A 117,010-nucleotide genomic window follows, 5' to 3' on the forward strand; every position below is an offset into this window, starting at 1 on the left:
TTCAAAAGTAAGAAGTAACGTGATCATATTGCAAGAGATGCAGCGGAATATCAGAGCTATTAAATATTTACCTTCCATCAACTCTCGGTATAATTCATTCTTTAAGTCAATCAAATTTGGGTGAATTAGGGTTTACCTTCAATCAAGAGGAAATAAAGAAAGGAAACATAACCCAAATATTAGGCATAGATAGCCTTTATTTTATTGATAGATAATGATATTGCATCGTTCATAGAAGCAGTTAGTGGGTCAGTTCCTGAGTAAAGGTTTAAACTCTATGAGCTCCCATGTCTTCTCCCATGGCTTAACATATACAATAGCCTCATAAGTCCCAGGGAAACCAAGTTCGTTACATGCTTCAATAATAAGCCGATAATTCTTTCCAGCTACAACTTGGGTCCACCCCTTTATCACACAAATGAACTTAAGATGTCCCCTTGTGTTCTTATTGTTCTCCATCACAGCAAACCTTCCCAACTCCTGCACGTATGGGTCCATGATATTCACAATTGGTTCCCATTGACCACATTCAATACCCTTTTGGTCTTGGAACACGGCTTCATTTTGTCCCGGAGCAGCCTCCACGTATGAACTCATCGTCACGTTAGATTGATACTCGTAAAAGATTTCGTAATACTCGTCTGCTCTCAATCGAGTAACAATTCAATATTTATAGTTGTAGTTGCGCGTCGAAGTTGATGTCATGGAATCATTAAATATCTTGTGGACCTTATCAATATAGAGGGCACATGGGATTTCCAGATAGCTTCAATTTGAATCAATTATTTAGGACCATTGCTTTCTCATGGTCTTCATTGACCAATATCTTTTAGGCAGAATTATCTTGATTGGTACAAAAGATTTGAAAATGTACCCTTCTAATTTGTACTAAAAGGAAAAAGTGAAGCAGTTTGATATATTTTTTTTTTTTTAAAAAAAAAACTTATAAGAAAGGATGGTTTAGGAATAGTTAAGCCTAAGGGTCCGTGCATGTAACGGCTCAAACCCACCGTTAGCAGATATTGTCCTATTTAGGGTTTAGGGTTTAGTCCCTTTCGAGCTTCCCCTCAAGGTTTTAAAAACTTACCCCTTATAAAAGGTGTTTCGTTCTTCTCTCTAACCAAGGTGAGAATCTCACAATCCACCATGAGGCCTACCATCCTCACTGGCACTTATTCCTTTTTCCAATCGATGTGGAACCCCCCCTCCCCCCAAAATCCACCCCATTTGGGGACCAGCGTCCAAACTGGCACATCACCTCGCGTCTACACCCTTAGGGGAAGAGCCTCCTTGCTGGCACATTGTTCAGTGTAATACCATTTGTAACGACCCAAATGAGCTTTCCCTTTCAAGTTTCCTCTTAAGGCTTTAAACCGCATCTGATAGAAAAAGGTTTTCACACCATTACAAATGACATTTCGTTCTCCTCTTGAACCAACGTGCGACTCTTGCCATGCAAGGGAGAGAGAGAGTAGGGTGAATTTTTATTTCATTATACATTCAAAAAATAAAAAATATATATATTAAAAAAATTATAGTTAAATGAATAGATGAAATATGAGCACCTGTCATTCTTGTATATTCCTATAAGAAAGTTGTGATAATTCAAAAGAATCTGATTGACTTTGTTTGTTGTGTAATTCCTACTTTTGAATGTGAATATACAATGAAAAGAATCCTCTTTGAATATAATACCACATCAAAATTTTAAGGGTGAGAATGTTTTGAGTGTATCCCCAATGTCTTATGCCTACGTTAATTATATATTCAAAGCTTATTAATATTATACTATTTCTAATTTTGTCTCAAAAACATAATAACGTGTCACTTCTTCGTATTTTAAGAAGACTCAAATTTTTAAACTACACAGGGATAAACGCCCTAGGTTGATCCTTTCTATGATTGCAAAGCTCCCATAGCTCCCCCATCTGGACTGACTGTCAACGAACAATTGAACAAAGACATGTAGAACGGGTTCCGTACAAAAATACTCAATAATCAGCCTATTTGTAGATTCTCATCACATCCTAAACCAAGTAAGTTACCACATGTTTTCTCTAGGTTCTAGAAAATTTGAGCCTCATTTTATAGGTTATCTAAGCTTTTGGGAAACTTCAAAGTGCCAAGCTGTTTTCTTATTTGTCACAGAGCCTATCGAGGCCTGAAAGTTCATTGGTTCTAGCACCATGGATCTACTAGACAATGTATCTCATCTTTAAGTGAACCAACTCTTCTATTCTCATACTTAGTAAGGTTGCATAGTCATAATAGTGAATGATCGATATTGTGTGTTGAAGCGCAATCTCATCATATTCATTGAGAACGTATGACATCATCTCTTATAAACATCATTTGTGTAAGGTTTGTTGGCGACCCTTGACAAAGGGCCATAATATCATATTGAATCTGGGGGAGTGACTACAAGTACCTGCCAACTAATAAGTTTAGCGGTATAGTTTCTATTCCCTTCTATGCAGATTTACGATAGTGCAACTATGTTCATGAGACCCAAGGTCATTGCAACACTCACTAAGGGAACTCACCTTGAGCTAATGTGAGATCTAACGTCGGCTGAAGAGGAGAACAAAACATTTTTTATAAGGATGTAAATCTAGCAGAGAGGACAATTATTGCCTGCTGTGGGACAATTGTCTAGTAGAGAGGATAATTGTCCCCGCAAGGAAATAGGAATTGATCTTGGCTCTATATAGGGAGGGACACTGCATGGTTGGCTAGTGGAAGGGACATGATTCATGACGTCAATCGTGGGGAGAAAATCAAATGAAAATGTAACGTCGGGTAAGACTCGAAGGTTGGCAAACAGCAACCAAAACCCGATGACCCAAAAAATCGAGCTCGACCAGGTCCAGTAGCCCCCATCCAACTCGATTCCTAATGGCCCATGTATCAGCCTAAGAAATTTTAAGGGTTCCTAGCACACGCCCCAAGATTCGAACTTCTCTTCGTCGACCTCGAAATTGGCAATTGGTGCGCGCCATGTTGCATGCTGAAAAAATGAGAGTTTCGTCTCCGTTTCAATATTGACCTTAATTTTACTTGAGTCAGGACCTACTAGTGAGTTTTCGAAAAATTTGGGACTTCCAACTAGTGTAAAAGCAAATTTTGAAGGGCATGCTTCATCCCTATAAGTAACCACATGGACAATAGACAAGTAATACTTGAAGGAATTGTTAGGACGTGTTAGTATGCGAACATAGTTTACCTTAGGTGGTTAGAATATACATTATTAGGACTTAGAATCAGCAATTTGGATGAAAAGGATACATATGCTACTAAGAAATTGCCCCTAAAATGAGAAATTGAGAAGCATGTCTATCTTAATGTCTTCCGTTATGTTAAAATGGAGGATGAGACTTTGTATTATGTTCTTCAAGTGATTGATGGATGTTATCTCCTCGTTTAGGTTGTTTGATTGCATGCATGATTTATGTTTTATAATTTCCATGCACTAGGCAGTTGATAGGAATACCTACCTAATAAACATGTACAGATGAGTAGAACACATTTTTCATGCTATAACAACAGCCAATACGTACAAAAAAAAAAAAGAAAAAATGGATGATGATGCATCTTGTGTGCTTTAACTTCATAAGAGAACTCAACTAAGAGATTAAGGTGCTATAGCTAGTGAAGAATACATGTTGAATCAGGTTTGCACGCTAGGATTGTGAGCAATCAGAGGTTTAGACCTATGCGCATGCAGAAACTAGTTTAGCTCGAGGAGCTAATCCTAAACGTTATGAAAATGAGAAATGGGGTGTAAACTACCTGAATGCCCCTAAGAACCTTGTAGACCTTCACGACATCTAATTATGATTAAAGTAGCTTATAATAGCCCTTAGACTAGTTGAGTTGTTATTGAGTGTAGAATGGAGACATGGTTGAAGTCATGATTGCTTTAAACTAGGTCTAAATAAGGATTAGGGACTACAGAGGTAGTTAGTTTAAGACAGAGACCCCTATTGAGTGTAGAAATAGGTGAATCCGTAAACCAATCTTTGTTGGACTTGGAACTACATGGGTAAGCATTAAGATGAGAACCTTTATTGAGTGTATGAAGGGGTTAAGGCCGACTCGCAACATTGTAAACCAATCTTGGAAGAGAATAAAGACTACACGGGTAGGTGATTTAGGGTAAACACTTGTATTGAGTTTAGGAAAGTGTCAAGGCTGATGTCGTGACGCCGTAAACCCGTCTTGAAAGGGGACTAAGGACTGCACAAGTAAACGACTCATGATGAATCATTTGGACCTTTAAGACCTACACAAAAGCTTAGAGCACTTGAAAGGAGGTTGTCAAAACTTCCTAGAAACCAAAGGAAAGCGACAGAGGAGATGGAAACAATTAGTGCCTATAAATAGGTTTCTTATCTAGGCATCAATCGAGGTGGAGAGGTCAATAGGAGCTGCTCTATCACAAAGGGGTGTCGAGCATCAATTAATTCTCTATCACAAAGGAGTGTCGGGCATCAATTAATTCTTTTCTTTTTGTTGTGTATGATTGAAATTCACATAAAATAATCCCTATGTTACTCAAAATTATAGCTAATTTATCATTTCCTTCCATGAATCCTATGTGAATCATAAGTAAAAGTGAAAGGAAAGAGAAAAGCACACCGAATCTAGAAACAATAGTATACATAGATACCACTTTCATTTTATTATCTCATTCATGCATCATAAAAGGAAACATAACCCAAATATTAGGCATAGATAGCCTTTATTTTAGTTCCCCATTTGTTCATAGATATGATTCATAGAACCAATTAGTGGATCAGTTCATGAGTAAAGGTACAAACTCTATGAGCTTCCATGTCTTCTCCCATGGCTTATCATATACCATAGCCTCATAATTCCAAGCCAAACCAACGTGGTTTCTGGCTTCAATAATAAGCCGATAATTTGTTCCAGCTACAATTTGGCTCCATCCCCTTATCACACAAATGAATTTCAAATGTTCCCCACTTTGCTGGTTGTGCTCCATTACTGCAAACCTTCCTATCTCTTCCACATATGGGGTGATTTTCTCAATCGGTTTCCATTGACCAACTTCGAGATTTTTCGAACCTTGAATCAAGGCTTCATTTTGCCCCGGAGCAGCTTCGACGTATGAACTCATCTTAACGATTTGATTGATAGTTTTAAAAGACTATGTAGTGATGGTTTGCTCTTGATCGAGTAAGAGTTCAATATTTATAGCTTTATTACACTTAGAAGTTGATATCATGGAATCTAATTCGTAGACTTTATAGATAATAATGTATAGAATTTGATATCATAGAATATTCCGTGGATATCTGAATATAGAAAAAGTATAATTTTCTTCGTTGAGTAGATATCCTCAATTTGATTCATTTATTTTGGTTGAGTAGATATCCTCAATTTGATTCATTTATTTTGGACCATTCCTCTTGCATGATCTTAGTCCTTACCATTTACACCCCTTGGTGAATTATTATGTTGAGTTTTTAGGCAAACCCATAGAAGAGAGAAATCTCACGAACAAGAAAGTAAGGAGTTCCCAAGTAGTATACAAAAAGTTTATAACTTTAGCTTCAAAATATTTAAGTTAGAAATGGTGAGATTACACGTAGATTAGAGATAGAAAAAAAACATTATTTATAAAACTGTAAACGCATTTTAAATTCATGAGGCTGACAGCAATAGGTAATAGTCAAAACGAACGATATCTATTAGTGATAGGCTTGTATTGTTACAAATGGTAAGCCGTTAAGTTGACGATAGTACGTAATGACCCAAAGCGGAAAATATCGGCTAGCTAGGGACCCAAAGAGAACAATATCAACTAGTAGTATATTCCAATTAAGTTGATAAATTCAAAAGAATCTGATTCACTTTCTCTATGGTGTAATTCCTACTTTTGGATGGGAATATTCAATAAAACTAATCCTCTTTGAATTTAATATCACATCCAATTGTAAAGGTGAGAATTTTTTTTTGGTGTATCCCAATTACGTATGCCTACGTTATTTCTTCGATTGAGAAATTAGATGTTTAAATCTTCTATCTTCTCGGGTTGAATTTTAAAAAGACTGAAATGAAATTTTTAATAATTTCGTTATCATTCCAACATTTTCCATTTTGTACTCTAGGATGAGTTTTTATAAATTGTATTATGAACCATATAGTCGATATGGAAATACTCTCTGTGTTTTTATGAATGTGTTGTTACCCCGTTTATGTAGTATTATGGCAAAATGTTGGTTGATTTTTCACATATTCTTTCCTACGTTCTTGAAGTTATCTCGAGCACTTTTATCTTCTACACCTAATTTAAGTTCAGCCTTTAAGGCTTTTGATAAAATCTCAGAAATTCGTAAGTTGGGCTCGGGTGTTACATATACCATCTTCCTTATCAGCTACGGTTTGTCTAACCGAGACTCAAACTTGTAAGGTTTGGAATGAAGCATAGTATGTGATACTATCAAAACTTGTTTAAGGGCTCATCTTGTTATGTGTTTTTGTCTTTGACTATCCTTCTTTGATCCATATAAACACTATAACAAAAAATTTGAGTGGCAGGCATCAGTGAGTCAATATACATCATGCTGACTCATACAATCATGTTAAAACTTGAAGAAAGTCTTTAAATCATCTTCTTGACTAGTATTCTGAAAGGAACTTTAGCTTCTAGGAAAATAAATGTCCATCTCGCTACCTTGATCAATTCCTTATATTCAATGTATCGTCATATGGGTCAATTACTTCCTCTAAACGGCCAAGCTAATGCACTCACTATGGACGTGTGAGGTTCTACCTTAGCAACTCAGATGTCCGTGGCTTGGTCTATCTTAGCCCTATTATATAATTCTATCCATATCTTAAGAACTGACTCATGCTCTTTATTTAAATCACCTCTCGTGTTAAAAAAAATTGTAAATACTTAATTAAATATTAATTAAAACTTTTATACTCCCTTCCAAATGAATGGTTTTCTTCATTTAACTACATTATTGATTTAATCAATTTCACGTATTACTTTTTTCTCGAGCTAAACCTTCTAATCCTTGCTAAAATTTCCAACCATCGACCTCTTGGGCTGATCTCAAAGCTTTATTTGAATTTTTTTTTTCTATAATCATAGTGAATAACCATCCTCAATAAGAGTGAGTTCATCCCACTTTCTTTGTAAGGCTATGGAATGGGACTTGACTGTTGTAAATTGTCATAAGTTTTGATTTGATTTGATTATTTGGATTAAATTTGATTTGGTTATTTGAATTAGATTTAGTTATACCAAATTTAGTTATATATCGAGATTTGGGAGAGTTTTGAGTGTCACATTGTATTTGTTGAGTGACATATTGGTGAGTCTTTGTTGTGTGATAGTGAGGTATTCACTTGTAACACTTTGTTTATTAGTGATTGGTTGCTACCCGTGAATGTAGGGAACTTCTTCTCTCTGAACCACGTAAATATCTTGGAGTCTCTTTGTGTAATTTTGTTCATTGGTGTTGTGAGTACATTTGTTCTACTTTCGGCGCACAACAAGTGGTATCAGATCTAATTAAGATCCGCCAGAAACGCTGCCATTGAAGATCTCAATGGTATCGCTGTGGGCCACACCATGCCAACGAAAGGAGCAGTCTTCGTCCATAACGTCACGGTCATAAATGAAAAAGAAACCCTCTAGTGGCAGATGAAAATGCAATCTCTGCGATAGCTTTTGCAGCTCTTTCTTCAATCTCCCCATGTTATCCGTTGGGTTCACTTCCATGGGTATCTTTGAGTTCCTAAATTTCGGTGCACCATTACTTTCAACTTGTTCTTCGACGACCCACTCGTTGCCACCGTCACAACCGCCGTTGTCGTTGTCATCGACGGCTGCAGCGGCGGCGACGTTGTCATCCCAGGTGCAGCAGTTGAAATCGTAGGCGACTTCCGCAAACAAACCTCAACCTCGGAATTCTCCGACTTCCGCAATCAATTTGATCATTATGTGTATTATCGGTGTCTTGATGATGGATCGTTTATCTATTTGCTCTTATATGTTGATGATATGTTAATTGCTTCAAAGAGACAAGTGGAGATTGATAAGCTAAAAGATCAGCTTTCTAAAACATTTGAAATGAAAGACTTAGGCAACGAAAAGAAAATACTTGGAATGGAGATAGAGCAAGATCAAAAAAAAGGTACAGTCTGGTTGACTCAGTCTCAATATCTACGCAAGGTATTTGACAAGATTTAGTTTAAATAATTTAACCAAACCCGTTGGTACTTCACTTGCTCCTCATTTCAAGCTTAGTGCTTCTATGTGTCCAAGTTCTGACGATGACAAAAGGTATATGGAGAATATTCCTTATACAAATGCTATTGGTGCTTTGATGTATGTTATGGTATGTACTCGACCTGATCTTTCACACGCAGTAAGCATGGTGAGTCGTTATATGCATAATATCCTGGTAAAGAGCATTGGCAGGCTGTCAAATGGATTCTTAGGTACATTCTTGGTACTATTGATATTGGCATTAAGTTTCAAAAACAAGAAATGTTTAATCTTGACAACCTTGTAGTTGGTATTATGCTGGTGATTTGGATAAGCGATAATCTACTACGGGTTATTTATTTACTATGGTTGGTGGACCTGTTTGTTGGCGTTCAAAATTGCAGTCTACTGTTGCATTGTCTACCACCGAAGCAGATTATATGGTAGTAACGGAAGCTTTTAGAGAAGCTATTTGGATGCATGGTTTGATCAATGACTTGGGTATTTTGCAGAAACATATAGATGTGTTTTGTGATAGCAATGAGTGCTATTTGTTTGTCAAAAAAATCAAGTCCATCGTGCTCGTACTAAACATATTGATATCCGTTTTCATTTTATTCGAGAAATTATTAGTGAAGGGGACTTTCGTTTATTAAAAATTGGAACTGCTATTAACCCTGCTAATATGTTGACAAAGATGATCGCTCGTGAAGAGTTCTAGCATTGTTTGGATTTCATCAACGTGGGAAGAAAGGAGTAGTGCGTTGTTGTGGTAGCAACCAACTCAATTATCAACTTGGAGATCTTATGACAAGGTAGAGATTGGTGTAAATTGTCATAAGTTTTGATTTGATTTGGTTATTTGGATTAGATTAGATTTGGTTATTTGAATTAGATTTAATTTGGTTATTTTAATTAGATTTAGTCAGTTATATATCGAGATTTGGGAGAGTTTTAGGTGTCACATTGTATTTGTTGAGTGATATATTGGTGAAAGTCTTTGTAGTGTGATAGTGAGGTATTCACTTGTAACACTTTGTTTATTAGTGATTGGTTGCTACCAGTAGATGGAGAGGAATTTCTTCTCTCCGAACCAAGTAAATATCTTGATGTCTCTTTGTGTAATTTCATTTATTGGTGTTGTGAGTACATTTGTTCCGCTTTTGACGCACATCATTGACAAAACTCCTTCAAACTACTACTTCATAAACATGATAATTAGGTTGGCATATGAAAGGCAACAAACTACTTTGAGAAGTTTTTAGTAAACAAAATGAAACCTTAACGAAGGTAAAATCCTTATAACATTATGATATAGTCAACAAAGTCCATTAAAAACTTACTCGGGGTCAGTCATACTAACGAAGAGTAGCTTCAATATATGTTGTCTAAGCCAACTTCTTGCGTGCTTAAATCCATATCGTGTCATTAGAACACAAATATATGTTAGCCAAGCACTCTTAAGCCAACTTCTTCCATTCTAATTCGTCATATGTGATGTACCATTGATCAATAGGAGCTACAATGCACTCATCTTCTGACCGAAATATAACATGCTTCTCAGATTCACTACATGAAATTGCTTCATCACCTTCAATTGTCTTAAATCGAAGACTTCACTTTTCCAGCAAATTCACATAAATATTTTATCTTCACCAAGCATGTCCTTCCCACTCGGACTTTATAACTGAAACAATCCAGCACCTCATGGTCTCGACATTCCATTGATTCCATTGCAACCTGGTCACTTGTGAGTATAAGTAATGACTTTAAATTCTTTTTAAGTCTTTCTTAGTCATTTTATTCTCAATATCCCTCTCATTTAGACGTGGTCTCGATTGAAAGGCCAAATATACACAAATTAAATTTTAATAAATTTTGAACTAAACTTGTAATTAATTATTTGAATCCATTCATATAGCGATAAAGTTGGCTTATTATGAACGAAAGAGAGAAGAGCAAGATTAGGTTAAACATAGATAGGTTTTATTTAATAGTGCCATTATTGATAATAGGTAAGGATAGTAAAGCACCATACATATCATTGTTTAATACATAATTAAGAATTAATCTTCCCTCATTTATGTTTAAGGAGAGGCTTAAAGGATATGAGGGTCCATGATTGCTTCCATGGTACATCCCACACGATAGCCTCGTAGAAATAAATCCCATTATCGCCCTCTTTTGTTGCCCTTATCACAAGGCGGTAGTTAATTCCAGATACAACTTGAGTCCAACCATCATCCACACGTGAGAAAATCAAGTGTTCCCCACTTTGGTTGTTGTGCTCCATCACTGCAAACCTTCCCCTCTCTTGCACTTGTGGGTCATTCATATCCTTAATGTGAGTCCACCCACCACATATCATATTTTCTCCGTTTGCGATCAGGCCATCGTTCTGGGACGCAGCTGCAACAGAACTCATCGTAACTTTTGATAGATGGTTTTGAAAAGATTTCTAATCGTGGTATGCTCCCGATCTTGTCAAACCTCGAAATTTATACTTGTGATATGAATTTGATAGCGTCGAATCTAATTCTTTGATTTAAAGATATCAACACAGAATCTTAATAGAATATCTTGTAGATAGGATAGCTATGAATCTAATTCCTGTAATTAAGACACATCATAGAATCTCTTGTGGACAAACCATACTATTTTCCTGAATGGGGTAGACACGAGGCGATGTGCCAGTAAGGACACTGGCTCCATGATGGTAGGTTGCTCTTGTTGTGCATAACCTTGCGTAGCTAGCTTAGTCTATATTAGTGATAGTAGGTGTCCAAAGTTGAGATGTTACCTCAAAGAAGTTTGTATTAGGTGGGAACAACATGGTGAGTGCTAGCTTACTCGTCATCCATGGGAGGTTAACTGGTGAACTCATTCCACAAGCCATGTAGTTGTCAAAGATTGGGGACCAACTCCTCAATAGGTACCGAACTCCACTGGCTACTCGCATGATCAACGCCCACCCACAAGATGGATCCTCTGTAATACTGGGTAACAACTAGCTACTCGCATAATCAACATCCAACTACGAATTCGCCATGTAGGATAATCTAACAAACCATCGAGTCACATGTCTCTAACCAACCTCACACCTAACTCAACAATACCGTACTAGAGTGGAAAGGGAAGTGGAAGCTCTAAAGACCCTGTACTAGTTGCTATCAACCTAGAACCCAAGCTTTGTCTTTCTAGGGTTGTTGTGGTGGTTTTCTAGGTCTCTAGAGGGCTTAGCGGTCTTGATATGGATTCACGTCTTTAGGTTTCTCAGTTCTGACTCCTCAAGTCTAGATCAGTGAAGAGCACTAGAGGCATTCCATCATCGAATAGCCCAAGCTCACCGCTAGCATATGTTGTTCTTTTTGGGCTTTTCCTTTCAGATTTCCCCTCAAAATTTTTAAAATGCATCTGCTAAAGAGAAGTTTTCACATCCTTAAAGGAAAAGTTTTCACATCCTTATAAAAAATGTTTTGTTCTCTTCCTTAACCGATGTGGAATCTCATAGTGTTTGTTTCCATGTAAAAGACTAGGGAAGTGAGATTCGTCTTTCATGGTCGTATGAGTTTTAATCATAAGATATAAAGGAATATTGGTCCCCAACTTATTGAATATTGGTCCCCAATTTATTGAATTAGATTCATAGCCATCCTATCTACTAGCCACGAAATACCACTCCTTTTGTTCATTGAGGAGGTCCACAAGATATTCTATTAAGATTCAGTGTTGATATCTTTAAATCAAAGAATTAGATTCGACGCTATCAAATTCATATCACAAGTATAAATTCCGAGCTTTGACAAGATCGAGAGCATACCACGATTAGAAATCTTTTCGAAACCATCTATCAAAAGTTACGATGAGTTCTGTTGCAGCTGCGTCCCAAAGCGATGGCCTGATCGCAAACGGAGAAAATATGATATGTGGTGGGTGGACTCACATTAAGGATATGAATGACCCACAAGTGCAAGAGAGGGGAAGGTTTGCAGTGATGGAGCACAACAACCAAAGTGGGGAACACTTGATTTTCTCACGTGTGGATGATGGTTGGACTCAAGTTGTATCTGGAATTAACTACCGCCTTGTGATAAGGGCAACAAAAGAGGGCGATAATGGGATTTATTTCTACGAGGCTATCGTGTGGGATGTACCATGGGAGCAATCCTGGACCCTCATATCCTTTAAGCCTCTCCTTAAACATAAATGAGGGAAGATTAATTCTTAATTATGTATTAAACAATGATATGTATGGTGCTTTACTATCCTTACCTATTATCAATAATGGCACTATTAAATAAAACCTATCTATGTTTAACCTAATCTCTCTTCTCTCTCACTTTTCTTTAGAACAAGCAATTTAATGAACTTTAAATTTTATATCTAATAAAATCTTTAGGGAATGATCATGAGTTTATAAGTACGGAATACATTTTATTGGTACGAAGTCTTTTGGGGAAGCCCATAACAAAGCCACGAGAGCTTATACTCAAAGTGGACAATATCATACGCCTCGATTGTTGGGAGTGAGGAGATAATTGTAAATTCAAATTGTTACTTCATTTTAAGATGAAAGAGCATGTAACAAAAATTATGTTATAAGCTTTCCTCGCGAGTTCAAAGCTTTACTAGGAGGAAGAAGAAATCGAAGTTTTAGGAGAGAACCACCTCTTATGGTCTAAATTCTAGAGTCTCAATACTCTCCCTATACAACTTATGGTAGAAGAACTTAACCTTTGTAGCGGTATTCGGTGTCTAATGATGAAGCACTACCTCATATAACTCTGTACCAAGGTGGAAAACATCATAGTGAGCGTTAGCCTACTTGTCATCCATGGAAAATTTAGCTGGCGGACCCGTCCTACAGGCTATGCAGTCACCTAAGGATTAGGGGTGCTACCCCCAAGTACAAGCTCGCTCGAACACGTCAGCCATGTGGTCAACATCCTCTCATAGGACGGATCCACCATATAGGTAACCTTCAGCCTACCTGGGTGATCAACGTCATACTATAGCACAGATCTACCATGCGGAGTAGTCGGTCTACCACTGAGTAATACGATCCTAACCAGCGTCATGCCTAGCTCGACATACCGTACTGAAGTAGAAAGGGAAGTGGAAGGTTTTCGAACACTATACAAACTCCTGTCAACTAAGAAACCTTTTTCCGTTGTCCTAAGATTATTCCACTAGGTGATAAGGCCTTTGGTTTCTATAATCACTCATTCATGGCTTCCACGGTGGAGTAGTCTAGGGTTAAAAGGGTCTCACCATCTAGTTTTTCCTCACGGTACCACTGAACACAACATTTGGAAGGTCCCCTATCTCAACCTAACCCAGTTACTACAAAAGTACACCCTAGACTTAAGTCAAACGCTACTGCTTATTGTTCACAAAATAAGTTCACACAATCAATCCATATGAGTTTATGTACATTTAACTACGTATGTAGTCATAAATTCAACAAGGTGATAACATCCATCAATCACTCGGAGCTCAGATATATAATACTCCATCGGTCAACATAGCATGATTAAATATAAGTAATAGTAGAGCATTCTAGTTAAGCATACAGAAATCCAAACATGAAATTCCATCAAGCAAGTTCATCACACATACGATTAACTTCTTAAGTACAAGGTATTTCGGATCTAGCCATCTAGGAATAATATTCCCTAGAATGAACTCAACAAGCGCACCCTCGAGGTATTACTTCCTAATTCCATGTGGTTACTTACAGGTTTGTCGAGTGTCTCCTCGAGCTCTATCTATAAACGTGGAGATGTCTAGAAATTACGAATTACCTCTGCAGATACTTAATTCACTGTAAAATAGAATTAGCATTGAAACTGAGACGAAACACTGATAATCGGGCATCAAACGATGAGAATGAGTATTTTTTACATGCACTCCACACGTAGGTTACACACGCGGGCAGCGTGGCAGCACATGAGCAGGGCGCTTTTTGATCTCTGACAAACGTAAACTTGCCCTTTGAATTTTGTGGATGCGACACGTCGGGTCTCTTCACGGGCACGTGGGTCGCAGTCACGAGTCGGTTTCGATTTGGATCGTCGATCACAATAGCTTGTGAGCGCGGCGTATCAATGTTCAGCGTCAGACACATTTCCAGACGCGTCTCCCCTCTCTCCGGTGGCCGCGTGTGTTTGTCTGATTGCCTGTATTCAATTATTTTCTACATTTTCGATGAGATTCATGTTTCCGACCCATTTACTACTTTGGATTTTTCTATCTTCAAGTTTGTAACTCTAATCGACTCGCTTTCTTAACGAAAGTTCAAAGACATCAAGTCCACCTTTGGTCCTTAATAAATGAGTTCAAAATTGATAAAAAAAAAAATTAGGTTGATGCTTCTCGGTTTTGATTTCCGACGCAATTTTTGTTTTCAACACGAAACTTACAGTAATCCTTCCCTAGATTAGCTTAATCGAGTATAAATAACTCAATAAACCAAAAATTCTCAAATCTAAGGTGAAATCTCGAAAGGAAATGACCGTCGACTTACGTCGCATTCGTGCCCATTTCTTGACGGAATCGAACCATCCAAAACCTCAGCTCCTCTTCTCTCCCCATTTTTCTTTTTCTTTTCTTGTCCTTGCAGGTCAATCCATACCCTCAAAGTTGGTGTGCGGGGTGCAAAATTACCTTTTTGCCCTAGTTGAATTTGACTTGAACGTTCCATTTAATTGAACATTTTTTTAATTTTTTCAAAACTCCTTAAAGTGTCCCAAGCATTTATTATTTTAAGGTGTCAAAAATCACGCTCTAAGACCTCTAATAAAATCTACGAATCCTTAAAAGTTAGAAGAAAATTTATTATTTTAAACCGCCCGTTTATACCTGTTGGGCTGACACTAGTACATATACTTGGATTTTAAAATATTTTTATTTTACCATCTCGTTTTGAGCTTAGTTTCCACTTGATCCTTACGTTTTAATATTTTACTCTCGAATGTTTTTAGTCCTATGTATTAATTTTCTATTAGTGAACTTGATGGTTTGTTTACCGTGAAAGAGCAAGAACCAAACACTAACCTTCCTCTTTTTCTTACTTCATGTTCCTTGACCTTTCTCTTTTTTTTAATTCTTTAGATTACTCTCGATAAACAATGATTTGATTACGAGAATATTCTTTATTTCATTGCTGAGCTCTGGAACCGTACTCAATTAGTTCAATAATTGTCCTCGTTCAAAACAAGAGTTTAAATTTTGAACTCTTATTCGAATAATAGACGACAATTAAAAAGCTTTATCGAGAGCATTCCGTCAAATCTTTTATACCTCTCACACGCTTTTCTCAACTCTCAAACGAGAGAATATTGAAGGAAAAAAAACGTAAGTAAACTAGAGTTAACATGTTCAAACTTCGAGTGTTTCTTACTTAAATATTTCGAAATCGAAGGTATAGACTCCTTTTTATTATTTGGAATTCATTATTTTTCTATTCCTTTCAAATATTGAAATCTAGCACATTGATTCATGAATATCTAATTGTTAGTACTAAATTATTTTTTAGGTAATTTATACTCACGACTAAGACAACACGTTTAAAAAAATATTAGAGACTAAAATTGTGTTTTCTCTCAAGGTTTTTAAAATGCGTTTGTTAGGGAGAGATTTCCACACCCTTGTAAAGAATATGTTCCCCTCTTCAATTGATGTAAGAGATATCACAATCCTACCCCCCTCGAGACCCAGTGTCCCCGTTGATACATTGTCCGGTGTCCACACCCTTTCAATGCTCAGCGTCCTTAAGGGTTCAGCATCCTCATTGGCACAATGTCTGGTGTCCATGCCCTTTCGAACCTCAACATCTTCACTGACACACCGATCGTGTGTCTAACTCTATTACTATTTGTAATAGCCCAAGTCAACCACTAGCAGATATTGTCCTTTTCGGACTTTTCCTTTTTTACTTTCCCTCAATGTTTTTAAAACACGTCGGCTAGGAAAAGGTTTTCACACTTTTATCAAAAATGTTTTGTTCCTCTCAACTGAGATGAGATCTCAAAAAAACGACATCATCCTTTCTACGGAGGTAAATCTTTGTCGGCTAGACAACACCAGAGAATTTTATCCCAAAGACATTGGTCAATTTAGACAAAGTAGATGTAATGGTCCCAAATAATTGAATCAAATTAGAAGCTGTCAATTCAAAGAATTCCATAATTGATATCTATAAAGTCTATAAATTAGATTCCATGATATCAACTTCCAGGTGAAACTCCAGCTATATATATCAAACTCTTAACTCGATCGAGAGCAAACCATCATTACAAAGTCTTTTCAAATTATCAATCAAACGTTACGATGAGTTCACACGTGGAGGCTGCTCCTGGACAAAATGAAGCCATGTTCCAAGACAAGAAGGGTATTGAAGTTGGTCAATGGAAACCAATTGAGGATATCAAGGACCCATATGTGCAGGAGATGGGAAGGTTTGCAGTGATGGAGCACGATGATATGCGAACAGGGGAAAATCTGAAGTTCATTTGTGTGCAAAGTGGCGAGAAACAAGTGGTGGAAGGAATGAATTATCGCCTTCTTATTAAAGCAAGTAACCACTTGGGTATCTCTTCGCTTTATATGGCTGTTGTATATGATAAGCCATGGGAGAAGACATGGAAGCTCATAGAGTTTGTACCTTTACTCATGAACTGATCCACTAATTGGTTCTATGAATCATATCTATGAACAAATGGGGAACTAAAATAAAGGCTATCTATGCCTAATATTTGGGTTATGTTTCCTTTTATGATATATAAATGAGATAATAAAATAAAAGTGGTATCTATGTATACTATTGTCTCTAGATTTGGTGTGCTTTTTTCTTTCCTTTCACTTTGACTTATGATTCACCACACAATTTTGATTTACTCAAACTACTCCATTGAGATTCAATTATACAAAGGAAGGAAATGATATATTAGCTATAATTTTGACAAATATAGGGACTATTTTACATGAGATTCAACATTGGTTGGGGTGGAGAACGAATCATCCTTGATAAGTGTGTAAACCTCTCCCTAGCACAAGCATTTTAAATTTTTGAGGAGAAACTTGGAAGGGAAAGCCTAGAGAGGATAATATCTGCTAATGATGGGCTTACGCTATTAAAAAAATAGTATTAGAGCCAAACATTGGACGATGTGCTAGCGAGGAGACTGAGTCCACATCGATTGGAGAAGGGAACGAATGCGAGCGAGAACGATGGGTCACGAAGGGTGTGGATTGTGAGATCTCATATCAATTGAGAAAGAGAACGAAACATTCCTGGATGTGGACACCTTATAAGGATGTGGAAACCTTATTAGAGTGTGGAAACCTCTCCCTCATGGTTGACCGCAATACATAATGGACCGAAAGAAATACTATGTGAGCTTATAAACTTGACTTAGTAGAATAAGTCACTAACTTATTGAGTAACTACAGGAGAATTATTAGTAGACTTAGTGGAATTGTGGACTAAGTTTTATGTTTTAAGTAGGAAGATAGGTAGTAATTTTTAGCTTGATGAGAAAGTTTAGGAAATAAAATAGTGCTTTCTCCACTCTAGTGTTCCTTTGTTCCAAACCGTTCTCTCCTCTCACATTTTTCCGTCTCTTGTACTTGTTTCGACATAATTTCGATCGTGGGTCAAATCCAACATTTGGTATCAGAGCTTTCATGATGTCGAAACAAATGTCGTCACCATCCAAAGTCATTAAAGGAGAAGTGACAATGATGAAGAGCGGAAAGGAGGGAAGTGTAACGCTCCAGTACCCGTTACCCACGAAGAGTAACTACGCAGTATGGTCGATCAAGATGTGTGTCAACTGACAGGCACAAGGCATGTGGGACGCCATCGAGCATGGTGATGTTAAGGAGCGTAAGGACAGGATGGCTCTTGCCGCCATCTACCAAACATTCTCAGAGGACGTTCTTCACAAGTTGGCAGAGAAGGACTTAGAAAAGGTAGCATGGTAGACGCAGAAAACAATACATGTGGGTGTGGAACGTGGCAAGGAAGCAAAGTGTTGAGATATGATTCAAATATTCAAACTACCAAGTTTTTGGAGATTTTAGGAGATTGGTAGTAGATTTGAATTTTTCTAGATTTCGATGATTTACTATTTCTGGTCCAGTATATAAGCTATAAATACGGGAATTGTGTAACCCTCTGAGCATTAAGTTAGTAGACAATAATAAAGCACTTCAACATTCATCTATTCTATATATTCTTATCTCTTTCACTATCCTTTTTTCTAACAATTTTGGTATTAGAGCCAAGTTCGTTCGACACGAGGGCGAGTGATTATTTTCTTTCACAAAACAAAAATGGCAGTAGCTGACTTTTCTTCCTCTGCACCGTTGTTACCGATCTTTAATGGTGAGAAATATGAGTGGTGGAGCATCAAGATGAAGACCTTGCTCAGATCGCAGGAGCTATAGGACTTGGTGGAGGACAGGTTTGTTGATGTATTAGAACCGACAATAGAAGAAAAGGAGAGACTAAGAGACACCAAGAAAAACGATGTCAAGGCTTTATTCATTATTCAGCAAGCAGTTCATGAGACTATCTTCTCACGAATTGCAGCATCAACCACATCAAAGCAGGCATGGTCAATTCTACAGAAGGAGTTTCTAGGAGATTCAAAGGTCATGACAGTGAAATTGCAATCTCTAAGACGTGATTTTGAAACTCTACTCATGACGAATGACAAATCAATTGCTGATTTTTTGTCAAGAGCAATGACAATAGTCAGTCAGATGCGTACCTATGGAGAGAAAATATCAAACGAAACAATTGTTGCAAAGGTGTTGAGAAGCTTGACTCCAAAGTTTGACCATGTGGTGGCTGCCATAGAAGAAGCTAAGGATCTATCCATACTCTTTGTTGATGAATTGATGGGCTCGCTTCAAGCCCATGAGGCAAGAATCAATAGAGCATCAGAAAGGAACAAAGAAAAGGCACTACAGGCGAAGGAGACAACCAACAACGAAAGAAAAAATATTCATTTACCAGGTAGAAGTCATGGAAGAGGAGGATTTCGCAGCTTCCATGGTGGTCGTGATAACAGGGGTAGATGGAGAAGTGATGGACAGAGACAATTCAATGAACAAAGGAATGTCATACAATGTTACCATTGCAGAAGGTATGGGCACACAAAATCTGATTGTTGGTATAAAAATCAACGAATGAATTTTGCAACAGAGAATGAAGAAGAAGAAAAGTTGCTTATGGCGTGTATGGATAGTAATCCAAAAAAGGGTGACTTATGGTTTGTTGATAGCGGATGCTCGAACCATATGACAGGCACCAAATTTTTATTCAAAGAACTTGATGAGACGCAAAAAATTAAGGTGCAACTTGGAAACACAAAAGAGATGCAAGTTGAGGGAAAAGGTACAGAAAGTCGAAACCAGTCATGGTAAGATAAAACAATTAGATAATGTTCAATTTGTACCTGATTTAGGGTATAATTTATTGAGTGTTGACAATTGATGACCATAGAACATTCAGTTCTATTTGATGACAACACATGTGTCATTACACATAAGAAATCATGCCATAAAGTTCGAATTGTCATGACTTCAAATAAGATGTTTCCCCTTGATATTTCTAACATGAAGGATTTTGCTCTTGCTACTAGCACGAAAGATGACTCAACATTATGGCGGAATAAAGGTATGGTATTCGAATTACCAAGAATTGACTCAACTAATTTATGTGAATGATGCATTTATGGCAAGCAGACTATGAAGTCCTTTCCTATTGGAAAAGCTAGAAGAGCTTCACATTGTCTAGAATTAATTCATGCTGATTTATGTGAGCCAATGCAAACGAAGTCCTTGGGTGGGAGTATATATTTTTTACTATTCATTGATGATTATAGTCGCATGAGCTGGGTTTACTTCCTACAACATAAGTCAGAAACTTTTCAGAAGTTCCAGATTTTTAAAGCTATGGTAGAGAACCAAAGTGGCTGTCATATTAAAGTTCTTCGAACAGACAGAGGTGGCGAGTTCAATCTATTTTGTGAAGAAGAGGGTATCCAAAAGGAATTAACAGCTTCCTACACTCTAGAACAAAATGGAATCGCTGAACGAAAAAATCGAACTATTGTGGAGATGGAAAGAAGTATGTTACAAGCAAGGAGACTTCCAAACCAATTTTGGGCAGAAGTCATAGCAACATCTGTTTATCTATTAAACATCTCACCAACAAAGGCGGTTATGAATCGAACTCCTTATGAAGCATGGCATGGAAGGAAACCATCTGTAAGTCATTTACAAATCTTTGGTTGTGTTGCTTATGCTTTGAAACATCCTCAAATTCGTCAAAAGCTTGATGAAAAAACTGAAAAATGCATTTTCATTGGCTATTGTACTCAATCAAAGACATATAAATTATACAGCCCCATCAGTGAAAAGATTTTAGTTAGAAGGGATGTAATATTTAATGAAAACGTCAGTTGGGATTGGAGTAAAGAACAAGAGCAGCAAAAGATTATTTTCCAAATGAAGAGACAAGGGTCAACTCCAATGCATCTCCTAGTGCCTCACTGCAACGCAAAGTGTGTCAAATTCATCATCTTCAGCATCACTGAACAACAATTCTTCTCTTGAAGAACTTTCAGATGAGACACCTCCAAGGAGTATAAATCTTTAGCTGACATATATGCATCATGTCAATTTGCTCTTACTGCTTCAGACCTTATGAATTATGAAGAAGCAACTGAAAAAGAAGACGGGAAGAAAGTCATGGCAGTAGAGATGCAGTCTGTTAAGAAAGATGGAACATGGGATATGGTTGACTTACCAAACAAAAAGTTTTATGAAGATTTACAAGAAGAGGTTTATATAACGCCGCCAGAGGGATTCATAAAGGAAGACAAAAAAACAAAGATATACAAGCTGAGACAGACATTGTACGGGTTAAAGCAGACATATTTACGAAGGCATTGTCAAAAGAAAAGCTCTGTACTTAACATCTGCAACTTTGAATCAAGGGGGAGTGTTGAGATATGATTCAAAGTATTCAAAAAGATATGATTTAGAGTAGTTGAGATATGATTCAAATATTCAAACTACCAAGATTTTAGGAGATTGTTAGTAGATTTGAATTTTTCTAGATTTCGATGATTTACTATTTCTGGTCCAATAAGCTATAAATACGGGAATTGTGTAACCCTCTAAGCATTAAGTCAATAAACAATAATAAAACACTGCCGCATTCATCTATTCTATCTATTTTTATCTCTTTCACTATCCTTTTTTCCAACACAAATGTGCATACCTTGAAGAGTGATTTTGTGGCTATCTGCATGAAGGATAGTGAGTCAATAGATGACTTTGCCATGAAGTTGACGACGAACGTCAGCGACATCTGTTCATTAGGCGACATGGTGGAGGAGATCTCCGTCATCAGAAAGATCCTTCGAGCAGTTCCCCCAAGATTCATGCAAATTGTTACCTCCATCGAGCAGTTCGGCGACCTCAAGAACATGTCAGTTGAGGAGGTCATTGGTCGTCTTAAGATCCATGAGGAGAGACTTCATGGCTATGAAAACAAAGAGAAGGAAAAACACCTCTTACTCACACATGAGGAGTGGCTCGCACGGATGAAAAAGAATGATGCGGCTGACTCTTTCTTTTCAAGTACGAGGGGACATGACAGCCATAACAAGGAAAATAGAGGTCGTGGACGTGGTCGCGGACATGGTCGTGCACGTGGTGGCAAAGGAAGTCGTGGCAATACCTCACAAACCCATGACAATGTCAGCCCCTAGAAGAACAAGGGTATGATCAAGTGTTACTCTTGTGGAAAATATGGGCACTATGTGGTAGAGTACCGCAATAAGAAGCGAGATGAGGAGGCAAACCTCATACTCACACAAGATCAAGAACCCGCACTAATGTTGCCTGAGAAGATGCCCAACCTGTTGATGCTCAATGAAGAAAAAGTTATGGCAAACCTTCTAACAAAAGGAGAAGACCGAGTGGAGACCAACATGTGGTACCTTGACAATGGAGCAAGCAACCACATGACTAGAGATCGAACAAAGTTCAAGAAGCTTGATGAGAAGCTCATTGAAAATGTGAAGTTTGGCGAAGGATCAATTATCGATCCAAGGAAAAGGATCCATCTTGTTCCAGTGCAAGAATGACGACCAACGTTTACTAACCAAGGTATACTATATCTCCAACTTGAAGTGTAACATTATTAGTCTTGGTTAGATGACGGAAGAAGGAAGTAGAGTGGAGTTAGCTGGCTCGTTTCTCAAGATGTTCGACATAAATAGAACCTTGTTGATGAAGGTAAAACGGTCGCATAATTGCCTGTACAAGATACTATTGGAGACCAGCCAGCCCTCCTCCCTATAGACGGCACGTGCAGACCCCGCTTGGTGATAACTCTCCAAAAGTAGAGTTATATCAAGTCTTTTTACAATTAGTTTTGCACTCATACTCACCATTTTCTCATTAATTGCTCCATTTATTCTAATTAGTATACATGAAATAATCAATTGTGGTTTAATATGAATTGAAAATCAATTTGTATAAATCGAGCTTAATTGTACACTTAATTGAGCTATTTGGTAAAATTCCAAAACATTTATGCTAAACCATGATGTTGTAGCAAATCTGGAAACAACACTGCTTGCAAATCTGGAAATAAATTGTTAACCCTGATGCTGAAGCAATCTGGAAAGCAAACTTTTCGGAGATGACCTGAAAATTGTAATCCACATCAGCAGTCCACGTAGGATTTTATCATTTCTCATCCATAAGTGAGAAGAAACAAACATTGTAAAAGAAAAAGATACCTAAAAAACGAGGAGAGTCACATTTTGAGGGAGAAAAATCAGATTAGACAGCAGAGCCTCTACTGCTGTGAACAGCTGTGAAACCAGAGAAAGGACAATCAATGAGGTCCACCGAAGATTCGATGATATCATGTCTACAAATTTATAAAAATAGTAGAATTGATTCTCTTCATGAATGAGGTCCACAAGATATTAGATGATATCAAGATTCAAAGCTATCAACAACTATCTTGGTTCAAATCACAAGTATAAATATTGAGCTCCTACATGATCCAAATCATTTTAAACCCATCTATCAAAAGGTACAATGAGTTCTATAGAAGCAGCTTCCATACAAAACAATGCAAGGCTCCAAGACTCGGATGATATCCATTATGGTGGTTGGGTGCCGATTAAGGATATCAATGACCCATACGTGCAAGAGCTTGGTAGGTTTGCGGTGATGGAGCATGACATGCAAAGCAAGGAAGATGTGACTTTCACGAAGGTGGTAAGCGGGGCGACTCAAGTTGTGGCTGGAAAAGCTTATCGGCTGGTGATAATGGGAGTAAGTAATGGCGAGAAAATGTTTTCGTATTACGAGGCTGTGGTGTTGGATATACCATGGGAGCACTCATGGAAACTCCTGTCTTTTAAGCCTCACCCTATGGTTTAATGAGGGGAAGATGAAGATGACCTCTTAATGATCTATTTTACTATGATATGTATGGTGCTTTTCTATCTCTACCTATATAAATAAAGCTTACCTATCAGTATATATGAGTATATATTTAAATGACGCGTTTTAAAAACTTGGAGGGAAAATCTAGAAGGAAACATTAAAAGAAAACAATATTTGTTAGGGGTGGGCTTAGGCTGTAACAAATGATATTAGAGCTAAACACCAAGCAATGTGCTAGCAAGGACGCTGGGCCTTGAAGGAGGGTGGATTATAAGATCTTGCATCGGTTGGGGAGAGAACTAGACTTTTCTTAAGTTTCACCCTAATTAAGTCAAGAACCAAAAGTTAAGAATCTAAACCAGATAATTTCCTTCGGAATTAAGGGACTTTAAAATAACCCACTAAATGGGCTCCGTTACTCATGAAATTTTAATATAAAGCCATGAAATTTTAATATAAAGTTTAATATTACATGATAAAACTATGCATAAATTTTTTTGGTTATTGGATTATGTTAAGGGACTAAACGAAGAATAGGTGTAAAATGACCAAAATGCCCCTATAATTATGCACCATTGGTTTGTAACCCAAGTGACCTCTAAACAACATGAAATTTTATAAGGAATCTCATTTCATGGTTTAAAGGAACTATGTAAAGTTACAAGGCCATTGGAATAAGTTAAGGACTTAAACGAAGATTTTGAGTGGTAAATGACTAAAATACCCTTATAAGAATTTTGCGATGTATGAAGATTCAAAAGAACTCCAAGTGATAAGAAACTTTATATAAGACTCATTTATGACCTTAAAGGTAATTTTGTTAGATCCCACTAATGGATCATAACATGTTTGAGGTATCAACCTAGAGAAAAATGACGAAACTACCCCTAAGAATCCTTTATAAAAAATTAAGGATTATTATGAATATCGAGTCACAAAACGCTTATTTGAAACTGATTATTAGCTACATGTAAGAATATGCATATGCAATATCACTCCTAAAGGAAAGTTTTGTCAAGTCCCTTCTTCGTGTTACAAAGAAATTGGAAGAAATAACTCTCCTATTGGAAATGGTTATGCACTAACGGTAGGAGGGAAATATTTGAACGAAGCTTGGAGGTTGTATGGGAAAAATGGTCCATGGTTGAACATTTGAGCAAGATGTGGAGCATTTGTCTTGAAGGACAAAGTAGGACAAGCTAATAGACACATGAGCTATCGAGCAAGGACTTCACATGTCTCAACATTTTTCAAAGAGTGAATTAGCTCTAATTGTTAAGAGGAAAAGGTTGGCACACACAACGATATTTTGAACATGAGGAACTGATCAAGATAGTAATGGAAAAATACGAATTCTTGTAGAAACAAAGGTTCTCTCAATATCTAAACCAAGAAGGGTAAGGATTAAAGGTTTTCTCTAAGTCTGACAACGATGTGTGAATTAGAGCGATGTTGTGGACTCAGTAATGCCCTAAAGTTTATGCAATTGCCATGAATTGAATATTCAAAGAGGGTTCTAGACATGTTTGATGGTCGTGCACCTTATGAGTTAAGTCTTGGTTAGACAAAGTTATTTTCTTAAGCAGCGAATATAGAAGATGGTATACTAAACCAATTTAAAGGAGGAATGGTCTGTAGTTGGTCTATGTTAGATGAAAGTGTCCCACCTTAGTTAATTTAGGGAATGGTCATGGGTTTATAATCTAAGAATACACTCTCCATTGGTACGAGGCCTTTTGGGAAAGCCCAAATCAAAGTCATGAGAGCTTATGCTCAAAATGGACAATATCATACTATTGTAGAGAGTCGTGTTCGTCTAACAGTTTAGACTTGTTCAGAGACATACAGTTGTAAGCTCCCTCACTTGGATGATGTATAAGGTTTTATTCGAATGTTTTGAGTTTGACCCGTAGAGTGAAAAAAGCTTTCTAGAGTTAAAGAATTGGTTGGTCTTAGCCTTAGTATAAGGATGTACTTGATGACATATGAAGGTTAGTATAATGATTTCATGGAGAGATAACTAGCTGGAGTACTAAGGTAATATTAAAGAGTTAGCATCCTACCTCGTACTTACTAAAGAAATGTAACGACCCTAAATTTTCTTATTTAATTTAAGGTCGCTACTATTTGACATTTAATGCAGAAATAATTTAATAAACTCTGATCATAAATGCAACATTAATTCATACCTTATTTATTATCTTGAGAATAAACAAATACAAAGAAACGAAGGAAAAACATTCCTAAATTAAATATTCTATACTAACCTTTGACCTATTAATATAAATACGACTAATTTTATACTAATTTGTACTATTAAATTCAAAATATGAATTTATTCTAAGCATGTGTCACGATCTCGAGATTGTGATGCCTTCGTCAATCTTACAGACGTGCCTTTGCCTTTATCTGAAAATTATTCCAGTCTCATACTATGATTTAAATTATTTAATTAATTTAATTTAATAAAAATAAACTAATTAATAATAATTAATTATTTAAAATTAACTCATGTAATAAAAGTATGAATGGTAATTGTTTATTTATTTATATAAAATTCGTGAAAGCAAGATTCAAAAAGTAGAATTAGGCTAGCATTAATGGACTTTAGTAACATCGGTTTAGGTAGTAAATGGCTCTACTATGGCTTGGTTGGATACGATGATGTGTGTTAGATGAACACGACTCTCCACAATGGTATGATATTGTCTACTTTGACCATAAATTCTCATGGTTTTGCTTTGGGCTTCCCAAAATGCTTCATACCAATGGAGTTAGTATTCCTCACTTATAAACTCATGATCATTCCCTAAATTAGCCGGACTTTCATCATCCAACAATGTGTACCAGGTAGATCTAGCACATGTCATATGTATGAATGATATGTTATGTCATGATATGCTATAATGCATAAACATTCATAAATCATGTCATGAAAGCTATGCTATGTATTAAAAAGTGTACTGAAATTATGTATGCAGAATTCATAGACTTGTTATGTTATGAGGGGAGATTTGTCTTGCATCATAAATTATGTCATGATCATAAGCTACGAGGACCTCATGCATAATTGTGGGTCATGTGCATCGAAATACTTTCTCATTCTGATGAATATGAACGCGTATACTACGACTTACGTTGTACGACATTTATGTTTGTCATGATATTATGCGGGTTCTTTCCCTTCCTAGTGTTTGGTACAACTCGTTAGTGAGTGCTAGCCTAACGAGCCAAGTCTAGGGGCTGTGCAAGCCCGCCTATAGGGTCCATGCTCGTATGTAAGCCATGTATAGAGAAATACTACACATCCAACTTTGTCTCAATTGAAAAGCTGAGACATGCTATGATGTTTTAAAAGAATAGATCAAACTATGTTGCATGTGTTTGCATTTTTTGACATTAATAGTGGAGTTACTTATTTAAAATACTCAAGTCGTGTACTACTCTTACATTTGAGGTAAAGGTAAGACACCCATGTAAGGATGACAACAGCATCATGATGAAGGACGTAGAATGACTGTTAGGGTAATTGCATTTTGTCTATTTTGTAGTCCTTAGGATATTTAAATTTTAAGCGGTTTATTTTTCATTTTTTTGTCTTAAAAGATTTATTACGAACATTTAAGTCCATGACATCATTCATAAAATATTTTAAATGAACAATTCTGCACATAACAATCTTATCATGCATGTAGTGACAACCTTATTTTTAATAGAAAAATCGAGACATTACAGAGTACGTCAAGGTGGCCATCAATTTTTCAACTTTTGTCTTCAGTTAAATGAATTTGAATTTGTGCTCGATTTGAAACTTTCAACACTACCGTGGTCTTTCGTAGTCGTTTGTTGTAGGTGACCATGGGGTAGTATCGCCACTCCCCACAACTTTTAGTTGATTATTGTCCACGGAAAGCATGTCATCACAAGCTAGGTTTTTTTTGGGAGTAGAACATTGCCCAAGGAAGAAGTGAGTCGATCTTGTTCAAGTTAGGTTAAGTTATCTTTTTGATCTGATTCAAACGATTCGAGTGGTTTTTCACTAGTTTTCCATTCGGTATGAGATTTGGCCTAAGTCAACCAAGTAATGACTTCACTGCTATCTTAGTTAGATGAATTGTTTGAAGTATGAACGGTGTGTGCCTTGTGGCACTTGTACGTATCGTATCTTGTGATTGATATGTTTGCTTATTATGTTATGATACATTGTTATTATGAGATATGCCATATTACGGAACATCATATTGACACGTTCTGTCATTGATGAATGTGATATGTTATGGAAGTATGGTACCGCATTGTACACTACCTTATGTAGTGACATGAAAAGATCATACTATGAACGAAGGTACATATTGCACCATAGATACATGCTATGATTTTAAATGATGGAGACCTCAAACATATTGTATGTTCACATGCATTAAAATACTTTTTTACTATGATTAGTACGAAACGTACACTACGACGATACAATACAATATTATGTACACTATGATACTATGTGTTATCCCTTCCCTCTGCAGTATACTGACAATATGGTGTACATTAAGGTCAAGTCTAGGGAGTACTTATACGAGCTTGCCTGAGGTCCACATGCGTGTGTAGAGAATACTACACATCCAATTCTACCTGGACTAGAAGCTGAAACCAAGTACATGAAATGACGCAATTGCAATTTCTGGGTGTTTCTTAAAATACTCAAATCACGTGCTATTTTTACATTTCAAGTAAAGACGAGACACCTCTACACGAATGATGACGTTGTAGTGATGGCAATAGGACTAAAGCTAGAGTTGTAGTATTCATGTTATTTATAGTCCTTCCGATAGATCACGATATTCTTTTAATTTTCTTTATATTATCTGAGATTCATGTGATTTTTTTCCATTGCAAATGTTTTAATGATTTTGTTGTGAACGTATAAGTTCATGGCACTGTTTTGAAATGTTTTAAAAGTCGTACCGCATTTTTCATAGAATGCATGTGAGTGAAGAGAAAACTGCTAAAAGTAAATAATATGACCTGTTGCCGAAAATGTCGAGAAAAAATTAGCTTATCAAATTTTAGTTAAAAGACTGATTTTAAAATTAATCATATTCAAAAGTACAAAAATTAAATGTTATATTTTTCCAAACATAATAAAACCAAATTATTACAATAAATAATAAATATGATATTAAATTAAACAAGTTGTCACTGAAAAGAGAATTAAATTAATTTATTTATACTATATTTTACATTTTTTCAAGAAGATATTTTAAATTATTTATACAGTATATGATTTTGGCATGTGTTTTTATTTCTTAAATATAATAATATAATTGAATTCAACTGTAAATTTATGTGTGTGTATATATATATACAAGCAATAATACTAACAATCTCGCAGCCTTATATTCATCTCCGGCGACTGAGCTCGAACAACGACGAACATGGCCACCACCGGAGACACACGGCGGAATGAGTTCTCCATCTCCACGCTGCTGCTTCTCTCACTCTCCATCGTCGTCGTCTTCCTCCTCCCTGTTTCCTCCGCCGGCGAAACTTCCTCCTTCTTTAACCACCGCAAGATGTCCGCCGTTGGAACTCCTTCCATCTCCACCTACGCCGTCATCTTCGACGCTGGAAGCTCCGGCAGCCGCGTCCATGTCTTCCACTTCGATCGGAACCTGGATCTCCTCTTCATTGGTTCAGACATTGAGGTTTTCTCACAGGTACTTGAACTTCAGAGCCCTCTCAAATTTAATCTATAACTACTTAGTTTAATCGATTTCCATCTCTTCAGATAAAGCCAGGGCTGAGTTCGTACGCTGATGATCCTCAGAAAGCCGCGGATTCTTTAATTCCTTTACTGGAGAAAGCAGAAATTGCTGTTCCTGAGAAACTGCAATCCGTGACGCCGATTCGCCTCGGAGTTCGTAAATCATCTGTTCTTCAGTTCCTCTCCTAAAAAATTCTCGAAAATGTTCCGCTAATAGCTGTTCTTGATTTTCGATCTTTGATTTTAGGCGACGGCAGGGCTTCGGTTCTTGGAAGGCGACAGATCTGAGAGGATTTTGGAAGCGGTAATCGACGATTTGATTGCTAACGAAAAACGATCCGAGATCATTTCTGTGAGTTGATTTTGATGTTGCTACACAGGTTAGGAATCTTCTGAAAACGAAGAGCGGATTCATGTACGGAGCGGATTCGGTTTCGATTTTGGACGGAAATCAAGAAGGTGCTTATCAATGGGTATGTGTTCGTCCTTGTTTTGCAGTCATTATCAATTGATTTTGTTGTGCGCTGTTGATTAATTAATGGCCTTCCGTTGTCGCCTCACGCATTTTTCATTTAGAAGAAAATTTAAAAAGCATGAAAACTTTAAATTTTTGTAATATTATTTTAAATTGGTAACAAATTAGTTCATCCAAAAATATATTATTCAAAATAAATAAAAAATTATTTGTTCTTTTTTTGAATCTCACACTTCATCCAATGGGATCCGATGTAATGTTTAGTTCTCCTCTTTAACCGAAGTAGGATCTACAATCCGCCTCTAAGAGAGAATGTTTTGTTCTCCTCTACTGCTGATATGAGATTTCACAATTCACCCTTTTAGGGGCTTAGCGTTCTCGCTGGCATACCATTCGGTGTCGGACTCTAATACTATTTGTAATCGTCCAAGCTCACGGTAACAAATATTGTCTGTTTTGACCTATTATATATCGTTGTCAGCATCACAATTTTGAAAGATGTTTGTTAGAGAAAGATTTCTACGCCCTACATTACTCTACAAATAATATTAAATAATAACTCAAGCTCATCGCTAGCCGATATTGCTCGCTTTAATCCGTTACGTATCGTAGTAAGTCTCACGGTTGTAAAATGCATCTACTAATGAGAGGTTTTGCTTCGTTTCCCTCTCCAACCAATTTGGGATCTCACAGTCCACCTCCTTTGGGGGTCTAGCGTCATTGCTGGCACACTGCTAGTTGATTGACTCTGATACCATTTGTAAGAGCTCAAACCTACCATTAGCGCCATTTTGGCTCGTTATGTACTCTAATACCATTTCTAATAGCCCAAACCGCTTCATGGTTTTGAAACGAGTCTATTAGAGAGAGGTTTTCATACCATTATCAAAAATGTTTCGTTTTTTCTCTTCAATCGAAAAGGCTTTTTTTTTTTTTTTTTTTTTTTTTTCTTTCAGTTGACAATAAACTATTTGCTGGAGAATTTGGGGAAGAGATACTCTAATACAATGGGAGTAATTGACCTTGGAGGTGGCTCTGTTCAAATGGCATATGCAATCTCTGATGAAGATGCAGCCAAGGCGCCCATTTCTTCTGATGGCTACTCCAAATTTGTTCAGAAATTTTACCTCAAGGGCGCTAATTATAACCTCTACGTGCACAGGTTCGTGATCTAGTTGGCTTGGTTAAAAAAATTGATTGGATTTCGATACGAGCTAATTAAGGAGAATATAGTAGGTATATAAGTAAGAGATACTATCCCTTTAGAACTCAGGTTGAAATGGACCTAAGCCCACTACAAGTAGATACTGTCGGCTTTAGCTCATTATGTATCATCGTCAGGCTCACGATTTTAAAACGCGTCTATTAGGGAGAGGTTTGCACACCCTTAGGCTTCGTTACTCTCTCCAACCAATGTAGGATCTCATAATCTACCATCGTTTAGGGGCCCAACATCTTCAGTGACACATCTTCTAGTGTTTGTCTCTAACACCATTTGTCACAAACCAAGCATACCACTAGAAGATATTGTTTCTTTTGGTTCATTACAGTCGTTAGTCTCATAGTTTTAAAATGTTTCTCTTAGGGATAAGTTTTCACACCCTTAAGTTTTGTTCCCTCCTCCTATCGATGAAGAACCTCACAATTATACCATTGTAGGGTCTGATATATATAACAAAATTAAAAAATTTATGAATTTATTAGAAATCTTTTAATTTTAAATAATTTAGGGAAAGTTATTGATAATTGGTTAAATAGTTTTTATTAAAATTGGAGTGAAATTTTTGTTTTTGCGTTGTGAACCAGTTATTTGCGTTACGGTTTACAAGCTGCCCGAGTTGAGATCTTGAAGGTGACCGAAGAGCTTGGCAACCCCTGCATTTTAGCTGGCTATCAAGGTATTCATAATAATATATATATATATATATATATATATATATATATATATATATATTTTAAGTTTAAGGTTTAGGGTTAATTTAACATAAAAAATTCAATTCAAGAAAAATCCTATTTATAAAATTTAATTTATATAAGTAAATGACAAATATTTTTTAGAATATTAATTTAAGATTTATGAAAATACAATAACTAAAATGGGATATTCGGAAGTATTATGACTAAATAGATCCATACCTAACTAAATAAAGACGTTAGAGTTAATGTACTGTTTTGACTATGATTAAGAGTCGAATATTTTTTAGATTTAACTCGGTTGTTTAGGTTGTAAATTTTTTCATCACAAACAACTTGTATTAAATAATAAACTCAATTCAACTCCTATTTGATTTCGATAGTTCGAATGGTTTATTTAAATTTTTAAAATAAAATGTTAATTTGTAAAATATTTCTTTTAATATTTTATTAAAGTTTACCACTTAATTTAAATATATATTTTGAAATTTTATATTCCAAATAGTTTCCTTTTATTTTCAATTGTGGTTGGAGATAAATAATAAAAAAATAACTATAAAAGTAAATAAAATATATTATATATAATTGTATAGCAAGTCATTAACCTCGTTAATTTCAACCTAATCTAATTTTAGGAACGGTTAGGTTACATTTATAGCTTAGTCAACTGTTATACATAGTAAATTTATATATAAATGATAGTGAATTGTAAGATAGGATAGTAAAAAGCTATATCACATATGGTAAATAGTTATATCTGGTAAAACTATATATATACCGTTTAGCTTAGTCAACTGTTATACATAGTAAACCTATGTATAAATGACAGTAAATTGTAAGCTATGATAGTAAAAAGCTATATCACATGTGGTAAATAGTTATATCGGTTAAAGCTATATATACCCAACAAGTAAGTTGAATCGTGAATACAGATCCTTTAGCTAATATTCTTTTTGCATTTTCTATTTCCTGTGTTGTTTGTGTTCATCTAGATCAGTGTATGTATTGTTATAGGATCCTTATACGAATATGTTTTAACATCCTTCATTATAGCAGTATTGTGTGGGTTGAGTACTAAACTAAAAGTTAAATTCAAACCTGAAAATAAATTTAGAGAATTTAGAGACTGATTAAAAACTAAATTCAAATTCCAGGTACATACGCATACGGGGGAAAGGAGTACAAAGCATCAGCCCCTCGATCAGGGTCGGGCTTCGCTCGTTGCCGGAGTGTAATTCTGGAGGCACTGAATATCAACAAATCATGTGGGTATAACGATTGCAGCTTTGATGGTATATGGAGTGGCGGCGGAGGAGCCGGCGTGAAGAACCTCTATGTTGCTTCCTTTTTCTTTGACAAGGCAGCTCAGGTAATAGCAATGAACAAAGATGTGATTAAATGAGCCTTCAAATAATGACATATCCAATTTGGACAGGCGGGTTTCATAGATTCAGACAAGCCAGACGCCATTGTGAAGCCCATTGATTTCAAGAGAGCTGCGAGGATTGCTTGTCAAACCAAGTTTGTTGATGCAAAGGTCAAATACCCTAATGTTTACTCAAGTGACTTGCAATTTGTGTGCATGGATCTCGTGTACGAGTACACGCTTCTTGTTGATGGATTCGGTACGTTCCTTCTCAAATATATCTTTAACTTAGGTTTCGAGTGATAATAATGCATCAACATTGAACTCAAAACTTTAAACGGAAATTTTTTGGTTCAAGCGGTGGTTCATCTGGTATCATAAAAAAACATTATGGTCCTCTCTAGGGTTTCCCTTCGGGTAGTTTTTAAAACGTGTCTGCTAGGGAGAGGTTTCCACACCCTCATAAAGAATATTTCGTTCTACTTTCCAACTAATGTGGAATCTCACAATCCACCTTCCTTCGCACTCGTTCCCTTCTCTAATCGATATGGAACCCCCAATCCACCCCCTTGGGGGCCTAGCATCCTTGCTGGTACACTGCCTCGTGTCCATCCCCTTCAGGGCTCGATGCTGACACTTGTTCCCTTCTCCAATCAATATGGGACCACCCAATCCACCCTCCTTTGAGACTCAGCGTCCTTGCTGACACACTGTCTCATGTCCACTCCCCTACAGGGCTCAGCCTCCTCGCTAGCACATCGCCTGATGTCTGACTCTAATACCATTTGTAACAGTCCAAGCCCACCGCTAGCAAATATTGTCCTCCTTGAGCTTTTCCTTCCGAGGTTCCCCTTAGAGTTTAAAAGCGCGTCTGCTAGTGAGAGGTTTCATACCCTTGTAAAGAATGTTTTGTTCTCCTTCTCAACCGATGTAGGATCTCACCCTTATTGAGGGAGTCCCACATCGATTGGAAAATGAAATGACTGCCAACAAGGGCGCTGGGCCTTAAATGAGGTGGATTGTGAGATCTCAAATCGATTAGAGAGAAGAACGAAACATTCTTTATAAGGGTATGAAAATCTCTCCTTAATAGACAGATTTTAAAAACAAGGGTATGAAAATCTCTCTTTAATAGACACATTTTAAAAACCTTGAGGGAAAATAAAAAAAAAAAGACAATATTTACTAGTAGTAGACTCAAGCTGTTATATTGAGTTCGATTAAGCTTATAAGTTGGATAGTGATTCAATCTACCATAGTTTTTATTTTTAAAATGTAAGCTTATAAGGACGAAAATAATAATCATTTGGTGTTATCTCTGTGATAGGAATTGATTCTCGGAAGAGTATCACATTGGTGAAGCAGGTAGCATATCATGGTTCTCTTGCAGAGGCGGCATGGCCATTGGGCAATGCTGTAGCCATCGCCTCATCCTCAAAGTACTCAACTGCAACTTATTGATCAAGCTAAATGGGAACTTTGTGTTCTATTATGTTTCCTAAAAGTGGTCGTTGTAGGGTTGAGTTCGAATAAAGTTACGACTTAATGGAGCTAGAAAGTTGTCAAACTTTGAGGATGGTTTAAATCGTTAGTACTTTTTTAACAATACAAGAAATAACCCTCACTCGAAAACAAAATTTTACCCCGCTCTACCTCGTTGACATGTAAAAACTATAAATAAAATTTAAAAAATGTCACTAAAAAATATGATGATGCAAAAATTTGTTGCTCAAAACGTTGCAGGTCACTGAAACTCTACATGCAAAAATGAGAGTGCAAATCGATTCGGCACCTGTGTGCCTCGACATTTTCTTGCATACTGACGTTTGTTAGATGAAAGTGTCCCACATTGGTTAATTTAGGGAATGGTCATGGGTTTATAATCTAAAAATACACTCTCCATTGGTATGAGACCTTTTGGGAAGTACTCAAAGTGGACAATATTATACCATTGTGGAGAGTCGTGTTTGTCTATCAACGTTATCCCTACATATCATCTCAAGTCTTTCATTATTCATAAAACACTTATAATTCTAAGGTATCTATGATCGTGCCACAAAAAACAAAGCGAAAATAATAATAATAATAAATAAATTAATAAATAAATATATATAACCCCGAAAATTCCATTTCCCCCGCCCCAAGTTCACCTCTCTGCTTCCATTTTTCTTCTCATATATGAACCTATCACTATTCATCAGCTGGTTCTCATTTTCTTCTCCGATTTTGACCCGTAAGCTTACTCTTCAATCGCTTCTCTTTTCAAATTTTATTTTCTCTGATACCCTTTCCTCAAATCATTGTGCTACCCCGATTTTAGGCTGCGAATTTGTACTACTGGATCTAGTTGAGACGCAAGAAATTTTCCAATCTCCTTTTGATTGAGCGGATAGACGATTTTTGCTCTGGCTTGGAGTCTCACGGGTTTGAATTCTATTTTGATTTTCAAAATTTTGAGCTGATTATTGAATCGTCTGTTGCTTAAAGGGCTTTATTGATGTTCGGATTTGTTGTTGTCAATTTGGTCGCCAAAATTTTATGTCCTTGGGATTGAAAGAGGATTTCGTGGTTTTAATATTTGCTGGATTTCATTAGGGTTTATCTAGAATGTGTTTCCATGGTGTTTGTGGAAAAAGAAAAATATAGTTTGTTGTTTGTTCGAATGCGAGATTTCTCCCAGCTTATAAATTTGAAAGTCAACTGTGTCGAGGATCGACTTAACTATTAAATGAGTATAAAAAGAAAACAACCACTGGAAATCTGCAGTGCATTGGTCAATCTTCCAATCCTCGTCTGTCTTCGTTCTGTTTACGTTTAACTTAATTGAAGGAATGGGATTATGATGAATTGTATGTATATTCAGGAAGTTCACGTGAGAAGAGGACTCCGCTGAGGTATTAGAAGAATGGGCAGTAATGCAGCAGCCTGCGCGGAGAGGGCAACCAGTGATATGCTGATTGGTCCAGACTGGGCCATAAACATCGAGCTATGTGATATTATTAACATGGATCCTGGGTAATTTTTTTGTTCATCATTTTCCCTTTTCAGGTTAATCGTATTAAATTTAGACTGTGAGGAAGCATAACTTTGTTGCTTCTAATATATGGAAGAACAAGTTTGGAGAGATATCATCTAATATCATTTTGTAACAAATGTGGAGGAAGTGTAGCTTTGTTAACTCGCTACTAGAATTTTCCTGTTCTTAATGGTACAGTCTACATTGCATGAGAGTCATTTGATTTTTAGTTACATAAATTCTTAGTTTTACATTTAATATTTTGAACAGCTATCATTGTTGTCTCTGAGATAAACCTCTAGAATATCGAGGTAGTTATCTCATGAGAATAGTCAAGATGTGCACAAGTCGGTCTTGAAAAACAAATAAAAAAAGAGAAACCTCGCGATGTTGGAGGTCCATGTTGCTTAAGGTTCAACGCCTTCGTTTAGGTCTCTATTACCAAGGATTGGTCATTCTTTTGTTGTGTAGTTTATTATCTTTTTTCCTTTTTGGCTTCTATTCTGGGTTTTCCTTTTTTTGTATCACCCTTGTGTATTCTTGTATTTTGTCTCAATGAAAGTTGTTTTCTTCATCAAAAAATAAATCAGTCACAACAAGTTGCTTGGTACTTCTTTAATCTACGCTGAGAAAGAAATTTAATCATTGGCTAACGTCATTACAATTATCCTTTGCTTAATGCTACGGTCTGCACTAGAGATTATTTCTGGTTTTAGGTATACTGATTTTTTTAATGTTTTATTGTTAATGGTTTGAACCTCGTATCACTCTTCAAAATTTCTCTTTCACGTCTCTTTCGTATTAAAATCAATATACCCTTCCTATCAATTGCAATGGTCTTGAACTTTGATCATCATTTCAAATTGGCAATGTCAGGCAAGCAAAGGTGGCATTGAAGATACTCAAGAATCGGCTAGCAAACAAAAACTCCAAGATCCAGATTTTGGCTCTTTTTGTAAATTTCTCTTTCCCTTGTCAAATCAAAACTTATCCATGAGTATCTTACTGTTGAATGGTTTAACTTGACCAGACCATGGCACCGATCAATTCATTAAGTCTGAAGTTATTGTTTATTACACTTGCATTTTTAATAATACTTCTTTGTGAATGTGTGGATATCTGAATTTTCTTGACAACTCTGCTATGTTTTGGCCAGCCCACGTTTAATTTGTCACTTGGTGTATCACTTGAGGTTTTCTTACCATATCCAATATGAAAAGCTCACTATGTCTTCTTTCAAATATAAATCATCTAGGCATTGGAGACTATTAGCAAAAATTGTGGTGAGAACGTGTTTCAGCAGATTATTGAGCATGACATCCTGCTCGACATGGTTAAAATAGTGAAGAAGAAGGTGACTTTCTTGTTAACCTATGATATATGGCTATTAAATGAAGGACTTGATTCTGTAGTTTCATTTTTGCTAGTTCATTGCTTGCTCTGCTTTTTTCTTGTTTGCAACCTTAGACAAGCATGATAATGCTTTCTTTCAATATGTCTCAATTTGGCAGCCAGCCTTGACTGTGAGGGAGAAAATACTAAATCTGATAGATACTTGGCAAGAAGCATTTGGGGGACCGAGGGGAAGGTATCCCCAATGCTATGCTGCTTACAATGAATTGAAGGTGATTAGTTTTTTCCCTTTATTCATTCTTTCTCAAGCCTGACAATATGTATAGTGACCACCTTTTCCTTTGAAAGTTCTTTTAGAGCTCCCATTTTCTCAAACAGGAGATATTATGATGTTTTGTTTTTTCTTATTCTTTGTCTTCGCCTATTTAAAATTTCACTGAGCACTTGTCTGAATCAAATCATGTTGTTTTCATTGGTTTAGATTTTGAATTATTTTCAATTCATTTGTTTTTATGAAGCTACGCATTGAAACTATTAGATTGTATGCTCTTCCAGATTGTTTTAAATATCGGTTTGTTGCATGAATAAGGTATTATGGTGCTGCAGGGCTTCTATCTTGAAATTCCTTCATTTTGAGAGAAACTAAGCAAAGTAAACAGAGGGATTCCCATTTTTCCTTTCATTTATGTCTGTTCTGAAAGAAAGCCCCTTTCCTATCTCTCCACCCCCTCCTCCCACGTGGAAGAGAAAGTGGTAAAAGATTATCCCTCACGTTCCTTTAATTTTTCCATATATTTTAAAAGTTGGTCTTTTTCCTTTGTATTGTGTGTATTGATGAGACCTTGATTTGATTTCTTTTTCCATTTATGCCATGTACCCATCATTGCTTTGGTATTCGAGTCCTTTCGTTCTTAGTAGTATTTGGTCTTTCACAGAATGCTGGAGTTGAATTTCCTCCACGGGAAGAGAATAGCGTTCCTTTTTTTACTCCACCTCAGACCCAGCCCATCCTTAATCAGCCTGCTGCAACTTATGAGGATGCTGCGATTCATGCTTCCCTTGAATCTGATGTTTCTGGCCTGAGGTACTTTTTTCTTGTAGTCTTCTGTGTTTGTGACATTCAATTGCCAATCCACCCCTAAGTCCCATAGCCCCGTGTACTTTTCTCTCAGAAACTAGTTTACTCTCAATGTTATTAACTTTTCCCAATTGATTATATGTCATGAGGGCCTATTTGATGGGCAATGGCTTACTTCCAAATAACAAATTCTATTCATAACAGCTTGCCAGAGATACAAAATGCACATGGACTTGCAGATGTTCTACTGGAAATGCTTGGTGCCTTGGACCCTAAAAAACCAGAGGTAGCTTTTTTCTACATCTTCCATCGATTGAATTTTGTAACATGAAAGTTGTTTGAATTAAGCGGATTGACATAGTACGAAATTTATTCGAAGATGCAGGAAGTTGTGTACTTCTAGAAACTTATCTACTTCACTCTTGTGGAGTTAAACTGCTTGAAATAGAATAGACACTGAACTTGGAACAGCCTAAGCCCACCACTAGTAGATATTGTCCTTTTTGGGCTTTCCATTTCAGGCTTCCCCTCAAAGTTTTTAAAAACGCTTCTTCTCAGGAGAGGTTTCCACACCCTTATTAGGAATGTTTCGTTTTTCTCTTCAACCAATGTGGGATCTCACAATCCACTCCCTTGGGGACTCAGCATCCTCACTAGGACACTTTCCGGTGTCTGGCTCTGATACCATTGGGAACAGCCCAAGCCTACTGTTAATAGATATTGTCCTCTTTGGACTTTCCCTTTCGGGCTTCCCCTCATGTTTTTAAAATGCGTCTGCTTGGGAGAGGTTTCCCACCATTATAAGGAATGTTTCGTTCTCCTCTCCAGTCGAGGTGGGATCTCACATAACTTGTTGGAAAAATAGTTAAATAGGTATTAAGTTTGTATAGGCTTTTGTCCCTAATATCACAAGTTGTCATGTGCACGTGTTGCGTTAAAACTTGAGAGAAATCAAAAACGTCAATTCCACTGGGTTCTAATGACTGAATATGATGATAGGGCGTGAAACAAGAAGTGATCGTTGACTTAGTTGACCAGTGCCAATCTTATCAAAAGCGTGTCATGCTGCTTGTAAATAGTACAGGGTAAGTGTTTTCTTGACCCCAGCCTTTTTGTTTTATATTTTTATAAGAAACAGAGATATATATATTCAAAAAGAGGCCCATAGACTAGCCTAGCTGTTATAAGAAAAAGAAAAAATCAGATGTTTTGTTTGCATCGCTGATTATCCTTTTCACTTCACCAGAGATGAGGAGCTTTTATGTCAAGGATTGGCTTTGAATGATATTCTGCAGCGAGTTCTTAAACAGCATGATGATATAGCTAATGGATCTGCTACTAAGGAACCAACAAGAGCTGAATCATCAGCTCTTCCAATTATAAACGTTAGCCACGAGGACGACAAATTCGGAGACGATTTTGCTCAGTTAGCTCGGAGGTACTTAACAAACTCTCTCTACAAAATGATTTCCATAATAGTCTGCCGAGTCTTCATCGTGTTGTCTGTTAGTTTGATTGGGATTATTAAATGGTTACTTCGTGTTAGGAGCTAGGACATGGTCATTGTATATAACTGAAAGTTCAAGGGATATGCATTGTAATTGTTGCAGATCAGGACTGAATAGAAAACCAGCCAGTGTTAATACTGAAGCGACTCGTGTCGGTCCTCTTCTACCTCCTCCACCGTCATCAAAGAAGCCTGTTGTTGCAGGTAGCAGCATGGTCGATTACCTCAGTGGCGATGCCTACAAATCTGAAGAAGCTTCAGAAACCTCACGTCCACCTTTTACCGTTCCAACTTCGACCCCACCATCTTCTTCACCCCTACCCCATGTCGAACGCTCTATCCCATCCACTGGACAACCTGTGTATGACGAACCAACTCCCACAAGTAGGTCTGCCGATCCACTGCCTCCAGCACCATGGGGCTCACAGTCCCAAAGCTCCACCGTTCTTCCAGCCCCGCCATCGACATATGATCAAAGACACCAATTTTTCGACAAACAAGAAGCTCACGGGTCAGGGTCCTCCTACGATAGCTTAGTTGGACATACTCAGAGCCTCTCTCTCAGTCCACCAACACCAGTCAAACAGGAAAAGCAAGAGGATGTGCTATTTAAAGATCTGGTCGACTTTGCCAAAGCTCGGTCCTCTGCGTCGTCAAAGCCAAACCGATCTTTATGAACGTTCGAGTAAATATGAAGGTATATGGTGTTGGTATAGATTATAAAGTTGTTTTAGCCCATCAGGTTTTGCACCAGATTGGAGAACTATCAATTACCAAATTATCTCTTGGAATTAGGAAGCCGGAGTTTGGGTTGTGTATGTATGTTATTTCTTGGTTGTTAATGAATCTGAGAAGTTTATTGCACACACACATATATATATATATAGCAAATAGCCGCCGATGGCACCCCGACGTCGGTTGAACGAAAACTGGCCAGGAGCGAAATAATTTTTTGGTGCTGGTTGCTGAACTAGGTGTCGAAATTGTCGAGTTTCAATGTTCCTTGCAAAATTGTCGAAACATTATTGAATGTGACTTTTTTGAACGGCCCAATCGGGACTTCAAAATTATGGTTTCGGTTCTAATCTCGTACATTCAATGCTATAGGCTCTCCTTCTCTGACGTTGGAGTCTGAGCACGGCTCTCAAGGGGAATTATTGGAAAGAGAAGCTTTTTGGAACTGTCTTTAAACGCAAGCAAATATACGCCGATGGCACCTTGACGACGCTCGAAAAAAAAGTGGCTGGAATCAAAACCATTTTTGGGTGCTGGCAGTCGATCGTAGGCGTCGAAATTGTCGAGTTTTAGTGCTCCTCGCAAAATTGTTGAAAATTTATCGACTATGACTTAGTTTTCTTTCAAATGGCTAAATCGAGGTTTCCCAATTAAGGTTTCGGTTTTAGTCCCGTACGTACATTGTTATAGGCTATCTTTGTTCGACGTTTGTGTTTGAGCACTACTCCCCAAGAATATTAAGATATCTGAAAAAGAAGGTAGCTCTTCGGAATTACTCTAGAATGTGAACAAATAGCCACGGATGACACCCCGAAGTCTGTCGAACGAAAGCTGGCTAGGAGTGAAATAATTTTGTGGTGCTAGCTGCCAATCGTAGGCATCAAAATCGTCGAGTTTCAACGTTTCTTGCAAAATTGTCAAAAATTATTGACTGTGACTCAATTTTTTTGAATGGTCCAACTGGATCGGGGCTTCAAACTTACGGTATATATATATATATATATATAGAATTAATCGAAGTACTCATAAAACATACAAATAATAATAATAATATCAGCAAGCCCAATATGAAGATATACAACAACATGACTTAATTTAGAAATAAAAAGAACCTTATTGTTAATTGAATGTTAAAATTATTAAAATGTATTAAAAATTTTAACAATATTTATAAAACATTCTTAAATTTTCAAAATTTTTATTAATTTTCTTAAATTTTAGGTTTTGTTGGCGACCACCCAACAAGGGTAATGACGTCATTTTGATGTATTTTCATTGAGTTAACGAAAAGGAAAGTGCATATTGTTTCTATAAGCAGTGACTTTAAATTCTTTTTAAGTATTTCTTAGTTATCATATTCTCAGTATTACTTTCATTCGGATGTAGTCTCGGTTCGTTCATGTATCCTTCACATTATGAATCTTGGAATGAACTTTGATGGCGACCGAAATGATCATCGTCACATGTTAAAGATTCGACATTAGGCATATCAGGGAGCTAAGAAAACTCTCTTCCACATGGAGTTCTTCGCAATCTCCCTATAGTATAAGACGTTTTTATTTGGTGCCAATAGTAACAACTCGAGCCCGAATAAGATCTCTAAATTGTGACCATTTTCAACCAAATGCAAAGAGTGGACCTCTCCCAGCTATGTTTTGTCAAATTAAAATATATAATATTTTCAACTAAATTAATACATCATTATCTTATTTATACAAATAAATACTTTATTATAAAAACAAAGAATAAACAAAATAATCATTTAAAATATTAATTAATAATGTATAGTCAAAATACTAAATTTATAATGCTAGCTGGCCCTAAAATTAATACCCTTTTCAATTTAATTTTATTTATTAAAATTTTAATATTATAATCATTAAATAGTCAAATTTATTTAGAATAAAAGTAATTTTGACCTAAAAAATAAATTTATTGGGAAAAGAAATAAATAAATATAATATTAGAAAACCACATGCTCTCTTCCCCTCTAAATATCATAAAAAAATAAAAATAAAAATAAAATAAAATAAGTTAGCCCATACAATAATAATGGACCTCTCATTTTATTAATATTTACTTTATGTTATAAAATATTTAAATTATGTTTCCTAAATGGCATACATCACTGTCTCAAAAACTGCTTGAATTCCATTAATCTTATTTTATTTAATATATATTTTTAATTTTTTTTTAAATGAGTGGTTTTGTTTTAGGTTTAATAAATAATAATGCATTATAATAAATAATTAAGTAAACAAAACCAATTTTTTTTCTTTATTTAAAAAAATAAATAAATAAATAATGATTTCATTATTTAATAAAGTTATTTTGGTTTGGTTCGAAAGTTTTTTAAAATATAAGATCCAATAAAAATAGCGGGTATTGAACGGAGTTGATATGTAGCTGGTAGCTGAATAATTATTAGAAATGTTCCTTTAATATGTTGGGATCATATTGGTCTTATAGGAGATCGAGCCGCCTTTCTTTCTGTGTGTAGTATGTTTTCTCGCTTGTCGTGCTACTAGCCAACTAGCTAAAGAGCACCCTGAATAGAGCTGAGAATCATAGCTTAAACGGGGAATGGAAGGAGGCGAGAGATTTCTTCCAGTCCCATTAGCTAAACGAGGTTGGAAATGGAAATTATATTTCTCAGTCTCTGCCCTCACCCTTAATCCCGCCCTATCTCACTTTTATATATATATATATATATATATATATATATATATATATATATAGATAGATATTTTGAAATTCGAGTTTTTAAAAATGATGTGATATATCATTGTATATTTTCTTATGAAATATTATTACATTTATTGAGATGTTTTATATTTTTTTAACCGTAATTAAATTAAAAAATAAAAATTATTTAAAACAAATATTTTGTTAGAAAAATAGAGAAAAAATTCAAGTAGAAAACTCGATTCCGTAAATTTCTCGTAAAATAAATGAAAAATTTTACATAAGGATTGATAAAAGAGGCAAAGACGGGATGAGAAAAATTCCCTTGTCCCCACCCTACCCTACCCTACGAATATCTCGAGCGAACATCTCGAGAATTGAGACAATTAAATTTCACTAAAATAATAATTTTATTATTGAGGGATTAAAATAATTATAATGATTAAAAATTATATATATATATATATATATATATCTATATCCAAGAATAAATAAATAAAATTAATTAATTAATTAAAATGACCAAAAACTCAAGATTAATGATTCTTAAAGTAAAGAAAAAGCTAAGGTTCTACGTGCGGCTTAACTCATAATAACTACTTCAACCACACACTTTCAAAATAACAACTCCGACAGCAAGGATTTCAAAACCCTAATATTTATAAAATATTTAAATATATAGCCGTAATTAGTTTGTTAGCTAGATATTGTCCTCTTTGGGTTGGGCGAACGTGGGACATCACAATCTACCCTTCTGGGGCCAGCGTTTTTATTGGCACACTACTTTGTGTCTACCCCTTTGGGGAAGAGCTAGGAGGCTGACACATCATCTGATGTCTGACTTTGATACCATTTGTAACGACCCATATCCACAACTAGCAAATATTGTCTCTTTGGGCTTCCTCTTTCGGGTTTCCCCTCAAGACTTTAGAATGCGTCTATTAGGGGAAGGTTTCCACACCGTTATAAAGGGTGTTTTGTTCTCCTCCCCAACAAGGACATCACAATCTACCCCCTTCAGAGCCCAGCGTCCTTACTGGCACACCGCCTCGTGTCTACCCCCTTCGGGGAAGAGCGAGAAGTCTGGCACATCGTCCGATGTGGTATCTAGCTCTGATATCATTTGTAACGGCCCAGATCCACAACTAGCAGATATTGTCCTCTTTGGCCTTTCCCTTTCGAGCTCCACTCAAGGCTTTAAAACGCGTCTACTAGGGGAAGGTTTCCACACTGTTATAAATGGTGTTTTGTTCTCCTCCCCAACCAACGTGGGACATCACAATCTACCTCCCTTTAGGGCCCACGTCCTCGCTGACACTCGTTTCTTTCTCCAATTGATGTGGGACCGTCACCAAATTTACCGATCCCACCTATATTTCTCGGACTTTCAATCTCACCTCAATTTCTCATTCTTCACATGGTAACCGAGCTTCCCATTCTTGACATGGTAACAGACCATCATTCTTAACGTAAAAGTTTTCAATAAAGGGCTTCAATTTTATAATATTTACAAAAGCTTCATCTTTTTTTGTGGTATTAGGTAATGAAAGGGATAACATGAGGGACATGATAGGCAAGAATAAGCAGCTTCCCTTTTGTCTGCCATTGTCATAACTTTTCAGCTACAAAACTAGTTGGCAATTTCCTTACATTACTCACCATGTCTCCTTCCATGCCCTCTCAAAACCCTCACATTTCATCACTAAATCCACCATCTCCATCATGTTTCTTTCTTTCAACCTTAGATTCGTTTTGTTCTTCACCGTCATTGTTGCTCTCGTCTTCGTTTCGTCGGAGGCGGCGAGAGTGCCGAGAGCGTATTGGGAGCAGATGTTGCCTAAGAAGTTGCCATCTCCGTCCTCGGCCCCGTCGAAAGGGTCGAACTCTGTTGATCCTTCTTCGTCTTCTAAAGTTGTGAATGGTGATGGGAATTTGACTATGAAGGATGGAAACGTTTAGGTCTCGGGTTGCATCAATGCTTGACAAATTATTCAATGAGGCTGTTGCAACGTGAGAGCTTGCTTTTCGTAATCATTAGTCCAAATCCACCACCTTCATCCATTCATGTCACTTTCTTTCGAGCTTTGATTCGTTTTGTTCTTGACGGTTGTTTTCACTCTCACCTCCGTTTTGTTGGAGGTGGTGAGAATGTCAAGAGTGTATTGGGAGTAGACGTTGCCTAAGAAGTTGCCATTTTCGTCCTCGGCGCCGTGGAAAGGGTCGAACTCTATTGATCCTTCCTCTTCTATAGCTGTGAATGTTGATGGGATTTTGACTATGAAAGATGGAAACGTTTAGGTCTCGGGTAGCATGCGGAGGTTGATGATTTCGATTTGCTTGACAAATTTTTCAATGGGACCGTCGTAACATGGTAGTTTGGCTTTTCATAATCATTTGATGCAGAATCAAAGTACCGTCCAAATCCACCACCTCCATCCATCGTTTACTTTCTTTCAAGCTTAGATTCGTTCAGTTCTTGACGGGTGTTCCCGCTCTCACCTCCGTTTTGTTGGAGGCGGCGGGAATGTCGAGAGCGTATTCGGAGCATCTCCGTCCTCAACGCCATCGAAAGGGACGAGTTCGGTCGCTTCTTCCTCGTCTATAGCTATGAAAGTTGACAGTGGCATGGGATGATTGATGCTTCAAGTTTGTTAGAAAAATTATTCAATGAGGCCATCACAATATGGTCGTTCCCTTCATACACGATCAAAATACAGTATCAGTAATTTCTCTCACATACCCACCATGAAACAATACACGTGGGAGTGCAGGACGAGGCGGCGAGGTGGCGGTTTACGGTGGCGGAACTGCTGTGGTTTCAGTGTTTCACGGCGGATTGATTATATAATTACAAGAACATCTGATATGGGTTTAGATTATTATTTTTGATTGGTCTAATTAGAGAAGCCTCTTGTAAAGATGATGGGGTGGATCATGATCCGACCAAAACTGAACAATAATAGAGGAATATCATATAAAAGCTGTTCCTTAAAAGTCTCATTTTATTTCTTTGGATCTGTTTGTATATGATATGTATCAGTGTACTCGAGCTCGTTCTAACCACCAATGCACATTCTGTTATCATTTCGAATTAGACCATTCATATGCAACTTACTGAGGATTATAAATGGATTTCCTTTTTGAGTTCTTACGGGAGATCAAGAATTGATGGACTTTCTGTAGGACCCATTTTTACTAATGGGATTTATCATAATTTTAGATAATTTAGCGGCTTGACCAGTTACTCGAGATTCCCGATTATTCCATTTTCTAATGTTAGCACTGTATAGTCACAAAATCTCCCTTCATGGACCTTAAATATCATAAGCACGCTCTTGTGAGAGTAGGACAACGATTCTATGACACTTGTTCTAACTTGGTTAACAAGTTAGCTATTTGGATATTGTAAATCACAACAATTTAGGTACGTATGATCGAGTCTCAGTCACGTTTGAGAGAAAGTGTTTAGAGAACGTGAGTTAGAAAATGGGTTGAAAATAATTTGTAAGAAAGCAATATTGTAGGCTAAGAGCAAATAAGGAACAACTACACTTTTGATATTATATAACTTGGGTAAGAAGAATTGACGCTTAGCCACATTTCGTAAAGTACATTTTGAGGCTTTAGCTTAAGTGGGTGTAGACATGATTTTGGTAAATTTTCATACAGCTCGGTATTGACACGACAGGAATAGTAAAAACCTAACTACATATGGAAGCAAGTACAATGGGTTTGGAACGGGCTACCATGGACAACATGTCCTGGACAAGTATGACTCGGACATCCGACACACGGCCACAAGCAATACGCCTTAGACAAACATGACTGTGACATCCTCCTCCACTCAATTGGTTGACATCTCTGTCAACCGATTCCTCACGAACTCAACGATGTAGGATGAAGTTGACATCAAGTCTCTTCCAGTTGATCTCATACTTTCTTCATGGTGGAATTATTCTTCGTCACATGAGGTCGTACCACCTTCTTGTGCCTAGTGTCTTCCTGGTCGAGATAATAACGCTTCAAGTTATTGACGTCAACAAAAGGGCTAGTCTGCATCCATAGGATGCAATTGAATCCTATATGATATCTTCGAGACATTCTAAATGACTTTGACTAGTCCATAATATTTTCGCACCAATCATTGATTCTTGTTGTCTTGAAATCGGGATTGATCTAACCTCAACTTGAAAAGAACGCATGCTTCATTCCGGAATTGTCGTGGCCAGCGCTTTCGATCGACCCTTCTCTTCATCTATCACGACGGTATTCTCAAGTAAACATTAGTTGTTTCAGAGGTCTCTCCCTATTTGGTTCAAGTCGCTCTCCACCACCCCTGGGCCCTATGACCTAAGTGAGCTACTCTATGGCACATACGTGTGTCATAGTGTGGACGAGCGTGTCGAGACGAGTGTCTCGGACGACTTCCTTTGAAATGGGTTTTTCAGGACAGTACCGGGTGGCACGATGCCGGTATTGCGCCTCAGCCCCCGTGTTAGAGGTTGCTACATACACCCACCATCCGATATGGTATTCGTAAATGACACTGCATGGACATGGGATTTGTGAATTAGCAATTCATATATCTATGCTTTTGACATTAATATAAAGAGTCGATCAACATTTTTATTATATTATAAAAAATTCGAGCGACAAAAAACAAAATATCACGTGAATATAATATAAATAATAAACGCATCGTAAAATATTATTTATTAATTTAAATATATTTCATTATATTTATTTAGTTTTTTTTAATAGGAGGTTTAAATGGATTAATTTAGATAGTTTTAGGCATTAAATTTAATTTTCAGATAATTAATTAGGTTTTTTTTTAATTAGAAAATCAAAAGTTAGTTGCGTTTTTTTGTTCTTCTTTTTAAATATAGATTGATTTTTTTTTAACCTTTTATTTATTATATAATTATATATAATGCAAAACTACAGACTTGAGTACGGATTCTCTTGCTTCAGCTTCCTATTTTTCTTGTAATTTTTCATCATCGATTCGGGTGGGGAATGTTGTTCATCATTCTCCATCGTTCTCCATTGCCTGAAATTCATCTCTTTAGCTCTTCATTGATGATTCTTGAATCCGGAAGGAAGTTCGTCCCTGTTCTGGATTCAAATTTCTAGATTTCCAATCCACAATCCATTTCCAAGATCGAAATAATCGCTCATTCTCTCTGGAATGCATTGACATTAATCTAGAATTACATCTTGATTTTCGATTTTTTTTGGTCAGTCATGGACTTGAGATCCGGCGGTAGAAAGTTGTCTTTCGATGTGCTTCGCGGAAGCGGTTCTTATGAAGAAGACAGATCCTTAATTTGTGGCTCAAACTCGGATCCAATTTCAAATGGCGTTGAAGAATCCGTAACGCCGAATTCGATAGAGAAGCCGAATCGGAAAAAGAAGCGGCATCGTGGCTCAAAGAAGAATAAGGTGTCGACGGCACCTACGGATTGCTATATTCCGGAGGATCCGATTGCTGAAAAATGCATGATCTCTAATTATGTTGTCGACAAGCCTGAAGACTTTGGGCGACTGTCCGTGAATAGAGACGATATTTGTACAAATCGATTGGAACTGCAATTGAGTTACCGTGGCTGTTCTACTGAGACTGTGGTTTATGAGGAGTTGCCTGTTCCCGAGGAGAGGCGAGGAAGCATATCGATATTGGCGCAGGGAACAGAGGCGGACTGTCAAAATGTGCGCAATGATCGGTATAATTTCAGTGAGTTGAGGCAAAGAACTGTGAATGGAGATGATGTATCATCAAGGTTTGGCGATGATAAGAACGTGGAAACTTGCGTGGAAGCAAACTCTGGATTGAAGCAAAAAATTGAGCCAAATAGAAATGCGTTGCCAAGATTGGAGACTTCAGGGTCCTTGGACTGGAAGCGGCTCATGGCTGAGGATCCTAATTGTAAGTGAACTTTCTTGTTAATTATGGTTTTTCTTGAATTCTCTTACCATTTTTTGCTTTCGATTTAGGAAAAGATTTGACTGGAAATTTTAGTCTGCATGGATGAGGACTATCTCACGTTTGCATTAAAACTAAATCAATCAAGCACTACAGAAAATTACTCTGCTTCTGTTTTTATGCTTTTGGAGAACCAAAAAATTGTTTTAGAACATAATTCTGAGTCTATGCTAACCCTTTAGGCCAGAGTTTATCAAAATAGCATTCAATTATTGCAAATTGGAAATTCAGTTATTCCAATTCTTTCTGGTATGATATAATTTCCTGGAAGAAGGAACGTATCTCTTCCAATTCTTATGTAAGTTGTTTAAAATGAGCATGCTAGTTAATCATTGTTACATCATTACCACCAGGATATCGACTGTCTCTTTTTTCTTTTATCATTTTTTGTAATAATATCAGACTACTAAACAAGGAAATAAGAGTTGTATAGCATGTTCAGAAGGTGTCACGGTAAATTGGATACGAATGAAAGTTCTTCGTAAAGGAGATGAGAATTAAGGAAGGTTGAGATTTTGTGCAGTTTGCTTTATCCTAGTAATGATTACTTGTTAGGATGATATGTTTTTGGATTTGGTACAAGCCCCCCATTGAACCTAGAATTCTATAGGCAAAGAAAAGTGGAGAATGGAACCTATTGGGATCAAAGGACTTTCACTAAAAAGAGGATGTTTCACGAAGATATTTGTCCTAGATAACGTGGAGGGGACAATTATGTAGTTCTTGTGGAAATGGAGTTGGGAAGATAAGAGTTTGTAGCACTTCATCTGACATTTTGATGTGAACTCATTTAGAAAGAAGAATTAGTTGGTTTTATCATTTGCTCATCCCTTGTTGATGCAGATGAGATTACATAGGAGTGTTCTTTTGCTCTGAGATAATATTTATAAAATGTGTGGGAAGAGTCCATGGTGGTGATGTGGCTTTGATCCTATAATGATTGGTACTTTTTTTGGAAAAAGAAAAACTCACCTTTAACAAAATTTCACTTTTTTTCCCCTCTTGTTTATTCTTGAAATGCACATGAAGGTAACTGTTGAGGTTACCCTTTTATAATCTCTGGGATTGTGGTCATCCTTTCCAATCCTTCAGTAGGAGAAGAGTTTTTTTAGTTGCTTTATGATAACACAAGTAAATAAATGAAATAAAAAAGAGGGAGGCAAAGGAACTTTTTGATTTTGTGTTCGACTTTGTTCATATTGTATTTAACATTTTGTTTAATGAAGAACTTGTTTTTTGTTTAAAGCTTTGGTGTTCTTTTTTTTTTTTTTTTTTTTTTTTTTTTTTTTTTTTTTTTTTTTTTTTCTAGTTTAACATGTGGAGATTAAATTTTGAATCTCTGACCTTTTGGTTGAAGATATAATGCCTTCAATTGAGCTATGCTAACTTAGTTGATATATAATATTTTGCCATATAAGCAATAAAAATCTTACATTATTTTTCTAATGCCACATTAATATTATAGAATAATTATGAAAATGTCTAGTCAGTTTTTTATGACTATATCGAACAGGAATGATAGGAACTGGGACCATTCAGACCTATTTCTAAAAACTTGGGGTTTAAATTCTATGATTTTAAAACTTAGTGGAAAAACTTAGGGATTAAAAGCGAAATTTGGCCAGAATTTTGATAAATTCAATACAAGAAATGTTATTATCATTCCACAATTTGTTATTATGATGATCGATTTTCGTCTTAGTTTCTCTTATTCGTGTTCACATTAAGTAAATGGGGTTAAGTTAGATGCAAGCAGAATCTAGTTAGAAGTCGTGCTGTTCTGGTTCCTATGTGGCTAAATTTATTTCATCTGTTCTGTTTTCTTAGTATGACTGATTTTTTTTCTTCAGATATGTTTTCTGCAGATAAGTCACCATTTAAATGCTACATGGAGGAAATGTTTAGTGGAAATTCATTGCGGATCACTACCACTTTTGGCAATGAGAAAGAACGAGAAAGAGTTTATGATTCTATCTTCCGCTTACCATGGAGATGTGAATTGGTAACCTTGGCTCTCCTTACAATAACCAATTAGAAAGCTGCTAACTTTTTAGTACATGAGCGTAGTCTTAGTTCTATTGAGACTTTGTGCATTGTTTTGTAACCGTGACTTGGCTTATACTCTATTGATAGATAGATTTAAGCTTACTCCTATTTATAAAATAATGATAAAAAAATATGCCTCCATCCATTTCTTTAGGGCTCTGGGGCAGGGGGTTGTTTGAGTACAAGAGCTTTTAGTTTTGACAATTATTTTCGCAAGATTAACTCCTAAATTTGAACTTGTTGCAGCTCATAGACGTCGGCTTCTTTGTCTGCCTTGATTCATTTCTTTCATTGTTAACCGTTATGCCAACACGGATTTTGATAACTCTTTGGAGGCTTTTTATTACAAGGTTAGTTATCAGCTTCAACATCCTTTTCTTGATGAAGTTGATATGAAACTGCAGATTATGCATGTGCCTTTGAAGTGCCAAGTCATTCAGGAATCTAGCCTTTAAGTGCAACTATGTACTAGTAGATATTCTCAAATTTATCTTATGATATTTGTGCATCATGTTCCTGAACAAGATACTTTGATTAGTTTGCTGCCTCTGTAATTTATTTTAACATAATTTTAACATAAGGTAATTAATGATATTTAAAAATTGACAGTCACTTTCATGACAGGAAGTTCGAAAGACCTTCTTCAGCAGAGTTGTCTGATTTAGGCTGTTTTTTAATAATGGCATGCGGAGTTTCTCTCTTAGAATTGACAGGTATGGGATATGTCTTCAGATTCCAGTTGTCTTAGACTTGTGGATTGAGTACCTGAGGAAATGTAAGCGTAGACTCGGTGCACAAACTTTTAATATATGCCATTTTAAGAAAAATAATTAGTATGTTAGTGATTGGGAAACAAAACATGGAACAAGTTCAGACGTACAGAGTAGATTCAATTGATTTAAATATGCTTTTAGATTTGAATATGTTTAATGCGCATCAGTGCTTTCAAATGTTATAAAATTGTGTTGTGTTTATAAAGTTATACTACATGTATGTATGCGAATCCCAACTTTTAGTTTATTTCAATTTTGAATATCAAAAAAAATATATATTTGGTCCTTCTCGAAATATGGCTGTAATTTTTTGTTGCCAACACTCTAAGCAGAAGCCTTGTGCTTCAGTGTGAAGCCTCTTTCAACTTCATCCTTACCTCTTTGTTTCTGCTGAGACCAAGTGACAGAGAATTTCCTCTGAAACTTCTTACCTTTTTTGTATGTTGCTGTGTAGAAATTTTTAGTTTTTTCTTTCCCATCTAAGGTGTTTAAGTGCGCATTGTCTGTTTTTTCTTAAAACTATTTTTGCATCAGCCTTCAATGACAATCACTTCAATTTTCATTTTTGGCCTGTGATGGTTGTGTCCCACATGGTTTTCTTTGCAAGAAATTGAGTATAATTCTGTTCCGCAATTTTGAAGAAGTCTTATCTGTACCCAATATAATTTATACATTTTTAAGTTGCTAATTTTTATTTTATATTGTAAAACCTTTTCAGATATCAGCTTAATTTATCACATGATCCGTGGTCAAGGAACAATTAAACTATATGTCGTTTACAATGTATTGGAGGTTAGTTGAGAATCAGGTGTAGAATAATCATACTTTTAATCTAGTGCTTTATCAATTTGATAGATTTTCAAATGCATTGATCTTTAATTTATGGAATTGTTTTCATTATGTTCTTCTCGATATTTGGAGACAAATCCAAATTTTTGAGGGAAACAAATATATTTCTCCATAGACAAAGAACAGTCTGAGGGACGGGGGTAGAGAGTTTAAGTTTAATGTTTTTGCAAAAAGGTTTAATTATTTTGTAATTTAATCTATATTTGTCGAACTTTTTGTTATTTTGCATCTCTAGGAGAATTTCTTGTAGTATTGTGTTCCTGTTCATTATTGATTAATGTAAAGGTTTTATTGTTTCAGAATAATAATATTTGAAATCCTTGTTCCCTGTTTCAGATATTTGATAAACTATTTCAAAGTTTTGGTGGAGACGTGCTGCAAACTTTGTTTAATTCTGCAGAGGGACTAGCAAATTGTCCATCTGAAAACGTGGGCTTCTGGATTGGAAGATTCATTTCTGATCAAATTTTGGCTGTGGCTGCCTCAAATATCCTTCTCTTTGAATTCTATAATCTTTCTCATTTAGTTATAGATATTGTGATTCTCCTTTGGCTCCTTGACTATCCATACTTATTCATTCTTTTATCCTATTAGCTCAGGCAATTACCCTATCAACCTGCATTGTGGCACATAACAACGCCTTGCTCGCTTTGCTGGTGTCTAATAACTTTGCAGAGATTAAAAGCAATGTGTTTAAGCGTTACAGCAAAGACAATATCCACAGCTTGGTTTATTTTGGTATGTCAGCTTCTTTTGTTGCATAATCACAATTAGGAGTCTTAAAGTAAATGAAAAGCTTCGACAAAATCGTACCAAATAAGAGTTCCATAAGTAATAGAAATAGAATAGAAGCATAACATTTGCATCCTAAACTGCACTATTGAAGATTCCTGTTATTGATTGTGATGGATTCAATTGAAATAAGCTCCTGTTATTGATTGTGATGGATTCAATTGAAATAAGCTCCTGTATTTGATTTTGATAGATTCAATTGAAAGATTCCACATTTTGGCATTTCTCTTGTTTGTTTTGGCTCAAAACATTTTGGAGGCGGAGGGTCCCTGGTTCTGGAATTTTCTCTATGTAAGTTCTCTCATGACCATCTTTACTTGTAACATTTCTTTACAAAATTGATCTGTATAATTACTTTTCCAGTTATTTTTGTTTGGTGGCTGCAGAACGCCCTAATGGTTTTCATCTGTGAAATGCTCATTGATATCATAAAACACTCATTCTTAGCTAAATTCAACGGCATAAAGCCTATTGCATACGCAGAGTTTCTTGAAGACCTTTGCAAACAGGTTACTTTCTCATTTTTTTTTACCTTTATTCGTTAATACATCCGCCAATTTGATCTCATACATGCATAATCTAACCTTTTTTTTTTTTAATTGTTGTTACATCCATTCTTAGGCTCTAAATATGCAAAGTGAAGATGCAAAGAAAAATTTGACATTTATTCCGGTTGCGCCAGCATGTGTGGTATGGATGCTTGTTCTATAATTTAGATATCTTTCTTTGAATGGAAAAATGACTTAATTCATGATTGAAAAGTTGCAATAGTAAAAGAATTTTTTTTACTATAAAAATATAGCGTAAGAAACCCCCAAGTATGAGCTCATCCGGCCCGCCCCTGACCTGCTGGGTTGGGTGGCCGGGTTAGCACCCCTCGTCGCCTCTGTACCCGAAACAGATGCGCTGCGCTAACCAGTGTGTAATCTTCTTTCCCCTACCCCTCTTCTGGTTATGCCATTACCAATCACGGGTAACCTTCGGGCTGGCTGTCTCTGACCTAATTAGAACCATTATCCTTATGACCAAACAAGGTCCAGCTTACTTCTCGAGCGAGAGTTCCATGATCCCGACCAGAAACTTGATAAATCTTGATAGCTTATGTAGGACATGTGCTTCTTGGATTGTCTTGCCTCGTGATATGATCATTAAGTCTTTAGGTTTAAAACATGAGTTTAAATTTCTTTATGCATCAAGTATTGCTATCATGTATGAACCAAAGATTCAGGAAGATTTATCCAATTCCACTTGAATAGCCTGAAATGGACCTATACTTGTGGAGTATGATATATTTGGAAGTTCAGTAAAAAAATTTGGATGCATGAAGTGTTGCGCATTCGATATAGGTCATTCGCGTGCTGACACCGGTATATGCTGCCCTTTTTCCTTACAATCCTCTCCCATGGAGGTTTCTTTCGGTTCCGCTCCTCTTCGGTGTGACCTATGTGATGCTCATAAGCCTCAAGCTTTTGGTTGACGTAAGTCTGCAGAAGTATGCAACTTGGTATATCGACCGATGCCGAAAGAGGAAGCACCATCTGCATGCCGACTAATATGAAGGATTTATATTAAACTTGCACATATTATGATCGAGTGACATTGCTACTTCAAGTGGTCGCCATGACATGCACAATGTGTAGAGGACAACTCACCTTGCTCATGCTATGCGTCGAAGCAGCAACCTTGAAAGCGTTTTTGCCACAGGTTTTTTTTGCAGTATTGTTATATTTTTTGGTTTCAAAATTAAAATTGTGAATATAAAGGGAAAAAGAAAAATGAACTTTTGCATCGATTGCAATTTACTACCATCTTATAGGAAAAGGTTGTGGCTTATGGAGTTGGCAATCGCAATCTAATATTGTCCACACAAGAAATTGTATCACTGAATAAAAATAATAATATTAGAAAATATTTTGCAATATATTTCCCAATAAGTATTTTTTAGGAGAAATTCTATCATTTTTTAAATTTTGATGATCGAATGTTTTATATCGATGTATTTGAGTTGCATGAACTTTTGCTTGAAGTTCAAAATTTTAGAGAAGTCATATCCCCTACCAATAATTATATACTGTAAGCTGTTGTTACTTTTTTGTTTGCATATATAACGTCTCTTTCAAAATCTCTCTCTACCCTCGTTTTTTAAAACCTTCTTCTTAAACCGAGGTCGAAGACTCGAGCATACGTCGCTTGGCCGTAGGCAACATAAGAACGAATTGACTTATCTCACTTGTCGTTGGAAAGTGAGTGTCGCATAATCGCAAGCAAATATTGTAATGACAAGTGAGTCTTTAAATTTTCAACTTTATAAAATTGTGGTGATGCTATAAGATAGATTATTTTTCTTTTGAGAATAAACGATGATGTAAGATTAAAATGAATTAAATATTAGAGAACTACATCCACTTAGACATGGCTAAAGGCTAAATTACGTAGACTTATCTATTGTAATGACTCAAGTCTATTGCTCTTCCAATCTCGCCACTAGCAAATATTGTCTCTTTTTCTCTTGAAGCAAAATTTCCTCCGATAAGTTTTCAGCTCTACGTTTTTAATTGCTAGAATGTTCTTCGACGAACTTCGTCATCGACTCCTTTACGGAAGTTTTTATATATTTTTTATTTTTATTTTTTCATCAATTTTTAGCTATACGCCAATTTCCCTATTACTCACCACATTTTTGACTAAACTTTCTGGCCCAAATTCAAAGGTCCAACAACTATTTGGGCCAAATTGCGAGATCGAAGCCCATTTAGAGTCCGCCAGTAAATGATGGGCCTTGCAATAAACCCCAATTCGACTGCTAGGGTTTTTGCGGCTCCACCGTTTTACTGCTTTGCCTCTATAAATTTCCCTGAAATTGCCGCTTGTATTCAATCAAAGCGAAAGAAAAATCAGATCTGAAGCTTCTGCTACTGTGGTACCGTCATCCACCTCCATGTTTATAGTCCGTTGTACAATTTGATTGGTAGATGTTTTAGGTTCATCTTTTCGTTTATTTGAATCCAAGAATTTGGTTTCTGTGATCATTGATTTCTCATTGTTCTTCAGTTTTCTGCTCAAATTTGGGGTTTCGAATTTGTATTTTTCGAATATTATTCGTTTTTTTTTATGGTTTTGTTTGTCGCAAACGGTTGTTAGGTCGCCTCTAAGGATGATCATAAAAATTAACTTTCGTTCTTCCGAGATTCTCCATGCGGAAACGATTTGGAGACCTGAACTGAAGAGGCTATAACTACAGTGCCTTCTGTTTTTGTTACTTCTTGATTTTGAAAAGTTTTGGTTGCTTTGGTTTTTGATCTTGACTACTAGGTACTAGGGCTATGGTTTTCTCTTTCCATCTCATTTTTAACTTTGACCTTTCAAATTTACCAACTCGTCATGATACAGATTTTCTGTATTAGTTCATCGAATTTTTATGTTCCTAGTAAATTTACGATCTCTTTCTTGTTCTTTAGTTTTTCATGATTGGTGGATATGTTAGATGTTATTGGCCCTAATGATGACCATAATTGAAACTTTCGTTCTCCTGAGGCAATCAATGCTGAAAAACATTGGAGACCTGAACTGAAGGGTTAAGATTAATTTCATCATGTACACTCTTGAAGAATGTTTTTGTCTCTATTTTTTATTATCTTCTTGGGCATCTTCTTTACAACGCTAGCCACTCACAATTTCAATAGAATTTGAGTCCAGCATTTCCAAAACCATAATAGGTTTTCACTTTTCAGGCGTCATATTTTGAAGGAAATTTTGGGAATAAAGAAATTGATTCGAACACTTGTTTGGCTTGATACATGACTTCCCTCTTATGCCCGTTGTAATTTGATAATAGAAAGTCTTGGACCCGTTAGTGATACACACGGGTCACATCCATTGTCGATGTTGAGATACGTTTGGACATTGGAAGGATGTATGGAATTGATTCGAATAAGTTATTTCATTCATAGCAAAGAATAATCAACTAATGAAACATCAAAAGATTGGCCCAAAATGTGCTTATCTCAATGCCTTTGTTGGGGCATTGAGATGTTTGAAGGTTTGATCAAGCTTTTTGGACAATGTCAGGGCTTTTGACCTGTAGTGGAATATGATCTTGGGTTATGTCCGAGAGATGTGGGCAATGGATTTTCTTAGCATCAATCCTTCGACTCCTAGGAGGGGGGCGTTAGGTGATGTGACTTTGTATTTAGGTTCCCTCCTAACGTAGAGTTTTTCTACTCAGTTATAGTTGGATAGTCTGATTCTTTTATCATTCTCCTGGTTCTTTCTTAACTCCTTGATCTGTAAATTGGTTGCTGGTTGGTCTAATTGGGTCTTTGTTGATCTGTAAATTGGTTGCTGGTTGATCTAATTGGGTCTTTCTTGAACTTGTTGATCTGTAAATTGGTTGCTGGTTGATCTAATTGGATCCAAGACTGCTATTGCGCAGCTGGGGAGGACAGAAGGATCAATGAAGTCACAACAGTTTTATCTTCGACAGGACTTGCCCCTTGTCTTGAATTTGTACGTTGCCTTCTCAAAGACTCCTCGCCAGATCAGTGAGTGGTCATAATGATGATTTTTTGTGTAGATGCTATGTAACACCTAAAGGATTTGGCAGACTAGAGATGAAATTTTGATATGTAATGAAAGGTGGTTTCCAATACGATCATCAATTATTGTTTTGTCATAATAGTGATATATATAAATCCAGTAGTAGATATCTTGAAAATAACTGGTAAGGTCATCTCTTATAATCTAATTGCCCAGTATTGCAATCCAAATGTTGTCTCATGTAATACATTTTATGGTTGGTTGCACAAGTAACAAGGCCAGTATAACGAGCCTGCTATTTCATGAGATTCCTAACTTTGAGAACCTAAACATGGCTTACTCCCCACTTGAACTAGCTCCCTAATTGTGGGTATCTGATGATGACCAACCAAATTGTCTCAAATTTGTATCTACTGAACCTTCATCATGGACCATATTTCTTAGTTTAAAACATCTTCAAGGTGTTTTTTTTTAATCTGTAACACAACTTCATTTCTTTTTTAAAGGAAAAGGAATAAACAAATTGAAAGTCCCCTTCATGTTCGAAACGTGGTGTTTCAGATCTTTGTTGTTCTTTCTCCCTTTGGAGAAAGCAGGGAAAAGGGAGAAACAACAGGAAGATAAAGAAGAAAAAATGCCTCCTGTTGAGTTGAATCATTCCACATTTGTCAATTTGTTATGTTATGTTTCCTCTCCTTTCATCTGTTTCAGATCTTTCTACCCAAAGAGTGGTGTAACTTCTCTGTTTCCACCCATAATTGTCGTCAATGAAGGTCCCTCTATCCTCTTGAGGCATTATTTTTCTCTAACCGGTTGAACCAATTGAGAAGCATATCTGCCCATTTAGGCCAATGTTCATCTAGAAAGGTTCATTTAACTTATATAGGACCTTGGGCAAGAAATCCTCATTTATATCTACTACATTTAGGTCCGTGTTCATCTAGAAATGTTCATTTAACTTGTATGACCATGGGCAAGAAATCCTCGTTTAAACATGAAATGAAAACATAAAATGAGAAGAAAATAGAGAGATTTCTTTTAGATAACTAAATGAGTTCAATTACTGAGATTATATTCTTCATGTTCCTACATGAGGATTGAAATATGAAGTAGGGGCGAGGATTGAGAAGGCTTCCCTATCCCTATCCACCTGTGGGCATCTCTATGTTCCCCACTTGGTATATTCCTACTCCCTCGTACTAAGCTAATGAAGAGATGGGCCTTCAGATTGATGAGTTACCAAAAGTTCAGAAACTTATATTTCATCGCATTCAGATACTACTAAAAATTCCAACTTCACTAGCATCTTCTTTTGAATATTTAACCCATAACTTGAAGAAAACCATGAAAGATACTACTGGAGAGGCCAAAATGAAGCACAGTTACATATGGTGATCTAACTAATGCCATAACTTGAAGAAGACCTTAAGCTAATACCATATAAACAATGTTCCATAGATACCAAACAAAATGAGAAGCTCAGTTTGCTGTACATGATTATCATATGGAAGCATAAAATATGTTGAATAAACAGAGACTTCAACGTAGATAGATACAAAATCCCAAAAATATAACATACATTACAAAAAATGGTAGAATAAATATTCATGTAAGATATCAAATGCCAATTATAGTAATAAAGAATGCCTAAGAATGCATACAAAAAAGCATCGTTTCCTTTGATTGCGATAGTGTTAAATGGATTTTACAACAGAACCGAAACATCAGCATTCTCACAATCCCTGGAGATTATATACTTCATGGTACAAAATGAGTAAAAAACAATACAAGGTTGATTCTCACCTGGATCTCCTTTTATCAAACAGCATCCTGGTTTCTCAAGACTCCTCATTTGAAGATGTGCCAAGTTTCTTTTACACAGCCTACAGATATCATTCCAAGTTACAATTTCCCAAAACGTCAGCATACCTAAATGTCCAAAAACTAATGAATATTACGTCCATGAACATATTAAAACAAAATTCTACGAGAATTAAAATGTGTAATCAGTCTCATGGAATTTTTTGTGCTCCAGACCTTTCTTCGAATCAGCTATTTATATCAAAGGTTAGTTAGACCCTCTTCGTAATTTAGAGTCTTGGCTGCTGTAAGAAGCATATCCATTCCTCCCCTGCCTGTATCCGATTCTTCATCACCTCCATTGATCCGTTTCTTGCCCGACTTTCCAAATGTATCTTTACCTCTCTTACTTCGCTTGTTTTCAAAATTCTCATATGCCATTTTCACCCTGCGAATTGCCTGGATTCCAGCTTCACATTTGCTACAAAACCATTGTCCTTTTGGAATTGCAGCAAGTGGGGGTCGCATACAATAAATGTGGTATCCGTGATCACAACCATCGCATAAAACAATCTTGTCGTCGTCTTGATTTACGAGGCATGCTCTGCAAAGACAAGAAGGGCAATACCAGCATGTATCGTAAGATTTTAACTGGTTTTTAGTCAAGCACCTGGTGTGATAAAATTGATGAGGGCAGAATAGGTGGCTACACATTCTATATTTATCACCGCCTTCTACTCCATTTCCACAAATTTTGCAAGGGCCTAAATCTTGGCTGTCCTTTAGTTGTTCAAATCCATCATCCGTACAATAATTCGGATTGTCATCCCCATGAAAATGATTGTGTTCACTTGTTTCCAGAATTTCACCAACTCCATTGGCTAGCATTGTGGGCGTATTCAACCTCTCACACACTACACAGTTGTCATGACGCAAACTAAATCCACTTCCAGTGCAACTCGCACAGTACCAACTCTTAAGGGGAATCTCTTTGACGGGAGGTTTGATGCAAGATATATGGTAAATTTCCTCGCATGAATCACAAACCAGACAATTAATCCCTTCTGCTTTCTCTCCACAACTTCTGCAGGCACAAACTTTATACGCACCATAACCATCCATATGCTCTGCTTTAGCATGAGAGGGTGATTCCCAAGTAGAGGACTAAATAGACAAGAAATTTGCATGTCAGTAAAAATAACAAATCATTTTAAAATCCAACTCTATACAGATGAATTCAAGAGGAGGCAATTAGTAAATTAGCTTTGATGATGTTACAAACCCTTTAAACAAATGAATGAACTTAAGACCCACAATGTGAGGACAAGGTGCGTTCATAATTGCTACACGTTGATATCCAATCATAATATACATACAATATTTTTTAGTACAACTTGCAAGGTGGGGGGTTGAACCATTGATCTTTAGAACGGTAATTGGTGCCTTAATCATTGAACTATGATAAGACAAATGTAGTTGCTTTTACCTTCATATTTTAAAACTACTGGTAAGAAATACCTCACGAGGATGAAGAAATTTGCATCTTCTAAGTGGGAATTCCAGTTCACCCTCTGATGTTAAGTGATAACATACTGAAGGGTGGGGACAAGACTCTTAGGAGAGACCTTAATATAAAATATAAAAAATAAAAAAGGAGAAATACAAGATGCAAAAATCAGAACCTTTTAACTCTACAGAACCAATAGAGTGGGAGAGAACCATACAAGAGAAAGGAAGCCAACGGGAAAATGCAATATATTATTCCCATAAATATCAATCTGAATATCTGTATCTCAAGCATGACATAGGCGACATGTGAGATATACCATTTTTAAAGAACTAAAACAAATTCAAGTATATAATTTTTTTTTTTATATATATTTTTAAGCTCCCTTTCATGTAGCCTTCCAAAGAATTTTTATATCAAACAAATAACATGCCACTTGGGCCTCCTTTTTGTAGCCCTTTGGTCTCAGGGGGACTCCTCATCTCCCATCTATTGTATCTTCTTACCTACAATATATGGTCTCTGTTTCTTATAGAAAAGAAAAACAAAAAACAAATACCATTATGCCACTATTTTAGGCATTTGGGGATGACTTGTTGCACATCAATAGGATGCTTCCTATAAAAAATAACCTTAATTAACACGGATGGACGTGAAAGAGTCCTATATGCACGAAACACCAAAAAGATGAGGTTGATAATTCAAAAGGTAGACCTATGATGGCAAGATACCAAGACCCATATGAGGTGTTGGTCACATAGTGGAGCAGTTGAAGAAAGTGGTACATGATGTTGTGATTATTGATTATTGAGGATGAACCGAGCCAAGGGTAATTCACTTAGTGTACAAATAGTCTAAAACTTAGCCTACAATTACAAAAGAATTTAATTTGAATAGACAAAGTTCTACAACTAAATGAAAGTTAAATCCAGTCTAGTTAAACAATTCCTGAACAACGTGGTGTCTTAGTGCTTTAATCTTCCTTTTCCCACATATTTGTCTAAAGCAATATGGTTATTAAATTTTTGTACACTTTTTCAATAAAATAATACAAAATGCAGCATAATGCAAGCTCTTTTACCTCGTGTTTTCCATCTTCAAATACATTGCGTCCTGAAACTCCTACCTGCATGGTTGAAAATTGCAAGAAAATCAAAGATAGAAGGGTCAAACACCAGTGGTAACCACAATAGATTGCAAATTAAACCAGATAGCATTTTAAAAGAAAATAGGATAGATATGATTAAAATATATAGTCTATAATTCTTATAGCATCATATCAATTGCTGAAGATACTTGTTTTCACCTTTTCTCGATAGGTAGTTCTGGAAAAATCTGAGAGGCTTTCTGCCAGTGATACCAATTCTGTACCAATGGCTTGAAATTTTCTCCATATCTGAAGAAAATCAAACATAACTGTTATGTAATGGCAAATCAAGACAAAGTAATGGAGTACAGCTGTGGTTGAACGTACAATTCCAACACCAACAAATAGTATCCAAACTTCCCCGAGTTTAGAAATCAGAAAATGGGGAATAGCATATTTGAAGCAACAATCCAAATGATATCTAATGTAGAAACAAAAGTGCAAAAAGGAAACAAACAATTTCATAAAAGCTGAACGATGAAAATATAATGTGAAAAAAGGTGTGTAAAAGAATTCCTGCTGAAATAGAACATAGGGACTGTCAGAAATACAAAGAAAGCAGGCATTAAACATGAAAAATTGGAAAAGAAACACTAAGTTGGTTCTCTTTTCTCCAGAAATAAATATTTAGCTCATTTTCTAAGCACTTGTGATAAATAAAAAGTCTCGCAAGAAATTCAGCAAAAATGTAAAATAAAGGTAAGAATAAAAAGTGAAACAAGATAATCAAATATTGCCTGTTGTACGTCAGAGAGGAAGAGCGTGGGTGAATTTTCATAAGCTCCTTCTTTGATCCTTGAGTTTACAAGACTAAAGTCAAAAACATTATCAGCCTTGATTCCTCTGAAATTTTCAGATAGAAGCTTACACAATGAGATAAACTTCTGAGAATCTATAATACTCAAGAAAGCTCGCCAGCAACTCTCATTGACACTACATCTGTCTGGGTTTTCTAATGATCCATTTGATACAACACCATTCTCTCTATGAGATGCCATCTGAACTGTACTAGACACTGATCCAGTACGTGCAAGGTCATTATTGCTGTTTGCATCTTGAGCATCAAATTTCTGCGCAAATATTGCACGAGGTGAATGAGAGTGATTTAAAAACTGAACCAAAAAAAGAAAAGATTCCAGAATAAGATCTACATGAAAAACATATTTGGAGCTAACCCTAAATCTTGAGGGGTCATTGGCGCCTGAATTAGTAGCAAGGCCATCATGGACACACATCGGTACATTGTCTCCATTGACACTTGATAAGTGGCACATCTGCTTTACCAAAACCGATCTCCAGAGGTCATCAGGGGACTCATCTAAATTGACCATTGGAGGATGGACATGATCACAGGAGTTACTGCCTCTTAGTAAATGCAAAGTTTCTTCAACAGTCTGCAAACAAACGGAAGTAGACTGAGAAGAGAAAAAAACCAATGCACCATATACCAAAGCACTAAACTTTCAAGGATATAGAGAATTTTATTTTTTGGTCCGTTGCATTAGATAAATCTATGTAAATTACATGGTTCTTCGTTTTATTTGTACGATTACAATATTTGTACGAAAACTGTTCCATTTATCTTCAACCAAACTTCCCATAAAATAAGAAAACATCGCAAAAGCATATAACTTCCTTTTTGTCTTTGAATTTGTGATGACCCAAAGAATGTGTACTAAACTGCCCATTGGTCCCCAAGGAGAAGCCCCGTTAGAAAGGATTTGAGATGTTTGGGGAAAGTCATCAACGTCTTTAGTTCAACTCCAAGTGGAAACTAATCAATGAAGTTCTTGAGGTCGCTAAAGTCAACATAGGGGCGTGCAAAGTCTTCCCATAAAACTTTAATGCTTTCGAAGATAATGACACGTTGGGCATAAGAGTGAGAGAAAAGAGATAATAATAATAATAATAACAGTGAAGAGTTTAGGAATCAGGTGCAATAAGAATACCAGATAACCTTAATAAGAGAAACCCCTGTCAAGGGTAAAGGAATAGATAATCATGTTTAAATCTTCTTAGAGATATATAAATAAATAAAATACTCTATTATTATGTCCTTTGGTCTGGCATGGTCTTCATTTCTAAAATAATGTGTCAATCAATTAATGTCATTTCATATAGCATGTTCATTTTTGTCTTTTTGTTTCATGGTCAGCATGTTTGAACTCGTATCTAAAAATTGTTCCTATTCCACCCTAAACAAATTTCTAATTACAGCAAGACTTGAATAATTTGGCCTTATAGTGCTAGGTATTCAGCCAATAACTGCCCAAGCTTTAAAAGAACTAGGCTCCAAATATGGAAGACAATGCGTCCCTTAACCACATTGTCACAAAGAACACTGTGGTAGTTGGAAGCACCCTTGCAAGATTTCTCCTTAGAGTGCAATAAATGCAATATCCTTCCCAAACACCATCAAGCAAGCAAAAAGATTAAACTTTATTCCTAGATTAGGATGCATTTGGTTGGGGACCAAAAAGCATAAATCTGAAAATGAGGGATTTATACAGATACTACACTTGAAACTTAGCCACGAGGACAAAAAAGGCATTGAAAATAAGGGATTTAATGACAGATGGAGTTGTATTCCATGTTTACATTATTTTGAGTAGCAGATTTCGAATCTGACAGTACTAAAAATATGAGAATATTGTTTTCAAAATTTCTACTTTCTAAGTCATAGAATCCATATATTACTTTCAGAAGCAAACCCACCGAACAAAAGTTCACATAGTTCATATGAGTCAATGATTCTGAATCTGAAAATAAAATATTGCATCTTGATAAGATACTAAATAGACCCTTAGCTTTTCAGACAAACAAGAAAGAAATGTAAGTCATCTCAAGTATACCAGGTGATAAAATACGTTCACATAAGTTGAAAGAAAAACTATAAGTTATTCTTTAAAATATTACAAAAGAAAAAGCATGAGTTAAGCATCATAAATATGAACTTTTCACTTCGTTAAGATATCTGCAAAGAGAAACTTATGCAAAAATTTCACCAACATAAAAATTCTAAAGAAAAAGAAACCACAATGATCTTGACATGCCTAGTCTAATGCCAAACAACTTGATCCTGTCTCAAGTACACTCAATACCGGTGAGTTTCTTTCCAAAGAAAAACCCAACTGGTTTCCAATTATACAATTAATACCCAAGAGGACCAAAGTTGCACAATCCTATAATACATTTTCTCTTTGATGACTGCCAGCCAAATAAATCCCATCAACAATTTTGAGACAGTTTTCCAGCACACATTTCCATGAAGAACATTGTTCCACAATCACTTTGTAAATTGCAATTACTATCAAATAATCAACGGATAACACAACACAGCTGCATTTTATCGCTAAACTGAGGGATTATTTATTTTTAAAAAATCATAACAAGGCAAAATTAAAATAAGGACCACCGAAGACCTACAAAAACAGAAGGCTAAGGCCTCCATAGCTTGCAAATATAATCCTAATATACTTGAAAATTAGATAACAACTTAACCATTTCTTTTACCCCAAAAAACAATAAAAAGCATTAATTCTTCCAAATTCCAAAAGCAAAAGAATATAATGAATCTTTAAGGGTTTCATCACAATAAATCTGGTTGCAGCAACTCTACATTCCGACAAAAAAAGTCAGTTCACCTACAAGTTTTTCACCTAGTATGGAGCAGTATGATAATGTCAAATTCGAAAACAGATCAACAGCTTTTCCTAACCACCATTATTTTACCTTAAGAACATATGCACTTAAAGCAACTTAAAGTAGATGTTCTTAAGTTTTATACCGTGTTCAAAGGTTAAATTCTGTGTAGAATCCAAAATTTCACGTTCCGACTTTACCTTGCTCCTTTTATGAATTTTGCGCGTTTTGTATATGTTGCATCTCATAAAACTTACAGTCTTTAATACAAGTACGTGGCCTAAGTTTAAATCCAACAAAAAACTGCCATGAAGAATACAAGGGTAAACTAATTTGGAGTAAAATGGAACAGGCGCACATAATTAAGTGAGTTTGTAATAGATTGAAAGAGGGAGAGAAATACGGACCACAAATTGACCACTAGCTTCTACATGAGTCTTGCCATTTCCTTTGCATTCGCTCCCACAAGTCAACTTAGTCTGCTTCCGCCTCTTGTAAGTTCGAAAACCATCGCTAGTTCCTGGAACCCCTTCAGTTACAACATTCAAAATCCCCATCCCGATTCCATTTTCCCCTGCCTCGCTCTTCACGAACTTGACCTCCAAAGCACGTCCCGTGAAATCCCCATTGCTTTTCCTATTTTCAATAATCATCGGCCCGGCACGAAAAAAAAACCCTAAATTCCGGATAGAATTAGGGTTCCGATGGTCGCATGTGTTACCAGATTCTGAAAATTCCCGTGGAATCCACACTCCCAAGCTTCGAAAACTAATGATAAGAACCGAAAAGCACACTTAGTTCACTAGAAGAAATCAATTCCATTTGACAAGAAGAACACAAAACCAAAAATATTCACACCACTAGCACTATAATTCTCTCTGCAACTTCCCGTTTAGGAAAAACCTCAAGTTCGACATATTCAACAAATAAGCAGCTAATTCTAACTAATCAAGTGGCTCCGAAACAAGATTCTGAACAATGAAACTACAAACTCGAAAACACTACATTGTTCTTCGTTTCTCAGCACGAATTTCTCAGCAAACCAAACAGACAGACAACAAGAAATGAATTTGAAAAAGAATGAACAGAATAAAGATTAACAAGAAAGAGAGAGAGAATCATACTTGATCAAAGGAAATGTGGCGAAGAGAAGATGCAGCTGACAGGGAAACTCCAAATCCAAGAGGCGGGAGAGCAGTAGATGAAGTTTCTTTTGGTTAAACCAGCGGTTCTATCTTGGTCCCCTTTTTTCAAAAAAAAAATCTGAGACTGGCAGCCGTTTTGTGCCGACGAAGCGGTTTATTTTTCAGACCGGACCGGTTACGCGGTTTGGATGTGCGGTTTACTTACCATTAATGTTCACTTCAAAAATAAATAATAAAACTATTAAATATTATTTTTCTCAATTAGTCTTTAAAAATAATTATTAATTTCATTCAATTTTAAAATATTCTTATATTTAAAAAATATATTTCAAATTTTAAAAGTAATAACATTAACATTTACTTATTTATAAAATTACTATGAGGATTCAAACTTTTTAATATTATTTTTTTAATTTTTTAAAAAAATATTTTTTTAAACATGATACTCACGACACAAGTATTTTTTTAATTTTTTAAAAAAATTTAAAAATAAGTATATGAGTGGAATTTTTTAAAATTTAAGGGTATTTTTTAAATATTTTTGAAATTAAAGTGTATTTTTTAAAAATCTTTTAAACGTTTAATAGTATTTTTGAAACAAATTATTAATAATTTCTTTAAAAAAAAGGGTTTTTTTTTTAATTTTTTAAAAGTTTAATGGTATTTTTTTAATTTTTTTAAAAGTTTAAGAGTATTTTTTTTAATTTTTTTAAAAAATTTAATAGTATTATTGAAATTTGTGTTAATTTAATCTTTGTTTAAAATATAAACTTCTAAAATATCTATTTTTGTCCATTTCTAACTCCCTTTTGAGTTGGAAGAAGTTTCATTTAACTTAGACACTTTTCTGCCTCTATCACTGATCTGTGCAGTAACTCTTGGGCAAAAGCCCCTTTCCCGGGAAAAAAGCTCGAGTAAAGCAGTACTGAGGTACGAGCTTCTCCCTCAATTCTTTTTATACCCTTCGTGTCGAGGCAAGGAGTCATTCATACAAGATTTTCTTAGCTTTAGCTTTAAAGAAAGTTCCCTACTAGGCTGTTACACGTGTTCTCTTTAGGGAGAAGTAGCACTCTTGTCGACTCTTCACTTTTGCTTACTATACTTTGACTTTGGGTTACTTTTTGACTCACAATAAAGCCTGACAATTTTCGTAAGAGGGGCTTTTGGTCAAAATCGGCTATTTGGGTAGTTCATATTCTCAACCGAAGTCCAGCTTAGCAGTACATAATAATATACCAGAGTCGGGAAGTTTGGAGTGGAAAAGGACCCGTGGGATATTTTAAAGTTTTTCAGATGTGTGGGTCGTGTGCATAGGGCCAATAACTCTCGAACTAAATTGGATGAATGAAGTGTTATTTGTATTTTTTTTTGGGAGTTGCACACGACTTTGATCATCAAGAAGAAGTTGTCCAATAAGAAGCCGTGGAACAACAACTTCCAAGAAGGCGGTGTATTCGACCTTTGGATGCTAGATTATGTAACAGGTGAAGAGTTATCTGATAGTGAGTGTGAACTATACCTTACTTTCAGTAATGGAGATGATCTTATTCACTATAAAGAAGCAGTAGAGAATCTAGTTTGGAGAAAGTCGTGAAAGAAGGAATTGAAGCTATAGAAAGAAATAGAACATGACAGTTAACCGAGCTTCTAGATGGTGCTAAAAGGATCGGGGTCAAATGGATCTTCAAAACAAAGCATGATGAGAAAGGAGACGTCATCATGATCGGTGATTCGAGGATATACTAAAAAAACATATGGAGTAGATTACAAGGAGGGAGTTTGCTCGTGTAGCTCGCATGGAGACTATCAGATTGGTCATTGTTATAGTTGCTCATCATGGATGGTCCATTTACTCGTAAAATGTCAAATCTGCCTTCTTGCATGGGGAACTAACTGTTGTTGAACAGCCATGAGGATTCGAAAAAAAAAAGGGAAGAAAGAAAAGCTGAATCGTGCGTTATATAGACTAAAACAAGCCCTTCGAGCTCGGTACAATCGCACTAAAAGATATTTTTCGACCTGTTACAAAATCAGAGAATGAACTCACTTTATTCACTAAGGTAAATGAGAAGAAAATTACCGTTGATTTGATTTTTACCGGGAATGATGATGTTCACGAAATCAATGATGTCAGAATTCGCGATACTGACATGAAAAAATAAAAAAAAAATTGTGTTCTTGAATTAACATAGATAGCTGATATTTTGTTGTCAAAATAAGTATGTGATTGATCTTCTGGGCAGTTCAAATTCTGTCCGTAATCCAATGGTTCTAAAAAGTAAATTAGGCAAAGTTGAAGATATAAAAGAAATTGACAAGACGGTATTCATTGGTGAGCTAGTGCACCAGCCACCAACGTTGATGATTCCCTAACTCGTGACACGCTCATGACTTGTGTCATTTTCAATGCTTGTACAACTTGCAATGAGTAACAAATACATGAACGAGCTCCATTCTCTAGCTACTAACACTCGAACGTAGTCATGACCAATGTTTCAAAAAATTTGAGGTGGGATTGAGGCGTTTTGTCTCGGAGATGTGAAGTATAGCTCTAAAATGACAAGCAATGTCTCGTTGTAAATAGAAAAAACTTCGTATTATAAGTTTTTGTATTCTAACATTAAACGTCCATATAAAAACACAAAGCATATGTAAAAACTAACAAGAAAATTTTCTATAACACACTTCGGTTAAATTAGTGCATTCAACTTTTCTTGAGTTAATCTAAAGCTAATCTTATCTCATTCACAATATAATTAGTATCGTTCATAGAGTCGTCATCATATCTATTAGCTCCATCTTGTTCTCGTTTTTTTTTTTTTTTTTTTTTTTTTTTTTTTTTTTTTTTTTTTTTTTTTTTTTTTTTTTTTTTTTTGTCACTTTTAACATCTATGCATTCAACGGCCCAGATCCACGACTTCTCCTTCCTTCGGGGCCAGCGTCCTCGCTGACACTCTTTCCTTCCTCTAATCAATGTGGGACCGCCACCAAATCCACCCTCGTTCGAGGCCAGCGTTTTTACTGGCAGTCTTCGTCCGGTGTCTGGCTCTGATACCATTTGTAACGATCTAGATCCACCGCTAGCATATATTGTCCTTTTTGGGCTTTCCATTTCAGGCTTCCCCTCCTCCCTGTGACATCACACAATTTTCAATTTCATTAGCAAAGACTAAGTTTACCCTGTTTAACGTACCTTCAAGTAGAGGTGGTCATATGACCCAATAATCTGATCAACTCAAACTACGAAGGTTTATTTACGTTAATTTTTTCGATTTAAAATTTTGATTCAGTTTATGGGTTGACATTTCATACGATCAACTCGAAAAAAAAAAATATATGTTACAACCTATCTCTACCATATTTTAAAAAAATTAAGAATATTTAACGTTTGTCACAAATGTCAGTGATGCATTATGATTAATAAATATATGATATTTGAATATTACGAGATTTTAGTTATTAACGTAATATTACAGATAAATATGATTTTTTTAATAATTACGAAAAAAGAACAACTTGATAACCCAACCCGAAATAGAGATTGAGTTGGGCTGTGAACTCTATTCAGGTTGCTCGAGTTGGTCTAAGAAGTAACATAAATTTTTTTATTATTATTAATAAAATGATTTAAAGTAATATTAAAAAAAGAATTAATTAAAAGTAAAAGAACTATAAAATATAGGGTTTAGGGTTTAAGATGTATTAAATAGTTTTAAAAAATTAGACGCCAAATAGATATAAATTCAATTTTCTTTTTCCGAAAATACCCTTTACTATTTATTATATTCCAAAAATGCCCTCGAGTTCAGTGGAGTTTTTAAAATTGCCCTAATACGCCAAAATACAGTGTACTTGGAGGACGTGGACCACATTGGCTACTCATTAATTCCAGTTTGAATAAAAAAAAAAAAATAATAATAAATAAATTATTCTGTTCTTCAGAACAGAAATTGATCGGCATTCAAAAAGTAATCTTTCATCGATCGTCGTCACTCTCTTTCAAACCTTTTCCGTTGAATCGAACGAACGAGGATCTTTCACTGAATTGCAGCACCGACGACGAACTTTCCGATGCATCGCAGCCGGTGCTTGTCGTCCAGAGCCATTTCGGACGCAGAGAGTGAGTCCGATAACAAAATGATGAAGTGCTTGTCGTGTCTGGAGGATTACAGGTCACGCGACGCTGGAACCTGCAAGGAGTGCTACGAGGAAGCTAATGAGACTGAGGAAGAGCTCAAGCGTGAGATCGAAGACTTGAAAGCTAAAGTCGCTTTCCTCAGGTTTTGGTCCCCTCTCGATCATCTTCATAATCGGTCGAATGCTCCTTGCTTTACGGATGTTGTTTTGATCGCCTCCGGCGATGGCGCTGAGGGATATGCCGTGCCACTTCCCGCTCATAAAGCTGTCTTGGTTAGTACGAATTTTATAGTTTACTCGAATATTACACTATTTTGTGGTTTTGTGTTGATTCCTTGAGTATGATTTGGAGTTGTGTAGTATTTAACGTTTACTTTTTCTTAGGAACCAAGAGTAAGATATTTAACTTTCAAATGCACAAGCATTTGAAGTTCTGGAACAAGGTTGCATAATATATTTTTATACATACTGAAGAGAATACTTCTAACACTTGCTTGATTCTAGTTGATTTCTTCTGCTTGTTTATCCTACAATCTATCTGATTGCTAATGAGATTGTGGATTAGCTTAGATGTTGAAGAAATGTATACTTCTTTTGAAATGGGTGGAATTAAAGGGAGTAGACCACTTGGCTGATTGGGCTACAACTTTTATGGCATGGGAGCTAGTGGCCAGAGGCTTTGGATGTGGAAATCTAAGGAGAAAGAACATGCTTGTCACGGGTAAATGCCTTTTGGGATTTTCTAGGAAGCCATTTTTAACATTCCTAGTAAGTAAGGGTTCGATTTTAATAGATTGAGCATTTCAGTGGTGGACACAACTTGCTATTGAAGTTCTCAGGTCTTCAATCAATCCTTTGGTGACCTAAATGTGGATAATGGTGGAAGAATCATGCCTTGGAAAGACACTTGATCGAGGGATCTTGTGGCTGGCTTTTCAAATCTGTTCCAAGTGTTCTAGCATCTCTTTGAATATTGGATACAACCCATACGTTCAAATGCAATCTACATCATGGAACCTGAAATTTAGAATAAATGTATTTCGAAGCTGAGGATGGACCTTCCTATTTTCTTTGAGGGAAATATTTACCATCTTGAACCCTGATTCTAAATTGTGATCCCTTTTGAGATCTAGAACATTCTCTTGCAAACCTTTCCAAAAGCAATATTGAGGGAATAGCAAAGGTGCCCTAGCCTCCTTCAAGTTAATGATCTAATAGGTCTAAGGAAATCCAGTTTTCTACCCTTATTGAAAATCAATGCTTGTGGATGACCTGAGAGGCATCCAATTCAGTATTTCTAGTCAAGGAACTTGAAGGGAAACTGAAGAGTAGGCCATAATCAAATAGCCAAATATCCTTGATGGCTGAACGGGGAACAAAAGATGTTGGAGGAGCGTACAATCATAGAAACGAGAATATGGTTGAGAAATAGGTGATGGCAGATAAGCGATGATGCATGGATGGTGCTATTTATGTTTCTCTTACTCGGGCATGGCTAGTGTTTTGAATTTTAGGAAATCGCTTCGATGTATTTGGTGAAAAAAAGTAAACACGAGGATCGAAATGGGGTCGAAGCTGTGTGTTGATAAGAGGGAGATTGACTTTGGTTCAACCATTTTGGAGCATATTCTGTGAGTTTAGCTTGCAGGCTCAATTTGGGACAAATTTTAAGGCTTTTGGTGTACTTGGCTCAGATCAATGCCTTTGTATGGTTTTTTGTAACCAAATTTTTACAACTATCCTTTATCCCTTATTCTAAATAATTGCAGTCCTTTCTGTTGTCACTTCCTGTTCTGGTTAGCAATGTTTGTTTGTAACCCTTTCTTGGGTCCGGGCTTGGGTGTAGGTAACCATGTGAAAGAAAAATTGCTATAATAAGAAATTAGTTGTTGAGATTGGCTCTTTTCTTTTTAAATTTTTAAATTTTTTTATTTTTTTATTTTTTTTATTTCAGTTTCTTTGGCATTTGATCACTGAAAGCAAATATGCCTTAAGTGACAATAGGTATGATCACAGTCTTGCTATGAGGGAATCTTGATTTAGTTTCTACTTATCTCCTCTGGTGTATTGGCCAAGTTAAGAAAATAGGTTGTTTGGTGATCTGTAAATTCTTTTCTTGTTCAATTTTTTTGACGTCTTTACTGTTTCTTTTAGCCTAATAAGGTTGACCATTGGTTGATAGGGATACTCTCTTCTCTTAATTTGACTCATCCTCTATCAACTTCAAATGTCATTTTTTTGGTAGTTTGGTTGGCCAAAGAAATATCCCAGGGTAATTTCTCCAGTAAATCTCATTAACTGTTTGCTTTTCTTTATAGGGGATTTAGACATTGCTCCCTCGGTCCCAACATATGATTATTTCGTGTGGTTATTGACATGGAGTGTTTATTTTCCTCTATAGAGGTTTTGGCAAAAGTCTATAAAGAAGTTGCTAATTTTTCGCCCTCTTTTTAGGAACTGTACATTTATTTTTCATGTGGTTTGGAACTGTACATTTATTTTTCATGTGGTTTAAGTGGGAAAAGTACAGTTAATTGTTTTGCATTTTTTTCTTTGATCACCTTCGAAGTTAATTTTTTGTCATTTATGAATCAGTCTCTTTGTTGGAAGGGATTGGTTTTGTCATGGAATAAGAGAAAGAAAGCTCTTTTTGTTGATATTATTCAGGAGCTCTAACGTTATAGTTAAAACAAGAAGAAAAGACTTGCGTGTGGCTGAAAAAGTAATTTAGGGTAATTTTATTAGTACTTTTTTACATCAGGCCTCTAATTCAGACTTTAGAGGATTTGATATTCTGCTGTAGTTTGTAATTGTTTCTTATTTAGAACATGTTGGAATAACCATTTGGCTTTTAAAAATGTGCTCGCTTTCTTACAATTGCTTTTCTAAACTTATGTCTGCTTTTTTGGGAATCTAGAATGACAAACTGATACTTATCAGCCTCCGAGGCTGAGTTTATTTTTCCAGGCAAAGTAATTGCATATTGAATCTTATATTATGTTGTTTTTTTTTTCTTTCCATTTTGTCTTTTATCCTTCTTTCGTTTTTTTCCCCTTCTCCTCCCAACCAGAGATTGTTACCCTCTGAAATTCATCATGTAAACCATTATCTTCGAAGGAAGGCAATTATACTTCCTTTGACGTAAATGATTCAACTTTTTAAGAATAAATTTTCTCAGGAACATTTTTATTTCATTGGATGGGATCATTGAGATGACAAGTTACTAACGTGCTGAACCGTGTGCATCTCTGAAAGTGACTTTCACATCTGTACTGCATACTACATTATTTAACTTTCAGGATTGGTTTAGTAAAATTTTGAAAATGACTTGTTTTATTTCCATATTCCTTCTGCTTCGTGGAATCCTTTTGAGTTCTGTTTTCTTAACCCCATGAACATATTGCATTAGCAACTTAAAATTTATAAATGGGGTTTCTTAATTCCATGAACCGAGTTCCTCCTTTCACTCTCAAAGAACTGGTTTTACATCGTGGTGGTATTTTGACTCAAATAACCTATGTAGATATCATTCTCTAGATGATATTATATGCTCCAATGCAGATGAGAGACCTCTTCTCGCTCTTTTTGTATGAGATCCCACATCCGTTGGAGAGAGGAACAAAACATTCTTTATAAGGGTGTGGAAACCTCTCCCTGGAAAATGCGTTTTAAAAACCTTGAGGAGAAGTTCGAAAGGGAAGGTCCAAAAGGGGCAATATCTGCTAGCAGTGGGCTTGGGTTGTTACAAATAGTATTAGAGCCAAACAATGGACAGTGTGCCAGCAAGTACATTGCACCCCGAAGGGGGGTGGATTGTGAGATCCCACATCGATTGAAGAGAGGAATGAGTGCCAACGAGGACGTTGACCCTGAACGGGGGTGAATTGCGAGATCACACATCGGTTGGAGAGCGGAACAAAGCATTCTTTATAAGGGTGTGGAAACCTCTCCCCAGAAGATGTGTTTTAAAATCTTTGAGGGGAAGCCCGAAAGGAAAAGTCCAAAAAAGACATTATCTGTTAGCGGTGGACTTGGTCTGTTACATTTTACGTGTAGATTAAACACAAAGATAGAGAAGATAGAAGGTCTGAACATGCTCTACTCTAGAATAGTAGAATATCTATTCTGAATCATGTTTTTTCTTTTTCATGCAAATGCGAAACTGGATACAATTTAATATGAGTTCCATATACATTTGCATATAAGTTTGCATAGCCACCGGGGTTATCTGGTCTATTGTATTGTTTTATTATAGACAGGAGCCTGCCATCCCTTTATCTTTTTCTAATCACAAATAAACATTTTCGTGTTTGTTTCAGGTGAGTCGCTCACCCGTTTTCAAAGCTATGCTTGAGAATGAAATGGAAGAAAGTCGTAGTGGTACCATAAAAATCAGCGACGTTTCATTCGACGCCCTCCGCGCCTTTGTTAACTATTTGTACACAGCAGAAGCCTGTCTTGATGAGCAAATGGCTTATGACCTTTTAGTTTTGGCTGAGAAGTATCAGGTGAAGCATCTGAAGTCACATTGTGAGAAGTTCCTAATATCAAAACTGAACTGGGACAACTCAATCATGAACTACACCTTTGCACACCAGCACAATGGCAAGCATATGATCGATGCAGCTCTGTCGGTGATTATCGACAACATGGACAAGCTTACCAAGAGGGAGGAGTACATGGAGCTCGTCGAGAAGGATCCACGGCTTGTCGTGGAAATCTACGAAGCATACATGTCTAAACAGGTAAATACTGCTGCTTGTAAGGATTGGTCTGTGAAATAAAACTCAAGTAGATCTTATAGCCATTGAGATTTATTTTGTGTGCTTGCAAGGACTGTTTTGTTACTTAGATTACGATGAGCATGCATTCCAATAATACCTCGAATGTATCTCGTTAAACAAAAACTAGAACGTAATCCAATCAATATAAATATGCTTGTTTGGCTATGAGTTTTTTGTTCACTGTGTTGGCCTTATGACGTTCGACACGCGTTTTTGTTCATCATATAGCGATGGTTAGGAATGAAGCTAGAAGTTTCTATTTTTTATGCAAGATGAGAAATCTACCTCTAATAGGACAAGGAACGAGAGAGTGAGCGGATACGACCCTTTTTTTTTTCTTTCGTGAGCTAAAGGGAGAAGGGGATGATGAATATATTCTTCATCTTTGTCCTCGCCTCGTTCTTGGCCTTTGCCTCGTTTGCTCTTTTTATTTTATTATATATGAATATTACCATTATTATCTACATATTTATTCAAATTTGAAGTTTATTTTAGTAACTTACCTATCATTTACACTTTTGATAGAAAATTAGATAATTAGATAAGGTCAATTATTTTATTTATTAAATCGAGATATAAAATAGATATTTTTTCTATTTACCTTAGATTAGGGTTTGCCGTACGAATAAAAAAAGGAATTGGCTTAATTTTTCGATGTAGAAGTGTTTGCACAAGCCTTAATTTGTCGATAAAATAAGTAAAATAAGTACCCGTCAAAAAAAAGAAGGAATTGGCTTAATTTGTCGATGCAGAAGTCTTTGCACAAGGCTTAATTTGTTGTCAACTTCTCCCTACCCAAGGTTATATATGCTAAGCCGTTGTTATCTCTCTCTTGCTTGCTTATATAACGTCTCTTTCAAAAATCTCTCTTTCTAAAATCTCTCTCTACCCTCGTTTTCCAAAACCTTCTTTTAAAACCGAGGCTAGAGGCTCGATCATACGTCGCTTGGCCGTAGACGATGCAAGTACAAATTGGCTTAGCTCACTTGTCGTTGGAAAGTGAGTGCCGCACAATCGCTAGTCCGCTGCCTTTAAAAGTGCGATTGTGTCAAGTGGTATCAGAGGTGTCAAGTGGTATCAGAGGTAAAATCTTTGCACAATTCACTTATGATCTTGATAAAGATCGGAGATTAACTGATTCAAATTGGAACAGATAATGACTATTTATACCGAAACAAAAAGTTATCCTGATTCATTAGACTTAAACAAGTAAAGAAATTTCTCGTTGAGTTTCGTGGTTACGTGAAAACAAATAAGTCCCAATTTTAAGAAATAATATTTTCCATCACGACATTTACTAAAGAAGCGGAAACATTTTTGAAATAAAATTTATTGCTAAAATTAAATTAAAATAATAATTTAAAGGAAGTTGTAAGAGGTAGGAGCAGCTTCATCCACGTTCACACGTGGAAAATTGACCGAAAGTAATTTAGTTTGACTTTAATATTATTATTCTTTATGACACATTTACCCTTTTCTTTTCTACCAAGATTACCCTGAAATGTCGGCGCCGCTTTCATTGGCCGACACGTATTTAATTATAAAATTGTCTTATTTAATTTGAGTTTTATTTATTTATTTTAATTTTGTTTTTATAAAATAAATATTGTCAATAAAAATACTTTCATATTTTTACAGAGTACTTTAAATAAAATTATTTTAATATTTATATTTTGAAAATTTTCTATTAATATAAAATCACTAAAAAAAACACAAATGCAATTTACGTTATTTATTTATTTATTTATTATTGAAAGTGTTTATAGAAAATTGATTTTGGTTGATATCAAAAGATTTCTCTATTGAGTCGGAGTCACGAACTTTAAAAGACACCAAGAATTGACATATTCGTCAACGTATCGATATTGAGCATTATTAAAAAATAATTTTTATAATTTTATTTATAAAAAAGTCTATAATATTTTTGCAAAATAGAAATTTAGATATTTTTAATATTTTCTATATACCCATTATATATATAATTTAAAAACTTGAAACTTATGAAAATAATGGGATTAATTTTATGTTTGAAATAATTTGTTAAAATGTATAATTTTAGGTAAAATCAAATTTTCAGTATAAAAATTAATAATTTAAAATCAAATTTTCATATATGTTCTTTTTCAAAAAAAAAAATAAATAAATAAAAAAAGCATAAAATTACCATTAATTTAAAATATTTTAAAGAAACTCTGGAAAGATAATTTATCTGAAAATTATTTTTAAATTAATTTAGATTTTTTAAAAAATCATTCCAAAAATTATATTAAATATACTTANAACTTGTTTTTTTTTTTTTTTAATATACTTATAAAAAAATGATTTTTCTCCATAATTATTTTCTAAAATTTAAAGTTTTTTTTTTTTTAAAAAATGTGTATTGAAAAGATATAAGAAATTATCCATAAATTTATGAAAGAAAAAATTTCTTTAAATAAAATATTTTATTTGAAATCTCAATGAAAATATTATAAAAATGGTTTAAAACTAGTTGAAGATTCTCGATAAAATTATGACTGGACTATAGTCGAGCCTAAAATTTAGTTTTGGTTTCCACTTCTTTTCTTTTATCGGGAGGTGTATCACTTTTGTATACGAAGTTCTATGTACATCATTTTTATGTAAACCAAACCGTCTAGACATGCATCGCTTTTACGGTTCGATTCTCGAGGTGTACATCACTTTCAAATATAAATATGATACACACCGACTCTACATACATCACTTTCATGTACTTAAAATCTTTGAATATGTTTGTTTGATTAGTTCCAAATCGTTCCAAGATCAACCAAGCTTATCAAAATAGACCATTTTGTGGTTGTCAATGCTCGCTGCACGTTGGTGCAGCCGGAGTGAGACGCTCCACCGACCGCTTGCCGATGAGACATCCGTCGTTGTTACCGGAAGGAGGGCTTCACCGGATGTGGATTGAAGGAGGGGAAGGAGATGCTATCGAATGAAGAAGAAGAGGAAGATGATGCTGCAGCCTATATTTATTATTATTATTTATTTTAACCTAAGTTTGTTGAATTCTTAATGAGAAAGAGTAGGTAAAGTTCGAAGACTGTTATCCTACCTAATAGGTTAACGGGAGAAACGAGAAGGCTAGACAATTATACCACCGCTTTCGAAAAAGCATGTTGCTTTCAAATAAGACGCATTGTATTCTTTGCTTCATGAAAAACAGCAGGTTAAACTCGAACACTGTTATCCTACCTAATAGTCTCATGGGCAAAACGAGAAGGCTCGACAATCATACCACCACTTTTGAAAAAGCGTGTTGTTTTCAAATAAGACGCACTTGTTTTCTTTGGGATCCTTTTTTATTTTTGTAAGAGCCCAATCTACTACTAGAAAATGTTGTTCACTTTGACCGGTTACATATTGTCGTCAAACGTCAAAATATTGTTCACTTTGGCCCGTTACGTACATGTCTACTATGAAAAGGTTTCTACACCCTTATAAGGAATGTTTTATTCTCCTCTCCAATGGACGTGAGATCTCATAATGGACAGAACGAACAAAGATAGTATCAAACTGATTCCCTAAATGCTTTTCTGTATAAAGTTCAATGTCCCAACTATTCACGAAATGTGAGAAGCAGATGAATGATAATTTAAGATAGGGAGGAGAACAAAACACCATTAGCAGATTAGTGTCGCACCACGATTTAAAAACCTTGAGGGGAAGCCCATAAAAGAAAGGAGAACAATATCTGCTAACACTAATCAACCTCTCATAAGTGGACCGTTTGATTTTCACCTCCGCTAAACTCCCAAAAAAAAAAAAATATATATATATATATATATACTAAGAATTTATGATTTTTAAGGTATTTTAAACATTTATTAGTTCTTAAAATAAATATATCCATTAATTCTCTCCCTTGTTTAGGCTAAAAATATTGATATATTTATTAACTAATTTATATACAAATTTAAAAACCTAAAACTAATTCGACATAAAATGAGAAGTGAGGGAGGAAATGAAATTGTGAAAAGAAGATAGAAAAATATGAGTTTTTGTAATCTAACAAACAACAAATAAACTCAAAATCAACACGAACAAGAATCAAACTCACTAAAATCATCAATCTAAGACGAAGAATGAGAAGAGTAGTTCATCATGTTCTTGAATTCCTCAAAATCAAGCCGCCCATCCAAATCGACATCGAACGCGCCAATCATGCGCCTACAGTCACGAACACAGCGCTTATCATCCCAAAGCCCCAACCTAACCAACACATTGTGAAGCTCATCGCACGAAATAAAACCATCGCGATTTTCGTCGAACACTTGGAATGCATTCAAAAGATCGCTCTCAATCTCCTCTCCTCCTCTGTTTATTTCCGAAATCGATTCGTACAGAGACAAGAATTCATCAAAATCAATCTTCGATTTACCTATTAATGACTCGAGATCATCCGAAATGAAATCGACGCCTGTTCGATTAAGCAGCCAATGAAGCTCCTCGATGCTCACGAAACCGTCGCCATTTCTGTCGATCGTTTCGAAAATCCTCTGTAAATCTGAGGCGTTGAATGGAGACATAATCGATGAGGAACATCAACGATTGAAGATTGTAAGTTCATCTCTGGTAGTGATTTTGATCGATTTATAACGAGCAGTTGAAGAGGCGGAAGGTCGCAAGAAAGTTCGGGTAAGGCGGTTTTGGTTTCTTTGCATTGAGTTTCCATTGAAGCTTCGCATGAAAATACGATACCCTTCTATTGGGAGAAATTTATACTGATTTCAGGAGCATGACGTCACTAGGCTGCAGGAAGGGCAAAATCGTAAAACGATACAAATATTTTTTTTAGAGGTAATAAAAAAACTAAATTAATAAAAATCTTTATAAAATTTGTATTTTTTTTTTAAAAAAGTTTTTATAATATCTTAATTTAAATAAAAATATTTTTAAAATAAAAACTTTATATTTTTATTAATTTAGCCTAATTAAAATTAATAAAAAAATGATTATAAAAAAAACTAAATTAATAAAAATCTTTATAAAATTTGTATTTTTTTCAAAAAGTTTTTAATAATTTCTTAATTTAAATAAAAATATTTTTAAAAATAAAACGTAAAGTTTAGGAATAATTTTATTAATTTAACCTAATTAAAATTAATAAAAAAATGATTATAAAAAAAACTAAATTAATAAAAATCTTTAAAAAATTTGTATTTTTTTCAAAAAGTTTTTAATAATATCTCCATCTAAATAAAAATACTTTTTTTAAATAAAAGGATAAAGTTTATGAGTATTTTTATTAATTTAACCTAATTAAAATTAATAAAAAATGATTATAAAAAAAACTAAATTAATAAAAATCTTTATAAAATTTGTATTTTTTTCAAAAAGTTTTTAATAATATCTCCATCTAAATAAAAATACTTTTATTTAAATAAAAGGATAAAGTTTATGAGTATTTTTATTAATTTAACCTAATTAAAATTAATAAAAAAATGATTATAAAAAAAACTAAATTAATAAAAATCTTTATAAAATTTGTATTTTTTTTCAAAAAGTTTTTAATAATATCTCCATCTAAATAAAAATACTTTTATTTAAATAAAAGGATAAATTTTATGAGTATTTTTATTAATTTAACCTAATTAAAATTAATAAAAAAATGATTATAAAAAAACTAAATTAATAAAAATCTTTATAAAATTTGTATTTTTTTCAAAAAGTTTTTAATAATATCTTAATTTAAATAAAAATATTTTTAAAAATAAAAGCGTAAAGTTTATGAATATTTTTATTAATTTAACTTCATTAAAATTAATAAAAAAATGATTAAAAAAAAACTAAATTAATAAAAATCTTTATAAAATTTGTATTTTTTTTAAAAAAGTTTTTAATAATATATTTAATTTAAATAAAAATAGTTTTTAAAATAAAAGGATAAATTTTATGAGTATTTTTATTAATTTAGTCCAATAAAAAAACTCCATTAAATGATAAAAAAAAAATCTAAATTAACAATAATCACTAGCTTTTATATTTTTTTTAAAATCTTTTTAATAATATTCTTAAATTAAATAAATTTTTTTTAAAGAAGGTTAGGAGTATTTTTTAGACAAAATAGGTAAAGTTTAATATTAATTTAGTTCAATAAAAAAAAAACTCTACAAAAGATTAATAAAAAAAAAAAATTGAATGATAAAAAAAGTAAATTAATAAAAAACTCCATAAAATTTGTATTTTTTCAAATTCTATTTAATAATATTCTTAAATTAAATAAAAATATTTTTTTAATAAGATAAAGAGTATTGTTTTTAGATAAGAGATAAAGTTTAATAATATTTTTTTTATTAATCCTAATAAAAACACAAAGATTAATAAATAAAAAATTAAATTAATAAGAATCTCTATCAAATTTGTATTTTTTTCAAATTTTTTAAATAATATCCTTATATTAAAAAATATATATTTTTAGAAGGTTAAGAGTATTTTTTTTTAGTGGAAATCTATCATTTATTTCAAAAATTACAATATTACCCCAATGTTTCGTAATCGTATCAATACTATAACTTGAAGTGAAATTTATAAAAATTGGAAACTAGAACGATGTAGCCCGTGTTAGACGAACACGACTCTCCACAATGGTATGATATTGTCCACTTTGAGCATAAGCTCTCATGGCTTTGCTTTGGGCTTCCCAAAAGGCCTCATACCAATGGAGTTAGTATTCCTCACTTATAAACCCATGATCATTCCCTAAATTAGCCGATGTGGGACTTTCATCATCCAACAGCCCGAACATAATAACGATTTGGTGGTCCAAATTTTTGTTGCAAGTCAACGCTGCACTATTTTTTTGTCAATTTTTCGTTAGAAATTTTGAAAGATATTTACGTAATTTTAAAATGAAATATCAAATAATATTGCACGTTTTGAAAATAATGGAAGTATTTTTTAAAAATAAATAAATAAATACTTTTCACATCTTAAAAATAAACCGATGATATATTTATATGAGATTTGAAAATATCGAAGAAGAATGTCAAACCATTTGATTTATGAATATATTGACGTATCGATGAATATTATAATCTTTCGAAACTACCCGCAATAACATTCTTTATAAGGACATTTTTCTAAATAAGTTAAATTTTATGTTTACCTTCCTAAACCCACCATTTTGTATTAGCAAATTTTAGGTAAGTAATAATCTCGAACATTGGATTCTTGTTGTAAGATCTTATTTTGGAGATGGAACAAAATATTCTTTATAAGGATGTGAAAACATCTCTCTAATAGACACGTTTTAAAATCGTGAGGCGGCGATACGTAACGGGTTAAAATGGACAATAAATGATATCAGAATTAGTCACTAGTAGCGTGTCATCGAGAACGCTGGCCTCCAAGGAGGGTGGATTGTAAGATTCAAACACATCGGTTGGAGAGGGAAATGAAGCATTTCTTATATGGGTGTGGAAACCTCTCCCAAGTAGACCGTGAGACTAATGACGATGCATAATGGGTTAAAGCAGAATTGGGGGTGGATTGCGAGATTGCACATCCTTTGGAGAGGAAAACGAAGCATTCCTTATAGGGTGTTGGGGCAGATTGTGAGTTTCCACATCGGTTGGAGAGGGAAACGAAGCATTCCTTATAGGGTGTTGGGGCAGATTGTGAGATTCCACATCGGTTGGAGAGGGAAACGAAGCATTCCTTAAAGGGTATTGGGGGTAGATTGTGAGATCTCACATCAATTGGAGAGAGAAACGAAGCATTCCTTATAAGGGTGTCGAGCCTCTCCCAAGTAGACCGTAAGACTGATGACGATACATAACGGGCCAAAGCAAACTTGGGAGCGGATTGTGAGATCTCGTATCGATTGGAGAGGAAAACGAAGCATTCCTTATAAGGTGTTGGGGCGAACTGTGAGATCCCATATCGGTTGGAGAGGGAAACGGAACATTCTTTGTAAGGCTGTTAGGGGCGGATTGTGAGATCCCACATAAGTTGGAGAGAGATCAATAATAATTACGATGAAATCATAAACTTTATGATAATTATATATTATTAAATAATAAAATGTTAATTACGATGCATTAAAAGGAAATATTTTAGATTTTTGATGGATTAAGGGTATAATTGAAATTTTCAAATCGTGGAGGACCAAAAAAAAAACAAAAAAAAAAACATGTTTTTTTTATTATTTAAATTTTAATAATTGACCTTCGAATTGATCAATGATTCTTAAAATTATATTAATAAATATTAACTGAATAAAAATAAATTTATATTATTGTAAAATTATATTAACTAAAAAATAATTAATATGATGAATAAAACACGAGGTTTAAAATAATAATATATTTGTGATGTGATATATAAATAATTTGTCACATACGTGTTGAAAAAATATAATTTTATTTTGTATAAATTCAAATGGTCATTTATTCTGTATTTTATTAATTTAATCTACTAATATATATTTTTTTTAATTGGAGTATTAAAATTTAAATCTTTTTAACTTGGTGTGAACGAGTTAGCATATGCACGAGTTGGATTGAATTAAAAAAAATTTGGACCCGCTCGAAATTTCAGATTATTGGGTTGGTGTCCCTAACAACGTGAATAGAGTTCACAATTCAACCTAACCTAAAGTTTCAGGTTAGTTGGATTGATGAACCCGAACAACCCGAATAAAATTTTCAATTCGACCCAACCTAAATTACAAGTTATGGGTTGGTGACCCGAACAACCCGAATAGAGTTGACAATTCAACGTGACCTGAAATTTCAGATTAGTTGAGTTGTGAAGTTGTTTGTTTTTTTATTTATAATTATTTTTAAAGAATTTACTTATAAAACTCAAATAAAGTGTTTACAAGTAACATGATATGCAAAATATTTTTAATTTTTATAATAATTTTAAAGTATGGTAAGGTTAGGTTGGATGGTAACCCTATGTTTTCGGGTCAATGGAGTTGACTTGACAAAAAATGTCAACCCGCAAACTGAAATAATACCTTATTTTGATTTGGTTAGGTATATAATTTCAACTCTGAGCTTAGTCTTGAGTCTCAAGCCTATCACTAGGCGATATTATCTTCGGAGAAGCTAGAAGTTTTCCTTTCGGGCTTCTCCTTAAGGTTTTTAAAACGCGTCTGCTATGGGGAGATTTCCACACCTTTATAAAAAATGCTTCAATCTCCTCCTCAACCGATGTGGGATCTCACATCTTGAAACGCAATGTCGTTTCTCATTTCATCATCTTGCTTCTCGATGACACGACCCACATATTTCTGCATCTATTTGAGACTTTTCAGGTTCGTATAAATGAGCTTTACTAGGTAGTTCAGGAACTTACCAAGACCTTCTCGAGCATATAGCGCTTTTCAAGGTGTATCGATCTACTTCGTCGCTTACTGGCCTTGATCAAGCCATTATAACGCTTATCAAGATAATTTTAGCAAGTATTGTACAAATTAGAAACTATTAAGTTTTAGACGCTTTTGTGATGACCCCATCTCTACGGTTCATGAATGAGAACCTTCTCCATTACGGTTCCTGTTTCGTGGACATCTCGAACGTACAGTGGAAAATTCAAACTTTTGACTTTTTGGTCAAAACATCAAACAGTTTAAGTCGGTACATTCCTAAATTTTTAAGCACCCACTAAAACCGTGACCAATAAAATAATAATAATATGATGATGAAGAAGTTTCCTACCATATCATATATTTAATATGTAATCTAAAAAATGTCACATCATATTCTTTTTATGTTTAATACTTTGTATATTATATTATGTTTGAATTTGAATACAATAACATTAATAATTGGTCAAATCTTGAAATTAATACTAAATTTTAATTATATGGTTAGTTGACCATTATGTATTTTTATTAAAAATATTAAATATATCATGGTTGCACGCCGGTTCTTATTTTATACCATCGATATTGTTGGATGAAAGTCCCACATCGGCTAATTTAGGGAATGATCATGAATTTATAATCAAATAATACTATCTCCATTGGTATGAGACATTTAAAGCGAATAATATCATACCATTGTAGAGAGTCGTGTTCATTTAACATAATATCTCAAAATCATGCTCTAAACTTAGTTATGTTGAATAAAGGACTCCAGGACATTTGATAGTNTCGACATTTTTTTATGACATGCTTACATTACCTATTCCCGCCTCAGAATCCGAAATCTAGATTCGACACCTGGTAGTCCCAACATTTCCCTGAGACATGGTCACATTACTTACTCCTCGCTTCTTAAGAGTCCTTCCAACATGTTTCGTCCTTAGGACACTTGATAGTCCCGACATTTTTTTACGACATGCTTACGTTACCTACTCCTGCCTCAGAATTTAAAATTCATATTCGACACCTGATAGTTTCGACATTTTTCTACTCCCGCCTCGGAATTCAAAATCTAGATTCAACACCGGGTAGTCTCAACATTCCCCTGCGACATGGTCACATTACTTACTCCTCGCTTCTTAAGAGTCCTTCCAACATGTTTCGTCCTTAGGACACTTGATAGTCCCGACATTTTTTTACGACATGCTTACGTTAGCTACTCCCGCCTCAGAATTTGAAATTCAGATTCGACACCTGATAGTTTTGACATTTTTCTACTCCCGTCTCAGAATTCAAAATCTAGATTCAACACCGGGTAGTCCCAACATTCCCCTGTGACATGGTCACATTACTTACTCCTCTCTTCTTAAGAGTCCTTCCAACATGTTTTGTGCTCACTCACATGTATCCTAGGAAAATTCCTAAAATTTCCCAGAGATTATCCAATATAAAATTGCTTACAGTAAAATACATAACTTTCATTTCTTTTAAGTCTTTCTTAGTCATCCTATCTTTAGAATTACTCTAATTAAGATGTCGTTTCAATTCATTCATGTACCTCTCATTTACTCGATTTTATATTTTTAATAGAAATTATATTTAGAAAAGAAAATAATCCATTAAAACAATTTTTCAATGGAATATTTCTTACAAAAATATATAAAAAATAATTTTCAAAAGATTAAAATAAAATGCAGAGTCAATGACGAAAAAAGCTGGTCAACTACTAATTAGGACCAAAAGGGTAATATTAAAAATAAAATATGGTGTTTTCCAAAAGGGTACGGAAGTCTTTGTATATTGTTATGGGTAAACAAAAAGGTGTGAAAACGAGGCAGTTGGGGTCGTTTAATAAAGAAGAAAATTTTAATGACGTCATCCTTATGACAATGCTTCAAAACTGATCTATACGTCACTATCTATGCAATAATTAAATCCTTCGAATTAAATAGGTATAGATTTGAATCTTTCGTTCTTCTCTTCAACGGACGGGAATCTCACAATATACCTTTTGGGGGCTAGCGTCTCGCTTGCACACTGTCTGGTGTCTGACTCTGATACCATTTGTAACAGACCAAAACTCACTATTAGCAGATATTGTCCGCTTTTGACCTGTTACGTATTTCTGTCCGCCTAAGTAATGTTTCGTTCCCCTCTCTAACCGTTGTGAGATCTCACGATCCACTTCCTCTTGGGGACCCATCGTTCGATGTCTAACTCAGATGTCATTTGTAACTGTCTAAGCCTACTGCTAGTAGATATTGTTTGTTTTTGCCTGTTATGTATCGCTGTCAGCCTCACGATTTTAAAATAAGTCTGCTAGGAAGAGGCTAATCCATATAGTTAGTTAGAACTATATCTGAAGAGGCTAAACCATATAGTTACTTACATGTACCAGTGTTCCATTTTTACGCAAAAATACTCCTAACTCACTCCAATAAGATAAATTAGGGATGCGATTGAAATCAGATCGAAAAACGAGCAAACGAAGAGCAAACATGCAAGAAAATGCACCCGATACGCTGATTCCCGCACCCATACACTCGAAATCGCTCTCACACGTGTGTCGTCTTCCCCATTTTCTTTACTTCCTCTCCTCTTCGGTTTCTTATAGCTTCTGAACCGATTTTCTTCCCATTATTTCATGAGTTTTTTTTTTTTTTTTAATTTCAACCAGAATTGATAAATATTTGATTTGCAAAGTTAGAGGTTCTTTTAAGAACAAGAACTAGTTAGAAGAATGAATAACTCTTAGATTGAACTTGGAATCTAGGATGGTCAGTCTTAGATCCCAAGATGACTCCCTCCAGAATTAGCTTGATCAAGACTAATCCAATAAATTGGTTTAACTCATTCATTACCGGAGTAATATGCATATCATTCACATATTACCGAAATAACTTTCAGATCGAACTTAGAATCTATGATAGTCAGTCTTAGATCCCAAGATGATTCACTATGGAATTAGCTGGATCAAAACTAATCCAATAAATTGGTTTAATTTGAACCCAATATATCATTCACATATTACACTAAATAACTCTTAGATCGAACTTGGAATCTATGATGGTCAGTTTTAGACTCCAAGATGACTACCTCCAGAATTACCTCGATCAAAACTAATCCAATGAATTGGTTTAACTTCAACCCAATATATCATTCACATATTACGTAAATAACATGCATACATTAGTTTTTATACATTCATCGTCATTAACCGTCTCTCTTTTTTAAAAAAATTAAATTGAAGTTTACAAAAATACCCCTCAATTTCTTCTTCCTTTTTAATTTATTATCATTATTAATTTAAACTTTACATACCATTTTTATTTATTAAACAAACTTTTTAATATTAAATTCTCACGGTATCGGTCTCTATAAACTCATACAAGTTCTTCAATGTTTTGTCCTTACTGATATAGATAGTGATTTTTAATTCAAATAAATATTTTTTTAGTTATCCTATCTTCATAATCTGTCGTTGACACAGTTTAAATTCATTAATGTACCCGTCATTTACTCTAAAATCAACACATAATATGTATGTGGTCTATGGATATTGTTAAACGATCACGACTCAGCTCAAAGTGGACAATATCATACCATTGTAGAGAGTCGTGTTCGTCTAATATGGTATCAGAGTCATGCCCTAAACTTTGTTGTGCCAATAGATTAGTAAATCCTCAAATGTCGAACAAAAGACTCCAAAAAGAAAAGAAGTCAAGCCTCCTCAAAGACATAGTAAAAAATTACTAAGACTCTAAAGGAGTTGAGTCTCGATTAAAGGGAGACGTACTTCGTTCGAGAGGAGGTGTTGGATGATAAAAGTTTCATATCAAACTAATTTAGGGAATGATCATTGGGATGAGGCTTTTGGGAAATCGTAAAGCAAAGTCATGAGAGATTATGCTCAAAGTGGACAATATCATACATACATTGTGAAGAGTTCTTGTTCATCTAACTGATACCACAATGATGAAAATAGATTATATAAGGTTTTTTATTTTTAAAATCTATTAATAAGACTATAATTATGAGTGGAATGTTTGTTGAAATTATAGGTTGAAAATATTCATCGATTAAGGTGGAAGGTTCAATCCCTCGAGATGTTGAAGCTTGAAGAAGAACATGATTTTTGATTCATACGTTGAGCCGTCACCGGAGATAAATTACAGAGCCGAAAAAGCTCGACGAAGAAGAAAATGGCGTTGCAGAGATTCCCTCGCAGCGTTCTAGTGGAGATCCTGTTGAAATTGGACCCCGAAACCCTCTGCTCCGTCGCCTGCGTCAGTAAAGCCCTACAATTCGCCGTCGTTGATGCCATTTCCTTTCTCTCCACTCTCCATCTTCCCATCGTACGTTAACATGCGTTTGTTTTTCTCAATAGTTTGCTAAGCAATCGAGGCGAGATGTTTTGATGCTGAAATTTTCAATCGCAGACTTTCTTTCCAGATTCTCGTACTCTGAAGACTGGCATTCTAGGTCGGTGTCGAGGCATGAGAAGCCTGACTGTTAATTGCCTTCGCCTTGATGATTCTTCTCTCGTGGATTTTCTTGGACCTAATTTACTCGAGCTGAATTTGCTTTGCTGCTCTTCACTCTCTAGTAAATTCCTTGCTGAAGTAGGCAAACTTTGTCCTAATCTGAGGTGAAAATATCAGATATCTTCATATTTGGCAGTGCGATTGAATGAATCGAACGTTTTCTGTTCTTGTTCCTTTTTAGGGTTGGGATTCTGCTATTCTTTGTTTGATTACTTGTTTATTGTCTGTTCTTGAGGTAGAATTAAAATGCATCTGGTCTCTTGAATGTGTGGATCCCGTTTCTTATTACGTATTTACGTGATTTATTCATGTTATGTTAGGGTTCTTGTGCTTGAATTGGCAGCTCAAGATGATTACGAAGAATTCAACAGAAACTTGGCTGAAATGCTCACAAAATGCTTGCTCTTGGATGTAAGTTGATACGATACTATATTCCTCTGGTTTAGTTCATCATTTCTTAACAATTTTCATTCTGCTTCGGTTCTTAAACAAAATTTTAACAATCATTGAGTAGTAATATCGTTTTTTTTTCATCAAATGGTAGTCAATATCCTTAAAGATTCGAGGAGCAGGAAATGTTGAGACTAATTCCTTTAGTGCTGTTGAAGCATTTCTTCCCAAAACCACAAAAACACTGAAGTTGAAGTCACTGCTTCATGAAGATGCAATTTGCATCATAAACAAACTAAGAGATTCTGGGAACTCCTTAATCAACCCCTGTTCCAGAAACTTTGAATCTCCTCCTTTATCTACAGGGTTAATGTTGCAGTGCTTGTCACTTACCTTGGATGTTATTTCTGATGAGTTAATTATGACCATTGTTGACTCTCTTCCTTTTTTGGTAGAGCTTCACTTGGAAGACATGGCGAACCCCGAACAATTGGTGCACCTTGACTTGACCAATAGGGGACTTCATTCGTTGAGCACTTGTCATAATCTGAAATCACTGTCTCTAATGCGTGGTAGATATAATCACCAAGTCTCTTTCAAAAAGTTGAATGATATGGGTATGTTTCTCTTGTCTGAGGGTTGCAAAGGTCTCGAGTCGGTGAGATTCTGTGGATTCTCGAAAGTCAGCGATGCTGGTTTTGCGTCAATCCTTCACTCGTGCAATAGGCTGAAAAAATTCGAAATTCGTTATGCATTATATTTGTCAGACCTGGCATTTGACGGGTTTGATGCCATTGGTTGCTTTGTGACAGAGTTGAGATTGTTTTCCTGTAGTCTCATAACTTGTGAATCTGTGAAGCATTTGGCCTACTCTACACGCTTGGAAGTCCTTGATCTATGTGGCTGCAAGAGCATATCAGATTCTTGCCTGGATTCCATTTCCACTTTGTGCCATTTATCATCATTGATTCTAACTGCAACTGATGTAACCGACTTCGGTTTATCTGTTCTTGGTCAGGGAAGGCCACCCATCGTACGATTGTCTCTTCGAAGTTGTAAGAGAGTAACCGACGAAGGAATCTATCGTTTGTTTCATGGTGGCGGGACAGTGAGCAAGACGTTGTCTGTCTTGGATATTGGACACATTTCGGGTATAACTGATAGAGCAATCCAAATAATTGCTTCTGTTGGTGTCGGTATTACCGAGTTATGCATCAGATCTTGCTTCCATGTGACCGATTCTTCGGTGGAAGCTTTGGCGATGAAGAAACATTTCGAAGGTGAAGGTAAGTCGCTCTGCAGGCTCGATCTTTTTAATTGCATTGCTTTATCAATTGATGCTTGTAGGTCATTTAGGGAGCCTCTGTTTTCTGGGTTACAATGGCTAGGAATAGGCAATACTCGTTTGAGTAGTGATGGAAATGTTGGTTTAGTTAAGTTTTGTTCCAAACGACCTTGGTTGGCATTGTGTTTGGAAGGCTGTGAAGTTGGATGCCATGATGGATGGCAATTCCATAGATCAAAATGATTGTTGGATGGATGGAAATATAGAATTACGTTGGCATTATATTTGAATTATATTTAGATATATGAGAGCCTTTAGCTGTTTTTTAGCTACTATTGTTTAAAATTTCCATTTAGTGTCTGATTGTAACAGCCACAGATATTTGTCCTCTTTGGGCTTCCCCTCAAGGCTTCGATATTTGTCCTCTTTGGGCTTCCCCTCAAGGCTTCAAAACGTGTATGCAAGGGGAATGTTTCTACACCCTTATAAATTGTGTTTTTGTCCTCCTCCCAACCAATGTGAGAAATCACAACCCCCTCCCCCACCTTTGAGGCCCAGTGTCCTCGTTGACACTCGTTCCTTTCTCCATTTGATGTGGGACCGCGACCAAATCCACCCCTTCAGGGCCCAGCGTCCTTGCTGGCACTTGTTCCTTTCTCCAATCGATGTGGGACTGCCACCAAATCCACCCCCTTTGGGCCCAGCGCCCTTACTAGCACACTGCCTCGTGTCTACTCCCTTCGAGGAACAGCGAGAAGGCTGACACATTGACCGGTGTTTGTCTCTGATACAATTTGTAACGGCCTAGACCCACCCCTTGCAGATATTGTCCTCTTTGGGCTTTCCCTTTTGGGCTTCCCCTCAAAGCTTTAAAACGTGCTAAAGGAAGGTTTCCACACTCTTATGTTTTAGCAGAATTATACTCTATACAAAGTTGATTGATGATATTGAGTGAGTTAGGAAAATGAGAAATTGTGGCATCTAAATCAAGAGAACCGGATTTTCTCTCAACTTCCTAGAAATTTATAGGATGCATTAGAAACTTACTCTCACGGGTAGTCTCATTAGTCTTTTAAACGTGAAGCTAGAACCCCCTTGATTAGCTGAATGCCTCGGTAAAATGAACCTCTTTTTTGTAGCAAATTGAAAGTGTACATACACTAGGATGAGTTCTTTCGTGTTACATACTACCGTTCAAGAGATTAGAAGTTCGAATTATCCACATGTTTAACTAAAGAAAAAAATAGAAGAAAAAGTGAAACACTCTTAGTCGAACTTGTAACACATAAAGAGTATTTTCTACACTCTTAGTTTAATTTCACAACGCATTGGGGAATGTCGATGAATGAATGTGCATAGAAATACAGCTCTTCATAATATACAAATGTTAAGACATGGTGCAACAGAAAGATTAAACATAATATTTGAAAGAAATCATTTTGTTATCGATTTTAAAGGGAAAATAATGGTTTCGTAGTCAATTTTGGCTCCTACTAACTCTATTATAGATTTCTAACCATATTCTCTGTAGAATCCTTTTACCTCTTCCTTCTCCGAGCTTGAGATAGAGAAGAAGGAACAACAGGTTTTATTAGAGAACATCTCATAATGTTCATATCGATCTATTATGCACCTCTGCATCATGCATTGTAGATTTCATACGATAACTGTCTTAGCTCTAATATATCTTTTGTTTGACATTTCTTCAAGAAAAATCACACCTATCACTTTTTTAAATCTTTTGTTTCATTTCTTTGGGAACCAATCACACTTTTTTTTATTAAGAATCTAATTGTAAAACATATTGAATAACCATCTCAATCTTAAACATTAGTTCCAATTTTTAACTCTAAAAAAATCCATATGAAAATCTGAGTTTTAGTTATCAATGGTTAATTTGTTCTTTGATTAATCCAATTTTATTTAAATTAACATATATATATATATATATATATATATATATATATATATATATATATATAACGTGACAATTAGCAAGTAAATTAACTGAAAATAACCAAAGGGCAGAGTTGCTACACGCTTGTTTAAGTATATAACGTACACGCTTGTTTAAGTATATAACGTCCATGGTAATAAAATTGAAAGTTTACGATAAAAACTGATACGATAATTTTTACACAACTCACACAGAAAAATACTTCTCCATAAGATCTGACTTAGATAGGTGGAAGGTAATATGCATCTTAAAACTGGGAGAAGTATCAAATGAGGAGTCAAGGAAGTAAAGTCCACTCAACTCAACTGGTCTACCCTTTTGAGGAGGGCTTGCCCATTAATCTCTCTCTCTCGAATTACATACTGCATCCTCTAGAGCTAAACTGTGTCCTCATATGTGTAACAGATGGCCTTATGTAGAGGGAAAGGGAGGGAGATCATGCATGTTCAAACCATTTTTCACTGCTACAGCATCCATACATAGGAATTAAGAGCAAAAAACAAAACAAAAGAGATAGTAATTCCTATATCATGCTTTCAGAACCACTCAAATCCTAGCAGTATCATTGAAGTACCTGAACTTTCTGTTGGCAGTTGGGCTTTCATATAAAAACTGTTCGGCCACCTCTTCGACTATGTCGGTCGTATGCAGTGTTGAACTTTTCGATCAGCTCGTTCATTATACTGGAAAGTAAGTGTTGGGTGTGAGGTGAGGAGAGGAAAAAGAACAGTGCGAACAGATAAGACAAGAATTAATGCTAGGACAACGCATAGGGTAATATACTACCAACTTAGTGCTCGACATCCTCACAATAGTAGTATACTCTCAAGGGAAAGTTTGATAATTACTGGTATGCATGCAAAACCAAGGAGAAAGAAGCACAAATGCTTCAAAAAGAAGTACAGTAACGTATCCATCAACCAGATAACTTGAAATTGATCAATTAAGAATGCTGCCCCTTAGTTTCATTAGTAGAAGATCAGCTTATATAGTCTTCACTCATTCTTGTTCGTTTTTCTTTCACTCGGTAAATAGGGAAGGGCCGAAGAAGAATCAACCTTTTTTTTTTCACTAAAAGGAAGGAGTTTTGAACTTTTATAAATGTAAGCAAAGATCTGTTGGAAGAGGTAATGTATAGCGTACATATTTGCAAAAGCAAACTCTACATACACACCTGCATGGACGCATTTTATGGACAAGATCCTAACTATGTAATGCTTGATAACATTAGAAAAATTATACAAGCTACCAACACTAAGAGTATGAGCGTGCATCCACATTGAACATTCATTCAATATAGACATACTCAAGTACACTAAACGTGCAATCTAGAATGTAATTTTCTCCCTTCCAAATTCAAACATAATTGGAATGAAGAAAATATACGCATGGAAATGAGATAATTGATAAATTTTCAATTTGACTAGCATAAGTCGAAAAAGAAACATTTTAGTAACTAAAAAATCCACTTAAACCCATGATGTGACGAGTTAAGATGTGGGAAATGAATTTGAGACGACAGCTTTTTGTTTGTGAGATCATCGTTGGGGAAATAGTAAATTTCTTTAAATTGACAATTAGAATGAAAAAAAAAAAATGTTTAAATCTGATATCATATAAGCTTTGAAAAAGTCAAAATGGGTAGAAATGTTTACAAATACTGCTCTAAAAAACGTACTTTGTTTACCACGCACTTGGCATTTCCAGGGTAACGATTCTATTTTTCGAGATCATATGATACTGAGCATATGTTTGTGATTCTAATCTAGTTAGCAGCCACATACAGAGTATTCCACATCTAAAGTATACAATATGATCAGAAATATCATACCTTGAGCAATTAGTGGACATAGCTAGATATGTAATCAACATTGTGTCATTATAGTCCTGAAAGGAGGGACATTATGGAAGTAAGAATAACTAATCACAAATCAAAGTAATGTCTAAATTTTTGGTGCAAACATTTAAAATTTTAACTGCAGGAAAAACCAGGGCCAGGGAAATAACATGTGAGATGCGCGATAGCACTCACCATCAGGAAATCATCTTGAAACTTTATAGATTCAGTAACCGGCAATCTTCTGAGCAAACTTGACACTTGTCTTAGTAAGGAACTCTCCATGGGAACATCCCCTGATACAAAGAATAACAGATAGAAAATATCAATCTCAAATTGAGCCATTAAATCACAAGTTTCAGGAAGAATTAGAACCACTAAATGTAGCAGCCATGTTCGGACAATGATCAGAAATCAGAGCCTAACCACAACTAATAAAAAGAAAAGGAATAACCACCCTGGGCTTTTATACTCTTAAAATTTTTCATCATAAACATTTTTATGCATAGTACAGAAAAGAAAATACCATTTTGCATTGCCAGAAGATAACTGTGAAGTATCCTGATCCTGCTGTTTAGCATTTTGATGGCACTGTGAATACCCGCAAGGTGAGCAGCCACTACATTGAAGACAAAATTTCTCTCATTATAAACATATCAAATCATAATAATTTTCTTTCTGGCAATAAGAAATAACGAGGTTTAACCCCAGATTAAAATACATAGAGGTATTGGATCACTCACGTTGAGTAGCAGCAGAGCCTCCGTCAGATGGTTTCAAATGCGCAACATGATCAACAGAAATTCGCTCAGCTTCTACTGTCTTTAAAGAGTAAGAACAGGAAAATTTGCGAGAAACTCAATAACCAGAATTGCAACAAGTTTGAAGGACACAAGGAGCGACCAAGCAAACAAACCTCTATAGTGTAACTTGAGCGAACAAAAATTAGCTGAGGAATCCCTTCAATAACATGTAGCTCTATAGTTGTAGAAACCACAAACAAAAAACAAGAGTTAATACCACCATGCAAACAATTTTTTTCTCAATCTTTTTCTAGTGGAATTTTACCATGGGAATATTGTGGTAACGAGTAATTTAAGAGCAAGACAAGTAATTTTCATTGGGGTGCACAAAAACAAAACCTACGTCCACCCCTCATGACAATCACCCTTAGAAGGCCTTTGGTTAAAATAGCTTTCTAAGAGCCCAAATTTTTTATTTTTTCCTCATAATTATCTTGCCTCCCCTCTATATCAAAATCTAACAATCAATTTAGACAGTAAATGCCATGACTGCGCACACCCTTGTCACCTGCCACATGCAATATGTTGTTTTCTAAGTGACATCTCTAAATTGAGGACAAGATGAAAATGTTTCAAGTTTTGAACAAATGTCCCCCTGAAGGTGAAATTGGGTGGATTGGGTGATAAATGCAACAAATTTGTAAGCCAGGCATTAAAAAGACCTCATAATTTAAAAAGTCAAAGTTTCACATTCTCTTCTCAAATATATATATATATATATATATATAGATATATAATCCATATTATACACCAAATATATATTTTTTATCTTAGAAGTATTATATCCCAAAGACAAATACCATATCATCAGCATTCCAGAGTTTTCCTCTTGGCAATATACGGATAGTTCTTTCCTAACAGTTCCCCAGAAAACAGCTTACTAAGCTTGGAATACTTTCCAATTTCTTTTGATCGAAACTTCACATAGAATGGATCAATTGCCAAGAACTCTGTTACTATCCCTTGAACTTGTGACCATCCAAGAGAAAAGTTATAGACTTCTTGATGCTTCCCAACATGATAGTTTGAATGCCAAAAGATTATTAAAAAAAAAAAAAAAAAAAAAAAAAAAAAAAAAAAAAAAAAAAAAAAAAAAAAAAAAAAAAAAAAAAAAAAAAAAGTAAAAGACCAGGGTTTCAGAATAAGATGACAATTCCTGAGTATATGAAAACCAAACTATGCGCACTAATATTCACCACCATGGAAATCATGGATGATATACCTGAGAATTGGCATGAGAATGATGAAGACAAATGATCATATAACCAAAGAAATTTATTGATAACACACTGCAGACAAAAACCATGTAAAGAAGAAGAAAAGAAACAAGACATATTACCACTCTCATAAATCGTGACTGGGAGATCCTTTTGGGCATGATTAATTGAAGGATTGAGAAGAACATATACAGGGCTTTCATTGATATCCATCAACTGTTAAGTCAGAAAGCTCATCAAAATTAACAGTAAAATTGTATCCATTATCATATTCTAATTTCCCATCCAAGAAAAAAGATACAATTTCGTCTATCAAACTATATACTTTCTCTTGTTCAAGTAAGAAATTGAATTTCAACATTGAAAGCTAAATACATAAACTAAGCTACCCATCCTCCCAAAGAAGGCTAGGAAGATTACAAAGAACCTTCAATTGCATTTGAACAGAGTTAGAGAACAAGCATATTATAAAAATATCTTTGAGAGAATAGAACTAGACAAAGGCTGGCCTTCAGAAATTTTTTATCATATCATAATATTCAATGTGGCACCTTATCATAAAAGACAAAGAAAAAGGAAAAAAAATATATGTGAACATATTCTGAACTCTAGTAAATAAATAAATTTCCAGAGAGTAAAGACTGGAAAACATCGGCCAGTAAACTAGAAACTTCTCTGTAAGATGGATGCTAATAGAGTGGAATGACACTACTTTCATTAAGCCCTCCCCTAACTCCTGTCAACCCCCCAACCCTCGAGGGAAAGGGCTATAATAATACAGCACCAAAACTCTTTTTCTCATAGCCTTCAGGAAAAGTCATCAAGCAAGGGGATGAACCCTATCACCAATGCCCTCTCATTCTATGAACTTGTGATTTTAAAGGCATTTGAATGTTTGCGTGTTTTTTCACCATTAACCAATCAGAAAAGGTAGAATAGGAAATTCCTATTAGAACAAACATACCTAAAACTAGAAATCTTAGTGCCAAATTACAAAACTTTTGAGTGACCTTCACAAACTAGAATCATCGGTCATATATGTTGCAGGTCTAAATTAGCTTGTTGTTTTTCTTATTAATTTTGAAAGAGGTACATGTGCCTTTTATATAATACAACAAGCCTAACTAAACCCCTAGATAGCAACTAACAATAAATTTAAATAAATCCCTAGATACTAAGTAATAATAGAGATAGATTAGGGAGGTCGTCTACTTCCCATACTTAATGGTATTACACAAATATCTCCTAACTTAAGGCTAATCCTTCGACACTCCCCCTAAGCTGAGTAATAGATATCATTCATTCATAGCTAGGATACTAACTCATGATGTAGTAAGCTATGAAGTCCTTTTGTTAGCACATCTGTCAGTTGAAGTTGTGAGAACACATAACTCATGTATGCTATCCCCTTAGAGCACTTCCACAAGCGTTACTTGCATCTCTCGTGCTCACTCTTCTTGGAGCACTTCTACGAGCATGGCTTGTCTCTCTCATGCCCATTCCTCTTAGAGCACTTCCATGGACGTCACTGGTCTCTCTCATGCTCACTCCTCTTAGAGCACTTCCATGGACGTCACTGGTCTCTCTCATGCTCACTCCTCCTAGAGCACTTCCATGGACGTCACTGGTCTCTCTCATGCTCACTCTTAGAGTACTTCCACGGGCGTTGTTTGCCTCTCTAGTGCTCACTTCTCAAGTAGTGGCTTTTCTAAAGGTACCATCCGATACTCCCATCCGAGAATTGGAGTCCTGCCTTGACGAAATTGAAGATCTTAGTTCTATCCCCTCTTTTTCTTCCTCCAGCACCTTGGTTCCCTCCATTATTAAATACTTCAAATATGAATCTCAGATTTTGATGATTTGTGATGACAATTGGAAGAACGTTTTCAGATTTTTCTTGACATGATGGTGAAATAATCAAAAGGGAAGAAAATAAATCCTATTTCCCATTTGAAGTATGATATATTATATTATGGACCTCCTTTCTACTTGGACCTTCCTTAAAATTCTGGATTCTCAACCAGTTGAGTGCCAAAATTGCTGCCCAAACTTCTAGTGGAAATGGGCTACACACATGAAACTGCAACATCTACTTCAAGTTTCTGCTTCATTTATGAATATCACAACCTTATGCGAGTGATTGTTAGGATGAGGTTGTTTTTCCTCTATCACAAGAATATTTGAAAGGACCTTGTTCTTCCTCTATTGCTGGTTGGAATAGTGGAATGTGTGTCCGAATGGTGTACCAGATGAATTAGTAGTGAGGGCTTGTTGGATTTGCTCACTAAGTGGAATTAGAATAGTGTAGTAGTGGAATGCACGGATGATTTGCAGAATAGTGTAAATAGGTTTGTTGGGTGGGTTGCTGGGTGGAATATGTGATAAAGTGTGATTAACTTGCTTCTTCAGTAGAGGACTTGCAAGCGGTGAATCAATTGTGATTAGTTCTTTTGGGCATTCAATTACTTTTTCTGAGCTTGCAAGTAGAGATATCAATTTTACCTACGGGGCCCCCACCCTGAATGGGGAGGGGATCCCCCATTTAGACAGGGAATGGGGAATATTCTTTCCCCATTAGATAAATGGGGCAGGGGACAAGATTATATTCTCCATCCTTGCCCCCACCCAATTCCCCCTTCCGCTTAATATAAATATATTTTTTTCTTTTTTCCCTGAGCAGCCGAGAGATGAAGAAGATTTAGTTTGAGTGTTCGAAGTTTTCTGAGAGGGTATGGTAGGAATACAAATGAAACATTCCTTTGCCCTCACACAGAGAGCCTAGAGAACTAAAAATAAGAACTTCAGACCAATTACCTAGTTACTAATTTCCACAAGATAAAATACCCAAGGCATTGGTAGAAAAAAGAGAAAGGTGCTTCCTAGTTCCATTCTCTACTCCCCAAAGGACTGAGGTGTGGCGGTGGGAGGCCAAGGTTAAGGTTTGAGAAGGGGAGGGAGGAAGGGAGGGAGCTTTGTGTAGTGATCATAATCTTATCTATACTCTGAACATGTCAATAGATCCTAACAATACCATTCTTTCATTCAACACTTAAATAACAACGTAAGAAATCCATTCTCCACGGTAGACTTCCCATCTAAATTTGATGAGCATTGAGCTAGTTGAAAGTCGCACTTTGTAAACCCTCTTGATAAGAGAGTACTACTAAAAAGGCGATTGTCTTAGGCAAAAAGCTGTCAGTAATCTAAGGTTAGGAAACCTAATAAAAAATACTGGAAATACATTCATCAGTTTCTTTTATGAGAAACTAGCTTTCATTGAGATAGATAAATAGGAAATACGGGCAATACAAAAACAAGCCCAAAAACAAAATAGCCCACACACCCAATTGCAACAAGGGGCTCCAATCCAGAAGAATCATACTAAACTAATAATTACAACAACAACAACAACAACAAAAAAAAAAAAAAAAAAAAAAAAAAAAAAAAAAAAAAAAAAAAAAAAAAAAAAAAAAAAAAAAAAAAAAAAAAAAAAAAAAAACAATTGTATTAACAGTGGCCCACATGGATGAATCAAATCAAAGACGTGCAGAAGGTCCTCCCTAGATTGCTTAACCCCACAAAAAAACTACTATTCCTATTCAGCCAAATGGTCCACAACAAAGTAAAAAACATTTGAGATTGCCAAAGAGCCCTTTCTTTTGTCACGAAAGGGACAATTCAAGGGCACCTCCTCAAATATCAAACAACCTCTATTACGAGCAAGCGCAACCCCAACGGTCCTAAAAAATTTGTTCCACAAGGAGGTAACAAACACACAGTCCCAAAATAAATAGTCAAGATCCTCTTCCTCTCTCCTACAAAGGGCAGACCATTAAAGACACAACAAAACACCATGGAAGAAAGCCTCTAGATAAGATCAAGAGTATTCACTCTCCCATGCAAAACTTGCCATGCAAAAAACATAATAATCACTTTATAAGGAATTTTAACATTCTAAAGGGAGAAACACGTAGACCCTTAGGGGAAGAAGGGGCACAAAGAATCCAAACAAAATAACTATGGGAAACGCCTTCGAGAGCTTTGGAAGGCAAGTCCAAGAGTCCTTCTCCCCAAAAGCATAGGAGATTGACAATCTAACAAGCCTCACGATCAAAAAGTGCACAACAACAAAGACAATGAAGAATTGTCAGAGGAAGGCAAGATAGAGAACATCAAGTGTAACATCTTCTCTGATAGGTGGTAAAGACTAGGGAACAAGGAACACTAAGGTTTCTCTCCCACCCAACAATCCTCCTAGAAGTAGGTATTTGAACCATCCCTAATACAACATTTAATGAACTGAGAGAACAAAGGATATCCTAAAGCAATAGCAAACCATGCGATCCTATAAAAACCCTTAAACCTACCACTAGAGACCCATTCAAAACCTTCGCCACAAAGAATTAGGCTCCAACTAAAATTTCCAAAACCATTTCACCAAAAATACATTCATTGTATTTTCAAGGCGAAGTAAGGATGAGCTTATTGAAATTAGAGGGCATTATAGGAGTTCAAATTGTGTGATTCTAAGTAAAAGGTGTAAGAAATTGGGTTAAAAGTTGAGAAAATTGTTTTTCTTTGAAGGGAGTAAAACTACTAGCAGTGACTATGGAAGCGCTGTAAAGGGTCTTGAGAGTCAGAGTCTTTTCAAGGAAGCGATTGAGCAGGAAGATGGATCGAATTAAGTCAATTGGAATTCAATGTCAAACCTTGTGAGAAGGCTGGCCAGAGGATCAAAAAAATTGGCCATCAAAATACTGTCCTCTAATCTAATTGGAGTCTGTACGCGCATCCACACATACACGTACGCAGGGAGAGAGGCAGAAAGAAGTAATAGAGTTAATACTAAATTGGACATCTTTTGAATCTCAGGTATGTGTTTTTTTAATGAGAAACCAAGTTCTCATCACATCAAGAAGAATGAAAACAAATACAAGAACATACAAAAATCCATCCCCACAAAAGGAATTCAAACCCTAATTAAGAAAGAACGGACTCCAATTTGAAAGGAAACCTATCTAATAACTACAGAACTCCGGTGAAACTAAGACTCACAATTCTCAGGTGCGCAAATAAAATTCTTTAGGAATTAAGAGTCCGTTTAAAATTTCAATAAGCGCAGTACACTTGAGAATGTGAAAGCCATGTAAACAACTCTGTGTCAAGATAGTAAGACAGCAGTTCAAATGGTAACTCACAGCCTTATGGATATGCATGTCAGACTCCAGGGCATCACTCCCAGTAGAATACCAACCCAAAATGTAGAAGTGGGGAAAAACTTTCTTATCTGTTCCGAAAAAGAGAGCAACTTAATCATCATAAACAACAAAATCAACACCAACCAAAAAGCGAAAGAAAAATGAAAGAGACGTCGGAAATTACTAACAGAGCTCTTGCTTCTTCTCAAGGAAAGTGCGGTCCAGTGATTGAGTTTTGGGGTCATAAAGAAGCTCAAAGCTGTTAAAGATCTCAACCGTGCGGCCCCTCTGAACGCCAACAACACAACCATAAACCCTAGGTGCGGGAGGAGAAGTGGTAAGGTCCACAGAATCGGCTACATCGGCGTCATTACTCAAGGCGCAAGGAGATGGAGCTGAGCAGCAAGAGGACGGAGGATTCATCTGAGACTTAACCCTAGTGTAGTGATCGGAAATGTTCACAATCACAAGAGGGTGCAGCTTGAATGTCAATCCGCTGCCAGAAGACGCCATGATCGATTGCAACAAAACAAGGAACAAGCGATCGAGGATCCCAGATTTGCTTGACCTAGAAATCAAAACCAGAGAGAATGGAACACACAAAGTAGTGGATTTAACACTGTTTACCGAAATCTTCCAGTTCGTTCTTCAATTCTCATCCATCATCAATGCTCTGTTTTCGGCAATCTCCGAAACTTTTCTGAAAGAAGCTGAAGAGAAAGTTCCCGTGCGCTTCGCAGCTTTACACAGTTAACTCATGCACATTTATGTATATTGTAATTTCATCATAAAACTTTCAATTTGTATAATATATTTTTATTTATTAAAATTATTATTTTTTTTTAAATATTTACATTATTAATGTTAAAAATAAGAATCAACATGATTATTTTTATTTTTAAGAGATTCCGCACTAAAATAGATATTCTAAAAGCTAAAAAAAAATTAATTTTTTTAGTTTCTTTTTAAATAATAATATTTTAACTAATTAATTTTTTTGTCCGGTTAAAGCCAATATATTTTATAAGATTTTGTCCAATGAATCTGAAACCCAAACCGAATATTTTTCGGTTTCAGAAAATTATCCCAATCCAACTCGAAAATGCTAACTCAACCCAATCCAACCCCTATGATTCGAGTTGGGTTGGTTCGGGTTATTGGGTTCAATGTACATCCATACTATTAGATTTACTCTTATCCATCGAGTTAATATTAGATTTACTATTATCAATTTATGTCATATCATTAGTGGTTAGTAAAAATTTCAAAATTTTACTCAAAATTAGTTAATTAGACGCATCTAAAATCGTAAATGAATAAAAAAATTTAAACATCCAGTCTTGCTCTATTAACAACAACGAGCCCTCCACAATAACATGAACCCTCGTGATTCTATTTTAATTCACTCAAAAAATCTCGTAAAAATGGAGGTAATTATCTTCGTTCATATGTAATAGATTCAATATGAAACCTCAATTGCACGTACATCAAAATCAACTGTTTTATCTCTAACAATGTTCAAACTTTCAATGCAACAACCCAAACCCACCACTAATAGATAGTGTCCTCTTTGGGCTTTCCGTTTCGAACTTCCCCTCAAGGTTTTTAAAATGTGTTTTTTTAGGAAAAGAATTTCACACCCTTATAAAAAATGTTTCGTTATAACCAACATGGGATCTCACAATCCACACCCTTATAAAGAATATGTCGTTATCCTCCCAACCAACGTGGGATCTCATAATCCACCCTCCTTCAACTACTGGCAGTAGGCTTTGGCTGTTACATTCAGATATCTATCAAATAGGTTTCGCTTCCTATCACTTCTAGCAAGGACATAAGTAACATTCAGAAACGTGGAAAGCTTTAAAAGTCTATGAAGTTGCTGTTATTTTCTATATTCGACCGAAAAAAGACAAATACAGTCATTATTGGTCGTATGTATACTCTTTTCAAAGAATATTTGTCGAAAACTCGACATAGCTATACATTAAATATACGAAACTATACAATTCGATCCTAAATCATTGGTAGACTTGGTTTTTTACAAAGGGGTTCCCTGTAGGATCCAAATCAACAACAAAAGTATCACCAGGCTTTGGATCACCATAAAGGAATGCCTCACTTAAAGGGTCTTCAACTATCAAGGTAACGGCTCTCCTAAGAGGCCTAGCACCATAAGCTTGGTCATACCCTACTTGGCATATGAGATCCTTTACTGACTCTGATAACTCTAGACCCATCCCAAGCGACATGAGCCTATCCTTTACTTCTTGAAGCATCAGGTTTAAGATCTCAAGCATCTAATGTGAAACAATGCAAACCAATCGTATGAAAAACTAAATCAGTGTCTCAATGAGTTCAATCCAGGTTTGCATTTAGGTGAAGACGAGAGAGGTCGAGCCGTAGTTATTTCGAAACAAAAAAGAACAAACCGGACTAACCTGAGCCTTTTGAAGGGGTTGGAACACGACTATCTCGTCTATCCGATTCAGCAACTCAGGACGAAAATACCCCTTGAGTTCCTCTATCACAAGAGATTTCATTCCTGCATATGAACTAGATGACTCGTCTTCTGAAGTAAAGAAACCGATGGAGTGATGTCTACCCTTTATGATTGAAGTCGAACCGATGTTTGATGTCATTACTATCAATGCGTTCTTAAACGACACTCTCCGTCCCTGTCGGTCCCGATTTGAAATGTAAGACAGTAAAAAACAGCACTAATCTTGGAGTACAATGAGCACGAACCTGAGAATCTGTAAGGTGTCCGTCTTCAAACAACTGGAGGACGATGTTGTAAACATCTGGATGAGCTTTCTCTATCTCGTCGAGCAATACAACTGTAAATGGCTTCCTTCTAATTGCTTCTGTTAATGTTCCGCCGTCTCCATAGCCGAGATATCCTGGAGGTGATCCGATTAGTTTACTCACAGAATGCCGCTCCATATATTCGCTCATGTCCAGTCTTAGCATAGCTGCTTCCTGCACGAATGTTATGTTTAGTGTCGAAATGCAAAATAGACGTTGTCAGTAATATTCAACGGCTAGCGTAAACTCTGCACGCAATTAAGTCACAGAACATACGGTGGAGGACGAGTTTATGAGGGGTTTGAGTTCAACATGTAGGGGTGGCGTTCAAACTTCTAATCTTTCGGTTACAGAAAAAGTGACAATCAAACAATATATGTGTAGAGGGCTGTAAATAATGATAATAATGAAGGTATTACCGAACCGAAGTAGCACCTAGCCAGAACTTTAGTTAGCTCGGTCTTGCCAACTCCAGTAGGGCCACAAAAAAGTAGAACTGCTAAAGGTCGGTCGGGATCCTTAAGCCCAACCCGAGACCGTTTAACAGCTCGAGAAATTGCAGAAATAGCCTCATCTTGCCCGACAACTTGCTTTTTGAGCTGTTCGTCGAGACCCATCAGAAGAACGCTCTCATCAACCGTTAGCTGCTGAACTGGGATGCCTGACCAAAGAGAAGTAACTGCTGCGACATCATCCGGTCCGACCACCACAGGTCTGGAACAAATAACAGAATGAATCAATACTCTTTTTAAAAAAATTGTTTGGGCCAACAAATAACATTTTTCATATTGAAGTTTCATACTCAAAATTATCTGACATCGAAGATAAAGTCGACTCCACGATGTTATTCCCAGAAGAATCCAAGCTTTGTACTTCACCATCTTTGAGTTTATTGGCCAGATTCTGTTCATAGCGGAAGAAGAGATATCAATAATGATCACAGATTTGAGCAATAATATCAAATATGCAAAAACAATACCATTTCATGCATAGCCTGAATGGCCTTAATTTCTTGCCAATACTCATCCTGTGATTTAGAGAGTATAGAAGTCTGCAATTCTTTTCTCTTCTTAAAGGCTTCCATACGAGCTCTACTACCTGCTTCGTCGATGAGATCGATAGCCTTATCCGGAAGATACCTATCACTTATGTATCTTGCAGACAGATATACAGCAGCGTTTATCGCTTCAAATGTAAACCTGCAGTTGTGGTGAGCCTCGTACTTCTCACGAATGCTCAGCAACATTCGCACTGCATTATCCTATATTTAGGATCCTATCTCATTAAACATTGAAAAATGAATGGTTTGTGCATAACATACAATTAAGAAATGGAAAAATTACCTGGCTTGGCTCCTCGATCAGCACAGGCTGGAATCGTCGCGCTAATGCTTTATCAGTCTCAAATTTCTTTCTGTATTCACCAATTGTGGTGGAAGCAATACACTGCCAGCAATGAAATAGTTATGCACCAAAAATGACTTGAGTGGACGACGGATATAACGCACACGCGGAGAGAACAGAAATATGATTCTTGATTGGCCTAAGTAAATGATCAAGAGATTGACATAAAAATTCAAATACAAAAGCATTTCTAAGAGAAAACAATTTGAACTTAGTCCATTTTGTCACTCATTGTGAGATTCTACGTCGGTAGGGGAGGAGAACGAAACATTCTTTATAAGGGTGTGGAAACCTCTTCCTAGAAGATGCATTTTAAAACCTTGAGAGAAAGCCCGAAAAGGAAAGTCTTAAGAGGACAATATCTCCTAACAGTGGACTTTGATGGTTACAAATGGTATCGGAGCCAGACCCCAGACGATGTGCCAGTGAGGAGGTTAAGACCCAAAAGTTGGTGGACACGAGGAGGTGTGCCTGTGAGATTCCACATCGATTGGGGAGGAGAACGAAACATTCTTTATAAGGGTGTGGAAACCTCTCCCTAGCAAACACGTTTTAAAAACTTCATCTCAAGGGAAAGCCCAAAGAAGACAATATCTGCTAGCGTGGACTTGGGCTGTTACACTAATATACGGTTAATGAAGGACAAAACACATGCAAATACTCATACTACTTAATCACAATATCAATTATGGCAAAGCCAATACTATCATCTGAGCGAGTTATGTAAAAACTAATACATGACATAGTATACATTATTTCCAAGCAGTAAAAGCTAAGCATAGTTCACAAGATCATTTAGGCACTTCAACATGATAACCGTTAAAAATTAAGTGAAGATACCTGCAGTTTTCCTCTCCCAAGTGACGGTTTCAATAAATTAGCGAAGTTAAGACCAGACCCTTTACTTCCACCTCCAGCTGCGCCAAGCTCAGCAAGTGAATGGACTTCATCAATGAAAAGGATAATATTGCCTGCAAGCCAACCGTAACATAGATGTGTAAACTTTCAAATGTTTTGCCGGTTATCCATAAAAAAAAATTTAAAAATGTTACACTAAGCCTCGACCTGATTCTGTTATCTCGTTAATTAGTGCAGTAACACGTGCCTCCAATTCTCCCCTTTCCTTTGCACCAGATACGAGTAGTCCAATATCCAATGACATTACTTGTTTGTTCTGTGGATAAAATGTTGTTTTGTTTCAATAAGATAAAGAGATAAATCATATGAACAATAGAGAAAACAAGCCATACATACCTTCTTAGAATTGCAAACAAAAAATCACTTAGAATTACACCATTTAACGCTCAAGCTCATCGCTAGCAGATATTGACCTCTTTGGGCTTTCCCTTTCAGGCTTCCCCTCAAAGTTTTTAAAATGTGTCTGCTAGGGAGAGGTTTCCACACCCTTATAAAGTGTGTTTCGTTCTCCTCAACCAATGTGAGATCTCACAATCCCCCCCCCCCCCCCCCCCCCCCCCCCCCCCCCCCCCCCCCCCCCCCCCCCCCCCCCCCCCCCCCCCCCCCCCCCCCCCCCCCCCCCCCCCCCCCCCCCCCCCCCCCCCCCCCCCCCCCCCCCCCCCCCCCCCCCCCCCCCCCCCCTTCGGAGTCCAGCGTCCTCACTGGCACTCATTCCTTTTTCCAATCGATGTGGCACCCCCACCAAATCCAACCTCCTCCGGGGCCTAGCATCCTTGCTGACACATCGCCTCATATCCACTCCCCTTCAGGGCTCAACCTCCTCGCTGGCACACGTCCGGTGTCTGGCTCTGATACTATTTGTAACGCCCAAGCCCACCACTAGCAAATATTGTCCTCTTTGGGCTTTCCCTTTCAGACTTCCCCTCAAGGTTTTTAAAACGCGTCTGCTAAGGAGAGGTTTTCACACTCTTATAAAGGGTGTTTCGTTCTCCTCCTCAACTGATGTGGGATCTCACAACAAAACTTAAATTTTCCGTTCTATATGGTGTACTTCGCCAGAAATTTCTGTAACCGCAATGTTTTGTTGATTTTGACCAACTGGAATCCTTGTTTGTAAGGCTATTTTGTTTGTTTGGACACACCTAATCTCCCCTGTAATTTCATTTGCTCCATTAAAAGTATTGTTTTCTATCAAAAACAGAGGTTCGATTCATGAACGAACAACGTGCAAGCAGGGGAAAAACCTATCGAACCTTGATTTGTAATCCTATTCCTTGCCCCAAGAAACACAAAATAGAATTAAATAGAGAAAATGTTGGATAATTTGGCAGACTACCATCTCTTATCATGACTCCAACACAAAACAAGACCACAAAACACAGAAGCATCAAACCAAATCAAAGCTGAATGTAAACGTCAGAAGCGAATATGTGAAAATAACCGTAAAATAGCAAGCAGCGATTAAAAATCGTACCAACAGTACGAACGGAGCATCTGCTTGAGCAATACTGAGAGCCAACCCTTCAGCAATTGCTGTCTTTCCTACTCCACTCTCGCCAATAAGAATGGGGCTATTTTTTGTTCTGCGACAAAGGATCTCCACGACTCGTTTAACTTCAGAATCTCGACCAAAAATAGGGTCGATGAATCCTTCACTAGCACGAGCAGTAAGATCCACACAGAACTGAGCCAAAGCACTATTCTCTGACACAATTATTAAAAAAAAAAAAAAAATTGAACACCTCTTTTCCATTGGTCAAATTCAAAACAAAAAAAATAAAACACATATATTCAACATCATAACGTATTACCTTTTTCTTTTTGAGAGGGTTTTATACGAAGAACTTTTCTAGAAGCCGATTTCTTAGGCACCCATTGTTGCAATGCACTAGATGGCTCTCTACCATCTTTGGCAAGCTCCCCCTTAAGCCTAGATATTGCTGCATCTACCAACTGAGTAACATTTACCCCTAAGCTGAAATCATTTCAAGATAACAGCCTATTCAATAGCAGTTAGGCACACGTATCTAAATTATGGTTGAAAAGAAATCAAAGAATTTTCAAAGACAAGCTCCTTTGTTGCTCAGATCGTTTTAAATTAGCTCGCTTAATGACTCCGTCACCAATTTTTACATGATATCTATCTTAATGGGCATGCATTTATTGTTCCCTTGTAATTGTTTGTTATTTTTTTAAGATTTTTCTTTTGTTTCACTCATCTCTAGAGTTTGTATCTTTTGAGAATTAGTCTATTTTCATTAATTTAACAAAAAGTTGCATTTCTTGTTTTAAAAAAATCTTCTGCACAATTGCTGAAGTTTTTACATAATGTTGATTATAGAATTGCAATCCAAATCTCCTCCAAAAACCTCTAAAAATCTCTAAATTCCCCTATATCTTCTTTCGAGCCATAAAAGCCACGAAATTATGAAAATTAGTCCCTTGCCAAAGGGCAACCTTATTATGAAAAGGAAAATTAACGAATGCCTCCTCCACAGTCCACCATACTCATACACCCTCTTGGCAAGGTCAAACCAGAACCAAAGGTATCCAAGAGTACGGCCCAAAGCTTCACGATAAAGCATCGCTTCCAAAGCACATGATCTAAATCCTCACTGCTTCGTTTTCTCTACCGAGCCCGTAGGCTGTCTTTTTTAGCTCCTCTTTTAATATAGTGTTCTCACTTATAAACCTAAAAGAAAAGAAAATTCTCCACTGCTTTCTGCACAATGCAACACTAGAATCCAAAGCCATAGAAGATCTTTGAACAAAGTTCGCATTATATGTCCTACGAAATTTTAACATCCTAGGGATATGGGTCTTTCGTAAATGGAGGTAGATGGTGTTTGTGCGGGGGAAGAAGTAGAATTCTTCTTTCGACTTATTTTGAATAATTGTAAAGCTCAAACAGAGAGAACCTTAATACATCTAGGTTAAAGTACTCAAGACTATATTGAAAATTTTTAAGTATCATCTTCATTGATGTTTATGATTATTTATACAAGTTGTATAATAATCATTGCTACATCAATGGAACCAAGACTCAATCATGGAGGATCATCCTCTCCTAAAACAAAGTAAATAACTTAAAATAGAAATGAAAGTGGAGTTCCTATAACTATTGCTACATCAATACAGTCATGACTCAATCATGGAGGATCATCCTCCTAAAACAAGGGAAATAACTAAAAATAAAAATGAAGGTGGAGGACTTCTTATAGTACGGACACTGGGAAAAAAAAAAAACAGCATAAAGAAAAATTCAACCAATGGGTTCCATACGCGAATGCTTCTTTCTACCATGAGTGTAACGTGTGTACATTTATAGTGGCATTGTATCAAACTTCCCGACCTCAAAGAAAGCTTCTCCTCAAACTTGAATTATGGAAATCGTTTGGTCGTATCTTGAACATTTCCCAAGAGGCATCAGCTGGTGAAGAGTGGCTCCAGTGTATCAAAACTTCTGACTATCTAGCTTTAAATTGATGGTCCAAAATAGCAAGTGGTTGAGGAGGGTCAGGGGCTGGAATTGGAGGAAGTTTTGGATTATGATTGACATTGCCTTCATGGAATGGTTTGTGTGTGGAAACGTAGAACACTGGATGTAATTTTGATTCGGTTGGTAAGTTTAACTTATAGGTCATAGAACAAATTCGTTCTAATACCTCAAAAGGCTCGGAGAATTTTGCGGCAAGCTTTTGATTTTTCCAAGAAGCTAACAAAGACGGGCGATATGGTTGAAGATGCAGCAGGACCTTGTCTCCAATATTGAACTCAAATGGTCGGTGCGATATGTGCAATTGATCATATCGATCCTTCTTTCTATTCTGAGCTTCCTAAAGGCTGTCTTTAAGGATTTACTGCATGGAATCTCTTTTTCGAAGAATGACATTGATACAATGTCACTACAAGTGTACACATGTTACACTCATGGAAAAAAGAACCAATCGCGTATGTATGGAAGCCATTGGTTGAATTTTTCTTATGTAGTTTTTTTTTCAGTTTCCTTATTGTAAGGAGGAATTCTCCACCAACATTTCTATTTTTAGTTATTTCCCTTGTTTTAGGAGAATGGTCCTCCATGATTGAGTCATGCATTGATGTAGTAATGGTTGTAAGGACTCCACTTTCATTTCTATTTTTAGTTATTTCCTTTGTTTAAGGAGGTTAATCCTCCATGATTGAATCATGGTTCCATTGATGTAGTAATGGTTATTACACAACTTGTATAAATAGTCATAAACATCAATAAAGATGGTACCTAAAAATTTTCAATTTAGTCAAATTTAATCTTGAGTACTTTTAACTCAGAGGTATTAAGGTTCCCTCCAATTGAGCCAAACAATTATTTAAAATAGGTCGAAAGAAGAATTCTACTTCTTCCCCCACACAATATCGTCTATCTCCACTTATGATAGACTCATAACTCGATCGCAGACTTGGGCACGTAACAATTTGGTATTAGAGCCAACAATATGGGTGAGTCTATACAAGAACCATTTACCAAACTCTTCAAGTTACTCTTATCTTAAGAACAGGCCAATCAAGCGCGTAATGAGAAGGTTAAATAGCTTCATGCCAAATTGGATGTCATGTCCCTTGACTTGGAATCCACAAAGAAGTCAGGTTGACTTCTTCAAGTGCTGAAAGTCGAGCAAAAACAAGGAGAGATAAGGGGATTTCTAGGGCACCATTTCTGAAAATGATGGAAGAAACTTGATAGAACCCAAATTCATGAAACTTGACTTCCCTCGCTTCAATGGGCTGGAGGACCCCTTGGGTTGGATTAGCTATTGTCAACACTTTTTCCACATCAATCGACACCCGAGGAAGAAAGAGCTTAGCCTCTTATCACTTAGAGGAATTGCTCAACTATGGTATTTACAGATGGTACAGGATATTCCACATCCCACCTCGATAGTGTTTGCCCACCAATGCAATTTGCGGTTTGAACCTCCCATCCGAAGCAATATATTGGGGGAGCTCGCTAAGCTAAAAACAAACGGGTTCAGTGGAAGAGTACCAAAAAAAATTCTAAGTGTTGGTTTCAAGAGCTGGAATTTTAACTCAAAATCAAAAGATTCAGTTGTATATTAGCGGATTGCAAGAGTCTATATCAATTGAGGTGGAGCTCCACCAGCCACAGGACTTGGTAACCGCAATGAGTATGTCTCATTTGTACGAAAAGAATATATATCCCAAGGCCACCACCAACCAAGATAACAAACACAATTCACCAATTTTTGATACCCGCACCAACTGTTTGATAAAACGACTCACTAGAGAAGAAATGGAAGAAAGGGTTGTGCTTCAATTGCGATGAGACATTTGTGCGAGGCCCTCAATTCAAGAAACTATTTTGGATCGACTTGGAAGAAGAGAACGAACCATACGAGAAAATGGGCAAGAACTATCACCAGAGATATCTCTCCATGGAGGTAAAAACATATTCCCCTCCACTCCAAAAGAAAATGGTATGATCAATGAACTGCTAAGGAGTAAGATGAATTTTACCATCACCATTAAAGATCTTTTGGCTTTCCAAATGACAGCTTGGTTTAAAGAACGGTGCCCTAGACATCCTACTTGAGCCATCTAGAGGCAAAAATATTCCCCTAAGTTTTCCATCAATAAAGATAAAATATACGGCAGAAGACATACAATTCCATATCCAAAACCTCTAAACCAAGCCCATTTTTCAAAGCACCTTATCCAAAATGTTCCAATCTACAAGATCAAAGGTCTTTTCAATTCCCACAATTGCCTTATTTCTCCTTGGTAAGCCACAATTTCCTCATTGCACGCATATGAACACTTCATCTAATATTTATACCGATCTCCCAATTACAAAGTTCTTTGAATGATATTGTCCTCTTTGGGTTTTACCTTTTGAGCTTCCCCTCAAGGTTTTAAAACGCGTCTGTTAGGGAGAGGTTTTTACACCCTTATAAAGAAGTGGGATCTCACAATCCACCCCCTTTCAGGGCCCAGCATCCTCGCTGGCACTCGTTCCCCTCTCAAATCGATGTGAGGTTTTCACACCCTAATAAAAAATGCTTCGTTCCCCTCTCTAACCGACGTGGGATCTCACAATTCACTCCCCTTCGGGACCCAACATCCTTGTTGACACTCGTTCCCTTCTCCAATCAATGTGAGATCTCTCATTGTTCCCTTGATCACTAGACTGATCTCAAATCTTAACTCTCTTCACCAACAGCATCAAATTGAATCTACTATTAGTCCAAGGATGCAAACACCTCATCAATGGAGGTGTATATGTCAAGTGGTCCACCCAAAAATATCTGCTCCGCTAATGAAACTAATTGGATTGCCTCACTAAAACTCACTAAAAACATCAGAAGCAAACCGCAAAAAACAATAAACATGAACAAGAACAACAGTAACTTCTGATATTAAAAAAACAGACATAATGGAAAACAATTCAGACCACGAACAGACAAAGGCAGCCGATTTCTTCAAGTTCATGAGATAAAAGGAGCTGAGAAATCCACCATGGTTATGCAAAATGGTCTAGTGAGAGAAATGAATATAATGAACAATACCTCCTCAAAATCAACTCTATGTTTCCATCATCATCAGCAGCAAGTAAAGCAATGGAGAGGTGTTCAGGTCCAACGAAATGATGGCCCATTTTCTTGGAATACTCAACAGCTGAATCAAACACCCGCTTGGTGCCGACAGAAAAAGGAACATGAGGCGTAACAGCCGCACTATCAACACTCATATCCGCTTCCGCATCGTTGCTATGCCAAATGCCGCGAACAGCCTCACGTGCCTCATGTAGTGTTAGACCCGAATTCAAAAAACCGCCAGGAGACTGATTATGATATTCCTCAGCAATCAAACCCAGAAGAAGATGTTGGGTGAAAACCAAACCATTCAAAAGGGCCTTCGCTTCTCTCTGCGAGAAGATCACAGCCTTTACCGCTCGTTCGGTGAACCGCTCAAAAATGGCGGAAATGATCGGAATCCTCAGCCGCCTCTTCCGCCGAGGTTTACCGCTGATGAAACCATTTGGCGAACGAAATGATGTGAGAAAAGAAGGGAAAAACGAGAACACGAGATTGGAAGATGGGAATCCATTGATTTGCCGTCCAGATAAATGAGAAATCGATAGAACACTCAACGAACAAGTGGAAGAAGAAACAGATGGCGGCGATATCAATCGATTGCAGCCATGAACATGGATCAAATTGGAAGATGGGGTCGCTGGCATTCTTGTTCGAAAAAAATCTGAAACTCCCACTAGAAATCCCGATCCCAAATTCTCAGAGGAAATGCTTCATGAATCAACAGAAAGAATCGAAGAATTGCGCAGATGAAAGAGAGGAACAAGCGAGGAATTGCAGACGAATTGCACAGCAAGTCAATGGGGGAATTAGCCAACCGGCCATGCTGATAAAGACCCGTTTGATGAACGCATACTTTTTCAACGCCGACGGGGAGGACTCGGCCTCGATACTGTGCCATATTCAGACGCACTCCGTAAGAATTCAGTGCCAGTGATTTGTCTTTTACAACAAACTTTTTAATATCAAAAAGACGTTCGTTTTGCGGCTCATACTTTGACCCAAGTTCGGGCAAAATCACGCAGCTAGATTTGAAATGCCTCAAAATCATGTCGTCATTTGTACTATCTGAAGTTATATGTTATTTAAATTGTTGTGTTGTTTTTCTTGCTTGCTAACTTATAACATTACTTTCAACCTTGCTTGCAAAATCTCTCGTGACTCCTATTTTTTAGAACCTTATTCTCAAAACAGAGGCAAAGCCTTGAGTATATGACGTTCCGCAAAAGGCGACCCAAATTTTAGTTGACTGACTCACTCAGTGGTGAGAGTGAGTGCCACACAGTCACCAGCAAATCTCTCGAGACAATACGATTGTGACACCTTGCATGCTTTGATTGTCGTGCTCTCTGCTTAGTTAACCATAAGTATTATTGCAATATGTATTCAAATCCCATATAGCTAGTTGTATAGACACCATATGTCTCAATGTCTCCAAATGTTAGATGTTGAGCGGTAGTATCAGGACACTTTGAGTTGATGGTAGATTTGTATACGTCTATCAGAGCCAATACACACACAATAGCCGGGTGGAAAGGCAATGAAAAATTGAATCAAGAAATAATGTTTTTGTTGTTATAAATACTGTGCTCGTATGTGGATGAGGTACATCTATTTTCATATGTGACACATTTGTAAACAAAATAGGGTATGTCGTGGGACAAGAGCACGATAGACGGTATGGATCGAGCCACATATGAAAAGTCTGGATACAAGTAAAGTATGACAACGTCGAAAGTAATAGAATAGTGTCAACCACGTTACTGTTTGAGATTACACAACTTTAGAAGAGATCATGTTAAATTGAAATAATATAATAATTATTATTATTAAAACTAAATAATTAATTACATTAAATATCTATTGAGTTTGAATCCATAATTGAAAAAAAATATATATATATTAAAAAAAATTTAAAAACACCACTGATTTTTTTTTAAATAAAAAAT

General features: G+C 35.9%; 14 protein-coding genes, 1 long non-coding RNA gene and 2 other non-coding genes across 23 annotated transcripts; 11 read left to right on the top strand and 6 right to left on the bottom strand.

Annotated features, from left to right (window-relative positions):
* Window positions 1-249: 249 nt before the first annotated feature.
* On the bottom strand, window positions 250-597 carry LOC111475738 (cysteine proteinase inhibitor A-like). The gene has a single exon (XM_023119940.1). It carries the CDS (start codon window positions 595-597, stop codon window positions 250-252), a length of 348 nt encoding a protein of 115 aa, XP_022975708.1.
* A 4,198-nt stretch (window positions 598-4,795) lies between these two features.
* Window positions 4,796-5,140, bottom strand: LOC111475753 (cysteine proteinase inhibitor 1-like). Its single transcript, XM_023119942.1, has one exon. It carries the CDS (start codon window positions 5,138-5,140, stop codon window positions 4,796-4,798), a length of 345 nt encoding a protein of 114 aa, XP_022975710.1.
* Window positions 5,141-12,110: 6,970 nt separating this feature from the next.
* Window positions 12,111-12,458, top strand: LOC111475768 (cysteine proteinase inhibitor 1-like). Its single transcript, XM_023119947.1, has one exon. The coding sequence runs from the start codon at window positions 12,111-12,113 to the stop codon at window positions 12,456-12,458; it is 348 nt and encodes a 115-aa protein (XP_022975715.1).
* A 4,121-nt stretch (window positions 12,459-16,579) lies between these two features.
* Window positions 16,580-16,930, top strand: LOC111475783 (cysteine proteinase inhibitor 8-like). Its single transcript, XM_023119949.1, has one exon. The coding sequence runs from the start codon at window positions 16,580-16,582 to the stop codon at window positions 16,928-16,930; it is 351 nt and encodes a 116-aa protein (XP_022975717.1).
* A 6,456-nt stretch (window positions 16,931-23,386) lies between these two features.
* LOC111475798 (cysteine proteinase inhibitor 6-like) lies at window positions 23,387-23,734 on the top strand. Its single transcript, XM_023119950.1, has one exon. The coding sequence runs from the start codon at window positions 23,387-23,389 to the stop codon at window positions 23,732-23,734; it is 348 nt and encodes a 115-aa protein (XP_022975718.1).
* Window positions 23,735-29,102: 5,368 nt separating this feature from the next.
* On the top strand, window positions 29,103-34,859 carry LOC111476496 (apyrase 2-like). Its single transcript, XM_023120174.1, has 9 exons — window positions 29,103-29,454; window positions 29,526-29,654; window positions 29,749-29,805; window positions 29,882-29,974; window positions 30,933-31,138; window positions 31,783-31,874; window positions 33,045-33,259; window positions 33,326-33,515; window positions 34,584-34,859. The coding sequence occupies exons 1-9, from the start codon at window positions 29,173-29,175 to the stop codon at window positions 34,715-34,717; spliced, it is 1,398 nt and encodes a 465-aa protein (XP_022975942.1). The 5' UTR covers window positions 29,103-29,172; the 3' UTR covers window positions 34,718-34,859.
* A 546-nt stretch (window positions 34,860-35,405) lies between these two features.
* On the top strand, window positions 35,406-41,076 carry LOC111476495 (TOM1-like protein 3). 3 transcript variants are annotated; one of them, XM_023120171.1, is made up of 11 exons: window positions 35,406-35,489; window positions 35,577-35,680; window positions 36,120-36,271; window positions 37,149-37,227; window positions 37,528-37,626; window positions 37,784-37,897; window positions 38,561-38,709; window positions 38,908-38,989; window positions 39,703-39,788; window positions 39,950-40,141; window positions 40,314-41,076. In XM_023120171.1, the coding sequence occupies exons 3-11, from the start codon at window positions 36,162-36,164 to the stop codon at window positions 40,885-40,887; spliced, it is 1,485 nt and encodes a 494-aa protein (XP_022975939.1). In that variant the 5' UTR covers window positions 35,406-35,489; window positions 35,577-35,680; window positions 36,120-36,161; the 3' UTR covers window positions 40,888-41,076. The 3 variants fall into 3 exon arrangements, with proteins under 3 accessions (XP_022975939.1, XP_022975940.1, XP_022975938.1); XM_023120172.1 differs by lacking the exon at window positions 35,577-35,680 and having other exon boundaries at window positions 35,412-35,489; XM_023120170.1 differs by having other exon boundaries at window positions 35,446-35,680.
* A 7,502-nt stretch (window positions 41,077-48,578) lies between these two features.
* Window positions 48,579-55,999, top strand: LOC111475120 (protein POLLEN DEFECTIVE IN GUIDANCE 1-like). 2 transcript variants are annotated; one of them, XM_023119808.1, is made up of 11 exons: window positions 48,579-49,559; window positions 51,467-51,618; window positions 51,909-52,012; window positions 52,272-52,375; window positions 53,154-53,227; window positions 53,621-53,771; window positions 53,855-54,022; window positions 54,270-54,367; window positions 54,463-54,585; window positions 54,698-54,766; window positions 55,423-55,999. In XM_023119808.1, the coding sequence occupies exons 1-11, from the start codon at window positions 48,878-48,880 to the stop codon at window positions 55,627-55,629; spliced, it is 1,932 nt and encodes a 643-aa protein (XP_022975576.1). In that variant the 5' UTR covers window positions 48,579-48,877; the 3' UTR covers window positions 55,630-55,999. The 2 variants fall into 2 exon arrangements, with proteins under 2 accessions (XP_022975576.1, XP_022975579.1); XM_023119811.1 differs by having other exon boundaries at window positions 52,287-52,375.
* Window positions 56,000-56,878: 879 nt separating this feature from the next.
* Window positions 56,879-58,842, top strand: LOC111475170. The gene is made up of 2 exons (XR_002716374.1): window positions 56,879-56,996; window positions 58,509-58,842. It is a non-coding gene; the product is annotated as an uncharacterized LOC111475170 (long non-coding RNA).
* Window positions 57,221-57,306, top strand: LOC111477338. The gene has a single exon (XR_002717258.1). It is a non-coding gene; the product is annotated as a small nucleolar RNA Z159/U59 (small nucleolar RNA).
* Window positions 57,569-57,653, top strand: LOC111477339. The gene has a single exon (XR_002717259.1). It is a non-coding gene; the product is annotated as a small nucleolar RNA Z159/U59 (small nucleolar RNA).
* Window positions 58,843-60,205: 1,363 nt separating the features above from the next.
* LOC111475137 (PHD finger protein EHD3-like) lies at window positions 60,206-67,942 on the bottom strand. Of its 3 annotated transcripts, none has more exons than XM_023119823.1 (8): window positions 67,833-67,942; window positions 67,116-67,476; window positions 64,242-64,460; window positions 63,804-64,136; window positions 63,226-63,315; window positions 63,001-63,045; window positions 60,650-61,576; window positions 60,206-60,495 (listed from the first exon to the last, which is right to left on the bottom strand). In XM_023119823.1, the coding sequence occupies exons 2-7, from the start codon at window positions 67,359-67,361 to the stop codon at window positions 60,674-60,676; spliced, it is 1,836 nt and encodes a 611-aa protein (XP_022975591.1). In that variant the 5' UTR covers window positions 67,362-67,476; window positions 67,833-67,942; the 3' UTR covers window positions 60,206-60,495; window positions 60,650-60,673. The 3 variants fall into 3 exon arrangements, with proteins under 3 accessions (XP_022975591.1, XP_022975586.1, XP_022975583.1); XM_023119818.1 differs by having other exon boundaries at window positions 60,206-60,541; XM_023119815.1 differs by having other exon boundaries at window positions 60,206-61,576.
* Window positions 67,943-71,772: 3,830 nt separating this feature from the next.
* On the top strand, window positions 71,773-76,942 carry LOC111476767 (BTB/POZ domain-containing protein At4g08455-like). Its single transcript, XM_023120565.1, has 2 exons — window positions 71,773-72,263; window positions 76,310-76,942. Exons 1-2 carry the CDS (start codon window positions 71,925-71,927, stop codon window positions 76,772-76,774), a joined length of 804 nt encoding a protein of 267 aa, XP_022976333.1. The 5' UTR covers window positions 71,773-71,924; the 3' UTR covers window positions 76,775-76,942.
* Window positions 76,943-80,779: 3,837 nt separating this feature from the next.
* On the bottom strand, window positions 80,780-81,463 carry LOC111476552 (probable calcium-binding protein CML44). The gene has a single exon (XM_023120260.1). The coding sequence runs from the start codon at window positions 81,322-81,324 to the stop codon at window positions 80,869-80,871; it is 456 nt and encodes a 151-aa protein (XP_022976028.1). The 5' UTR covers window positions 81,325-81,463; the 3' UTR covers window positions 80,780-80,868.
* Window positions 81,464-90,166: 8,703 nt separating this feature from the next.
* On the top strand, window positions 90,167-92,650 carry LOC111476729 (F-box protein At-B). Its single transcript, XM_023120520.1, has 4 exons — window positions 90,167-90,466; window positions 90,551-90,759; window positions 90,976-91,066; window positions 91,200-92,650. Exons 1-4 carry the CDS (start codon window positions 90,314-90,316, stop codon window positions 92,571-92,573), a joined length of 1,827 nt encoding a protein of 608 aa, XP_022976288.1. The 5' UTR covers window positions 90,167-90,313; the 3' UTR covers window positions 92,574-92,650.
* A 1,771-nt stretch (window positions 92,651-94,421) lies between these two features.
* Window positions 94,422-104,111, bottom strand: LOC111476730 (COP9 signalosome complex subunit 6a-like). Of its 2 annotated transcripts, XM_023120523.1 has the most exons (10): window positions 103,531-104,111; window positions 103,343-103,431; window positions 98,267-98,360; window positions 97,041-97,102; window positions 96,868-96,946; window positions 96,651-96,743; window positions 96,320-96,420; window positions 96,119-96,174; window positions 94,862-94,970; window positions 94,422-94,748 (listed from the first exon to the last, which is right to left on the bottom strand). In XM_023120523.1, the coding sequence occupies exons 1-9, from the start codon at window positions 103,853-103,855 to the stop codon at window positions 94,889-94,891; spliced, it is 981 nt and encodes a 326-aa protein (XP_022976291.1). In that variant the 5' UTR covers window positions 103,856-104,111; the 3' UTR covers window positions 94,422-94,748; window positions 94,862-94,888. The 2 variants fall into 2 exon arrangements, with proteins under 2 accessions (XP_022976291.1, XP_022976289.1); XM_023120521.1 differs by having other exon boundaries at window positions 94,422-94,970.
* Window positions 104,112-105,202: 1,091 nt separating this feature from the next.
* LOC111476726 (chaperone protein ClpD, chloroplastic-like) lies at window positions 105,203-115,999 on the bottom strand. The gene is made up of 12 exons (XM_023120516.1): window positions 115,035-115,999; window positions 110,283-110,446; window positions 109,946-110,175; window positions 108,619-108,727; window positions 108,394-108,524; window positions 107,494-107,595; window positions 107,130-107,411; window positions 106,953-107,053; window positions 106,570-106,864; window positions 106,091-106,324; window positions 105,784-106,020; window positions 105,203-105,642 (listed from the first exon to the last, which is right to left on the bottom strand). Exons 1-12 carry the CDS (start codon window positions 115,706-115,708, stop codon window positions 105,364-105,366), a joined length of 2,838 nt encoding a protein of 945 aa, XP_022976284.1. The 5' UTR covers window positions 115,709-115,999; the 3' UTR covers window positions 105,203-105,363.
* Window positions 116,000-117,010: the final 1,011 nt, after the last annotated feature.

This window comes from Cucurbita maxima, unplaced genomic scaffold, assembly GCF_002738345.1.
Source record: "Cucurbita maxima cultivar Rimu unplaced genomic scaffold, Cmax_1.0 Cma_Scf00003, whole genome shotgun sequence".
Classification (NCBI taxonomy): domain Eukaryota; kingdom Viridiplantae; phylum Streptophyta; class Magnoliopsida; order Cucurbitales; family Cucurbitaceae; genus Cucurbita; species Cucurbita maxima.

Bases quoted from the DNA above. Each gene is read 5' to 3' on its own strand.
- LOC111475798 (XM_023119950.1), top strand. From the start codon at position 23,387: ATGAGTTCTATAGAAGCAGCTTCCATACAAAACAATGCAAGGCTCCAA.
- LOC111475783 (XM_023119949.1), top strand. From the start codon at position 16,580: ATGAGTTCACACGTGGAGGCTGCTCCTGGACAAAATGAAGCCATGTTC.
- LOC111476495 (XM_023120171.1), top strand. From the start codon at position 36,162: ATGGGCAGTAATGCAGCAGCCTGCGCGGAGAGGGCAACCAGTGATATG. The intron at 37,627-37,783 runs GTGACTTTCTTG...TCAATTTGGCAG, and splicing joins TTAAAATAGTGAAGAAGAAG to CCAGCCTTGACTGTGAGGGA. The intron at 38,990-39,702 runs GTAGCTTTTTTC...ATATGATGATAG, and splicing joins TGGACCCTAAAAAACCAGAG to GGCGTGAAACAAGAAGTGAT.
- LOC111476767 (XM_023120565.1), top strand. From the start codon at position 71,925: ATGCATCGCAGCCGGTGCTTGTCGTCCAGAGCCATTTCGGACGCAGAG. The intron at 72,264-76,309 runs GTTAGTACGAAT...TGTTTGTTTCAG, and splicing joins CCGCTCATAAAGCTGTCTTG to GTGAGTCGCTCACCCGTTTT.
- LOC111475137 (XM_023119823.1), bottom strand. From the start codon at position 67,361: ATGATTATTGAAAATAGGAAAAGCAATGGGGATTTCACGGGACGTGCT. The intron at 64,461-67,115 runs GTCCGTATTTCT...GTTTGTTTGCAG, and splicing joins AAGCTAGTGGTCAATTTGTG to ACTGTTGAAGAAACTTTGCA. The intron at 63,046-63,225 runs GTGAAAACAAGT...TCAACCATGCAG, and splicing joins GAACTACCTATCGAGAAAAG to GTAGGAGTTTCAGGACGCAA.
- LOC111475753 (XM_023119942.1), bottom strand. From the start codon at position 5,140: ATGAGTTCATACGTCGAAGCTGCTCCGGGGCAAAATGAAGCCTTGATT.
- LOC111476729 (XM_023120520.1), top strand. From the start codon at position 90,314: ATGGCGTTGCAGAGATTCCCTCGCAGCGTTCTAGTGGAGATCCTGTTG. The intron at 90,467-90,550 runs GTACGTTAACAT...TTTCAATCGCAG, and splicing joins CCACTCTCCATCTTCCCATC to ACTTTCTTTCCAGATTCTCG. The intron at 91,067-91,199 runs GTAAGTTGATAC...ATCAAATGGTAG, and splicing joins CAAAATGCTTGCTCTTGGAT to TCAATATCCTTAAAGATTCG.
- LOC111476552 (XM_023120260.1), bottom strand. From the start codon at position 81,324: ATGTCTCCATTCAACGCCTCAGATTTACAGAGGATTTTCGAAACGATC.
- LOC111475738 (XM_023119940.1), bottom strand. From the start codon at position 597: ATGAGTTCATACGTGGAGGCTGCTCCGGGACAAAATGAAGCCGTGTTC.
- LOC111476496 (XM_023120174.1), top strand. From the start codon at position 29,173: ATGGCCACCACCGGAGACACACGGCGGAATGAGTTCTCCATCTCCACG. The intron at 31,875-33,044 runs GTATTCATAATA...TTCAAATTCCAG, and splicing joins CATTTTAGCTGGCTATCAAG to GTACATACGCATACGGGGGA. The intron at 33,516-34,583 runs GTACGTTCCTTC...TCTCTGTGATAG, and splicing joins GCTTCTTGTTGATGGATTCG to GAATTGATTCTCGGAAGAGT.
- LOC111475768 (XM_023119947.1), top strand. From the start codon at position 12,111: ATGAGTTCTGTTGCAGCTGCGTCCCAAAGCGATGGCCTGATCGCAAAC.
- LOC111476726 (XM_023120516.1), bottom strand. From the start codon at position 115,708: ATGCCAGCGACCCCATCTTCCAATTTGATCCATGTTCATGGCTGCAAT. The intron at 108,728-109,945 runs GTACGATTTTTA...TTTTATCCACAG, and splicing joins ATGCTCCGTTCGTACTGTTG to AACAAACAAGTAATGTCATT. The intron at 106,865-106,952 runs GTATGAAACTTC...TATTTGTTCCAG, and splicing joins TCGATGTCAGATAATTTTGA to ACCTGTGGTGGTCGGACCGG.
- LOC111476730 (XM_023120523.1), bottom strand. From the start codon at position 103,855: ATGGCGTCTTCTGGCAGCGGATTGACATTCAAGCTGCACCCTCTTGTG. The intron at 103,432-103,530 runs GTTAGTAATTTC...TTTTCGGAACAG, and splicing joins TGAGAAGAAGCAAGAGCTCT to ATAAGAAAGTTTTTCCCCAC. The intron at 96,744-96,867 runs GTGAGTGATCCA...TCTTCAATGTAG, and splicing joins AGGCTCTGCTGCTACTCAAC to TGGCTGCTCACCTTGCGGGT.
- LOC111475120 (XM_023119808.1), top strand. From the start codon at position 48,878: ATGGACTTGAGATCCGGCGGTAGAAAGTTGTCTTTCGATGTGCTTCGC. The intron at 51,619-51,908 runs GTAACCTTGGCT...AACTTGTTGCAG, and splicing joins TACCATGGAGATGTGAATTG to CTCATAGACGTCGGCTTCTT. The intron at 54,767-55,422 runs GTATGGATGCTT...CATTCGATATAG, and splicing joins CGGTTGCGCCAGCATGTGTG to GTCATTCGCGTGCTGACACC.